Source organism: Spermophilus citellus (assembly GCF_964194105.1).
Source record: "Spermophilus citellus genome assembly, chromosome: 6".
NCBI lineage: Eukaryota > Metazoa > Chordata > Mammalia > Rodentia > Sciuridae > Spermophilus > Spermophilus citellus.
The window spans coordinates 22,702,901-22,829,415 of NC_138187.1; the positions used below are offsets into that span (position 1 = coordinate 22,702,901).

A 126,515-nucleotide genomic window follows, 5' to 3' on the forward strand; every position below is an offset into this window, starting at 1 on the left:
GCGTCAGCCCCTGGGGTCCTGTTCCCTCCCCGCGCCATGTGGTGGCTTCAGACCCTCGGGTCCTGTCCCCTCCCTTGGTACTTGGTTAAGCCTAGACCGTTTCTCTCCCAGCACTAGGTAAAGGAAGATGCAAACCACAGGACAATGTAGTTAGGGTGCCCTATGTGTGGTCCCAATCTTCCTCACCTCAGGTGACACTGATTCTTGGTGATTCTGTCCCAGTGATATGGCACACGTCCTAAGGCTGGACTCATGCCCAACTCCACCACAGCTTTTCCTACTCATTTGATGGCAGGTTTTTTTTTTTTTTTCAGTTGTGCAATGTATGTCTTTGAACTCATTTATAGCTTTGTCTAAGGGGGACTTGAAGCACAAGATGTTCAACAAGGTGTCCATGGATGCAGGGAGAATCAGGACTCACCTATTCCGCCATATGTTCAACTTCACCCCCTTGACATCTGACTTTTATGGTGATGGTGGGGTTCCACCCCAGACCTTGCACATTCTGCACACACACTGTCCAAGTACTTACCTTTACATTTGGGCATTAACATCCATTCACGTTTAATCTTATCCTCAATGAGGTTGGATTTATATAGGCCTTTCTTCTTCATCGTACTAAAAATACAAAGTTTTTACATACATGTAGATTCAGGTATGGATTTTGTTTGTATTATGATCCCTTGATCTTTATTATTACAAAGTTATAGTTATAGTTTTTATACATCAGGGTCAGGAAAAGACAACTTCTTTTGCTCTTGTAATTCAGAAATTTCTTGGCTGATTTCATATATATTTAACTTCCAGATGGATTTTAGAACTTTTTGCTTTGGTCCCTTCTTTAACTAAAAATGAAGAGGCTGTTGGTCAGTGGTAGAGCGCTTGACTAGCACATGTGAGGCACTGGGTTTGATCCTCAGCATCACATAAAAATAAATAAAATAAAGGTATTGTGTCCATCTACAACCAAAAAGAATTTTTTTTTTTTTTTTTTTTTTAAGTAAAGCATGCTGGCTTGGGTTGTGGCTCAGTTATGGAGTGCTCTCCTAGCATGCACAGGGCACTGGGTTCAATCCTCAGCACCACAAAAATGTGAAATAAAGATATTGTGTCCACCTAAAACTTAAAAATAAATAAAGCATGCTGAAGTATTTTATATATATATATAGTCAATGGACATTGATTTTATTTATATATTTATATGCAGTCCTGAGAATTGAATCCAGTACCTCACACATGCTAGGCAAGTACTCTACCACTGAACCACAACCCTGGTCCCAAGCTGAAATTTTGATGGGATATACTTTAGATTAATTCAGGGGAAATTGTTCATCTTTGTAGTGATAAGTTTAGTGTAAATAATTGAGTCTTTTATCTGATTTAACATTTTTATTTTTTTATAAATTTTACAATTTTCTAAACATGTATTCATATAAAATAACCCATGCACGTGACATCTACATAAAATTTATGTGATGTTTACACTATTTGCTAAACTGAATGTTTATTCAGTCAGATATTATTGTTACTAGTGCGTGGCTGGCCCCTGAAAGCATTTCCCAACTCCTTATTGCTTGTCTTCCTGGCTGTACTCCCCTTTCCCATACCCTGGGTATCAGCTGTTTGCATCAGTACTACTGTGCCCATCTCTGTTATCATGGTCCTCCAGTTCTTGAGAATGCATTTCTTCCATATCTTCACCAATACTGTTTAATCTTATCTCTCTGGTGTGATTTTATTTTGTATTTCTCTTATTCTAAAAAATTTGGATTTTTTTATGATCATTGAAGACTCAGATCTCCTGTGTAAAGGGGCTGTTCCATTCTCTTGCCTGCTTTTCTTTGGGGTCCCTATCTTTCCCTTTCTTATTAAAAGTGTTTGTTATATGTAAGGCAGTTACTTTCTCCCAGTCTGACCCTTTGTTTTGTATCTTTTGATGTATCATTTGAGGAATACTGGTTTTATTTTAATATTTCCCATTTTATGAAATTTTAAAAATATTGTTTGTATTACTTTGAAAATAAATAACTACCTTTTTTTCTTTTGTGTGGTTGTGATAATTGAAACCACATCCTTAGCCCCATTTAAATTTTGCCCAGGGTGACATTGATCTTGGGATTCTACTGCCTCAGCTTCCTGAGCCACTAGTATTACATACAAGTGTTCACCACCATGTCCATTGTATAACTTCTGAATGCATTTTTTATATTTAATATTTATATTACCTCTATAAATGATTTCTTAAGTGGTATGAGGAAAGGGTACAGTAGGATTTGGGGGTTTTAGTTTGTTTTGTCATACAGATATCCTATTGTCAGGCAGCTTTCTTCGGAAAGGTTGTAATTTTCTTCCTTGCTGCAATGTGCTTTCTGTCATTCATTGCTGTCTAGATGGCAAAGGTCCTTTAAGGTCTCTGTCTTTGGCTCTGTGGGTCTGCTGTGGTTGCTAGACCCTCAGAGCCCACATCATGTGTGACAGGGTGGTTTTCCTCGGTGACGGGCTTCATGTGTATACATGTCTGTCAGGTAGAGTGTTGTAGTCTGCTCTCTGGCTTCTAGGTCATCTAGGCTTCTGCCAGTGCTCTGTGGTTTAGAAAATGCCAGAGTCACCTTAGGTTGCACTTCCCAAAGTAGATCCCCTTGGTTAAGGGGGGCAACAACTTATATGTATATGTGTCACAATTAGATGTATGTAATCAATGTGCAGTTTTCACTTGTCAAATTTATCAGAGCTCGTTCAAGTTCTTTTTCTTCTAATAGCAATAAATTCTGGCTTTGCTGATATTCTGTGGCATGTTCATTTTTTTGTGTGTGGTGCTGAGGCATGTTCATTTTTAATATCTTTAAATTTGACTCATTTGTGTAGGGTTTTTTATCTACTCTCCTTTCTTAGAAATTTTGCCTTTTCCAAACCATTACGACTGATATTTAGCTAATGTGTTCTTGGTCTCTCTTTTACTTTACCTATTTAAGAGTATGTGATTTCGTTTTAACCACAGCTGTAGATGGCTAGCACATTTTTCAGGTTTATAGAGGTATAATTGATGTGTACATATTTGAAATGTACACTTCAATCTTGACATAGTTACATATGTGTGAAGTCAGCATAACCTTCAACATAGTTAATATATCCAATGCCAATAGTGTTTCCTGTGCCCTTTTAAAGTCCCTCCCTTTTGTTCTTTTTCACCACCTTTTATTTAATGAATTTGGTCTTATTTTGCAAAATAAGTAAATGAACAAAAAGAACAAGCCTCGATGTTACATGAAATAATGAATGGCTACAAGGGGAGCTCACCATGCACCGACTATCAGCACCAAGAAACAGCAACATGATGAAGCCTGGGCAATCCCTCCCTACCCTCCTCCTCTTACTGCCCCTCCACCCTCCTTAGTGGTAACCTCTGATTCTCTGATCTAGCTACTTCTTAGAGTATCTTCTTTTCAAAAGCAAAACAAAAAACAGAAGTAGAAGTGTGACCACTTCTTTATTAAATTACAAAAAGGGAAGAAGGAGGCAGCACTTTTTCTAGGCCAGGGATGGTTAATCTGGATTGCCTACTTGATTGGACTGAGAGGTGCCTAAGATTAAGAGGCTACTAGTATCAGGGAACATGTTTCTACAAATGATTGGCTTGTGAGACAGCACACCGAAGGTGCACCCATTCTAAATGTGGGCAGCACAGTCTAGTAGGTTGGGGCCTGGATGGAACTGGAGGTTGGAAGAGGGAGGAAGCTACTCATGTGTGATCTCCTGAGACCTTGGACTCCTGTTCCTTCACTCTTCCAAAGTGGACTCTGACCAGAGATTTCCAAGCCATCTGTCTCCAGCTAGGGCTGCATCATTAGTCCTTCCAAATCTCAGCTTCCTGGGCTGAGCAGCTTCTGGTTCCTGTAGCTCTCCAACCTGCAGAGAGCTACTGTGGAACTGTCCAGCTTCTGGTCTGAGAGCAAGGACTGGTGGGATGGGCTGGGGAAAACAAGGAGATGGAGATGGGCAGCTGGGAGCTCAGATGGACAGGTTAGAAAGTGGAACTATAGCAGATGTAGGCTGGAGGAGCAGTGTCTGGAGAGGAGGAAATGAGAAGGCTGGGAGAAAGGAGGGGAGGACCCTGAAACATTTCCCAGAGCCTGCGGCCAGGTGAATCGGGGTGCACTTGTCTGTTTCCACCCTTGGCTTCTGGCCCTAGGGGCCTCATGGTAGAGGTATGGTGCTGTCACCAAATTTCCTACCTTCTCCCACTCGCAGACATTTCCCTGCACACGGCTGCCTTCATTGTGGGCCTCTCCACCCTCCTCTTCCTCATCCCTGCACCCTTTCATCCTCCTCCTCCTCAGCAGTCTCCTCTTCCTCCTCAGCTGTGTTCTTACTGAAGCTTTCCTTTGCTCTTTCCAGCTTGCCTTCTCCTCAGATCCTGGGAACTTAATATACCACTGCCTCTGTGCTCTTCTTCCTCATGGTTTAGACTGGGATGGGCCAGCTAAAGCAGAGAGGGAAGTGGCAGCTGGAACTTGGTATGGTCTGAATGACAGCTTCTCTCAATAGTATTGATTTATACTCCATTTCAGATATTTATATGTCACTTGAATTTTCCTTCTTTGCAAAGTGTTTTTTGAAATATCTCGGCAGTGTCCATCAGTTTCCTCACAAGTGTATGATATCTCATATATTCTGCACAACAAGGCTTTTACTAAAAGTGTAGACACTGTAAGCATCTTCTCCAACTCTATGTTTTCCTTTGAACAGTGGAGATACATGAGCTTAAAATGAAAAAAGTGGGATTCAGAGATAGAAATCCATAGAGGTTTATAGGGAAGAATCTTAGAAATTGAGTAACACACAGAAAGTTGATTGTGCGTGTGAGTCTGTGAGTAAAAAATTAAATAGATGAGGGAAAAATAGAAGGCTCAAATAACTAAAATCAGATGGTAAAGGGAGAACATTACTGCCTAGTTTACACCAAGAAAAGAATATTAAGAGAAGAATAATGGGCTGAGGATGTGGCTCAAGTGGTAGCGTGCTCACCTGGCATGTGCGGGGCCCTGGGTTCAATCCTCAACACCACATAAAAATAAAAAATAAAAATATTGTGTCCAAATAAAACAAAAAAATATTTTAAAAAGAGAAGAATAATAGAAACAGTAGTGTGCCAGTATATTAGATAATTTAGATTCAGTGGGCAAATTTCAAGTCATGCAAAACTATGAATGCTGATTCAAGGAAAGCAGTAATCTGCAAGCAGTGTTCCACTCAGATTGTTTTTATTGTTTTTAATGATAAAATCAACTGTGTTCCAAGAAAATATTCCCAGAGCTATACTGCTGAATTCTATTAAACCTCTGCAGGAGTCATCCAAGAAATGGGGTTGAGAGGCCAAGAGTTACTTAACATACTGCACTGTATCAGAACAACCCCAAACCCAAGTCACCATCTCAGCAAATGAACAGACAGATTTGATTGGCTGAGGCGTCTTCTCTTCAGTGATTATCCATAGGGTCTCTGTTGTTTTAAGTGTGCATTGCGCAGAGATCAGAACCTGGCTGGCTTTTGCTCTTCATTTTAGTCGATGCCTGTCAGACATGGTCATTCTTAGGGTGAGGCAGCTCTGCATCCTTCGCAGTTCCTACTTCATTTGTCATGCTGCCTTTCAGGCTTAGGTACATACATGTTATCAAGTTAAGAAAGGTGTTCTGAGTTCTTTATTGCAAGTGGGATAATACTTTCAGAATTTTTTCCAGCCAGGTGTAGTGACAAAGGCCAATAATCCCAGTGGCTTGGGAGATTGAGGCAAGAGGATTGCAGGTTTGAAGCCAGCCTCTTAGCAAGGAACTTAACAATGCCCTGTCTCTAAAAATAAAAAGGTCTGGGGATATAGCTCAGGGGTTAAGCACCCCTGGGTTCAATCCTTGGCACCAAAAACCAAAAATTTTCCATGTCTCTGTGGATGATCACATTATTTTTTCAATAGAACTATAAATACAGTGAAATGTATTAGTTGATTTCATAATATTAAACATTTCTTTATTCCTAGAACGAATTTGAAAGAGCATCTTCCTCAGTTTTCTCTTGGTCACCCCCTGAGAGTTATTGCTTCCTCAGACTCCATCTGGTTTCTACTCCATCCATCTTGTAGGTTCTCTCACTCTGGTGGCCTCAGCTATCCCTGGTGTTCCACTGCTTTCTGAATATCATCTTCTCCTTAAATCTTCCTCTGAGCTGCAGACCCTGTGTCCACATGGCTTCCCAGTGTTTGGCCACAGAGACTTCAACACAGTGTTGCAGTTCAGTTCACCTCCTGCCCCTCCTGGTCACTTCCTTTTCCTCAGCTTTGGTCTTGAGCACCATCGTCTACTCAGGAAGTGAACTCCCATCTTCACCTCTGTACAGCCAATCGGTACCAAATTCTTGTCCTATTTTTTTTTCTGTCATTTTTTTCTTTTTCTGTTGTGTCCTCGACTTTGTATTGTTGATGTTAGGGTTAGCTGTGTCACCCAATTTCTTCCCCTCTGACTCCTCCTTCAGTTCTCCCCAGCTCTCCTTACACAGGATGACTTTCAGAATGCAGGCCTGTTAGGTAATTTGCCGCCTCTCGTTGTCCCCTCCTTATTTACATCTGTGTTTTAGGAGGTGGGTAGTGTTCGCTTTTGTAGGGACACTAGAAAGTCTCTGGGTATAGGAAGGAAACATGAGTATGATGTGCTTCTATTTATGTGGAATTGGTGTTGCTAGAACTAGGTAAAATTTTAAATGGAAAATCACAGTACTGTCTATTTCTTAAGTGCGTCCCCTCCTGGGCTGCTCTTCTCAGCACAGGGACATCCTGCATGTGGTGTGACTGTCAGGTTTGTGCTTTGCCAGCATGACCCTTTTGCTCCATTCTGGTGAGAAGGCTTTCCAGTGGACGAGCTGAACCCCTGAGTCATGTCAGTGAGGTGCAGCCTAATTGAAGAGCAGGCTGTTTTCTACTTCTTTGTTATTGCGTTCAACGCTGAACATGTGAATCTAACTGTTCATTGTATTGCTTCAAATGTGTTTTTTCTTATGTCTTTCGGCTGGGTTGTCAGCTCTTTTCAGAAGCAAAGCTTCATTTATCTTGTTCTTGCTAGCAATAAAAACAGTTCTTAATCTAAGGCGGGGATTATATATGGTATTTCTTGGAGTTACTGAATTTCTACAGAGAATAAAAATCCGCTTGCCCCTTAAGTGACAGGCACATTCTTACAGAAGTGTGAGCACTTGTGGTCCTGCTCTGACCTATGCTGAAGACTTGTGAGAGAAATCTTCCTTTACAGTGTCCAGTGTCCTTTGAGGATGTGTCGGTGGACTTCACCTGGGAGGAGTGGAAGGCCCTCGATGACTCTCAGAGAAACCTCTACAAGGATGTGATGCTGGAGACCTGCAGCAGCCTTGTGTCCTTGGGTGAGTGACTGACTCCCTGGTAACTCTCATGGCAGTTATTTTCTTTGGGGTTGGTAAATGTAGGAACCATTTCTAAGTTTTAATTCTAATAATGTCATATATTTTAGTAGAAACTATAATTGTAAATTTTTATGTAGTGTGATGTGGCCACCACTCTTCTAGTCTCTGTTTCTTTGAGTCAGCTTTGGCTTCGCACATGAATGAGAGCTTCTGGTATGTGTCTTCCTGTTTCACTTAGCATGGTGTTCTTCAATTCCCTCTGTGTTGCTACAAATGACAAATTGGGGTTTTAATGGCTGAGTGTTATCCCTGGTATTCATGTTCCATGTTTTCTTCGTCCATTTGTCTGTGAGTGGGCACTGTGGTTGATTCCTCATCATGACTTTTGTGTTCAGCACTGCAGTGGATGTGCAAGTGCACACAGTTCTTCTGGGCTCCAGGGGAGTTCCACTGCTGGTTTTCACAGGGGTCTCCTTGCCCCACCCCCCCTCAGCAATGCCGTTTTCCTTCCTTCACCTCCACCAGCACTTAACTCTGCCATTTTTACTGGGGCAGTGGCGCCTCACAGTGGTTTCCACTGGCTCTTCCCTGGCGATGGGAGCTGCTGAGCATCTGTTCGTACTCTCTTCTGGGCTATTTGTGTGTCTCTTTTGGGACACGTCTGTTCAAGTCATTCACCTGATTTTTAACTGGAATATTTGTTTCCTGCTCTTGAGTTGAAGTCCTTCTGTGCTGTGGAAACTACTCCCTGTTGGATGGAGAGTCCATGAGCATTCTCTCCCACTGTGCATGCTGGCACTTCTTCCTCCTGGTCCTGTTCTGCATAGCAGCCTGATCCACATAGCAAGGCCCCATCTCAAAAGCAGAGCTTTGCCCAATCAGCACATGGAAGTGTCCCCTTCTGTTTTCCTGGACAGTTTTGTAGTTTCACCTCCTGTCCTGATCCACACTGAGTTGGTTTCTGTGTATGTTGAGAGGAGGCTCTGCCATTTTTCTTCTACACACAGATACACAGTTCCCTCTTACTGAAGAAAGCATCCTTTCCAGATGCATGATCTTGCTGCCTGGGTGGAAATCTGTCAACTGTGATTAAATGGACTTACCACTGTTATTTCTGTCATGTTCCCTTGGTCTGTTTGTCTGTCCTCGTGCAGTACCATGCTATTCTGGTTACTGCCATCTTGTAGTGTGTTTTGGAGACAGGTTTTGTGATGACTACAGATTTGATCTTTTAGTTCAGTATTGCTTTTAGTATTTGGGGTCTTTTACACATTAATACAGTGTTTAGAACTTTTTTCTGCTTCCATGCAATTGCCATTGGTATTTAGATAAGGGTTTCATTGAATCTACAAATCATTTGGATACTAGAGGCACTTTAGCAATGTTCTTCTGATTAATGACAATAGGATGTTTGTCCATTTTTTATGTCTTATTCACTTTCTTTCATCTGTGTTTTATAATCTCATTGTAAAGTCCTTCACTTACTTGGTTAAATTTACTTTAAGGTGTTTTATTTTTCATTAGCTATTATAAACAGGATTACTTTCTGGATTTCTATCAGTAATTTTATTATTGATATATAAAAATTACCATTTTATGTTGATTTGTTTCCTGCAACATTACTGAATTCCTGTATAGGTTTTTGCTCAAGTTTTTGGTTTTCCTATGTATAAAATTATGTAGTCAATCTATCATGATAAATTGACCTCCTTTCTGATCTGGATGCCCTTTATTTGGTTCCCTCATCTTATTGCTATGGTAAGACTTCCAATACCATGTTGAATAATTGTGGTGAATGTGGATATGCTTGTCTTGTCCTGGATCTTAGAGGAAATGACATCAGGTTTTCCCCATTTGTTAAGACATAGGCTTGGATTTTGCCATATTCAGTTCCTATTGTGTTGAGGTATAATTTCTTTTTATCTAATTTTTTAGGGATGTGCTAAGGAAAAATTTTATCAAATTCCTTCTTATATCAATTGAGATGTTTATATTGTTATTAATCCTTCATTCTGTTTTGGAATCCTGAATTACATTTACAGATTGGCATATGTTGAGCCAGCATTGCATCCCTGGGACAAGTCACACATGATCAAGCTGTATAATCTTTTCTTGTGTTCTGTTGGATTTGATCTGGTAAAATGTATTCATCAGAAATATTGTTCTTCAGTTTTTTTCTTGTGTTTTTGTTTGATTTTGGTATAAAGATAATAATGATATATAATGAATTTAGAAGGGTTCCTTTAATAATTTATAATAATTTAAAAAGCATTGATGTTAATTCTTTTTTTTTTAATTTGAAGCTGCTAATTCTGGGCTTTATTTGTGGGAGACTTTTTTAAAGATTAGGCTTTTTTTTTTTTTACCTTTATTTTATTTATTTTTATGTGGTGCTGAGGATCAAACCCAGCACCTCGCATGTACTAGGCAAGTGCTCCACCACTGAGCCACAACCCTAGCCCCTGTGGGAGACTTTTTAATACTGAATCAATCTCATTACTTACTATTGGTCATTCAGATATTGTGTATCATGATGGTTCTGTTTTCTTCAACTGTTGGGTGTAAATGTCTGTAAGGTCCTTTTCGTCTGTATTATGGTTTAACATCAGTGTTTCTCTCTGTTTTGTCAGGACGATCTGTCCAGTGACTGTTGAAATATTGCTTTAGCCTTCTGCCTCTCCTTTCAGGTCTAGTAACATTCCCTTGTTAAGTTGGTGCTCATACTCCAGCACAGGTGTGTATGCGTTTGTGGATGGATCCTTTTCCATTATGTAGTGTCCATCTCTGTCTTCTGTATTCTGCAGCACAGGTGCAGGTGCTTCTGCTTGCTTTGTATCTGTTTGCAGGCTGCATCCTTTTCCACTCTTCCACTTCAAGCCCTGCCGCCTCTACAGGTGAAGTGGTTTTCTTTTCAGCAGCTTATCCTTGGGTCTAATTTTATTTTTATTCATTCAGCCAGTCTGTGTCTTTCTTCGGAAATTGTGTTTATATTCACGGTTATTTTGATAAGACATCTTTCCTCATTCTGTAATTTTTTATGTTGCTGTGTGTTCTTTACTCTTTTCCTCCTGATTATCTTGTTTGGTGGCTTTCTGTATTGGGGGCCTTGTTCTGTTTTCCTCTGTGTGTCCATTCTGCCGCTGAGTTTTGGACCTTCTCATGTCTGTGAGGATGGTAGTTGCCATCCTTCTACTTCTAATGCAGGACTTCCTCAGGCACTTGTGGGGCTAGGGTGATAATGATGAATCCCCTCAAATTTTACTTATCTTGAAAAATCTTTTATTCCTTTATTTCTGAAGGATAGCTTTTGGGGTTTTTGTTGTTTGTTTGTTTTTGTACCAGGAATTGAATCCAGGAGCACTTAACCACTGAGCCACTGGGATTACAGGTGTTCACACCATGCCCAGGTGAAGGATAACTTTTCTAGGTGTAGTATTTTTTCTTTTTTATGTTGGAAAAAAGAAAGTATATTTAGAATAGCCAGCTGGACTCTGTTTAGATGATCCCAATTTGTTGGCATGGTCCATAGCATCATAATCAGGAGCCAGTTGAACATATGCCTTTTTCTCTCCATCAGGCCTGATCAGGGTGTTAACCTTGGCCACATCAATGTCATAGAGCTTCTTTATAGCTTGTTTGATCTGGTGTTTGTTGGCCTTGACATCCACAATTTAAAAAGTGTGTTGTTGTCTTCAGTCTTCTTCATGGCTGACTCAGTGGTCAGAGGGAATTTGATGATGGCATAGGGGTCAAGCTTGTTTCTCCTGGGGGCGCTCTTCCAGGGATATTTGGGCTGCCTCCAGAGCCACAGTGTCTTGGGTTGCCTGAAGGTAGGTGACATGCGGATCTTCTTCTTTTTATGACTGTGGACACCCTTCAACACTGCTTTCTTGGCTTTCAAAGCTTTTGCTTTGGCTTCAGCTTTGGGAGGGGCAGGAGCTTCCTTTTTAGCTTTCGGCGCCATCTTTTTGCATTTTTTTCAAGGAATTTCAGTGTATCCTCTATTTATATTCTGGCCTGTAAGGTCTCAGCTGAGAGATCTGCTCTTCCTGTTTGTTTGTTTGTTTGTTTGTTTTTTAATCTGTGGCTTGATGTTTTTCTCTTGCAGTTTTCATAATTCTATTTGTCTTGTACTTCTGATAGTTTCATTATACTGTGACTCAGAAATTTTATTGATGAAATCTATTAGGCCCCTCTGAGCTTCCTGGATCTAGATGTCCATGTTTTCCCTGGTCTAAATCTCACCAGTTAGTTTATTGCATAAGATTCTCTTCTGGAATAGCCATAATGTAAATGTCTCTTTGTTAATGATGTTCCATGTGTTTTAAAGGTTTTCTTCATTTTTTATATTTTTTAAAAAATGTAACTTGGTGATTTCAGAATACCCATCTTCAAGATCAGAAATTTGTTTTTCTTCTTCATAAATTCTAATGAAGCTTTCAGCTGGCTTTCTTTTCTTTCTTTAAAAATTTGCATTAATTTATTTTGTAGCACCAAAATTTGATGGTTACTTTTGCAGCCTCTAACTCTTCAGCCAGTTTCTCCTTCATATCAAAAGCTGCCTTTCTGATTGCCTGTCTTCTGCCTGTATTCTCTCAGATCTGCTTGCACTCTCTCACATCATTCTCTGGAATTCTTTCTGTTTGACTCTTCTTCATTGTTAGGTCCCAGCCTCTGAGGAATGAGTGCCACCTGTCTCACAGATGTCCTCACTGGCGTCATCTGGCTCAGCTTCTGAGGGCAGGCAGCTGCCTTCAGTGACCCAACATCACAGTTTAGCACAAGTCTCCCATTATTCTTCATTAATAGGACATAGCATTATTAAACCTGAGAGGATCTTCAAGTTGGAGCGAGGATCTGAGCCATGGATGGCAAAGGAAGCCCCACACCAGCACCTCCCAGGTCAGTCCACACCTCCTGGCCAGGGAGGTCAGGGTGGTGGTATCTCAGCAGACGGCGGCTGTGTGGGATTGTTCTCACTAGTTTATCCCAGTCCCCATCCCAAAGGCAGCTGGTCTCATGCCTCAGACACAAAGATGATTTCTCATGTTTGAATACATTTCCTTTCTTTGTTGCTGATATGTAATTTTTTTTATAGACTTACTTAAAATCCAGTTCCTATTTCGTTCTAGTTAGACATTTTTGTTGATTACTTACTTTCTCAAAATTGTGTTTCTAAGAACCGTAAGATAAATTAGATTAGGAAGTTAGAGGTCGATGTCACTTTCTAGTGTGGGAAGATCATTTTCATCAGCAGAGCCCTCTAGGTTTCTACTGAAGCTTCTCAGTGAACAGTGAAGTGAGCAGCTTTTTCCTGAAACTATATTCCAGCTCAGGTGGAGAACAAGTCATCTGTACCTGCATCCTATAAGTAGAATAGTTCCATTGCAAATCTGAAAGAGAAGCAATGTAGGATGAGATTTTACTCACATCTTCTGTAAAAACTAAGAACAGGCAAAAGAAATGGCAGATAAAAAATCATCGCTAACATCTACTACTAGGCACCAGGTGAATATTTCAGCTAAACATTTCCCAGTTTCAAAAAAGTAAAATAAACCAAGCAAAAAAGTAGCATGATTTGATGCCAACATATATTAATGTAATTTCTTAAATTTACTCCAGACAAAATCCACACACACATCATAACTCAATATAATCATCAGGAGGTCTTACATCATTAACACCTTTATGTTTGAATTCCATAGAAATGCTTACATGTATTTCACAATATTCCTTTTATACTATTTTAGATGTCCATAAAGTGAATGACCAGGTTGGGGCCAGCCAAGATCACAAAGTGAAACATCCCTGGCAAGTTGTCACAGCCAATGGCAGCAGATCAATAGAGGAGAGGTGTGAATCAAGAAGAACACATGAAGTGAGCCCACTCCATATTCCAGCTCTGACTGCACAGAGTGGAAGCTCTTCAACGACCAAGTCTGAGGACTTTCACGGATGGAAAAATGAGCTTCTCCACAGTGAGCAAGGTGATGTACAGGCAGGAGAGAGGCCTAATGACCCTAAGGCAACTAGGAAGCCCCTCAGACATGCTGAGCATATTAGTCCAGAGACCAAAGTCCAGAGTGTGCAGGGCCATTGCCAGCATTATGGACAGAGGAGAGCCTTGATCATGAGGACGGTACTGTCAACACAGAAGAGATTTCATATGGAAAACTCTGCCAGCTCTGGCCATGAATGTGTGAGACTCCTTGGTAAGGCATTGCCTATTGCTCAAGGGTTGAGTCAAGTGAAGGAAAAAAGTTTTGACACTGATGTGTGTGGGGAGACATTTTGTAAAGCATCTGACCTCACTGAGCATAAGACCATACACAGTGGATGGCAGAATAACGAATGCAGTGGTCGTGACAGGCCTGTCATTAAGAGGCCGTGCCTTTTAGACCATCAGAGAGCAGATGCAAGACAGAAGCCATGTGGCCATAGTGAGTCTGAGGACGTCAGTCAGAAGACACAAGTGAGCATGTGTCAGGGAATCCATGGGGGAGAACAGCCCTGTGGAGCATATGAAAGTGAACAAAGTTTTAACCAGAAGGAAAAACTCAAAAGGCATCAAAGAACCCACACAGGTGAGAAGCCACATGCATGCAAAGAATGTGGGAAGACGTTCAACTATAAATCACAGCTCACTGCACATCAGAGAACCCACACGGGTGACAAGCCGCACACATGTGAAGAATGTGGGAAGACCTTCTCCTGTAAATCACAGCTCACTGCACATCAGAGAACCCACACGGGTGACAAGCCCTATGCATGTGAAGAGTGCGGGAAGACATTTAACCAAAAGTCAAACCTCAGGGTACACCAGAGAACTCACACAGGTGAGAAGCCATACAGATGCAGTGTGTGTGGGAAAACCTTTTACTGTAAGTCACATCTCACCAGACATCAGGGAATCCACTCGGGTAAGAAGCCCTATGAATGTAAAGAATGCAGGAAGTCCTTCTACTGTAAGCCACACCTCACTGTGCATCAGAGAGTTCACACAGGTGACAAGCCCTACACATGTGAAGAGTGTGGAAAGACATTCAACCAGAACTCAAACCTCAGGGTACACCAGAGAACACACACGGGTGAGAAGCCCTTTGAATGTGATGTATGTCAGAAGGCTTTTTACCACAAGTCACACCTCCAAAGGCATCAGGGAACTCACAGGTGAGAAGCCCCACGCACATAAACCTTGCAGGGAATTCCTCCAGATGTCTTCCTTCACTGTACATCAGAGAACTCACATGGGAGAGTGCTGTGGATCTGAGAATACAGCTCTTACAGAAGCCCACTCACCAGGTAACATAATGAGGACACACCTGTAAGAGTATGGGAGACGATGTCATGGAAGGGTGCAGAAGAGCAGGTATCAGGAAGCAACCAGAGCCCCATGCAGTGGAGATACACTGTGTTCTCCAACAGCCATGCTTGGCTCTGGGAATCACAGCAGTCATGTAACTGCTGCCAGCTTAGCCCCTGCGAAGCCTCCCATTCTGTTTTTTCCCTGGGTTTACATGAGCTATGGTTCTAAAGCAGCCATCACCACAGGTCATGGTCACTATGATTACAAAAGAGTAAATATCATCTTGACTGCTTCTAGAATAAGGAATTTAAAAGGTGGAAAATATATGGTTCTCTTTCCCAAATTTAAAATTCTACCCCCAACATTCACAGGGGAAGCATGTCTTTCTGCATGTCTTTCTTTCCCCTAATTGCAACCTAGGTTAAGCTCAGTTTTTGCTGTATCTTGTGCAGCACAGACAAAGGGGGTTTGTGGGACTAAACTTAGTTCTGTATTTAGAGGCAGAATCTCACTGAGTTTTGGAGGTTGGCCTCAACCTTGAGGTCCTCCTGCCTTAGTTTTCCTGAGTCACTTGGGTTACAGGCAGGCACCACCATTTCCAACTTTTTCTGGGTCTTCTATATAAGACACCTAGGTAAAAGTTGGGGTGACTATAGTAAACATGAAATCACTGAATGACAGACACTGAGACATGGAGGAAAAGGTAAGCAAGAAGCCAAAATCCGGGAAGTGGAAAACGAACCCAGGAGCTATGAAGAACGTAAGGCCATCGCTCAGGGTCTGCCTGATCCCCTGTGAGGAAACTGGGAGACCTTTGTAGAGCAATGTTGGGCTGGGACAGTGGTTGCACCAGTTAAAGCAGATGGGGGAAGGGCCTATGGTAGCTGCCCATCTTGTTCCCCTGCAAGACCCTTAAGAATTCTGTGGGGTTCTTTGCCTCTTTGTGATGTAAAAAAAAAGGAGCTAGAGGCTTTTGCTCAGATTCTGAGGAATCTGAGTTCCCTGTGGTTGTACTTAAGCTGGACTCGGAGGCACTTATTCCATCTTCTGATGCTCTGTGTGGTAAACCCATACTTTACAATGCCTAGATTCATCAGAGACAGAGGTAATAAAGGAGCCCTTGCCCCAAAACCCCATCCCAGCCTGACTCTCACCTGCTGGGATCTACCATGCGGTCTGCGCAGTGGTTTCATTAATGAGGTTCTAGGCATTAAGTTAGTTAGAAGAGATCGAAATAAAACACACAAACCAGTTACCTTATTTATATTGCTAGGTCCGAGATGGCTCGCCTCCCTGGTTCCCGCCTCTAGCCGCCCAGCAGGGCAGCGAGGATTACTCTGGGCTAGCAGGAGAGAGAGAGAGCGAACACGCCTGGGAGTAGCCTTTTATTTGGGGAACAAGAGATTCAGGGGAGAATTCCATCCAATGAAGGTTGAGGGGGGGCTGCACTCCAAGGTCAGGGTCAGTGATTGGGTCTCCGGGGTCAGTGGTCACGCACACCCCCACACGGATGGGCTCTCTCATCAGGAAAGGGTCGGGAAAGCTCCGACACAGCCAGAGCGCCTCAGGCCCTTAACGGGAGTCACCCAATCACGTGTCAGAATGGCTCCCCACACTGGGATCCCCACATTATCACATCAGGATGTCATACAGAGAGATGCCCTGCAGTGGCTTTGTTTTTGTCTGTTTGCCAAGCCCATTGGAAATGCAGCATTCTTAGGAAATGTCACAGCTTCTATATAAACCCTGCAGTCCCTGTGTGGTAAGACAGGACCAAGAATGATCCTGGAGCATGAGATTAGTTTTTATTAAGAGAGTGAAAAGTCTACACAGGAGATCAGAGTACCAGGACACAGGTTCTCCAGCTGTTTTTTGAGTTCTCAGGCTCCATCTGAATTTTGGCCTTCAGAGCCAACACCAACCCTTCAAAGACCGTGATCAAAGTCTCCTGACGGCATCAGCATTTCTTTTTTTTTTTTGGTTGTCAATGGACCTTTATTTTAAGCATCAGCATTTCTGTGGGTGAGATTCTGTGATCTTCCTGAGCAAAGCATCACTGGCTAAAACATCAGAGGGACCTATGGGACTGTGTCCATTCCTAGAAGCCTCAGAAAGTCCTGGTAAAACCTTTCAAATTCAACCTTATGTAAATGTGCATGATTTTTTCATTTAGATTTATTCATTTTGGAATGTTTATCTTGCTATAGAACATAAAGAATAAGTCAACTCCTAATGACAGCAGTATGGAATGCCTCACACTCGGTTCAGTGCTGCCCCCACAGGGTTACTTTTCTTTTCTTAACATTTTAATGCACTTTCTACACATCAGAGGCGTCATACCCTTGAAAAACCCTACAATTGTAATGAATGTGGCACAACTTTTATTCAAATCTCACATCTTACTCAGCTCAAGAGAACTCATACTGGAGAGAAGCCCTACAAACATCAGGAATAGCAAGGCTTTGACTCTAAATGCATCCCTTCCTCAGTATAAGAGAGTTTGTACTGGAGTGAAGCCCTTCAAATGTGAAAAACATGGCAACAGCTTTAGGACTTGCTTATGCCTTTCTACACACCAGAGAGATACCATAGCCATGAGAAACTCTGAAAATGTGAAGAATGTGGAAACACCTTTCATCAAACTGCAGACCTTGCTCAACACCAGAGAACTCATACTGCAGAGAAGCCCTACAAGTGTAAATAATGTGACAAGGCTTTTAATTAAAGCTTCGATCTCATTTGCACATCAGAGAACCCATACTGGAGAGAAGCTTTACAAACATTGTGAAGATACATTGTGAAAAAAAAAACTTTAACAGAAGTTTAATGTTGACCCAGTAATAGAGGATTCATACTGGAGAGAGACTCTGTGAATGTAAAGAAGGTGGCAAAACCTTTAGAAATAGCTCAAAATTGACTAAACACTGGAAAATTCATACTGGAAGTAAACATTAGAGTGCAAGTGATATATAAAAGCCTTTATTCAAATTTCAAACTTTCTTCAAAATCAGGAAATCCAGAGTATTGAAACCTTATATATGTCATGAGTGTGGAAAGACCTCTCCAGGATATACACCTTAGGAAAGATAAAAATATTTACATGGAGAAAAGGCTTAAGAAATATGAAATGTAGACCAAGCCTTTTCCTGCACCCCCTGTCTGAATGTGTGTGTGAGGATTAGAGATGGAGATGTGAGCCTTTCTGGGCACCTCCTGTTGGAATGTATGAGAGGACTGGAAATGGAGAGGTGAGCCTTTCTCTGAACCCCCTGTCTGGATGCATGAGAGAACTGGAGATGGAGAAGTTAGCCTTTCTCTGCGCCTCCTGTCTGGATGTGTGAGTGAGGACTGGAGATGGGGAGGTGATCCTTTCTCTGCACCTCCTGAGTGTGTGTGTGAGGGCTGGAGATGAGGAGGTGATCCTTTCTCTGCACCTCCTGTCTGTGTGTGTGGACTGGATATAGAGATGTTCTGTAATCACAGAAAGTGTAGCATTACCTTTGACATTTGCTTAACAATTATTGGACATCATTAGTTGATATGGTGGAATTGATCTTCACAGACATCAGATTATGATGCAGATAGCTCATATGAAAGACTATCATTTTATTTTAAATCCAAAACTACTAAATACCCTGGCTCTTGAAATCACAAGAAAACCGAATTCTCACAAAGATCATTATATCAGGGGGAAAAAAGACTTATTCCTGAGTAGTTTTATCTGTATTTTACAGTGGATTAGGAACTACTTCATTTACATTGTTCATGAATTTTGGTACTAAATCAAAGTGTTTCTTGCTGAATGAAATAAGCCAATCCCAAAACATCTAAAGCCAAATATTTTCTCTGATATGGGGTTGCTCACTCACAATAGGCTGGACGGAGGGAGGTTCACCAGATTGCACAGACAGAGTAGGGAAAAAGGAGGGGAAATGTGAATGGGAAAGATAGTAGCATAAATGGGACATACTTTCCTTTGTTCATCTATGAGTACATGACCAGTGTAACTCCATGTCATGCACCACCACAAAAATAGGAAGTTATACTTCATGTGTGTATGATATGTCAAATATATTCTATTGTCATACATAACTAAAAAGTACAAATGAAAAAAAGTGATTGTTTCTTAATGTGTTCACACTGTCATTTATTGATTCACATATTATTCTGCCATAGATATCAAGCTATTTAAATTTTTAGGAAATAGTAAAAAACATACTATTAGATAAGTAGTGTGTGGGGAGCCAGTCTGAATGATTTCTCATTCTCCTTCCTGGAGTGGAAAGGCTCTGACCAGCACTACATCTTGTGGTGACCTGGACATTGCCCTGGTCACGGAAGTTTGAGAACATGCCTTCAGACCTAAGCGAGCTGCCCCACGGATTGAGCTACTCTAACCTGTTCCTTGTGATACTACCCCTTTGCCCTGTTTGGGATAGAATGTTCCATGGAAATGTCCTTTGTGTGTGCCCTTCTCTTACTCTGCCCTTGGGTGTGGCCTTTCTAGATGTCAGTCAACCTGCTGACAGCAGACATCATGAAGCTAGACTCAACCCCTGAAACCTGACCCCTTGCCTCATTTGAATGGCTTCTCCTCAATAAAAGGATTCAGCAAGCACTTGCTCTCTCTCTTTCTGCTGACCCTTAAGGTCAGAGAAGCCATCACAGGACCCCCAAAGAAAAAAGTACCTCTGTCTCTTGTGTAGTTATTTCGTGCAGCCTAGTTCCCCTGAAATGACCCTGAGTATTTTAGTGTAAGGAACCCCACAGTAGTGCAATACCAACTCTATCGGTCCTTTTACACAATGTAATTAAACTTCAAAATATTGGAGAATATTATTCCCAAAAGTATCTTTTTATTCATTTCTGCTTTGTGTAGTTAGTGGGTAATTGGGCAGCTTTAGGACATAGTAATATAAAAGTAATCCCAAGGCTGGTCCCCAGGTGCATTGGTCTGGCTGATGTGCTGAGGCAAGCAGGATGAGGCCAGGCTCAGGCACTGGTTAGGCCAGCAGCAGCTGAGGCAGCCTGAGGGCCATGCCCCTCCCTACCTGGACTAAGCTCAGCAGCTCCAGGCTGCCACCGCCTGCCGGGGACAGGATGGGGAAGTCTCCCGGCCCCGGCCCTGTCCAAGGAGGACACCACAGTGACCTCAGTGGGCCTGGGCCCAGCCTGAAGTCACTGGGGGGATTGACAGGAGCTTCACAGGGCAGCCGAGTCCGGGGAGTTGTGCCTGAGCCCCAGCCTGCCCACGACCCCACCTCCAGAACAGAGGCTGACCAGAGGCTGACCGTGGAGCCTGCAAACAACCCCATGATAGCTTTCTTCCTCCCCCGCAGGTCACACACCCCAGCCCCAGAAGATGGGGAAGTGCCTCAAATCCTCCATCTCGGATGACATCTCCCTGCTTCACAGTGGACCACGCCAGCTTTGTAAGGGGACAGAGCGGGATCAGGAGCCACTGCATCAGGAACAAGTTCCAGTTCCAGTGTATCATCCAACACCCAACTCCGCTAGAAACTCCAAAGAGGAACAAATTAGGACAGCTCAAAGAATAGGCCTTACACAGCATCTGCCTAAGGGAGCTTATGACCCTGGCACAGATGGGTCAGGAAAAAAGCTCGGGAGTGTGTGATCTGTATGACGGACTCTTGTTTATGGGGACTCAATTCGATTTCTGCCATGCATGCACATCTATCACCTGGGCTGCTCAGGTGACTGGTTGATGAGCTCCTCCACGTGGCCCTCCTGCATGGAGCCAGTTGATGCAGCACTGCTTTTATCCTATGAGACTTAATTGAGCAGGGTCTCTCCTCTGACTACAAGTGAACCATAATTTTTGGTGGTTTTGATCTTTCATCACTGAGCCCAAAGAGCTAGGGATTAGGAATTAAGATCATGCACAAAAATTTTCCTAAAAATTGCGGGATGGCTGCAGATGTTGATGAAAATATGTGATATTTTAGAAACTGGGGGGTGAGGGGCAATAGGATGGTATTTTTATGTAAAGCCTTGACCCAGTGTTTAAAAATATAATTGTATTTAGACCTTGTTATTGCTCTAGTACATAGGAATTTTGTAAAGTGTTAAAGCAACTGTATATGTTTAAATTGTATGTGTAGACGATTAGGAAAAATATAGTGGTTATTTTTCCTAAATGAAATAACTTTCTTTTCTCCACCAAATTCTTTTCTGAAGTTAATGGCATTTGGGTCAAAGTTTTATTAAAAGCTACATTTTATAACACTGGCACAAAAAAGAGTAGTTTTAAGCTTATTTGCACAGTTCTTTTTTTCCATTGGAAATGGAATTCCTTGCCTTAGGTCTTTTTAAATAGTGCATTATCATTTGGGCTGGCTCTATGCTTGAAAAACAGTTTATTTATAACCTGTTGTAACTGCTATATTCTGTTTGCAGTTAGGAAATGCAGAATTTTAAGTGATCTCCTAGCTTGTAAGCAAACTGAGATGCACTATCCCTTTTCTATATAAAATGGGTTGATGTGTCAATAAATCAACTCAGCAAAGTGGGTTTAATATTACCCTTTCCTATGTGCTTTATCTAATTCTTTTGGTTAATATGGTGATAAATGAAAGTCAAGGTAAATTTTAAATATTAAGATTTCTGACTTATTGACTTGAATTATGCCACCATGCTTATGTAAAAATGAAGGTGGCACCATGGCAAAACTTAATGAGAAGTAGTTTCTCAGTTTGTAATAATTTTGATTTCTCTTTCTTGTGATTTCCTTCCCTGTTGTCTTGAAACATAGCAAAAGGATACTGTATCTCTCATTACTGTAGTGATGAGGTTATTGAAGTTATATAAACATATCAGTCTCTATTTCTTTGAAAGGTATCTGTTAAGTCCTGCTAGGTGATTGACAAGAATAAGTAGGGAGACTAAAAGTAAATGTGATTCATGTTTTGCACACAAATGCAGAATTTTATAACCACATGACTTCATAGTTGTGATCTCAAAAAAAGAAATTTCTCCTTTAATTTTTCTTGCTTAAATCTCTAAGCTTCTGAAGTGTTAGAGGTAGAGATGGCCTAGTAAAGATGTAGTAGTAATGATTATCAATTTAGCATGTGTTTATTTTTTTCTTATGTACTCAAGGTGGTTTATTTGTTCAGCTCAGTGATATTACAGCTAAAAAAAACATTCATTAGCAAAAGGAGAATCAGTCTACACCAAAAAAGGAATCAAAAATGTTTATTATTTTTGTTGAGTTGAATATTTGACTCTAACACTTTCTACGTATAAAACATAAGTTCCTTAAAAATTTTTCATAATTTTATTACAGAAGAATTTAGTATGTCATAAGTACTTAATTTGACATTCAACTGTAGTAGCCATATGTTGTTTGATTTTCTTATGAGCACCATGATGGAAAAACTCAAATGAATTTGAGAAAAACTGGAAGAAATTAGATTATCAGGTTCTGTTAAATTGTTAATATATCTTGCTTAAATTTCTGTTCATTAATTTATATCCATCCAATTATATAAAGCAAATTTGGAGCTGAAGTTATGCAATATTTTCAGTGATAATTACTTTTTGTTCTTGTGTTTTCTACTTGTTTTGTGATGTCTATGTTATCCAGGAAAAAAAATCTGTATCTTGAATTACTACTTTAAAATGTTACCCTTTGGGGGCTGAGGTTGTGGCTCAGCGATAGAGTGCTCGCCTCACATGTGTGAGACCCTGGGTTCGATCCTCAGCACCACATAGAAATAAATGAGTGAAATAAAGGTATTGTGTCCAACTAAAAATAAATAAATATTTTTTTAAAAATGTTACCCTTTGGCACTGGGGATGTAGCTTAGCAGTGGAGTGTTTGCCTAGCATCTGCAGGGCCCTGGGTTCAATCCCCAGTACAGCAGAAAATAGAAAAAAAAGATTACACTGTAGTTTTTTGGGTTTTTTTTAATGTCTTATCCCTTTAGGGGGAAAAAACACCCTCAGATGTTGGTTCTAACTTTAAAATGATGGGAATGTACAAATATCACCATCAAATGATACATTTTAGGAGTGGGAGGACATTAGAGGTAGTAATACGTGATTTGGGTGTGTGGGTGTGTGTGTGTGTGTGTGTGAGAGAGAGAGAGAGGTGTTTTTTTTTTTTTACAAAAAAAGAGAATTATTGAACTGAAAGATAATTTCAAAATTATCCATAATTTCCTACTAACTGAAAACCAACTATGAAAAAAATCTTGTGAGCTGGGGATGTGGCTCAAGCGGTAGCACTATCGCCTGGCATGCATGGGGCGCTGGGTTCGATCCTCAGCACCAAATAAAAATAAAATTAAAATGTTGTGTCCACCAAAAATTAAAAAATATTTAAAAAATTCTCTCTCTCTCTCTCTCCCTCCCCCTCCCTCTCTCTCTCTCTCTCTCTCTCTCTCTCTCTCTCTCCTCTCTCTCTCTCTCTCTCATCTCAAAAAAAAATCTGTTTTAGGAGCTGGCATGTATTTCAGTGGTACAGCACTTACCTACTAGCATATGTGAGGCCTGTGGGTTCAATTCCCAGCACCACATAAATAAATAATAAAGGTAGTGTGTCCATCTACAACTAAAAAAAATCTATTTTAGATACACTGACCTAATTTCTCCAAAAGATCAGGGTTCCTTGTTTAAAATCTGTGCCAAGTCTGACCTTTCTACTTGCTTGTTGCTCGTGCAACTCCTACTTAGGACTTGTTCAAAGTTTGCAAGATAGCTCACATGACCTGTTCAGAGGTTTTAGGAGTGCTTTTTATGACATCCAGTGGCACCAAGAAATCAGCTTACAGAAGTAGCTCTGTAGTGAGCACATTGACCTATCTCCTTGGTGTGTTCCATTACTCCCTTTGCAATGGGAAAACACTGTCAATTCAAATCGAGTGTTTCTTTCAGGCTATCATGTAATACCATCACATAATGCATTCACAAGCCACTTTACTCTGATGACAGTTGAGTAGGCTTCAATTTATAGGTAAATTTTGGTGTTGGAATGAAAGGAACACACAGGACAGTACTTGGTGTTGAACACTGCTAGCCAGGAGGAAGGTGGTCCTGTGGGACCCGCGTGTGCCAGGGTAAGGGTGCAGAACCAGAAGGCAGGAGGACTCGGCTGGCCGTGCTGCAGAGGCTGACCCTCCTCCCAGTGCTGTGGAGGGTTGTGAGCATGGCTGTGGGTTCCCACCTTCAAGTCCTCCATTGCTCAGCCCTCACCTGTCTGCTGCCCACCTCCACCTTGTGGCAGGGGGATTTATTCAGTTCTCAAGAGCGGCTTGGAATTTTTCTAATGCAAGTATAAACTGTACTTGGGGGTGACTGGGAGTTCCTATGTTTTAAAATTCTATTTGAAATTTACACATAAAAATCGTGATTATTCAGGAAGCGCAGCGAAGTCTCAGTAGGTGTCTGCATCCTGTGATCAACATGGTAAGAGCATGACTTTGACCTCACATCTTTTATTGTCATGGTGAGGACCTTAAGAACCCTCTGTTCTGGCGACCTGGGGAGATGGGCACTTACTAATGACTGTCGTCAGCCTGGCGTCAGGGGCCGAAGGCGCATTTTCACGTCCCCTTCTGGGTGGGTCCTGGGTGCCAGGGACGTCTGGCTTGCATGGACTCTAGGGGCTTTGCACCCGCGGGTCTGGTGCGGGTTACTTCACCTCTAGGTCCACCGTGTTCCTTCAAGGGATAGGATGTTTTCTTTTCAAGATCAAACTGAGCATATTTTCATTTGCTCATTATTTGTTTATTTTCTTGGAAAAATGTTGCAGTAATTCACTTGCAGGTCAGCATGGGAAAAGAAGGAAGAAGAAGAAGCAGAGCAAGCGAAGCAGCAGCAGAAAAAAAGTCCTTTATTGTGTACAAGCAATCTTTTTATAGTATTGTGAACAAAGAAGGTAGCCTTCTAACATCAATAAATCAGGTCTTTCAGCTAATTAAACATAGCATACAGAAGTTTTACTTTCTAATCAGAAGTGACTCGCTTCTCATGTCTAATCTACTCTTGACCTAGAGTATGTTGAGCTCTGTTCTTTGTTTAGAATAGATAAAAAATTTTCTCAGCGCCCTCCTAGCCCACTTGGCAGAACATCCCGTTTGCAGGAAAGTCCTACCAAGGACAGCAGACACCTCGTTTTCAAGCATGTCCGCTGTTACATATCTATACCTTGACAGAATATCCCGTTTGCAGGCAGACTCCATCAAGGACAGTAATAGTAACACAGTTACCTCTGATTCTCTACATCTTCCTCCTTTTGTTTTTGTAAATGAGCCATAGCAGAAGCGATAAGAGAGGTTTCATGTTTCAGTTGCCTTCGCTTTTTCCTGCATTGGAAGATTATATACAAAACAAAACACAAAACAAAAATTATTACAGTGTTACCCAAAGAAGTTGACAACAAGGTAGAGAAATGACTTAAAGGATTTAAATTAGCAATACTTGAAGACAATTTGTAAAATGTTAGATCCTGTTAGTTCAGGTAATGTCTTACTAAAGGTGTCCATAATAGTTTTTTCCAAATTCATAATTCCTAAAGTTAAATTTTGATGTCCATTTAACCGTCTTTTAACAGTTTCCCAGAAATCACTGGTATTATATGGCATAGGAGTCACAAATATGAGGAGAATTCCAGTCACACTTTAGAATACTTCTGGTAGCCAAGATAGTCACTTGATCGCCAAACCAGGAAACAGTATGTTGTAAATTGATCACATCTGTAGCCAATTGAGAGTTTAAGTCCTTTTGTTGTTGCCATAATAAATGAGCATCTTGATGCCATGTTCTCACGAAATCCGCAGTTTGAATGTCTTGATGCAAAGCAACATTAGCTGTCGCAGCAGTGGCAGTTACAGAAGCAACTGCAAGGAATGAAGCTATAGCTATTCTTATTAATCGTAGAGAGCGATGTAACAAAACTTGAACAGCATTGTACAAATGAGTAACAGACAATGAATCAGAGCAAGGATGAGTCAGATTAACAGGCACCCACAATTCTGTGTGAGCTTTAACAATAACTAAAGAATAATTATTAATTTCTATTAATTCCCAATTAGTTCTATTTCCACATTGAGTAAGATAACAGTCTATACATGATATTGTTCCCCAAGTTACATTCCATTCCCAGTTTCCAATCATAAGAGATTAAGGGAATTTAACACATGCAGAAGCAAAATAAGTCAGATTATTATGTAGATGTACTTCAAAAGGAGAGGAACAGGATACATCTAACGTGAAATTTCCAGTCCATACAGTGAGTTTCCCAGATACTGTCCATAATTTCCATATATCCCCTTGAATATTGGAAAACCTTATATCCTGTAACATTGGAGAGACCAAAGCATAATGTTGTATTTTAATTGTCTCATGACCCCAAGCATTTATTGTCCCATTATGTCGATGCCATCTTAAAGTACGATTTGACCAATTTTCTATAAATTCAGAATGATCAGGATTCTACCCAACTATAGTGATATTTTGATATTTGACTACTGTTTTAGGGTGATGATCATGACATTTTTCCCACTTAAAATGAGTTTAAAATGTTTCAAAATATTTAGCTGAACATAAAGGAAGATGAGTTTTGACAAAACATTCTTCAGATGATAGCCATGATTGATTAACATACATACTAGAAGTATTAAATCCTCGGGAAGATATCATGACAGTAAAAACAGCAGTAGGATACCTATGATAATTAACTCCCCAACTATTATAAGAAAGAGAGTTGTTATGTGCTACAAGAGGCAAACAGAAAGAACGAGCCCCTATACACAATGGGACTCTTTCAATAGCTACAGTTATATTAGAAATATTATACAGATTTTTATGGAATGGAATATTTTTAATTCCCCCACATACATGAGGGGCGAAAATTAGTATTATTAGTATACACACGAACTTTAGGTTCTCCCCAGGAAACACTGCGTACCAAAGGAGGGTTAGGAACATAGGCCCAATAAGCAAAAGAATGAGCAGAAACTATATTTACCTGGCAATTAATAACTGCTAATAAAAGATTAACAGGATTTAAAGGCTGATTTGCATTTTGAAGGGTTTTTTTAGCTTCTTGAGTCAACTTTTTTATCTGTCCCCATGTTGGGGGGTTCGCTGTTCTCGTTGCCATTGTAGAAGTTCTCTGCATTGCAAGCTCCTGAAATTGTCTGACAAATGGGTCACTCATTCTGCAATTTGATAAGTCTTGAAGGTACCTAGAAAGGTGTTTTACCTGTAGAAATAAGAGTAAACCCCGTTCCCATGTGGTGCAACAACCTAGAAATCCATTCTTTATTTTCATCCCTGTTCCACATAGGTATTTTCAATTTTTAGAAATAATGGCTGAGATTTAAATGTAGAGAAATGTTGCTGGGCTGCAGAAACCTTGGAAGTTGACCAGACATTTAAAAAATTTAAAGTTAGTAAAGTTTTATAAAGTATATTTTGAGGTGTATAAGCCATAGCTATATCCCCCCTTTTTATTTTTAGTATATGTTTTTTAACGTATGATTTGTCCTTTAGTGTTTGTATGATGTAAAGCATGTTCTAGATGAACCTTTTGTAAGGGGAATAATAGTTAATCAACATTTTGATTTTTTTTAGTTAATGGTCCTGGCAGAGTAGAATGTGCTCTAATATGAGTAAAATATACTGAAATTTGGCCTACTATTATTGTTGTAATTTTTACATGTAGTTAGATAGGACATAGAGTCTTATCTTAGGTAAGTAGGGCTCTTTATAAATTTAAGTAAAGTGTTGTAGTTTTAAAGTTTATTTTATTTTATTTTATTTTAATATTATATTATAAATTTTATATAAATAATTGTTTAAGTTTATTTGAGTAAAAACTAACACAATATGATAACACATCTAAAACATGAAATAAAGAAAGGCTGAAAGCTTTTAGCTTTTTTTAGAAAAATAGAAAAATGTTTTTGTGTTTTATAATATTAACCTTTATGTAGATAAGGCTTTTATTAACTAATTGTACCTCAGTGTAAAAAGTAACATAAAACTTTATATATCTTATTGATAATAGGCCCAGTTATAGAACATAAAATGATATAAATAAATCTCCAATATGTTATTTTTATAAGCCTAAAATTACCATGTAACCTTTTGGAGAACACCAGCTTGATATAATTTTTTTAAAGCTTTTATTTTAATGACTTATATACCTGGAAAATATGAACAAATTTAATATACAAAGAAGAGTAATAGTACCATAATTACTATTGATGTTTTTATATTAATTAAGTTTAGCTCTTAAAGAAATAACATATTAGAATATTGTAAAATAACAGTTGTTGTTTAACTATATTTGTATAATCCTTAATTTTTTTAAGATTATTTGTTTAAGAATTTATATATATATATAGCCAACGTACATTGACCTTCTTTATCACTTACTTAAAACTATATAGCCAACATACATAGACCTTTTTTATCACTTGTTTAAATCCTTTTATTTACTCACTTTTAGAAACACATTTTTTTATTAAATCCATATCTAGAACCTTTTAATTTTTTTTGTTAACCCCTTTTTTATTTACACTTTGAAATAATCTTTGTAAATTTTTGAATTTAGGCAAATTATTCCATTTTAATAAGAGATATTTTGTTATTTGTAGTACACAATTAATCACATTTGTTTACCATATTATGAAATTATAGTGTCTAAATATTAAAGATGATAAAGAACCATTTATTTATTTATTTATTTATTTATATTATTTACCAACTTAAAAAATTATTAATAATGTTATCTAATGTAATTTAAGGAATTAAAAGCATTTAATGGTATATTTAACATTTAGCATATTAACCTTGTAAATTAATCAGATATTTAACAAAAGTATTTATAAACAAATAATTTTATGTCTAATTAATTTACTTATTTTATCAAAACATTAGACAAGTATAATGAACAGTGTTAGCCATTTTTTGTTGTTGTTGTTGTTGAAGAAAGTCCTAGAACCAAGGCACATCAGACATTAACATGTTAAAGACGTCTTATTTTTTATTTGTTTATCCAATTTAAATTGATTTAAATCAGTGAATTAAAAATATTTGGATCTATTTTTTTTTAATTTTTATGAGCGCTCCTTGAAAACTAATTTACTGAGCATTTTTTATATACTCATTGGCCATTTGTGTTTATTCTGAGAAGTGTCTGCTCAGCATGCCCACCTTTTACCTAGGTTGCTTTTCTGAGTTATTCATGTGGTTACTCACCATATCAAATCAGTCACTGGCAAGATTGTCTTCACTCTGGGTTGTTTTCTTGCTGTGTGACAGCCTCAGGGTTTGAGATCAGCCTGTCAGTCAGCTTCTTGTTTCCTGTGCTTATGGAGACATGTTAGGGAGACCCCAAGTTCCACCAAGTCTCAGGGCATTTTCTCTTTTTCTTTGTGGGTTTCCAGTGATTAGGTCTTGTGTCAGGGTGTTTGTCTCTTATGAGTTGGTTTCACCTAGGGTGGGAGAGGTCCAGCTTCACTGATAAGTGAAACTTTGTGCTGGTTTGGAATTGGGAAATATGAGTCTCCTATTTCTGCTCATTTTAAAGATTGTATTGGCTGCTCAGGGTCCTTAACTTCCATATGAATTTTAGAATCACTGAATATTTTGCAGAGACTAATGGTGGGGATTTTGGTAAGGTTTGCATTGATGCATAGGTCAGCTTGGGGGTTTTCACTTAACCACATTACATCATTTTGTCCATGAATATGGACAAGATTTTTTTTAGTGAGGGGGGGAGTTATGACAGACTGAACTCAGGGGCACTCAATCACTGAGCCACATCCCCAGCCCTATTTTGTATTTTATTTAGAGACAGGGTCTCACTGAGTTGCTTAGCACCTCAATTTTTGCTGAGGCTGGCTTTGAACTCTCCATCCTCCTACCTCAGCCTCTCAAACTGCTGGGATTACAGACATGTTTTCTTCTGGTGAGGATTTTCAGTGTTGTAGGCTCATACTTGCTTATTACTAAGTATTTAATTTTTGATATTGCCATGCATAGAGTGGTCTCCCTAATTCACTTCCAAATGTTCATGGCTAATGTCCAGGAAATGGACTGATTTAGTATGTTGGTCTTGTATCCTTCAATCATGCTGTATTGTTTTATCTAATAGTTCTTTCGTAGCTTGCTTAAAATTGTGTGCATATTATGAGCTAACAGAATTTCACTTCTTCTTATCTAAATGTCTTATTGTGTCTTTGATTACCAACTTAGTCTTTTTACCTATTATAAGTGTCTTCAGAATTTTGTTTGTTTATTTACTTTGGTACTTGTCGTTTTTTACATCATCTTGGCAGATTGGCCATGGTCTTGACATATGGTGCCCTTTTCATCATGAAATGGTTTTTATCTGATATTTTCTTGGCCATTCCATGTGTCTTTTGGTTGCTATTTTTATGTAGTATTTTCCTTTCTCAACTTATTAGTGTTTATGGATCTAAAACAAATCTCTTATACACAGCTGGGACACATGTGTGGGGCTAGAGTGTACAAATTTCTCCTTTACTTTCGAAGGACAGTTTTGTCAGGTATAAAATTTTGAGTTGATAGAGTTTTTTTTCCTTTAAGCAATTTAAATGTCATCTCACTGCCTGAAAAGATGGAGCTTTCATGAATTCTGAACAGAAATCACAAATTTTGGAGGCTGTCTGGTGTGTGATGAATTCTTTTCTATTCCTGCTTTTGAGATTCCCTTTTTGTCTTTCAACCACTTGACTTTGGTAGTCCCCCTTACCCATGGTTTCAATATCTGAGGTTTCAGTTAACTATAGCCAATTCCAGAAATGATTTTCCAGTTTTAATTTGCACACTGTTTTGAATAGGTCAATGAAGTAAGTCTTCCACCATCTCCCACTGTCCCACCTGGGACATGATCTCCCCTTGGTCCAGGATTCCAGTGTGTGTACTACCTGCCTGCTGGCTTGTTTCTAAGGTACTTGTTTCCTTAAACACTGACACTGCTGAGTTGTCTGAAGTAAACCATTAAGCCCACTTTAAGCTATTGATGTAATGGAGCTTCTAGATAGAAGAGCACATCTATTTAAACACACACACACATTATGTCTTTCCTACTTTGACCACCTGCAGTAAAGACATGGATGTTCTGAATGAACTGCCTCCTTCTACTCAGTGTGGGCTGTGGTTAATTAAGCCCACTTCTTACTATACAGAGTCTTTCTGTATATTCCAGTTACCTAAATGTTCCCTAAAATTTTTGATGCAGTTTGAAGGAGGCAAAAATCTGCATGTGAAGTCAAAAGCAATAGGGCTGTTCTTCACATTGAAGTAGCATGTGGTTACTTTTACAATGACTTTGATCCCACATGATTTCTTTTCCCAGTCTTATTTTGACATCATAAACTCTGGGGGGGGCACATTTCCAAAATGTAGTTTCTAGAACCTGAACTGTAAGAGCAATTTTGAATTTTTAAAGTTAGTAGTTATTGAAATTGAACACTAAGTGGCACCCAACTATCTCAACATTGGAAATATTAATAGATTTTTTCAATAGAAAAAAAATAGAAATTTCCCAAACAGAAAAAAGATTGCTTTGGTAATATGTATGCAGAATAAAAGTGCATTTTATTTTTAGAAGTCATATACAATCTACAATTTGAATGCTTTATTAACACTTAAAATAGATAAATTAAGATTTAAATTCATAGCAACTTATACAAATTAAGACATTTTCAACCTACTCCTAAGCTGGGGAAAGCAGAGGGGGAAAACAAACATTTTTATTGGTTCTTTTTAGTTATACATAACATAGAATCCATTCTGATATAATTATATAAGCATGGAATAGATCTTATTCTAATTCAAACCCCATTCTTGCAGATATACATGATGGTGAGATTCATATATTCTTATAGGTACATAGAAAAATTATTTCAGATTCATTCCACTGTCTTTCCTTTACCCAACCCCCATCCCTTCCCTTCATTCCCCTCTGTCTAAGCTACTGAATATCTATTCTCCATTCCTCTTTACTCTAGGTTAGCTTCCATATATCAATATATCCATAAATCAGCAAAACCATTGGACCTTTGGTTTTTTTGAACTGGCTTATTTCACTTAGCATGATAGTTTTTGTCCATTTCCTGGAAAATGTCTTAAGTCATTCTTCTTTATGGATGAGTAATATTCCATTCCATTGTGTGTGTGTGTATGCGTGTGTGTGTATGTGTGTGTGTGTGTATATATACACACACACACACATACACATATATACTGATTTTCTTTATCAATTCATCTGTTGAAGGGCACCTAGGTTGGCTCCACAGCTTAGCTATTGTAAACTAAACTACTATAAACATTGATGTGGCCACATCACTAGAATATGCTGATTTTAAAACTTTTGGATATATGCTGAGGAGTGAGATAGCTGGGTCAAATGGTGGTTCCAATCCTAGTTTTCTGAGGAATCTCCATACTACTTTCCAGAGTGGTTGCACCAATTTGCAGTCCCACCAGCAATGTATGAATGAACCTTTTACCAAAATCCTCGCCAACATTTATTGTTCCTTGATAATTGCCATTCTGACTGGAGTGAGATGGAATCTCAGTGTAGTTTTAATTTGCATTTCTCTAATTGCTAGAGATGGTGAACATTTTTTCATAGATTTGTTGATCATTCATATTTCTTCCTTTGAGAAGAGGGTCTGCTCAGTTCCTTTGCCCATTTATCGACTGGGTTATTTGGAAAAACAGACTTAATGAAAACATGGTCTCCCGTTTCTGAATGGAAGAGCTACAGCTGAAAAACATAATAAAGAAAAATCATGCTGCAGAGTAAAGAATAATAGTAATAAATAAAGAAGATCTAATGCTAAAGCTCCTCAGCTTGTTCCATGATATAGGAAAGGATGGAGCACTTCCAAATTCACCCTAGAAAGCCAGTATCATCTTCATACCAAAATCATATGTGCACACATCAAAGAAAGAAAACTACAGACCAATATCTCTGATGAACATAGATGCAAAAATCCTTAATAAAACATTATAAATCATATTCAACAACATATTAGAAGATTGTACATCAGGACAAACTTGGATAGTTTAACATAATCAAATCAATAAATATAATCAAATCAAGGACAAAAATTGAACAGACATTTCAATAGAGGCAGAGAAAGTCTGGAAAAATTTAACACCTTTACGTAATAAAAAATGGAAGAACAAGGAACAGAAGTAACTTACTGCAACATCATAATGGCTATATATGAAAGCTAACCTCATAGTAAGTGGGGGGGAACCAAAAGCATTTCCTTTAAAATCTGGGACAAGACAAGGATGTCCTCTCTCACCACTTCTATTTAATGTGGTGCTGAAAATTCTAGCCAGAGCAATTAGGTAAGAGAAAGAAACAAAAGTGATAAAAATAGGAAAATAAGAAGTCAAATTATCACTCTTCAGATGATACCATCCTATACTTAGAAGATCCAAAAATTCCACCAGAAGACTACTAGAGATAATAAATTCAGCAAAGTAGCAGGTTACAAAAATCAACATACAAAAACCCAAAGCTGGGCTGGGGTTGTGGCTCAGTGGTAGAGCGTTCGCCTAGCACATGTGAGGCACTGGGTTCGATCCTCATAAAAATAAATAAATAAAGTTATTTTTTTAAAAAAGCTTTTCTATATACCAGTAATAAATATACAGAGAAATAAATCAGGAAAACAATCACATTCACAGTAGCCTCAAAAATAAAATAAAATACCTAGGAATAAATCTATCCCAGGAGGTGAATGACCTCTACATGAAATCTATAGATAGAACACTGAAGAAGACACAAGATGTAAAGACCTCCCATCTTCATGGATAGGCAGAATTCATATCGTTAAGATGGCCATCCTACCTAAAGGAATATACAGATTGAACACAATCCCCATCAAAATACCAATGACATTCTTCACAGGGCTGTGAGGCAGAGAAAGTCCTAAAATTCATTTGGAAGAATAAAAGACCCAGAATAGCCAAAGCAATTCTAAGCTTAAAAAGCAATGGTGGAAGTATCACAATACCTGACTTCCAATTACACTACAGAGCTATAGTAACAAAAACTGCATGGTACTGGCATAAAAACAGACAGTTAAGCAAATAGTGCAGAACAGAAGGCACAGACCAATATAGTCATCTGATTCCTGAAAAAGATGCCAAAAACAAACACTGGAGAAAAGGCATCCTTTTAAACAAATGGCACTGGGAAAATTCGTTATCCATATGTAGAAGAATGAAACTAGAGCCCTACCTCTTACCCTGCACAAAAGTCAACTCAAAGTGGATCAAAGAGCTAGGAATTAGACTAGAAACCTTGCAACAGCTAGAAGAAAATGTAGGCTCAACACTTCAACTTGTCAGCACAAGCACCAACTTCCTTAAGCCCCTAAAGCTCAAGACATAAAATCAAGAATCAATAAGTGGAACAGCATCAAATTTAATAGATTCTGCACAGCAAAGAATATAAGACATGAAGAGACACCTGCAAAATGGGAGATCTTACCACCAGCTCCACTGCCAGGGAATCAATATACAGAACATATAAAGAACTCAAAAAGTTTAACACCAAAAGTAAAATAGCCCAATCATAAATGGATAAAAACAACACTCCAATATACAGGCACAAGCAATAACTTTCTCAATGACACCTAAAACTCAGGGAAATAATGCCATAGTTAATAATGGGATGGCATCAAAGTAAGAAGCTTTTATACAGGAAAGGAATCCAGAAGGTGAAGAGAGAACCTATAAAATGGGACAAAAAATCTTTGCTAGCTACTCTTATAATAGAGGATTAATATCTATAATATACAAAGAATCCAAAAAAACTTAACAATAAAAAAAACAAATAACCCAATTAATAAATTGGCAAACGAACTAAGCAGACACTTCTCAAAAGAAGAAATACAAAGGACTGGGATTGTAGCTCAATGGTAGATCATTTGCCTAGCATATGTGAGGCACTGGGTTTGATTCTCAGCACCACATAAATAAATAAATAATAATAAATATATATTTTTTTAAAAAAAGAAAAAAGACAAATTGCCAACAAATACATGAAAACATGTTCAGCATCTCTAGCAATCAGGGAAATGCAAATCAAAACTGTATTGAGACTTCATCTCATTCCAGTCAAAATGGCAATTATCAAGAATACAAATAATAGTAAATTCTGGTGAGGATGCGGGGGAAAAGACTGCAAATTAGTACCACCATTCTGGAAAGCAGTATGGAAATTCCTCAAAAGATTAAGGATGGAACCATCCTATGACCCAACTATCCCACTCCTTGGCAATTATTCCAAAGAACTAAAATCAGCATGCTTTATGGTAAAATGCTGCAGTCCGGCTGCAGCAAAATAACCAGGGGGTGACGAGCAACTTGTGTAGATTGATACAGCAGGAGTAGGAGCCATTTATTGTAGGACAGGAGGGGTATATATACATTCCACACAGCTTATCTTAATTAACATAAACTAGATACAGCAGTCAACCAATAAGAAATCTCCACACTTAATGGCTCGCTGGCGCCACCTCACAAACCACTCCCCCTGGCAAAATGCCAGGCGCCATCCCGACTTGTTTACAGACTCTAACAGTAAAACAGCTACCACAATGTTTATAACAGCACAATTCATGGTATCCAAGTTATGGAACCGGTCTAGAGGCCCAGCAACAGATGAATGGATAAAAAAAAATGTGGCATATATACACAATGGAGTTCTACTCAGCCATTAAGAAGAATTTGCTACTAAAAAGATGGAACTGGAGAACATCATGCTGAGGTTAAGTGAGCCAGACTCAGAAAGCCAAGGATCAAGTATTTTCTCTCATATGCAGAAGCTAGAACGAAGTCAGAGCGGGGAGGTGGTGGGCATTCTATGGCAATAAAAGAGAGATCAGTTGAGCAGAGGAAAGGGACAAAGCAGGAGGAATGAGGGAGGAGGAAGGGGAGGAACAGTGGAGAGAAATCAATAGAACTTGCTGTGTACATGGGTGTGTATACCACAGTAAATTTCACCTCTGTGTTTACGTATAAGGCACCAATTTTTTAAAAAAAATATATATGTAAATAGAAAGAAGCCCAATACAGTACAGGACGAGGAACAGGGGGAAGGAAGAGAGGAGAGAGAGAGGGTAAGAACTCAGGACTGAATTGGAGATTATATTTCATGCTTGTATGATTATGCCAAAATGAACCCCAATGTTATGTTTGACCACAATGCACTAATAAATACAAAAGAAAAAACAAAAATTTAGAAATTGGCAATGATCTGATTGACATTTCTCAAAATAGGAAATGCAAATAGCCACAGGTACATGAAAAACAAAATGTTCAAAATCACTAATCAATAGGGAAATTCAAAATCACAGTGAATTATCACAGTTAAAAAAAAAGGCTCTTACCCAAAAAGACTAAAAATTAGAAATGCTACTGGAGATGAGGAGATAATGGAACCTTTGTACACTGTTGGTAGGAATGTAAATTAGTATAGCCACTATGGTTTTCTTAAATAAGTAAAAATGGAGCTGCCACATTATCCAGCCATCTCACTACTGGCCACATCCCCAAAGACACCTGCTCTCCTGCTTACTGCAGCCCCAGCCCAGCAGCTAGGAAGTGCCCACCGGCCAGGGAGTGAACACAGAAAATGAGACTGGTCGACATAATGGAGTGCTCTGGAGCCAAGAAAATCGTGACATGGCTGGACCTGGAGATGACTGCATTACATGGGATAAGCAGGCACAGAAGGGCAGGAGCCACATGCCACTGACACATGGGACCTGAAACAGCTGGTCTCACAGAAGTTGAGAGAAAGGTGGTTTCCAGAAGTGAGGAATGGGGAAAGGCTGAGTGCAGTTAGACAAAAGTAGGGAGTCTGATGCACTTTGCACAGCAAGGACCTAGCCAACAACGATGGCCTGTACGTCTCAGAGAGTTGGAGGAAAGGGCTGGGAAGGTCTTCAGCACAAGGAAGAGCTAAGTATATGAGATCTACATTTTTACCCTGTAAACACCACACAAGGTCAATGTGTTGAACCATCACTTTACTGCAGCAGTGTGTACAACTTGTGTTTTCACATACCAGCTAAAACTTGTTTATTAAAAAGTTAAATAGATCCAGGTGCAGTGGTACATGCCTGTAATCCCAGTGGTTCAGGAGGCTGAGGCAGGAGGATCACAAGTTCAAGGCCATCCTCAGCAATTTAGTGAGGCCCTCTCTCAAAATAAAGAATAAAAGGGGTTGGAGATGTGGTTCAGATGTTAAGCACCTCTGGGTTCAATCCTCATTACAAAAAAAAGAAAAAGTTAAATAGATGGACTCACTCTCAAGGACACCTAAATACACAAAGCTCTCTGGGCAAGTGAGACACATTTTATTATAATTTTGGTCTGCACATCACTTTGCATTTTCTACCCAATTCATAAAACCAATACATGAGAAGCATTGGTGTGTGTCTTACCAGGTACCAATGAACAGAGAGTTAATGTGTTGTATCAATGACTTTAAAAAGGTAGTTTGGGTACATTGACATCAATTCACATTTGTCTATTATAATTTCATGATGTCCACCTGAAATACCAACAGCAGCCAAAAAGAAAATAAAGAGTAGACATACAAGGAAATACTAATGGAAACAAAACATCACTACAAAAAAAACCTCAGCCCACAATAAGGCAATATGTGAGGACGTTAATGAAAAAATAAAGAATTCTCACATTAAATACTGGGCTACATAAATTTGGAAACTGTTTTAAATAAAGCCAAGCAAAGTCGTGGTTTTGTTCATATAGTAAAAAGTTATATAGGAAACTAACTCTATTTTTTTAATTGTGGAAAGAGCAAAAATAAACTATGATTTGGTGGTTTATACTTTGAGAAAACCAATGAAAAAAAATTCGGTTTATTTTAGGGTGAATACTTTTTGCTATAATAAAACTGGATTCTTCCATTATTACCTTAAAAGTCCATTCTTAACTATAGAGGAGCAATAATTTTTACAAGGTTAATTTTATTGTTTTTGGCTATGGCATAACATTGGTGAGTCTGATTTTAATAACATTTGATTAAGATGAAAGAAAGAGAATACAAGTCTTTCAGCAATACAACACACAAGCATGTTGAAAAGCATTAACAAGTTACATTGTCTTCTGAAATTCACGTACCAAATTAGTTTGTGCGTATAATGTAGCTGATGTATTCTTGCAGCATTCATTTATTCAACTACTAATTTCCACTGTGGGTCAGGAATCGTCTAAGCCCAGGAATGAAAACCTAAGTGAGCAAAACAAAGATCCTGTCCTTGCAGAGATTGCGCTAGAAAACCATATAGCAGACCCTTCCTCCCCCACTGTGACATTTGTAAAACAATTAACAACATGCATATGTGAAGCTGACAGGGACCTGCCTTCCCATCCTCTGTTCTTCACAGAATAACACTATGCAGTGCCGGTTTAATCAAAGACCATGTTTTTGGAAGTATTTTGAGACTATACTACAATATTCTGATATCCTAAAAATGCTATAATTAAAATGAATGCAGCAATAAAAGTTCAACAAAAGCAAACATTACTCTGGAAAGGCTCTGTGTGCTCAACCAGATGTAGCTGGAGGGAACAGAGGGAAAGACCCTCGAAAGTTGTATTTTAATAGACTGAGCCATGATGGAAGTCGGCCACACTCACACAAACTGATGGAAATATTTTAAATTCAGAAAATAAAGCACATAAGGCCAGAAGAAAGCTTTCACAAAAGAAAAAAAATCTTACTTTCCATAATTTTGAACACTTTAGACTCAACTTACTGAAAATCTTCCAGGCATATATAACATCATCACCTAAATGGCACTCACGGCTGCCCATTGTACTGTCTCTAGATTTTGAACCTTTTATCCTAATATCAGTTTTACAGAGTCTGACATGAAAGTACAAGGATTCCAACCAAAAGTCAATATCGTATCGTAATGAAAATTAACAAGGACTTGTTATCAGTAGAATTGATAAGGAAATGGGTTTCATTGTGACCTCTTTATAACATTTTATGCCTACCATTTCAAACGAAGCCCACAGTTTCTACTGAGATGTGAATCTTAAGTCACTACTGGAGCCACAGCCATGGCTATGGTAAAAGAACCTCCTCCCCAAACCCACTCTATTTGTACTGTGCTGCCTACTTCTTTTTTCACTTGTGAACTGGTTCTGAGCGACACTGCTCATCTATGACACAGCATCTAACAAGGACTCCACGTTCGAGTGGAAGAAGCACACAGAGAGACAACCAGTGAGTTCTCAAGGCCAGAGCCGGAACCAGAGCTCACTGCCATGATTCAGCAGAGGGGACAGAGAGTGACAGAAGCCTGCACAGCTGGAAGGTAAAAAGACTACTTCTTACGCTCTTTGTCCTTCCTCATGTTGGCGCACAGCTGAGCCTGCACATTTTCAGAGGCAGCCTTTGTTTTACAGAAATCGATGATTTCTTCTTCCAGTTTTCTTCTCTCTCCTTCAAGCTTTATTATCTCCTCTTGTTGAAATCTTTTAAGGTGCTCAAACCTGTCCTGCAGCTGTAAGACAAATGTGCGTCATGACCCAAATCCAAGTGTTACAGAACAGCTGAAGAACAGATTGTCTTTTCCTGAACATCAAACAATATTTAAAGATTCATTATATTTTCATGAGTTTTCATATGTGTAATTCTTTTTGTTGATTTTAAAACTGAATATGCTTTCACTAAACAAAGTGATGCTATGGGGCTGAGGGTGTAGCTCAGTCAGTAGAGTACTTACCCCTTCCAGCCCATGCACAGGTCCTGGGTTCCATCCCCAGCACCATTAAAAAAAAAAATTCTGTGAACAAAAATTTTTAAACATTTTCCTTTTTCCTAAGAAAGTATATGTTCTAACTCTTTTATTCCACAGGGTCTCTTTGAGTGAAATTGCTAAATCTAGGCTCACAGTCTGCACAAAATCCTTGTAGTCTGCCAGGTGCACTGGCACACATCTGAAATCCCAAAGCTTGGGAGCTTAAGGCAGGAGGATCACAAGTTCAAAACCAGCCTCAGCAACAGTGAGGCGCTAAGCAACTCAGTAGACCCTGCTCTAAATAAAATACAAAATAGGGCTGAGGATGTGGCTCAGTGGTCAAGGGCTCTGAGTTCAATACCCAGTACACAACAACAACAAAAAAATCCTGTAATCTTAAAGCTAGCAAAACTCATTGCTGGCCGAGGAAGGAAAGTGGGGCTCCATCCACTGCTCAGGTTCACCTGTGTGCGCACCAAAACCTCCACATTGCACGTGAAGTGCCCCCCACAAGCAGGAGAGGGTGTGGGCTGCTGCGCAGAGCCAGAGCCAGTCCCCCAGGAAAGCCAGGGCCACATGGACCCAGGCCAACCAGAAAATGTCCATAACCACCTCCCAAGGCAGCAGAGGAGGATGGTCAGAGCATTGCAGCCAACCCTGTCCTTCCATGTTTCCACACATACCAGAAAGCTCCAGGGCACAGAGACTTCTGCCTGAACCAGAAGGGGAGGCAGCAACAGGACTGAGGACAGCACAGCCCCCCAGTGGCCACCATCCCTGAGGCCCACAGAGCAGGGCCCAGAACCCCCTGTGCATAAGCTGGGTAAAGGAGGAGGACAGGGTAGCACCTGGATAGACACACCACAGTGGCTAAGCTGATCCCAATGTGGGAGAACAAACAGACCCCCTCAGTGTGGTGCTGAGTGGCTGAGATGCTGCCTCTGGCCCAAGGTGGTAGGGGCCTGGACAGACCATGGCCTCATAGCTGAAGTGCCTGAGGAAGCGCCCTATGGGCCTCAGCAGAAAGTATGTGCAGCCTCCCCACAGGTTTCTGTATCACCTGTGTTCTGAGTCCCCCTGCTTGGCTTCCTATGTCCCCTTTGATTTCCTAATTCTGTGTAATTTTAAGCATTTTTAAATTCAGTCATTAGATTTTTCTTTTTCCGGGCTGGGGATGTGGCTCAAGCGGTAGCGCGCTCGCCTGGCATGCGTGCGGCCCGGGTTCGATCCTCAGCACCACATACAAACAAAGATGTTGTGTCCCCCGAGAACTAAAAAATAAATATTAAAAAAAAAAAGATACTGTGTCCACCTAGAACTAAAAGATAAATATCTTTAAAAAATTCTCTCTCTCTCTCTCTCTCTCTCTCTCTCTCTCTCTCTCTCTCCTCTCTCACTCTCTCTTTAAAAAAAAAAGATTTTTCTTTTTCCTTCTTTCATTTGCATACCTTCCCCTTCTCTTCTTTCATTCTTTTCTTGATTTTTTATATCCCACTTCCTCCTCTATTTTTTATAGAGTTTAACCCTAATTTTACTTTCTCTATTATCTAATTTTTAGCACATTCTATATAATCATTCCACTTTTCTTCTCTTTAATTAACAGAGTGGTAGAGATAATTTTAAATGCACTTTAAAAATTTTTTAAATAAGCTTTTACTGTACATTGACATATACTCTGCTTTGAAGCTATAGCTATTGCTGATGGTTATTCTCCCAAAGCAGAGCTGAGAATTGCACACATTTTGAACAAGCTGAGTGGATGTGCTGAGGTTAAGATAAACCTCCAGTGGCAGGGCACATTTATGAGGAGAAAGGAGTTCACAAAAAAGACCATCATCTAACAATACTAAAGATATCCATCCCAACATAAAAGCAAATGTCAACATCAAAACACAGACAACATGAGAAAATAAGGTGATAAGATGACTCCAAAGTTCAAACTCCAAAACAATTAAATCCAGATATATCCAAGTTGAGAAAATTTTAGACAAAAAAGAAATTTTGATTGTTTAGCTTCCACATATCAGAGAAAACATTCAGCCTTTGGTTTGGAGGGACTGGTTTATTTCACTTAGCTTGATAGTCTCCAGTTCCATCCATTTACCAGAAAATGCCATAAAGTCATTCTTCTTTAAGAGTGAGTAACATTCCACTGTGTATATATACCACATTTTGTTTATCCATTCACCTGTTGAAGGGCCTCTGAGTTGGCTCAATACCTAGCTATTGTGAATTGTGCTGCTATAAACATTGATGTGGCTAATGGCAGAAAGATCAATAGAGGAAAGGAGCAAGGGGTTGGGGAGGGGAAGGAGAGGTACTGGGGACTGATTTAGATCAAGATATATTTCTTTTTTATTGATTTTATTTTTTTTAAATACATGACAACAGTGGAATGCATTACAATCCTTATTACACATATAGAGCACAATTTTCATATCTCTGTATATAAAGTATGTTTCAAGATATATTTCATGCTTTTGTAATTATGTCCAAATGGATTCTATTGTCATGTACAACTAAAAGGACAGATAAAATGTAAATAAAGAAGAAATTTTTAAAGTTGATTGTTTAAATCATCTATGAATTGTTTTTTAAAGTCTAAGGATCAAACTAAAGGAAAAAAATACAGTATATAAAAAAATCTGAATAATGAGGGAGATATTCTGGGCTGGGGCTGGGGCACAGTAGTACAGCGCTTGTTTAGCATGTGTGAGGCACTGGGTTCAATCCGCAGCACTACAATAAAAAAAAACTAAATAAACATAATAAAGGTATTGTGTCCATCTACAACTAAAAATATTTTTAAAAAGAGATAGCTATTCTGAAAAAGTTTTTAAAAAGCTAAATAGATGGACTCACTGTCAAGGGCATTTAAATACACAAGGCTCTCTGGGCAAGTGTGAAGCATTTCATCATGACTTTACTCTGTACATCACTTGGCATTTTCTTGTTTGTTTGTTTTTCTTTGTAGTGTTGGGGATCAAACCCAAGGCCTTGTGCATGCAAAGCAAGCCCTCTACCAACTGAGCCATATCCCCAATGCTCATTTTCTACCAAATTTATAAAACTGGGAGATGGGATGGGAGGAAAAGGACAGGGAGAGGGAGAGAAGGACCACCACAATTAGCAGCAGGAGGATAACAGCAGAAGAGCCCTGTGAGTTTCTGAAATCCACAGACACATCCCACAACTGCCTTTTCCTGGAATTGGCATTAGTTATCTTCAAAACTGCAACCCACGGGCACAGTGGTGCATGCCTGTAATCCCAGAAGCTAAGGAGGGAGAGGCAGAAGGATTGTGAGCTCAAAGTCAGCCTCAGCAACTTGGTGAGGCCCTGAGCAACTTAGCAAGACCCTGTCTCAAAATAAAATATAAAAAAGGGCTGGGGGTTGGGGTTCCGTGGTTAAATACCCCTGGGTTCAATCTCTGGTACAAAAAAAAAAAACTGCAGCCCTTGACAGTAACTCACTGGTCTCCAAAAACCTCAAAGTACCATTTGCTGTCTCACAACACATAGGCTCAAAGTGGCATGGTGTCATTGGTACAAATATGTCAAAATAGACTCTGCTGTCAGATATAACTAAAAAGAATAAAAACTGGGGCTGGGGATGTGGTTCAAGCGGTAGTGTGCTCGCCTGGTATGCGTGCGGCCCAGGTTCGATCCTCAGCACCACATACCAACAAAGATGTTGTGCCCGCCGAAAACTAAAAAATAAACATTAAAAAATTTCTCTCTCTCTCTCTCTCTCTCTCTCTCTCTCTCTCTCTCTCACACACACACACACACACACACACACACACACACACACTCTTTCTTTAAAAAAAAAAAAAAGAATCCTTACCCCTTCTGTTGGATCCTTCAGTTTTAAAACAATTTAAAAAATTAAAAAAGAATAAAAACTGTAAAAAAGAAAACAGACATGGGCTCAACGCAAAAACTACAGTATGACCCAAGAAAAAATGTATTTTAAATCCTTGTAGTTCAATTAGGAAGACAGGGACCTCAAAAGGCGAGCAGGGCAACTGAAGAGAGCCCCACAAGGACAATGCCTAGCAGTCTCACAGGGGAAGCCACCAAGACAGCTCCCAGGAACAGTGCTCAGGGGATCCATGCAGTGGAGTGACCCCCAGCACACAGAATACAGGCTCCAACACTCAGCTCCACCACGGGAAAGCCTGAGGCATAAGGACCCAACTCATGAGAGTCCTGGGTAAACTTAGCCCAGCACTGCTAGGAGGGTGGTGCCGCCTGGGACCTGGAACGCAGGAAATATAAATGGGAAATTCTCAAGCTACTTCAGAAAACATAGAAATTACAGGCTGTAATTTTGCAAAGGCTATATTCAGACTCTACATAGTGGATAGACAATTGTTGAAGAATAGCAAGTTTCCCCCGGACACCAGCTAATCTCCTGAGATTTTCCTCAACTTAATAGTATACCTGAAAAGGAATACAATTGCTATGGAACCGGGCAGTACTTGCCTCTTTTTCAGCATCTTTAAGTGTTGTTTCTTTCTCCTTTACTCGCTGCATGAACCTGTGTTTCAACTGCTTTTCCTCCCTCTGGCATTGATCATAAAACTCTTGTCTCTTGGCTTCATATATCTCTTGAAAACTAAAAAGGAATGCTTATGACTTATGTTAAAATTCTCTTATAAATGAGCATGTTAACAATATATCTGCATTTCAGGTCCCATGAAATATCATCCTCTCATATGTAGTAACACAAAATGAACTTTCCATACACTGGGATAACAGGAGTGAGACATAATTGTTGACACAATGTGCATGTGCTGGGCAAAGCAAGCCAGCGACCACAGCTGTCTGGAGTCAGAAGGACTGCAGGCTGGAGGCCACGCTGGGTACTTAGCAAGACCCTGTCTCAAAACAAAATTTACAAGAAGAGGTTGGGGATGTGGCTCAGCAGCAGGGGGTGCCAAACCGTCTCAGGGGTGTACACAAAGAACAGCAGGGTGTTGAAACACACAGAACTTATTTCTTATTCCCTCCACTTTCCATTATATCAGGTTCTTTACATCTCTTGACAAGAAAATTTAAGAAAACCTCTAAGATATGAGGCTGTGTCGAAAATAGTTCAATTAAAGCAAGAAATCATTTAAAATATCATCTGCTGAAGATGGTTCAGTTTGGGTTCTCTTCAAGGAACAATGACTGACTCGAATGCAAAACGACTCAGGGACTCTGATAATCCAGCAGTGAGAGGGTCACTCCTCTCCAACACAGCTGAACACTGCCCATGGGCTCTTCACTCTGGACTGACAGATCAGCACATTGCTGCCTTCAACTCTTTTCTCCCTCAATTCATCTCAATATCCTTTGCCAATTTTCATCAATATTATCAAATCGCTGAATCTGTTTTACATAAATACAAACATTCAAATACAAATTCCAAGTGCAAAATAAAGGTTTTCCTTGAATACACACCTTAATATTGGCACATTGGACATGTTTCAACATGCAAATGATCCCTTTCAGGAGGCTGCCCCTTCCTCTCCCCCTGCATCTCCCATTCTCACCTCAGGACAGCCCACGATGAGAGGAGCTCAGCACTGCTCATTCCTAATAACCATGCTCTCTGTGTTCAGGGGTTTCCTAAGTCACGCATCCAACTGCCATTGCTGGGTCTGTGCTCACCTAACCGGCTGGTTGTCAGGTCCCACGTCTGTGAAGCCCATTTTCTGCAGCTTGCGGCATCTGTAGCATTCATAATGATAGAAGTGGGTCTGCTCCTTCAGGTCCTCCATGTTGGTGCAGAGGAGCATGTCCCGGAGCTTCACAAAGTCACAGTGGTTCTCGTTTTCCACTAGCCAGGAGAACAACAAATCCACACCTCACCCTCTCAGTCCACGCTCACTCATTGGCATTGGTAAAGCATTGTTAGATTAATTCATGCATGAAAACCACTGTAGCAACAGAGAAGTGACTAATATTATTAACAGTTATAATTATTTGAACCATGGGCTGGGGATGTGGCTCAAGCGCTAGCGCGCTCGCCTGGCATGCATGCGGCCCAGGTTCAATCCTCAGCACCACATACAAACAAAGATGTTGTGTCCGCCGAAAACTAAAAAATAAATATTAAAAATAAAATAAAATAAAATAATTATTTGAACCATGTAACTGGTTAAATTAAATGACTAATTTGGGCATGGTGGATAGAAAGATCAACGAATTTGCTTTAAATTTTGCTGAGAGCCATTGCCAAGTAGGAATGATGCATGGCATGACCCAGGTCATTTGCAGTGACATTACATGTAAGGTGACCTTGCTCAAGGACCAGGGCGGATCCGGGTTTAGGGTTCAATCCTCAGCACCACATAAAAATAAATAAATAAATAAATAAATAAATAAAGGTATTGTGTCCATCTACAACTAAAAAAATAAATAGGAGATAGTAAAATAACAAGTGATATTGGTATATTATACAGTTTTTCATTAACTATGGTATTATTATTCTACAAACTACCCTCAAGGTTTTTCACAGCTAATTAATTGTCCAGTAATAAAATTCACTAATGTATATAGTTTTTAAGATGAATTCTTTAATTTAAAAAAAAACCCTTAAAATTGTACAGGCTTTTGGTATTAAACTCCATTTATACAACACATTTATAAGACTGCATGAATCAATGTCCAAAATCAATGAATAACTTCAAATGACTCCTTTATAGTTTTTTTTAACTAATACATAAAACTATAAAAGTTGTACATATTAATGGCATGCCAGGTACTAGCCAGCACATGTACACATTATGTGATGATGTTTAAAGCAGGTTGAACATATTTATATCCTCAAATATTTATCATTGCTTGAAATAAAAACTTTCAAAATAGTTTCTTCTAGAACTTGAACTGTGTAGTACACTGCAAATGTCTGAAAGCACCACATTTTGCAACTTCACACATCAGTTTCTTGACACCAAAGGACAGTCTGTGCCCACTGATAAGCTTCCCCACCCCCCACTGCACCCAGCTGCTATGGATCAGCAATCTGAATTCCACATGAGTGAGGTCATGTGGCAACTTTCCTGCACCAGACCTTTGTTCTTGGCCTGAAGATCTCCACTTCCATCCACATTGTTGCAAGAGGCCAGATTCCTCTTGTGTGGCCAAACTGTTCCATTGTATATCTGTTACATTCTCTCTATCCATTCATCTATTCATGGGCAATTAGATGATTTCCATTTCTAGGCTATCATCACCAGTGGGACAACAGGCAGGGAGTGCAGGTGCCTCTACCAGATGCTGACTTCTCTTCTCTTGAGTGTATATCCAGCAATGGAATTGCTGGGTCCTCTGGTCATAGTAGTGTTAATTTTTTCAAGAAAGCTCCATACTGCTTTATGCAATGGCTTGTAATATCACCTTGTGATTCTGAATTGCATTTACCTGATAGAGATACTGAGCATTTTTAATTAACCTACTGGTCATCTGTATGTCTTCTTTGTAGAATATCTGTTCAGATCTATTGCCCATTTTTACTCGGGGTTCTTACTTTTCTGCCAGTGAGTTTTGTAGAGCCATAAATATTGTGACTATCACCCCCTTGTCTGATGTGAACACATTGTAGACACTTTCTCCTACTCACCTTGTCTGTGAACTCTGATGGACGTCTTCTTTCTCTGTGAAGATTTTAGTTTTCTGCTTGTGTTTTCTATGCTTTTACCCAGGACATTGCCCATTCCAATATCCTGAAGCATTTTTCCTAATTTTCATCTAACAGTTTCACATTTTCAGGCCTTAATCCATTTTTAGTTGATCTTTGTAACTGTTGAGAGATAGTGGTCCAACTTCATTCTTCTGCATATGGATATTCAACTTTCCCAGCACCATCTAGTGAAGACTGTCCTTTCTCCAACAGACAAAAATCAGCTGGAGGCAAACACACAGATTTAGCTCCAGACTCTCCATTCTGCCTCTGTGACCATGTGTCTGTTTTCATGCCAGCAATGTGCTGCTTTGATTGCTACAGCCATGCGGGGCATCTTGAAGTCAACATAGCATAACACCTCATGCTTTGTTCTTTTGTTCAAGATTGCTTTGGCTATTGGGGCTTTTTCTTTTTGTGGTTTCATGTAAGTTTTACAGGGTTTTTTTTTTCCTAGTTTCATGAAGAAGGCCATTAGTATTTTGATAGGGATTGAATTAAATCTGCAAATCACTTTGGGTATTGCATACATTTCAATAGCACTGATTCTTCCAATCCATGAACATGGTATATCTTTCCACTTTCTGTGGCTTCTTTGATTTCTTTTATTAATCTTTTATAATTTTTGCTGTAAACACCATTCACCTCTTTGGTTAAATTTATTAAATTTATTCCTAGGTATTTTTATCTGTTTTAAATGGGATTGCTTCCTTGATTTATTTTTCAGACAATTCACTCTTTTTTAAATGTTTTTAATATATACTTTTAGTTGTAGGTGCACACAATACCTTTATTTTATTTTTATGTGGTGCTGAGGATCAAGCCCAGTGCTTCATGCATGCTAGGTGAGCGCTCCACCCCTTAAGCCACAACCCCAGCCCAATTCACTCTTGATGTACAGCAATGATACTGTTTTTTATGTTGATTCTGTATCCTGAAACTGTGCTAAATTTACTTATTTTCTGTTTTTATGGAGTTTTTTAGCTTTTCTATACATAGGAAAACATCCTCTGCAAACAGCAACAACTAACTTCTTTTCCAATTTTCATGCCCTCTTTTTCTTTCTCTAGAATAAGTGCTCTGCCTGGGATTTCTATCACTGTGTTGAATAAAAGTGATGAAAGGGACATTTGTGTCTTGCTCCAGATATTATGAAGAAAGCCTTCTACTTCCTTCCATTCAATAAGTGTTAGCTGTTGACTTATAAATGCCTCTATTATGCTGAGGTGTGTTTCTTGTATGGCTACTTGGCTCAGTGTTTTTACCATTAGGAAGTGTTGGATTTTATCCACAGGCTTTTCTGCACCTATTGACATAACCCTGTAGGTCTTGTCCTCCATCCTGTTGCCATGGTGTATCATGTTTAGTGATTTGTATGCATAGAAACATCCTTGCATCCCTAGCATGAATCCAAGCTAATAATATTTATAATGTGCTATTGGATTTTATTTGCTAGTATTTTGTTGAGGATTTTTACACATATGTTTGTCAAAGATATTGACTGCTAGGATTCTTTGTTTAAGGGCAATGTTCTCTTCAAAATGCTTTATAAATTAAGTGGTAGTTTAGGTAACATATTTAAATAGTAGTACTTTGGCTTCTGAATGATTCCCAGCATTCTGAATGGTGTGATTTATGCAGAGCAAGGGAAAGCTAATATGTGTGGGGGTAAACATTAGGGTAAACAAGGAGATGGTGCCCATTTTCTATAGTTTGGCCTAAAGCACAACCTTGCAAATTTCTATAAGAATGGATCATAGCTTTCCAGGTAACATGGCGGCAGACGCAGAGAGATCAAATCTCTGACCTCTTCAGCTGTGCAGGGCTCCCGGGAGCAGCAGACCTGGTGTGTAGCCAGGATTGTGGTGAGCGGCACCCGTGAGAGGGGCCTAGCTAGAGGAAAAGTGGGAAGTGACTAGACACAAGAGGAGGCCCTAGGCACTCAGGATTGGAGACTCGCCCAGTCTGGGAGGAGCTGCTGCACAGTGATTGGTTCCCGCGAATTGACAGGAGAAACTTGGCCTGGTGGGCACAGCGCCACCTACTGGAAGAGAAGTTAATCAAACTCTAAGACTGCATTTATTAGTTTTTTTCTTTTTTTTTCTCTTTTTTCTTTGATTTGGGTTTTTCTTTCATTTTCATTTTTCTTTCTTGTTGTTTTTTTAAATTCTTTTTTTACAATTTTTTTAAATTTTTTTTCTTCTAATTTTAATTTTAATTTTTTTTATTATTTTTTTTTAATTTTTTTTCTTTTTTATTTCCTATTTTTTTCTTCTTTTGTCTTTTCATTTGTTTTCAATTATCTTATCCCCCTTCCTTGAATTCTACCTGCTTACTCTCATTCTCTTTAGTGACTTCTTCCCTTCCCTTCTAATACCTTTCCTCCCAAGCATCTAATAAATTTATAGGAGTAAACAGTAACTCATCAGTCAAACAGAACAAGAAGTAACATGAGCAGCTTCAAAAAGCAAGGAAGAAAAGGAGTACAAACAATGCAGGACAGCCTAAATATTCAGGAGGACCTAGAGTCATCAGAAAAATGGTCATATAAAGAACTCAAGGAACACCTTAGACAGATGGAATGGAACCTTAAAGAGGATACAAGACAGCAAATTCAAGCAGCGAAAGAACACATTGAGAATGAATTACATAAACAGATAAAAGAAGAAGTTAAGCATCTTTATCAGGAGATAGAGATTATAAAAAATAATCAAACAATAATTCTAGAAATGAAGGAAACGATAAACCAAATTAAAAACTCAATTGAGAGTATCACTAACAGAGTGGAGCAAGTAGAAGCCAGAACGTCAGATAATGAAGACAAAATATATCATCCTGAAAAGAGTCTAGCCAACTCAGAAAGGCTGGTAAAAAATCACGAGAAAAACATCCAAGAGTTATGGGATAACATAAAAAAACCAAACTTACGAGTCATCGGGATAGAAGAAGGTACAGAGATTCAAACCAAGGGAATGAGTAACCTGCTGAATGAAATAATTACAGAAAACTTTCCAGAAATAAAAAAGGAAACAGATATACAAATTGAAGATGCATACAGGACACCGAGCACACAAAATCACAGTAGACCAACGCCAAGACACATTGTTATGAAGATATATACAGAACAAAGAGAAAATATTAAAAGCTACAAGAGAAAGGAGACAGATTACATTCAGGGGTAAACCAATAAGGTTAACAACGGATTTTTCATCACAGACACTGAAAGCAAGAAGGTCATGAACAATGTATTTCAAACACTGAAAGACAATGGATGCCAATCAAGAATTCTGTATCCAGCAAAATTAAGCTTCAGGTATGAGAACAAAATAAAAATCTTTCATGATAAACAAAAGTTAAAAGAATTTACAGCCAGAAAACCAGCATTGCAAAGCATTTTGAGCAAAACACTACACGAGGAAGAAACGAAAAACAATAACCAAAACCATCAGTAGGAAGTGCCTCAGTAAAGACAGAGGGCGAGGGGAAAGATAATCATGGAGAAACAAACTAAATTTTTTTAAAAAAGGATAAATAATCAAACATGGATGGAAGTACAAACCATATATCAATAGTAACTCTGAATGTTAATGGCTTAAACTCTCCAATAAAGCGACATAGGCTGGTATCATGGATTAAAAAAACAAATCCAACAATATGCTGTCTCCAGGAGACACATCTGATTGGAAAAGACATACACAGGCTGAAGGTGAAAGGATGGGAAAAAATATACCATGCACACGGTCCTCGTAAGCAAGCAGGGGTGGCCATCCTCATATCGAATAAAATCGACTTCAAGACTAAGTTAATCAAAAGGGATAAAGAAGGACATTATATACTGTTAAAAGGAACCATTCACCAACAAGACATAGCAATTATCAATATTTATGCACCAAATAATGGTGCTGCGACATTCATAAAACAAATTCTCCTCAAGTTCAAGAATCAAATAGACCACAACACAATAATTATGGGTGACTTCAACACACCTCTCTCACCATTGGACAGATCCTCCAAACAAAAGTTGAATAAAGAAACTATAGAACTCAATATCACAATCAATAACCTAGACTTAACTGACATATATAGAATATATCAACAATCATCAAATGGATATACTTTTTTCTCAGCAGCACATGGATCCTTCTCAAAAATAGACCATATATTATGCCATAGGGCAACCCTCAGTAAATATAAAGGGGTGGAGATAATACCTTGCATTTTATCTGATCATAATGGAATGAAACTGGAAATCAATGATAAAAGAAGGAAGGAAAAATCCTACATCACATGGAAAATGAACAATATGTTACTGAATGATCAATGGGTTACAGAAGACATAAAGGAGGAAATCAAAAAATTCTTAGAGATAAATGAAAATACAGACACAACATATCGGAATCTATGGGACACAATGAAAGCAGTTTTGAGAGGAAAATTCATCGCCTGGTGGTCATTCCTCAAAAAAAGAAAAAACCAACAAATAAATGAGCTCACACTTCATCTCAAAGCCCTAGAAAAGGAAGAGCAAAACAACAGCAAATGTAGCAGAAGGCAAGAAATAATTAAAATCAGAGCAGAAATCAATAAAATTGAAACAAAAGAAACTATTGAAAAAATTAACAAAACTAAAAGTTGGTTCTTCGAAGAAATAAATAAGATCGACAGACCTTTAGCCATGCTAACGAAGAGAAGAAGAGAGAGAACTCAAATTACTAACATACGGGATGAAAAAGGCAATATCACAACAGATGCCACAGAAATACAGAAGACAATTAGAAATTATTTTGAAAACCTATATTCCAATAAAATAGAAGATAGTGAAGACATCGATAAATTTCTTAAGTCATATGATTTGCCCAGACTGAGTCAGGAGGATACACACAATTTGAACAGACCAATATCAATGGATGAAATTGAAGAAGCCATCAAAAGACTACCAACCAAGAAAAGCCCAGGACCGGATGGGTATACAGCGGAGTTTCACAAAACCTTTAAAGAAGAATTAATACCAATACTTTTCAAGTTATTTCAGGAAATAGAAAAAGAGGGAGCTCTTCCAAATTCATTCTATGAGGCCAACATCACCCTGATTCCGAAACCAGACAAAGACACCTCAAAGAAAGAAAACTACAGACCAATATCTCTAATGAACCTAGATGCAAAAATCCTCAATAAAATTCTGGCGAATCAAATACAAAAACACATCAAAAAAATTGTGCACCATGATCAAGTAGGATTCATCCCCGGGATGCAAGGATGGTTCAATATACGGAAATTAATAAATGTTATTCACCACATCAATAGACTTAAAGATAAGAACCATATGATCATCTCGATAGATGCAGAGAAAGCATTCGACAAAGTACAGCATCCCTTTATGTTCAAAACATTAGAAAAACTAGGAATAACAGGAACTTTCCTCGACATTGTAAAAGCTATCTATGCTAAGCCTCAGGCTAGCATCATTCTGAGTGGACAAAAGTTAAAGGCATTCCCTCTAAAATCTGGAACAAGACAGGGATGCCCTCTATCACCACTTCTATTCAATATAGTTCTCGAAACACTGGCCAGAGCAATTAGACAGACGAAAAAAATTAAAGGCATAAAAATAGGAAAAGAAGAACTTAAATTATCACTATTTGCAGATGACATGATTCTATACCTAGAAGACCCAAAAGGGTCTACAAAGAAACTACTAGAACTAATAAATGAATTCAGCAAAGTGGCAGGATATAAAATCAACACGCATAAATCAAAGGCATTTCTGTATATCAGCAACAAAACTTCTGAAACGGAAATGAGGAAAAACACTCCATTCACAATATCCTCAAAAAAAATAAAATACTTGGGAATCAACCTAACAGAAGAGGTGAAAGATTTATACAATGAAAACTACCGAACCCTAAAGAGAGAAGTAGAAGATCTTAGAAGATGGAAAAATATACCCTGTTTATGGATAGGCAGAACTAACATCATCAAAATGGCGATATTACCAAAAGTTCTCTATAGGTTTAATGCAATGCCAATCAAAATCCCAATGGCATTTCTTGTAGAAATAGATAAAGCAATCATGAAATTCATATGGAAAAATAAAAGACCCAGAATAGCAAAAGCAATTCTAAACAGGAAGTGTGAATCAGGCGGTATAGCGATACCAGATTTCAAACTATATTACAGAGCAATAGTGACAAAAACAGCATGGTACTGGTACCAAAACAGGCGGGTGGACCAATGGTATAGAATAGAGGACACAGAGACTAATCCATAAAGTTACAACTATCTTATATTTGATAAAGGGGCTAAAAGCATGCAATGGAGGAAGGATAGCATCTTCAACAAATGGTGTTGGGAAAACTGGAAATCCATATGCAACAAAATGAAACTGAATCCCTTTCTCTCGCCATGCACAAAAGTTAACTCAAAATGGATCAAGGAGCTTGATATCAAATCAGAGACTCTGCGTCTGATAGAAGAAAAAGTTGGCTCTGATCTACATATTGTGGGGTCGGGCTCCAAATTCCTTAATAGGACACCCATAGCACAAGAGTTAATAACAAGAATCAACAAATGGGACTTACTTAAACTAAAAAGATTTTTCTCAGCAAGAGAAACAATAAGAGAGGTAAATAGGGAGCCTACATCCTGGGAACAAATTTTTACTCCTCACACTTCAGATAGAGCCCTAATATCCAGAGTATACAAAGAACTCAAAAAATTAGACAATAAGATGACAAATAACCCAATCAACAAATGGGCCAAGGACCTGAACAGACACTTCTCAGAGGAGGATATACAATCAATCAACAAGTACATGAAAAAATGCTCACCATCTCTAGCAGTCAGAGAAATGCAAATCAAAACCACCCTAAGATACCATCTCACTCCAGTAAGATTGGCAGCCACTATGAAGTCAAACAACAACAAGTGCTGGCGAGGATGTGGAGAAAAGGGTACACTTGTACATTGCTGGTGGGACTGCAAATTGGTGCGGCCAATTTGGAAAGCAGTTTGGAGATTCCTGGGAAAGCTGGGAATGGAACCACCATTTGACCCTGCTATTGCCCTTCTTGGACTATTCCCTGAAGATCTTGAAAGAGCATGCTACAAGGATACTGCCATGTGGGGAGCCATTCTGACATGTGATTGGGTGACTCCCGTTAAGGGCCTGAGGCGCTCTGGCTGTGTCGGAGCTTTCCCGACCCTTTCCTGATGAGAGAGCCCATCCGTGTGGGGGTGTGCCTGACCACTGACCCCGGGGACCCAATCACTGACCCTGACCTTGGAGTACAGCCCCCCCTCAACCTTCATTGGATGGAATTCTCCCCTGAATCTCTTGTTCCCCAAATAAAAGGCTACTCCCAGGCGTGTTCGCTCTCTCTCTCTCCTGCTAGCCCAGAGTAATCCTCGCTGCCCTGCTGGGCGGCTGGAGGCGGGAACCAGGGAGGTGAGCCGTCTCGGACCTAGCAATATAAATAAGGTAACTGGTTTGTGTGTTTTATTTCGATCTCTTCTAACTAACTTTATGCCTAGAACCTCATTAATGAAACCACTGCGCAGGCCGCGTGGTAGAACTGGCGCCCAAGAGGGGGGCATTCTAGATTAGTTAGATTGAGTGGGAGCGCGCGCTAAAAAGATAAGGAAAAGAATAAAGATAAAGGAAAATAAGGAATAAAGATAAAGATAAAGGAAGAGGTGACATTTGGGTCACAAAAGTACCTGGAGATATTGAAGGAAAGAGACGTTAAATTACTTAAAATGGGAAATTCTACTTCTTCGGATAAGGAAATGTATCTGACTATTTTAGACAGTATAATTAATCAGAAAGGAAAACAGATAAAGAAAACTCAGTTATTACAATTCTTAAAGATTGTAAGTGAATATTGTCCTTGGTTTTGCGACCAAGAGTCTCCAAATTTACTTACTTGGGAGAAATTAGGAAGGAAAAAATTTGTCTTTTTAAATATATGGGCCAGAGTTCGCGGCCCCCTGAAGACCTTTTAAAAGGCATTCAAAGAGCTGTTAAGTCTATTCAAATGGAAAATCAGCCTGAGGGTAAGTTAATTTCCTTTCCCTTGAGCCGTTTAAGAACAAAAGCACTAGGGACCAAGGTTAGAAATGTGAACTTAGACTCGCAGCCCCATGCGGAGGATTCAAATGGCGCGGATCAGCCCGCCTTCTCGCCGCCGCTGGCGTTCCCTCCTAGTGGAAGCCCAGGAATTCCAGGGGAGGTCGCACAATGTGACGTCATCGCGCCGACCATGGGGGCCGCCATCTTTAATTTTACCGGAGCGGAACCACAGTTTCCGTACAAACCCCTAATGATTTTCAAGGCTTTTAAGAGAGATATTTTAGCTAGAATTGGATTGTTATTAGTTACTCCAAATTCTATAAGATCAGTTGAGGAAGTTAATCAGAGGTATTTTCCTGGAGATGATAAGGAGACCTTTCAGGAAGAATATCTGTTTACAAGCCAGTCTCCACGACAAAGATTAGTAAATACTCCAAACCAAAATTTTTACTAGGGGCCCTGAGTACTTCCCCGATCCCTAAGACAGCTGAAAAAATCACGTGGCTCACAGAGGAGCCTATATGGATTTCTCAGTGGCCCATCTCAGGGGAAAAGCTTAAAATAATTCATAGATTAGTTGAGGAACAACTTCAGGCTGGTCATATTGAACCAACGCTTAGTCCTTGGAATACCCCTATTTTTGTTATTAAGAAAAAGTCAGGAAATTGGAGATTACTACAGGATTTAAGGGCAATAAATCAGGCAATTCAGCCTATGGGATCATTACAGCCAGGACTTCCCTCCCCCACAGCCATTCCTTTAGATTATAGCTTGATGGTAATAGATTTAAAAGACTGTTTTTTCTCTATAAGATTACATCCTGAAGATTGTGAAAGATTTGCTTTCACTGTCCCAGCAATTAATTTTAAGGAACCTGTTAAAAGATATTGCTGGAAGGTACTTCCTCAGGGAATGCGTAATAGTCCTACACTGTGCCAAAAATATGTTGACCGGGCAATAGATCCCATTAGAAATAGCTTCCCTGATGCATATATTATTCATTTTATGGATGATATATTATTGGCTCATGCTAATCCAGAAGTACTTTCAGAAATTTTTACTCAGTTAGAGACTTCGCTTACAGCAATGGGTTTATGTATAGCTCCTCAAAAAATTCAAAAGGTATCTCCTTTTCAATATCTAGGTCAGATAATTCAAGGAAGTACAATCCGTCCTCAAAATCTTCAGATAAGAGTTAAAGAGTTACGTACCCTTAATGATTTTCAAAAACTATTAGGAGATATTAACTGGCTAAGACCATCTTTAAAACTAACTACTTCTGAGTTAACTCCTTTATTTCAGATATTACAAGGAAATCCTTCTCCAACCTCTCCACGTCAACTAACTTTAGAGGCCAAGGCAGCCTTAAAGAAAGTGGAAATTGCAATTAAAAATGCACAGCTTACTAGAATAGATCCTAAAAAATAATGTATTTATTAATATTTCCAACTGAGCATACCCCAACAGGAGCCATATGGCAAAGATTAGGAGTTATTGAATGGATTTATTTGTCCCACTCCCCTCAAAAAACATTAATTCCTTTTCATGATTCTATAGCTCAATTAGTAATTAAAGGTAGAACTAGGATTTTACAATTAATTGGATCTGAGCCTGATATCATAATTATTCCATTTTCTGTTCAACAGACTAATTGGCTTTTTCAAACTTCTAGCTCCTGGCAAATAGCTTTTGCAGATTTTCCTGGCCAGATAGATAGCCATTATCCTCGTGATAAGATTGTACAATTTGCATCATAAACATCACTTATTTTTCCAAAGATTGTACGTTCTCATCCAATAGAGGAAGCTTTATCGGTGTTCACGGATGGTTCCAACTCTGGTAAGGCAGGTTTCTTCAGCCGTGTTCACACAGAGGTAATACAAACTTCTTATATTTCTGCCCAAAGGGCAGAGCTTCAAGCTCTGATTTGTGCCTTAGATTATTTTTCAAATGAGCCTATTAATATCTATTCTGACAGCTTATATGCAGTCGGAGTTACCAAAAATATTGAAACCTCAGTTATTGGATTTACTTCATCACAGGAGTTATTTGAATTATTTCATAATTTACAAAAGACAGTGCTAATGCGAAAGTACCCATGTTTCATTGGACACATCCATGCCCATACTAACCTTCCTGGACCTCTAGTTGCAGGTAATGACAAAATTGATAAATTAGTAGCTTTTTGTCAACAGATGTCTTCGTATGATTGTGCACTAGCTTCCCATTCCTTGCATCATCAAAATGCTTCTAGCTTACGTAAAAAATTTAGTATTACCAGAGAACAAGCTCGTCAGATTGTAAGCCAATGCCCTAAGTGTGTTATTCACACTCCATCTCTGCCATCAGGGGTAAATCCCCGTGGATTAAAACCAAATCAGATATGGCAAATGGATGTAACTCATATTCCTCAATTTGGTAAGCAATGTTATGTGCATGTCATAGTGGACACTTATTCTAGATTTATTTTTGCCACAGCACGTACTAAGGAAAATACTCAACATGTAATTTCTCATTGCTTAGCAGCTTTTTCCGTTTTAGGGTGCCCTATGCAGATTAAAACAGATAATGCTCCAGCTTATGTAAGCTCTTCTTTTCAACAATTTTGCCAAGAGTTTAAAATTAATCATAAAACAGGAATTCCTTATAACCCCCAAGGTCAAGCCATTGTGGAATGAGCTCATTTATCTATTAAGCTTCAATTACAAAAATTAAAAAGGGGGAATAAAATAGTGACTCCCCAAAATAGCCTTAATCATGCCTTGTTTGTTTTAAATTTTTTAAACTGTGACGCAGAAGGTCACACTGCTGCTGAGAGGCAAATGTCTCCCTCAGTGACAGGCCCCTTAGGCAGAGTTCTGTGGAAAGATTTACAGACTGGTCAATGGAAGGGCCCAGACCCGGTAATAATGTGGGGAAAAGGCAATGCATGTATCTTCCCAGAAGGCTCTTTCCGTCCTATTTGGGTGCCTGAACATGCTATCAGACATGGAGGAGATAGAACCCAGACTCAAGCGACTGAGGATCGACCCGGAGGAGCCACTACCCAGAAGGAGGAGATATCGGAAAAAGATGAAGAAAAACCAGATTGAACCAGCCGAAAAGCTGATTTCATGGAAAGATGTGAAGAACCTAACAACCCAGGCTTCCCAGATACTTCGACGCTTAGGAAAGAACAGGACCCCAGTCTTGATGGTAGTGACAGTAATTGCCCTACTGGGCTGTCAGGTAAAAGGGAATCAAGTAGACACTTATTGGACTTATTTCCCAGATCCACCCCTGGTACACCCAGCTGTGTGGACTGGAGAATCTATTCCAGTATTTACTAATGACTCATTCATGATGGGAGGATTTACAGATACTCATATTACTCCCAATCATGTGACTAGATTTAATTATTCTGGCTACAGTGCCCAATTACCTTTATGTTGGTCACATGATAAACATGCTGGCTGTCTGAAAGTATCATTTGAAGAAAAGACAGCGATTGGTAAACCTAGACTGACAAATAATTCTATTTATGGGGACTTAAAACCTAATACTAGATCAGTAATTAAGATGGGACTTTCCCATAACAAGCCAGTCATTTCTGCAAAACCTCCACAGATACCCCACTGTCCAAATAGTTCTACAATTGAGATTGGCACCTTTCCTAAATGGATGGATTGTGTAAATACCTTTCCTGTACGACATAAGGTGTCTAAAGCTAGTGGGTATATTTTAGACTGGTCTCCAAAAATTGATAAGAGACAATTATGAAGAAATTCTGCTATGACACCTGCAGGATTTGTTAGTAATATTTTGACTTATAGTGAAGGAGGTGTTCAAAAAGATATTTGGCATTTAATTGCTGCCTCAGAGTATTTACATTTTACAGATAAACCTTTACCAAAATTTGTCGGCAAGAACTGTAAAGAGGGATCTTGCTATGGCTTAAGAGCCTGTGTCCAATCTCCTTATGTTTTAATTATTGGAAATGTAAAAGTTAAATGGATAGAAGACAGATATGTTGTTACTTGTAATAAGTGCAACCTAACTAATTGTATTTCTAGGTATAATGGAGGAAAAGGAGTGCTGATACTTCATCAGCCCTCTTTTGTTTTATTACCTGCTAATATTTCAGAGCCATGGTATGCTGATGCTGGTTTACAAGTCTTGCAGCAAGTTCATGCCCAGCTAACAAGACCTAAGCGTGCTATTGGAGTCATAATTGTTGGCGTTTTAGCACTGGTCTCATTTATTGCCTCAACTGTCTCTGCATCTCTGACATTGTCTCAGAATATTCAGCATGCAAAATTTCTTAATAATTTAGCTCAAAATACTTCCAAGGCTCTGCGTAATCAAGTAAATATTGATTAAAGGATTGAGACTAAATTAAACGCCTTAGAAGCGACTGTTATAAACATAGGTAATGAAGCTTCAGCCTTAAAATTTAAGGAAAGGCTTAAATGCCATGCTAATTATAAGTATGTATGTGTTACAGCTGCCAAGTACAATGCTTCTCTCTGGGATTGGGAGAAGATTAAAAACCATTTATTAGGTATTTGGCAAAATAGTAATAATAGCTTGGATATTCTGGAACTTCATCACCATATCCAAGACATTCAAAATAATAGAGCTGATTTTTCAAATCCTTCTTCTTTGGCTAACCAAATATTGAAGGAGTTAAATGGATTCAACCCTGTAAATATTCTTAAGCACTCCGCTTGGTACATTATTGGATTATTCTCTTTGCTGTTAATTCTCTTTTGTATTGTAACTATAGGATAGCGATTCTTCCAATCAAGAATCCAGGAACTCCAGAGAGTGAACCGCCGCCTCATTGTTAAGAAAAGAAAGGGGGAATATGTGGGGAGCCATTCTGACACGTGATTGGGTGACTCCCGTTAAGGGCCTGAGGCGCTCTGGCTGTGTCGGAGCTTTCCCGACCCTTTCCTGATGAGAGAGCCCATCCGTGTGGGGGTGTGCCTGACCACTGACCCCGGGGACCCAATCACTGACCCTGACCTTGGAGTGCAGCCCCCCCTCAACCTTCATTGGATGGAATTCTCCCCTGAATCTCTTGTTCCCCAAATAAAAGGCTACTCCCAGGCGTGTTCGCTCTCTCTCTCTCCTGCTAGCCCAGAGTAATCCTCGCTGCCCTGCTGGGCGGCTGGAGGCGGGAACCAGGGAGGTGAGCCGTCTCGGACCTAGCAATATAAATAAGGTAACTGGTTTGTGTGTTTTATTTCGATCTCTTCTAACTAACTTTATGCCTAGAACCTCATTAATGAAACCACTGCGCAGGCCGCGTGGTAGACTGCCACATCGATGTTCCTAGCAGCACAATTCACAATAGCTAGACTGTGGTACCAACCCAGATGCCCTTCAATAGATGAATGGATAAAACAAAATGTGGCATCTATACACAATGGAGTGCTATGCAGCAATAAAAAATGACAAAATCATAGAATTTGCAGGGAAATGGATGGCACTAGAGCAGATTATGCTTAGTGAAGCTAGCCAATCCATAAAAAACAAATACCAAATGTCTTCTTTGATATAATGAGAGCACCTATGAACAGAGTAGGGAGGAAGAGCAGGAAGAAAAGATTAACATTAAACAGAGACATGAGATGGGAGGGAAAGGGAGAGAAAAGGGAAATTGCATGGAAATGAAGGGAGACCCTCATTGCTATACAAAATTACATATAAGAGGTTGTGAGGGGAATGGGAAAATAAACAAGGAGAGAAATGAATTACAGTAGATGGGGTAGAGAGAGAAGATGGGAGGGGAGGGGAGGGGGGATAGTAGGGGATAGGAAAGGTAGCAGAATACAACAATTACTAATAGGGCATTATGTAAAATAGTGGATGTGTAACCGACGTGATTCTGCAATTTGCATTTGGGGTAAAATTGGGGGTTCATAACCCACTTCAATCTAATGTATGAAATATGATATGTCAAGAGCTTTGTAATGTTGTGAACAACCAATAAAAAAAGAATGGATCATAATCACAGTAAGAATTGGCTTAAATGAAGGAGAACCTGTTTTTCTCACTAGTAAGCATTCATTACAGCCAGCGAGAGTTGCCAAGGCTAGTTCAAGTACAAGCAGTTGAGACCACGTTGCACACAGGGTATGTGACCTCACTCCAGATCTCCCCTCCTTCATGGCACTTACCTTGCAAAACTCCCCAGGGGTAATGACGGCCTCTCACCATCCTTTTTCCAACTTTCACCTCATCTATACTCCCCACCACAGCAAATGGGAGCACTCCCTAGAAAAGAAGAATGATACAAATTGAATTCTCTCTTAACAGCACTGCTTACTATTTTGCTCTTTTTGTTATGGGAATAGCAAAGATGAAAATATCACAAGAAATCAATCAAACAAGGGATATACCTTGCATTCTATTTTAACACTTAGCAGAAAATATTTGCTAATTGATTTCTGAAAGACTTAATTTCAGGATGTTCAAACAATTGAAAACCATCTTTTGTTACCTAAAGCAAGACAACCTGCTGTGAGCAACACAACACTATATACAACTCAGTGAATTCTAAACATGATTTGGAGCACAAAGGGCTACTCGAGATCATGAGAATCAGAGGGGGCCTGAAAAATAAAGTGCAATTCATGGAATATCTGAGAGGATGATAAGCAGAGTAAGAAGGAAAAATACAGGCAAAACGATTCTGGACAGTACGCAAGATAGACTTGTGGTCATTTAGATGTTATATAGACAGATATGTCTACATAAGAATTTTGATTTGGGGCTGGGGTTGTGGCACAGCAGTAGAGCACTCACCTAGCATGTGTGAGGCCCTGGGTTCGATCCTCAGCACCACACAAAAATAAATAAATAAAATAAAGTATAAAAATTTTTTAAAAAAGAATTTTGAAATAAGGGAAATTCCTATGCTTAAAATTATTAAACATTTTGTTAAAGATGTAATACTTAGCATTAGTCTTTTAATTGGTCATGATAAAAATCATTTCCTATAATTGAGTTCTCAGAGGTATATATAACACAGGAGAGATTGAAATTTTCAAGATAAGTCATAAAGAAAAATTAACATAATATAAGGGAAAATTTTTACATTATTCAGCTGTTCAATCAAGAAATAGGTTTACCTTAAGTATTTTTAAATTAATAGGGTATGAAACATATGAAAAAAAAATGAAAGAAAAAGAACTAACATCTATCAGTCGTCACCTCATAGTCTAGACCCTGTCAGCAACGTTCTTCACAATGATTCTGACTCGGTAAAGGACAAGTTAATAGTCTCTGGAAAGACAGACGAATTGTGTAGAAAAGCTAAGACTGTCTCCAAAGTTTACCTTTCAAATATTAAATAATATTTTAGATATTTACTCACATTAATAAATTGACACAAAGAATTAAATCTTCTACAGTATTGTCCTGATACTAGAGACAATTTGGCATTCTCTCCCAGACCTGCTGCATTCCCAGTCCTCTCCTGAGGCAAAGTCCCTGGCATTTGAAGAGAGGACGCTCCTTAGAACTGCTCAATCCCCATTCAAGGAATAGGTGGTATTCTCTGTATGCAGCAAACAGAAAAGCCTGGCCCAGCTCAGGGGCAGTGGCTCATTGCCTGGTGAGGCAGAACAAAGGCACTCTGATGGCTGTCCCTTCCCTCTGAGCTCCTGGTTAACACAGTGTGGCAACACTCAATAAAAACCTAATATCCACACCCAAAACTCCAGAGCCTGCCTCAGCTACATTGCCAGAGTGGAGAATCAGGCCATAAAGCAGACAGCATCTAACATTTTCCCAAAAACTGACTTCATTTTCAGGAGGAGGTATAGAAAAAGAATCCAAAGGCACTCTTAAGAACAGATAAGAGGGGCTGGGGTTGTGGCTCAAAGGGAGACCACTCACCTAGTGTGAGTGAGGGACTGGGTTCAGTCCTCAGCACCACATAAAAATAAGACAAAGATATTGTGTCCACCTATAACTAAAAAATAAATATTAAAAAAAATAACAGAGAAGATAAACTTTAATTTTCTCTTCCAGAATCTCAAAAACATGAAAGTAATTAGACCTATCCACACACCCAGGAAAGAGCTGAACAGACTAGAATCAACCAGAAGTCAGTAACAGGAAGAAAGTGGAAAATACACAAATATGTGGTAATTGAACACGCTCATGAACAATTAATGGGTCAAAGAAGAAATCTCAAAAGAAACTATAAAGCAACTTGAGACAAGTGGACATTTAAAAACAGCACACCAACACTTATGGGATAAAGCAACAGCAGTGCTAAGTGGTAAGGTTGTGGGCGGTGAGACCATTGGTGAAAGTAAGTGTGTGTCCCGGCTGCTCCATGACCTGAGATTCAACAGCAGGAGCCCTGCTTCTCAGCAAGATGGTAATGGAGGGCATCAGCTAGAGTTCAGCAATGGAAGAAGAATCATGGAGACACAGAAGCTCTGGAGCTCTGAATGGTTCACTGCAGAGGGGAAGGAGAGGGACACAGAGAGGGGAAAGCACTCTACCTACATTTGGCACAGGAGAACCTGTGGCCAAGAGGCAGTCTAACCTAACCCTGCAGAGGCTGCCATCAGCTATGATTAAAGTGCCTGTCTCATGGCCGCAGGGGAGAAGCTGAGATGGGGGGCCATTCTGAAGTGGTGAGCTGCAGCCCCCTGAGCTAGATCCTGGGCATCCACAAAAATCATTGAAGAGTCCCAGTGAGCACCTGCCATGGGGTCTAGAATGTGCCCAACCAAGCCTATTCAAACAGGCACAGCAAGCCCAGAACCCAAGGCAGCCCAAGCCAGGTTCCCCCTTGGGGACAGAGCCTTTCTTTCCCTGTGTTTGTGGCATCGCATGCCAACAGCTTGGGCAAGGCCAGAAACTCCAGGTCTGCTCCTGGAAAGTCCAAGCCCAATGTTGTGGAACATAGGAGATGGCAGAGTTAACTCCCCCATTCCGTGAGTGGAATGTTCTGGAGGTCACTGAGACCCAGACATCCAGACCAGCGTCTGCCCTGCAGCAGGGATGGATTTGACACCATCTGGCGAAGTTCCCAGGATGCTTAGAGCCCACACCAGCCACTGGCCCCTCCTGGTTAGTGCTCCACACCAGCGTTGCCCTGGGGGCATTGACTGGTGTGTCCAGACCGGGCTCCAGCTGTGATGCTCCCATTTGTCCTGTCCTGTTCTGGGGATAAGGGAAGCCAAGAGCTGCTGCCTTCAGCTTCCATTCCAGGTCACTCTGCTGGCTTCTTGGTGACCAACACAAACATCAGTTTTGAGGAGCCCAGCCCTTGTTCTGTTCAAAGGTATCCAGCCAAGGAGAAATGGAAAGAGGGGCAATGTGTGGGCAGTGAACCTCCCCATGTCACGGGTTCTGATCATGTCAGTGGAAACAGTCTTTCATTTTCCTCAAGACTCTCTCCCTTTTTTCTCTTTCCATTTTCTGTGTGTGTGTGTGTGTGTGTGTGTGTGTGTGTGTGTTCTCACAGAGCTGACTGCTTTGAGGATGTCTGTCTGTGTGTGTGTGTGTGTGTGTGTGTGTTCTCACAGAACTGATTGCTTTGAGGATGTGTGTTTGTGTGTGTGTGTATGTGTTCTCACAGAGCTGATTGCTTTGAGGATGTGTGTGTGTATACATATTCATATTTTTTTCTTTCATTTTTATCATTTTCACCCGTTTGTAATTTGCCTCGTTTTGACTTTGGAGAGTCAGGACTTTTCATGTGGTTTTGTTTTTGTTTTTGTTTTTGTTTTCTTTGTTATTTTACCCTGTTTTTGTTCCTCTCATTACTTTCTCTCTTTCTTCCCTCTCTTGTTATCTCTTTCTCTCTCTGTTTGCTATATTATATTCAGGGGCTTTTTGCTACTCATTCCTTATGGCCATCATTTGCAAACTCCTTCTTTTCCTCATACCACTTTTTGAATATTTAAAACTTTGTATTTCCCAAAAGAAGAACAAACTAATACCAAAATCAGAAAACAGAACATAATTAAAATGAGAGCCAAAATTAATGAAACAGAATAAAAAACAGAAAGGATCAATGAAATAAAGAGTTAGTTCTTAGAAAGAATAAACAAGATTGATAAGCCCTCAGCCAAATATCCAAAAGAAAGAGAGATAAGACTCAAAGGAACAAAATTAGAGATGAGAAAGGAGAAACCACCACAGATAATACTGAAATCTGGAGGATCATCAGAAACTACTCTGAAAAATGTTACTCCAATAAGCTAGAAATAAGATTGTACCTCATGATCTTGATTGTTCATCCCAGGGATTTTAGGTTGTTTCAACATATGAAAATCAATAAATGTAATTCACCACATAAAGACAATTAAGAACAAAGATTACATGATCATCTCAATAGATGTAGAAAAAGCTTTCAACAAAATTCAGCATTTATTCATGCAAAAAAAAATGAAAAAACTAGGAATAAGGCTATATGTGACAAGACCAACATCATACTAAATGGAGAAAAATGAAAACATTTCCTCTAAAATCAGGAATAAGAAAAAGATGTCCACTCTCAACTCTCCCAATCAATATAGTTCTTAAAACTCTAGCCAAATTTAAGAACAAAACTCCTCAACAAGACTCCTAAAGCACAAGAAGTAAAATCAAGAATCAATAAGTGGGATGGTATCAAAGAACTAACTCTTCACAGCAAAGGAAACAATAACATGAAAAGAAAGCCTTCAGAATGGGAGAAAATCTTTTCCACTGCACCTCAGATAGAGCATTAATCTCCAGGATATATAAAGAACTCAAAAAGCTTAATAACAAAAAAAATAACCCAATTAATAAATTTGCAAAGGAACTGAACACTCACATAAGAATAAATATGATCAGTCAACAAATATATGAAAAAGTATTCAACATCACTAGCAATTAGAAAAAATGCAAATTAAAAATACACTGAGGGGCTGGGGATGTGGCTCAAGCGGTAGCGCGCTTGCCTGGCATGCGTGCAGCCCAGGTTGGATCCTCAGCACCACATACAAAGATGTTGTGTCTGCCGAAAACTAAAAAATAAATAAATAAATAAATATTAAAATTCTCTCTCTCTCTCTCTCTCTCTCTCTCTCTCTCTTTAAAAAAAATACACTGAGATTCCATCTTACCCCAGATAATTGTCAGAATGGCAATTATCAAGAATACAAGTAATGATAAATGTTGGCAAGGATGTGAGGGAAAAGTTTCACTTATACATTGCTGCTGGGATTGCACATTGGCATAACAACTATGGAAAGCAGCATGGAGATTACTCAGAAAACCTGGACTGGAAACACCATTTGACCCAGTTATCCCACTTCTAGGTTTATACCTGAAAGACTTAAAATCAGCAGACTATTGTGACATGGTCATATCAATGTTTATAGTAGCCTAATTCATAATAGCTAAGCTATGGAACAAACTTAGGTGCCCTTCAACAGATGAAAGTATAAAGAAAATGTGGTACATACACGATGGAATGTTACTCAGCATTAAAAGAGAAAAAATCATGGCATTTGCAAGTAAATGGATGGAGTTGGAGAATATCATGATAAGTGAAATAAGCCAATCCCAAAAAAAACAAAGGCTGAATGTTCTGACATGTAGATGCTGACTCTCTCAATAGGTGGTGGGAAGGAGTGGAGGTTCAGCAGATTGTATGGGGTGGAGAGAGGAAGGATGGGAATGAGAAATAAATACAATGAATCTGACATAATTTTCCTATGTTCATGTATGAATACAACTCCACAATATGTACAACCACAAAAATGGAAAGTTATACTCCATGTATATATGATATATCAAAATATATTCTACTGTCATGTATAACTAAAAAGAACAAATTAAATTTTTTAAAAGTATTCTAGCTAGAGCAATCAAATAAGAGAAGAAAAATGAGGCTGTGGCTGGGACTCAGTAGCAGAGCACTTGCCTAGCATACATGAGGCACTGGGCTTGATCCTCAGCACCCCACATAAAAAATAAATAAATAAAATAAAGGCATTCTGTCCATCTACAATTACAAAAAAAAGTTTTAAAAAAAGAGAAGGAAATTTAACAGAAAAAGAAGAAGTCAAACTATCTCTGTTTGTTGATGACATAATTATGTACTTAGAAGACTCAAAACACTCCACCAGAAATGCAATAAAATGGCAGGACACAAGATCAACTTACAAAAATCAATCACTTTGTTTTGCTCCAATAATTAATCTGCTGAAAAGAAGATTGGAAGAACAATTTCATCTTCAATGGCCTCAAAAATATAAAATATTTAGCTGAGCGCAGTGGCTCACACCTAATCCCAGCAGCTGGGAGCGGGGAGGCTGAGACAGGAGGATCATTAGTTCAAAGCCAGCCTCAGCAAAAGCAAGGCACTAAGCAACTCTGTGAGACTCTGTCTCTAAATAAATTATAAAATAAGGCTGGGGATATGGCTTAGTGGCTGAGTGCCCCTGAATTCAATCCCTGGTACCCATATCTATATAATATTTGTATGCAATATTATATATAATTGTCATCACTTAATAAATATATATTATATTACACATGTATAATATTTAGGAATAAATCTAATCAAGGAAGTAAGATCTCTACAATAAAAATTATACAATACTGAAGAAAAAAATTAAAGAAGGCCTTAAAGAGGGAAAGTCATCCCCTGTTCTTGGATAGGCAGAATCAGTATTGCTTAAATGGCCATATTACCAAAAGCAACATACAGATTTAATGTGATCCTCATCAAAATATCAAGAGTGTTCTTTACAGGGGTGGAGAAAGCAGTCCTAAAATTCATGTGGAAGAATAAAAGACCCAGAATAGTTACAGCAATATTGAGAAATAAGAGCAATTCTAAACACATCACAATACCTAATCTCTAATTATGGTACAGAGCTCCAGTAACAAACACAGCCTGGTGTTGGCATAAACACAGACATAAAGACCAACAGAACAGAATAGAAAACACGGTGACATAGATACAGTCATGTCATCCTTGGCAAAGTTGCCAAGAACATATGTTGGAGACAAGACAGCCTTTGTAACAAGTGATGCTGGTGCAACAGGATAGTCAAATGTAGAAGAAGGAAATTAGACCCCTATTTCTCACCTGCACAAGTCACATCAAAGTGGAGCAAAGGCCTGGGAGTTAAACCAGAAACCTGTAACTGCTGGAAGAGAACAGGCTCAACACTCCAACATGCTGGCACACGCACCAACTTCCTTAACAAGACCCATAAAACTCAAGAAATAAAACCAAGAATCATTAAGTGGAATGCCATCAAATTAAAAAGCTTCTGCACAGCAAAGAAAACAATAATGTGAAGAGAGAGCATCCAGAATGGGAGAAAATCCTTGCCAGCGATTCCTCTGGTGGTAGTAATAACCAAAAAAGAAAGAATTCAACTATTTAAAACCTAAAAGAAAAAGAAAACCCACTCAAAAAAAGTAAACTATTCAGCCATTGTTAAAAATAAAATTCTGCCATTTGCAACAAAATGGATGGGACTAGAAGATACTATATAAAGTTAAATTATTATTAAGATATAGAAAGACAAGTATTACATGTTTTCTCTCAAACTGAAGGTAAAGTAGCAACTACTAGAACTTCAGGGGGAATTAGGGATTTCAAGATGTTTAATAAGGCTACCAAAATTCAGTTAGATGGGAGGAATAACTTATGATATTACACATCAACATGGAAAAAAAGAATGAAATTAAAAGATAAAGTATTATTATAATTTATCATAAAAAGAAAACTCAATCTAAAAATGAGCAAAGGCTATGAATAGACTTTTCTCCCAGGAATATACACAAACATGCATAAGCCTATGAAAAAAAGGTCTACATCTTTAGTTTTTAGGAAATGAAAATTAAAGCCACAGATGGTATCCACTTCATTCCTACTGGCTTAGCTATACTAAAATCAGACAGTGGCAATCAGGGCAAGGGAATGAAGGAATTGTAACTCCTGGTGGGATTATAAGTGGGTGGAGGTATATTTTAAATCAACCTAGCAGTTCTTCAAGTGATTGAACCGTTTCCAACAACTCTGTTACTAGGCAAAATACATACCCAAGAGAAATAAAAACATTCCCACATTACCCTAGGTACATGTACAACTGCACACATGGTGTGACACTACATCGTGTAACATCAGAGAAATGAAAAGTTGTGCAGCAATTGTGTACAATGAATCAAAATGCAATTTGCTGTCATATATACCTCATTAAAATAAATAATTTTTTTTAAATTCCCACACAAATACCTCTGCACCAATGTCCATAGCAACATTCTTTTTAATAGCCAAAATGTGGAATAAACTCAAATATCCATTCAACTGATGAATGGGTAAAAATGTGATATATCCATACAATGATGTTTGGCCACAGGAAGGAATGAATACATGCTGCAATACTGATAGACCTTTAAAACATTATCCTACGAGAAAGAAGACTAATATAAAAAGTGACATATGTGATTCCATTCATGTAAAATGTTCAAAACAGAGGAATCTGCCTATGGAAATACAATGTAAGTTAGTGGTTGCTCAGAAATGGGCAGGAAAGGTAGAGCTGGGGGGTAAGTAGAAGAAGAGCTAATATATATGGGATTTCTTTTTAAAGTGATAAAAAATGTTCTAAATCTGTCAAAATGGCTGCATAGATCTGCAAGTAAATATCTCTGAATTATAGAAATTAAGTGGGCGAGCTGTGTGATATTACACTAAATCTAAATAAAGATGCTAAAAATTAATTGATTCTTGGCAAAATTTTTCAAAATCAGGAAAATAAAACATTCCCCCACTCTGGATTTTAGAAATATATAATATGATTTTTCATATATATAGTATATATGATTTATTGTCTCTGTAATTTACAGGTAATTGTCTTTTTCTAATAGTGTAACAGAAATTGTACTTCATTTCCACCTTTAAAACAGATTTATTAGGGCTGGGGCTGGAGCTCAGCGGTAGAGTGCTCGCCTGGCATGTGTGAGGCACTGGGTTCAATCCTCTGCACCACATGAAACAAATAAAAAATAAAGGTATGTGGCCACTTACAGCTTTTTATATATATATATATATATATATACACACACACACACACACACACACACACACACATACACATATAAACACATACACACACAGAATTATTATTCAACAACTAGGAGCTTACAGTTGAGGAGTTTGCTTGAACGGTAGTTTCATCATCTGATGGGAACTGATATATCTGGATGTTATTGCTGATCAATTCATTCATTATCTTACTCTTAAACTTCTGTAAGTCGTTTTTAGAAATTGTGTCTGCTTTAGCAATCAATGGTATAATGTTCACCTACAAAGAAGGAAGACAAAATTTGACCTTGAATATTTGTTGTTCATTCTGTAGTTTTCACAGTCTAAATCTCACAGGCTCTGGAAATAAATCTGTGTAACTGCATAATCACTGGCTGTCAATTCTTCCTTACAAAATTGTTTCCCAAAGTCTCAATTTTATTTCTCTTTTAAACTCTTTTACACTTCCAACACATTTGAAGTTAGTAAAGTTTAAGCAATAGAATCAGATGGACTGTTTACTTTGTTATCAGTTTTATTTCTTATTAAACAGAGTTAAAAAAGAGCAAGACACTTTTCATTAAAATTGAGGAAAGGATGGAATTTTCCTTTCATCTGTCAATCATGCAATCACCGATGGATACAAATTAATCAGTCTCCCATTTTTACACATTCTTGTCCTACCTATATGCCCCTGAAGATAGATTTGCTTATATTTTTCAAACACCACATGAAAATAATGTAGATATTTTTTGGTTACCAAACTTTTTTTTAAAAAGAGAGAGTGAGAGAGGAGAGAGAGAGAGAGAATTTTTAATATTTATTTTTTAGTTCTCGGCAGACACAACATCCCTGGTGGTATGTGGTGCTGAGGATGGAACCCGGGCCGCACGCATGCCAGGCGAGCGCGCTACCGCTTGAGCCACATCCCCAGCCCTGGTTACCAAACTTTATTGGCCAACTTGCATGTGTGTTGGCGCGGGGGGGGGGGGGGGGGGGATGTGTGTGTGACAGAGAGAGAGTAGGAAGACCTCACTAACAAACATGTACAATAATAATTTGCATAAAGAAATTATTTCCACATTTGAGTCAAATTTCTGCATATTTGAGTTTGAATTTTTACTTAAAAGCATTTTCCTAGTTATATAAAATGATCACAATTTTCTTCATGTATTTACATTCAAATAACTTTGTAGGAAATAACAATATGAAAAATTCAAAAGTATATGATATTACTGTTAAAATATCTTGTTAAATCATATCTGCACATGTTAAAATCTATATAGTATAAATAAATGAATATCAGTTTTAGGTAGAATGCTTGGATTTCTCAAAGCACACCATTTTTAATTCCTGGAGAAAATCCAAGGTTTTAATATTATAACATAGATGTTCAAATTTTGGAATGGTTTCAATATGTACAAATAATATTTTCCAGAGTAAAGAGCAGATAATTGGTGGTAGATTCAAGTCTAAAGTGAAGTTTTGGAATTGTGTTGGTAAGGAAACTTGGAAAAGACATTTTGTTGTGACAGTAAATGATCCATTTATGAAAATGGAAACTTTCTATGTCAGCAATTCCCAGGTGTTCATGTTCAGTGAAGAAAACACACTATGACACAGAGAACTTAAAGCCTGGAAGGGAACACCAGGAATGAACAGTCATCTTTACCCATCTGTTTAGCAACTGTACCTGTCAAAGCTAGAGATTTCCCGCACCTGTAAAACAGCCTGAAATAACAGATCACCACAGAGTTAAATAAAAAATGGTGTCCTAGACTATGAATGTACTTTTAATCAATAAACTGAGGAAGATCTTAATTTCAGCAGAAATTTAATTTCTTTAACTTGATGTTATTTGAGATTATATACAAAGTTTTATCCAGACTGAACAATACTTAACAAAAGTTAAGACTTTTTCAGATAAAAAGAACCCAAATTTAGGGATTTTTCTCTGATCAGTTGGATAAAATTAAAGACACTATGTTTCACCAGAGCTGAGTGAAAAAAAAAAAAAACTAATGAGATAGCTTCATTCATTTATATATATATATATATATATATATATATATATATATATATATATATAATCTCTATTTTAAAAATACCTTTAAATTTAATACTCTCACATAAGAATTGTACAAATAGAGGAAGAAATCAAAGTGTGGTAATTTTCCCAAAGCCACACTCATTAGCAGGGTGGGGTCAGATGTTGAAATGAAAAAGCTTTAAACCCCCACCCGTGATTTAAACCCCAGCCACTGGAGACAAGGTCACAGAAAGCTAACGAAGTAAAGCAAGTGTTTAAACCTGCACTGACCGCAAACCTGGGAGATTTATCATTTATTAATCTACTTGTGATACTGGGGGTTGAGCCTAGGGGTGCTCTTCCACAAAGCTTTGTCAACAGCCCATTTTTATTTTTTCTAACTTTGAGACAGGGTCTTGCTAGGTTGTCCAGGCTGGCCTCAAACATGTCCTCTCACCTCCGCCTCCAGAGTCACTGCAATTCCAGGTGCACACCACCAAACCCTGCTGTGAACTTGGTGTATTCATTACATGTCTCCCATAAGACTACAGAGTTGTATGCTGTGGTTTTTATATTCATCTAATAAAACATTTTCCACAATTTTAAACTAAACTATGAAAAACTAATAAATTGTTAGAGAATTTAGTCAAATAAAAAGGGCTTATAAATGTCCTCAGTACTTTTCTAAAGCCTTGTGGATAAGCAGACTATTAGCATGAAGCCACTTGTGTCCCAAGCTCTTGCTAGAAAAAGCATGTCTTTTTGGCTCTTTACTTCCTTTCTGATGCACACATGGACTTGCATTCTTTTTTTTTTTAAAGAGAGAGAATTTTTTAATATTTATTTTTTAGTTTTTCGGTAGACACAACATCTTTGTTTGTATGTGGTGCTGAGGGTCGAACCCGGACCGCACGCATGCCAGGCGTGAGCGCGCTACCGCTGGAGCCACATCCCCAGCCCTGGACTTGCATTCTGAATCCCCTCTGGAAATGCTTGTGTGCAGAATCATGCATGACAAGCCGCACCACTCAAAGATTACAGGATTGTTTTATACCACTACACAGTAAACTCAATTTCAAAAATGTAGGCAAGCAGACAGGATCCAAACTAGAATTTAATCACAAAAAAAATGTTAACTAAAGCTTCATTTTGAGTTTTTACATACATCTCCCCTTCTATTTATGATTTTTTAATTAAATGTATATGGAACATAAACTAAAGTGACAATTAATTAAATATTGAATTTTCTCTACCCACTAAATGCATGTTCTGAAGCCCCAATACTCTGTACCTCAGGATGGGACTGTAATTATAGATAGAGCTTTAAGAGGTGATTAAATAAAGAGGCTGTTATGGTAGCATATAACCTGATTTGACAGATGTCCTCATAAGAAACTTGGACATACAGAGGCCAGCCGAAAGATCGTGATGATTAAGAGGTGGGCTTGCCAGCCAAGAAGATGGGTTTCAGAGGAAGCAGGACCGCAGGGAGGGGGTGGCCTCCAGGAAGGTGGAGATATGACCTTCCACTGCTTAAACCAGCTTGCAGCGTTGGGGCCTGAATCCCCCGCCAACCAGTGCGAACACCTTAGAACAAAAGGCTATTAACCTGCTTTCGCATGCATTCAATATGCTTCCAAATGTCATCATCTCACAATAAACCTTAAACCTGGAAGCCCGAGGGAGCTGCCCACGCACCACACCTTGCTGTCGATGCTCTTCATGGTCAGCAGGTCCAGCGACTTGAGCGAGTGCCCCGTTGGAGAGATGAAGTACAGGCACACGTGCACGCGGGTGTCGTGGTACTCAAAGAAGGAGCGCTTGATCCGCAACTCCTCCTGAAGGAAGGCCTCGAACTGAGCATCTATGTAGTCGACCACGGGTTGGTAGCTAAAAGACAGTCGTTTAGATGCAGGATCACAGAGGGAACCAACCTGATCTGCTTTCACCAGTTCATAAACAGTTAGATTTGTACTCTAAATCCTATGCTACCTTATGCATCAGTGAAGAGGAGTCGGCTGGGGCAGCCCCAGGGGTGTGGCTAGGTGGTACAGGGCAGGGCGGGGGAGTCCCTAAGCTCCATCCCCAGCTTCAGAAGATGAAAGAAAAAAGAAAACAATTCCATGCCAGAAACAGGACCCGTGCCTTCCATAGCTTAAATTGAAAAACGATCTATTCAATGCAATCCCAATCAGAAACGAAATTCTTATATGTTTATGTACACAGAAATGCAAAACAGCCAGAATGTCAAGACACATTGAAGAAAACCGATACAGTCTCCAGACATCCGGTGGTCTTCCGAAGCCAAAATGTTACCCAGTGTGGTTGGTACCAAAGAGGATGAGATAGAGGCCCAAGGAAAAACAGCTTGGATGTGACAGAACACGATATGTCCTGACTGAAATAGCTTTTTACACCTGCAGAACTACACTGAAAGAGCCACACTTGCTGTATGGGGAGTTTAAGAGGGCAAACTAAGTAAATAAACCAGGGTGACCCAAATAAGAAGGGAGCGAGGGAAGGATATGGGGGCCCCATAGATCAGGTGTGTTTGGCTAGGTTTAGGAAATGACACAGATATCAGAAATATTTGGGGTTTTGTTTGGAAATAACTAGGCCCGTGTCCACAGTACTTCCCTATGGGAAGATGAGAAAACCTGAATGAGAAGAAGGCAGAGGAATCGCCTTCCATCCTCCAGCCAAAATGAGTGTAAATGCCAGGCTACTTTTTACAGCTTTGAATTTGGGCATCCAGGTTTGATGAAATATCTATTATTAAATAAATAAAATACCAGGAATTTCCATAGTCAGGAGAGGGAATAGGGAAGAATGAAAGAATTTTGGATTATGCAGAAGAGAGTGAGAGAAGGGGGAGGAACTGTGTGAGGATGGCCTTGGGTCTGAGCCTAACAACTCCATTTTAAAAACTCCAGTTTGAAACCTGCAGTCTCACCAGGCACACCCACAGAGCCCTCCAGTATGGCCCTCAGACACAAACAAGTCATTTCCCCTACACCCAATAAACTCAGAGTGAAGCCTCCAGCAGGCTGTCCTCACCTGATAAAAGGGAAAAGAGAAAAGAACAGGGTGGGGACCACCAGACCAGATGTTTTAACCCCAGGGTAAATGATGTCACAGAGAAATCCGGTGATAACTGATAAGGATTGAAAGGGGAGTCAAAAGCCCCAAAATTTAGTATAAATAATAGAGAAAATGAACAGATATTCAGCCAGCCAATACTGATACACACAAGCTGGAGAGCCTGATGAGGACCTGGACTGACATCCCATCATTTGTCATCGTTTGCTGATCCTCTGCATGGTCCTCACCGCCCTCAAACTCTACAGCCACATCTTGACCCTGGTGAGAGCCACAACTTCTCCCTAGGACCACCTCCTCAGGCGGCCACCAGCTCCACCCCAAGAGAAGCCTGCCTTGGTTCCAGACCTGATCACCACGGTCTGAGTGAGTGTACATCTGCTGGACTTATAGCCTAAGGCTTGAGACTTTTGATCTGACACATGAACTTAGCATGGAGAAGGAAAGTCCGTCACAAGTCTGTCATGATTAAGTGTGTTTGCAACGCTTAGAATTCATTAATCTAGAATTGTTTGCTGTGAATTAATTAATCTAGAAATGTTTGCTGGGAATTAATTAATCTAGAATTGTCTGCTGTGAAACGATTATGTCTATTGCAGTGCTTAGCATTAAGGATTGTCGTTTTCTTGATTAAGAACCTACAGATGAAATTGTATTGAGTGATTTGATGAATAAAGCATTGAAAAGGGCAAAAGCATGTGGACATTCTTTATTTCTCCCCCTCCACTGCTTAAGTTGCACCTTTTTCCCATTTCGACAGGCTGTGGGGATGGGAAAGATGGTGAAATGAGACATACATTACTACCGTGTATACATGTATGATTACACTACTGGAGTGACTCTGAACAATGTTCAGCCAGAGGAAGAAGCTGTGCCCCATTTGTGTACAATGTGTCAAAATGCATCCTACTTTCATGTATAACTAATGAAAATAAAATTTTTAAAAAAAATTTTTTTTAAAAATAAATAAATACTAGGAATTTTATAACTGGCATGAAAACAAAAATAAAATAAAAGTTATATCCTCTTTTAAAATATCAACCAAATTGTAGGAGAAATATAAAATAGAGTACAAAATACAAAAATAAAGCTATTTTATCAAATAAATAATTAAAGTGTAGAGAAAGGTACTGGGAAGGAAAACACAGCAAAGTAATTATGTAAGACAGCTTTATCTGAACACAAGGTAAAAACAAAAAGAACTATAAATTAATACCATATTTAGTATCTTTACATTTCATATGAAATGGACTAATAATTTTAACACTAATTTATATACACGATAATGAAGTCAGATTTAAAGATGTGTAGTTAGTGTAGCTAGATAAATCGGGTCTGATACCGAGTCTAATAAAGAAAATGAAGTCGGATCTGAGCCCGGAGAAATCAGAACTACACCTGGGAGATTGAAATGTTAATGTCCCTAAGCTAAAGAACTATTAATGAAGTAGCTCCCAGCAAATAGGGAGGTCTGATCAAATCCCCCTAGGCCCTTTCTGCCCAGGTCTCTCCCCATTGGCCCAACTATTTTCCACCTTTTGGCCTTCCCACTCGATCTCCCAACCCAGGCAGGATAGAGGGAAATAAGCAAGATAAAGGACAGAAATGTAGGAAAACAAAAGAAGACCTTAGATATAAAGGGATAAGAGCTCAGATCCCTTTGGGGGGGGGGGGGTCTTCTGTGCTATCCTTTTTTTTTTTCCCCCAGAGAGAGAGAATTTTTTTTTTTGAGAGAGAATTTTTTTAATATTTATTTTTTAGTTTTCGGTGGACACAACGTCTTTATTTTTTTATTTTTTTATTTTTATGTTGTGCTGAGGATCGAACCCAGGGCCCCACACATGCCAGGTGAGCATGTTACCGCTTGAGCCATATCCCCAGCCCCTCTCCTATTCTTTAATAAAGCCTTTTACTTTCCACTCTACACTTTCCTCGGGTGTTTCTCTGGTGTTATACAGCATTCTGGGAAGCAAGGACTCTCCTGGTAACCAGCAGTATCAATAGAGTGAAATGGATAAGTAAATACCTCAGTCTTAACTTTGCCATATACACAAGTCTGGATATCTGCCACATAGCATGATGACCATGGGCAACATGTTCTGGGATGTACCTGCAGTTGGCTGGGACAGCAGACCCTAAGGTCTCCTCACGCACATGTTAACTATGTGAGATGACGACTATGGTGATTATCTTGACTGCACTGATCATTTCAAATGTGCACACATATCAATCACCAATGTGTGTGATAGAGCTATAAATTAGCTAAATCCCATTGAAGGATTGGCTGGAGCCTACAAAGCCCAGCAGTGTTCGCCCTACAATAGGAGCCAAGACTGTACCCTAGCCCAACAGTGGGAACTACTGTACACCACATCCCTGCATAAAGAGAGTCAATGCTGGGGCCCACTGCCACACCTATCCCTTTCCCTTGCTTCCACTTGAAGACCCCTCTTAACAAGTGACACCTCATACCCAAGGCAAGTCACCACCACACTGTCCACCCTGGGTCCAAGCTGTGAAGAGCTTCTCTATGCCCCAGGATGGCAATCAATGCTAATCCCTGTCCCTCACCCCAGCTCCCCAGAATACAGGTCTTGAGATGTGCACTATCATTTTGGAGACCAAGCAGATGTGGGGCTCCCCGAGCTCAAAAATTAGAATTTGGACTATGCTGTGCAAAACCAGCCTAAGGACCACAAAAACCATTGCTTTGCAGGAGCAGAGCTGAACCTTAGATTCTCAGCTGCTGATGAGAAACTGATGTGACTCCATTATAAAAAAAAAAAAAATTAAACCAGCGTCTACCTCAAGGCCTGTCCAAAGTGACTCTTGTCCTTGGAAAAACCCACAGAGCATTCTTAGTCACTAGCCACCCTGCTGAGTTGTTTGTCTGTTAACAGGAGAGATCTGCAGCGCCAAGTGTCCCTGACTCAGTTACGCTAGTGCCTGGAAAGACCAAAGAATGTTTGAGGCCTAAATGCCTGACCTTGAAGACTCATAACAACCCCCTAGCAACTACCATCAGTGGAAGAAAGGGAAAATACTTGGAATGCCAGGTGACACACACACACACACACACACACCCCACCCCACCCCCGTAGCCTCAGCGATTGATAACATGTTAGGAAACCATGTAGTTTAGCATGTACACCTCTCACGGATTAAACCAATCAGTTCAAACGAATCCACCTCTTGTACTAATCAATCACCCCTACCCAACTTGTTCCCCACAATGAATATAGTAATCAATGCTAAGAGTTGTTTTTGATTTTCCCACGGTATGGACTGATTTACTGTGTGATGCTTAGAGTATCCCAAAAAAAACTATAAAATCTCACTGAACAAAGGACCAGGACTCACTCCTCGAAACCGCTGCATCGGAAACGGTTGTGAGTCCAGGCTCTTGCTTGCAATAAAGACCCTGTGTGCTTGCATCAGATTGGGCTTCTGATGATCTTTTAGGGTCCTCCAAATCTGGCATTACACTGACACATTTTTCGACCTCCAAAAAGAGATCCCTTGGGTCCCACCAAGCATTCCAAAACCGAAATGAGGTGCCATATGTTCCACAGAAGCAATGTCACCACCACCACAATGTTCCTTATCACTAGGATGTGAAGTCCAGATATTTCCACAAGAGCAGGATCCCAGCTATCCCTGCGCTCTGCCTGGAGACCAGGGAACTGAGCCCACTGAAGCTAGATCTCATCAATGCCATGTGCAGGTAGAGCAGGAATGGTAGGAATACAGGAAAAGATGGCAGGCATACACCATAGCCAGAAAAGGCAGAGAAAGAATGGTCTTGAGCCCAGGTGGAGTTGGGCTGATTCTGGCTTCTGGATTGTAGAAATGTGGGAAATGGGGTGTGTGTCTTGAGCCTCTTGTGGATAGAATTTGGATGCAGCACTGAAGCGACTTCCTCAGGATGGCGTGAGTCTTCCTCCATAATGCAGCAAACCCTGCCCTCTACCTTCAGCATACCAACACTAGTGTTTTTAAATGCTTTCAGATCAATTATTTTGGTGATACTAGTTTTCCAAATATAAACTGCTACTTAAGGCAACATGCGTTCTGCTTCTGCCCCTCCTCTAAATTTCGCCCAAGTCTTTTTCACATTTATGTTATAACTTGAGTGTCAGTTCATAGCCTTCAACAGTGGAGTGCTGGTGAACATGCATCTCTGGAGGGAAAGATGCAGACTAGCAGAACTAGTGCTGCCTCATGATTTCAAGCCACTCACTGTGCCACTGAGAGGGTGGGGTCTAATGTGTACTCACCATCAGCAGGTCGTAGCCTCCACACATCCCCGGCCATGGCACACTAAACTAGCCACCAGGAAGCCCACCTTTCTCTAAAACTCACTTTAAACAAGTAGGAGCGTCACATATGATCATTAATGAACAGACATTTCAGAAAGGAGTATGAAATAAAATTCTATGCTATGACACAATTTATTTCCTCCTATAATGGATATAAAAATCTAGTAGAACACTCATACATTACTGGTGGAACTGTAAATTCATGCAACCACTCTGGAAAGAAGTATAAAGATTCCTCAAAAAAACTAGGCATGGAACCACTATTTGACCAAGTTATCCTACTCCACAGAATAAACCCAAAGGGCTCAAAATCATCATACTACAGTGACATAGCCATATCAATGTTTATAGCAGGTCAATTCACAATAGCCAAGCTTCAACAGATGAATGGATAAAGAAAATGTGGTATTTATACACAATGAAATACTACTCGGATAAAGAAAATGAAATATTACTCAGCCTTAAAAAAGAATGACTTTATGACATTTGCAGTAAATGGATGGAGACTATCATGCTAAGTGAAATAAGCCAGTTCCAAAAAGCCAAAAGTCCAATGCTTTCTCTGATATGTGGATGCTAACCTACAGTAAGGTTGGGGGTAGGGGAAATAGAAGTCCAGTAGATTAGACAGAGGGGAATGAAGAAAAGGGAGGGAGGATAGGAAAAAGAAACTCAGTGGAATGAATCTGACATAACTTTCCAATGTACAGAGATGAATACACCACAGTGAATCCCACCATCATGCACATCCTCAAGAATGGGGTCCTAATTAGAATAAATATATTCCATGCTTGTATAATTATATCAAAATGGATTCTACTGTCATGTATTAAAAAAATCAATAAAAAAGAAAAAGGACTATAAAAAGTCTTTATTTTCTGAAAGGAGGTAAAACTTATAGAAACCACATAAACAAATGTTTGCTATAATTCATTCAAAAATTTTATAAAAATTAGACAAATGGATATATAAAAGTATCAGTTCCATAAAAACATTAATTAGAAAAGAATTAAGAAAGGTGTCAGTTACCTTAGAAGAATGTTACAATTTAGTCAAGGACAAAGAAAGCAGGTTCCTTCAAGTACAAAAGTCATTATAATTTTTTGAATTTTTTTATTTGTTTTAATTAGTTATACATGACAGTAGACTGCATTCATGCACTTTGATATATCATAATAGATGGGATATAATTTCCCACTTTTCTGAGTGTACCTGTTGTAGAATCACTTTGGTCATGCTGTCAGATATATACATAAAGTAATAATGTTTGTTTCATTCTACTGTCCTTCCTGTCCACACCCCTCCCCTCCCTTCCCTCTACCTAATCTAAGGTAACTCTGTGGGAGTACCAAAGCCATTATAATTAACACAAGAAGACACCCACCTGGCCTCCTTGTTTATCTGATCTCCATACCCCACCGTCTTCACAACTGTCAGTTTCAGTTGAACCTTGCTTTCCTGAAGTTCATATGTCTGAATTTTGAGTCCAACATTCGAATAAAAATGTGAGGATTTTTTATCTTTCAAATTAGTATTAAACAACGTATTAATCAGTGTTGATTTTCCAATTCCAGTTTCTCCTGTAACCAACATAGAGAGGTCATCACAGTGGCATAAGACGGGTTAGCAGGGACACTGAACACCATAGTGGCTGGAAGGGGCCCTCAAGCCTATAAAAGTCAAACTCAGAGCAAAGTGGACGATGGCCAGGGGCTGGGAAAGGGCCGGGAGAGGGGCTGGGAGAGGGCTGGGAGGGGGTACTGGGAAGGCGGACTGGGAGAGGGGCTGGGAAAAGGGCTGGGAGAGGGGTTGAGAGGGGGCTGGGAGGGGGGACTGGAAAGGGGAACTGGGAGAGGGGCTAGGAGAGGGGGCTGGGAGAGGGGACTGGGAGAGGAGAGAGGGTGTGGGGGTCCTAGGGAGAGAACCCTGGCAGAAGGCTGGGAGAGGCTGAAGCACCGCTGACCACTGAAGCACACACTTCAGAGAAGAGAAGCATCTGTGAGAGTAACCTTCCAGCAGGAAGGCCATAGTTAACAGGAAGGTATTGTGTCTCAAAATAACTCAAAGAAAAACTTCAATGTCTCACAATGGAAACTAATAGGTAAATGAGATGATGACTTTGTTACTTAGCTTAATTTAATCATTCTGATATTCATATATCAAAACTCCACATTGTACTCTATAAATGTATATAATTTGTTAATTGAAAATTATATTAATCTTAATAAATGGTCCCAAATACTTGAAAGACAAATGTCTCTGGAAGTGGATGTGCTAGTCATGATTCCTTTCTTCATGGACACAGAAGAGAAAGAAAATACACACTAACCTACTACACTTAAAATTCTGAAACCTTTAAAATTTGACATAGGCTAAGGAGTGGGAAACTGATACAAAATAACAAAATATTCCTAACAGAATCAGTATGATGAAGTTTAAGTCGAAATGAAGATGAGAAAAGAGGAAACAGGTCGGTTATGGTGTCTGGCACTTACCCACACAGAGAATATTGAAAGAGAACCCTTGATGGATGGATCTGTTCACCAGCTGGTAGGGCAGACACTCGAAACCAAAATGCCCAATGGTGGTCAAGCAACGGATATTTTCTTTTTGCTTTAAGAAAAGAAAAATTTTTAAGTTTTCAATTAGAAGAGGAAACAAAACCATTTGAAAGAACAATAATGATAACATGAAGGAAAATAGAATTATCACTTGATTATCACGCCTCAGACTCTCAAAATGGAAATGTATTCAGTAAGCTTGTGCAAAAGGAAGTCTGTGCAGAAACACAGATATTGCCACAATTGTCACAAATTAACTAAATCTAGCTCCAATCACAAAAAAAGACACATTTCTAAATTTAAAAAGAAATAGGGAAAGAAGCAAATGCCTCACAAAACCCCAACCTGTTATTCTAAAACAATAATTTTTTCTACTAACAAGAAAAACTTTAAAATTCTTTTTCTTTCAGTGTGTTGATATATTAGGATTTAACATATATATATATATATATATATATATATATAATTATATATATATATATATATAATTATATATATATATATATATACACTTAACACATGTTTACATATGTAAAGTAACCAAAATCAATTTGAAATTTAAATAAAACAAATCAAATCACTTTTGCCTCAAATGGCCAGCTAGGCCGCTCCATGCCTTAGCCATGCAGAGGGTGCTGCCCAGGACAGGGAGTGCTCACTGTCCCTTGATAGTCAGGAAGGGACAGCTGGGTCCTGTGGCAGGTCTACTTTCAGCTTTGGGAGCATCCACAGGGGCTGTTCCAGTTCCCATTCCCACCCAAAGTGCAGGAAGCTACCTTTTCTCCACCTTGTGTCCAGCCATGGCTGTTCTGTGAGCTTTTGAAAGTGGCCACTCTAATCAGGTCAGATGGTGTCTCCTGGAGGTATTGCTTTGCATTTCCCTGACACCCAATGATATTGAGCAGTTTTCAGATATTTATTGGCCATTTGTATTTCTCCTTTGATAAAGTGTCTATTAAGATCATTTGCCTTTTTAAAATTAAATTACTTGGGTTTTGTGAAGTTTTTGAGCTATTTTTGTATTATTGACATTAACTATCTTTTGGATGATTATCTGGAACTTTTTTTTTTATATACTGGGAATGGAACCCAGGGGCACTTAACCACCGAGCCACATTCCCAGCCTGAATGAACATCTTGAAGTGTTTCCCCCATGTTTTCCTCCAGTAGTTTCAGAGTTTCAGTTCTTAATTTAAGGCTTTTGATTCTTTTTAAGTCATTTTTCTACAGGGTGACAGATAGGGACCAAGCTTAAAATGCACCTTTCCCAGCAATATGTGTCTTTCCCAGTGTTTGGCATTTCTAAGAGTCAGTTATCCTGGGTGCACGGGTTAATTTTTAGGTTCCCTTATCTGTTTCATCAGGTGCTGGGCCTGTTTTTATGCCAATAAAAACAGTTCTCATCACACTGTTCTCATCCTTTGCTGCATGGGCTAGATACTACCACTGTGATGGAAAGTGGCCGCCACCGAGGGGGCATCAGGTTTGGACAACCACAACCAGTCGTGTGAAGACTCACGCCACCTCCATGACTGAGGGCAGGTGCATCAAGCTGCACCACATCTTCAGTCTCACAACCACTTGGAAGCACAAAAGACCCTGAATAACTGAAGCTGGAAGCATCCCAATACATACAACAGAAGCCCAATAGCCAAAAGAACAGGATAGTGGCATAAAAGCAGACACAGACCAATGGAACAGAGCAAAGAACACAGAAATAAACCAATGCATCTATGCTGACTCTTCACAAAAGTGCCAAAGGCACGCATTGAAGAAAACAGACTATTCAACAAATGGTGCTGAGAAAGCTGGATATCCACATAAGGATGATTGAAACATGACCCCCACTTCTCACCCTGTGTAGAACTCACAATGAACCAGACATACAATGAGATGCAAAATGCTGAAAGTCCTGTAGGAAGACAGAACCAAAATTTTCAAAACATTGGTACAGGCACTGCTTTTCTGAACAGGACCCCCCAAAGCACAGGAAACAAAAGCAAAAACTGACAGAGTTGTGTTAAACAAAAAGCTTCTTCACAGCAAAGAAAACGAGGAGGGAAGAGACAATCTACAAAATGGGAGAAAATATTTGCCAACTATTTACCTAACAGAGTTAATATCTAAAGTATACAAAGAATAAAAAAATAGGGCTGGGAATGTGGCTCAAGCAGTAGTGCGCTCGTCTGGCGTGCGTGCGGCCCGGGTTCAATCCTCAGCACCACATACCAACAAAGATGTTGTGTCCGCCGAGAACTAAGAAATAAATATTAAAAATTCTCTCTCTCTCTCTCTCTCTCTCTCTCTCTCTCTCTCTCTCCTCTCTCACTCTCTCTTAAAAAAAAAGAGAGAGAAAATTTAAAAAAAGAATAAAAAATAACAAAAAAATCAAACAATATAATCTAAAAATGGGCAAATGATATTGGACAAATTATATTGTTATACTGTATATTGTGTGCATGTGCAAATATGCAATAACAAATCCCATCAGTATGTATGACCATAATGCACCAATAAAATGTAAAGAAAATAGAAATGGTGAAAGTGATTAGAAAAAATTAAAAATAAAAATGGGCATATTTTCTGAACAGACACTTCTCAAAAGAAGAAATACAAATGTCCAGGAAATATATGGACACTTACTCAATAGCATTAGCCATTAGGACAATGCAAATCAACCCTAAATGAGATATCATCTTGCCTTAGCAAAAATGGCTATTATCAAAAAATACAACAAATGCTGGTGAGGATGCGGAGAAAAAAGGAAACTTCATACACTGTTGGTGGAAATGTAAATTGGTCTAAACACCATGGAGAACAGCATAAATGCTCCTCCTCAAAAAGCTAAAAATAGAACTACCATATAAAGGAATTAAAGTCAGCATACCAAAGAGATGTTGTGGCATCACTATTCACAAGAGCTAAAATCTGGAATCAGTCAAGTGCTCATCCACAAATATGTGTGGATACAGAAATACAGCATACATACACAATGGAAGATAATGTGGTCCTAGAGCATGAAATCCTATCATATGTGGCAAAATGGATGGAACAGGTAGACCTCAAGTTAAACGAAATAAGCCAGACACAGAAAGATAAGTAGCACATATTCTCTCACATGTGATAGCTACAAAAAGAAAAAAGAAAAGAAAAAAATCAACCTGAACATGGAATAGTGATTCCTAAAGGTCGAAAATGGCAAGGGAGGGGCTAGGGTTGTGGCTCAGTGGTAGAGTGCTTGCCTAGCATGTGTGAGGCACTGGGTTCAATTCTCAGCACCGCATATAAAAAAATAAAATGAAGTCTATTGACAACTAAAAGCAAAAAATTTAAAAAAAATGGCAAGGGAGAGAGGGTCAACAAAGAAAGGTTCAATCTGATGAAATATCATGATGAGCAGAGTCCTCACCACAAGCCATAAATAGTGGAGCCACCAAGGACTGAACTTCTGAAACTGTGAGCCAAAGTAACCCTTTCCTCTTGTAAGCTGCTCACCTCGGGTGTTTTGTCACAGTGATGCAAAGCTGACTAGCACACCTGTTGGTAGGTTCTAGAATTTTAATTTTTCTTTGATTTTAATTAGGAATGGTCTTTTTCACTAACAAGAACAACATATATGAATGTACCACAGTGAATCTCACCATTGTGTACCTCCACAAGAAATTAATTTTAAAAAGATAACTATGGATAAATGACAGAAAGATGAGTAGAGGGAAGGGAGCAGGGGAGAGAAAGAGAAAGAGAAGTATTGGGAACTGAATCAGAATAAGACATAGTCCATGCTTTTATAATTATATCAAAATGGGTTCTACTGTTGTGTATAACTAAAAAGAACCAGTAAAAATGAAAAAAAGAAATATGTAATAAATATTTAAACCATCACTGATGTTTATGTCTAGTCAATATAAAAGACAATTCAGATTGTGACTCAGTGGTAGAGCACTTGCCTAGCATGCATGAGGCACTGGGTTCAATCCTCAACACCACATAAATGTAAAATAAAGATATTGTGTCCACCTAAAACTAAAAAATGAATATTTTTTTAAAAAAAGCCAATTCGGAAGTGAATAGCCTCTTCCACGCAGTGCTTCCGCCATGATGAACTGCCTCACCACAGACCCAAGAGTAATGGGGTCAAGCAGTTAAACTGAAACCTCCAAAACTCTGAGCCAAAATAAAACTTTTCTTTTCATTAAAAAAAAAAAAGCCAATTCATCACCAAACGTAAGAAGCCTTTCTCATCTAGAAGCAAATCAGATTACTCAGTCAATACTTAGAAACTGTACAATTTTATTGAAGTACAAGGGCAGAATTGCATTGGAAAGATATACTTAACTATATCTTCATCATTTGGTATATGTGAGGGTATGCGCTTTGTTTTTTCTGCCATGCCAGGTTGAAAGAACTGAAATGAAAAGACAAGACATTTTCAGATTTACTCACCAAGGTTAAGTTCCTAGCATGACCGGGCACAGGGAGTCCAAGACAGACACTACCACAAGTGTCAGCTTTCCATGTACACTGATGACTTGGTTCAAGTTGCAGCTGTCTTGTTAGACAGGCTTGCACATATTAAATAGCACAGCATTCAAGGTAGGACTTAGAAGAAAACATTCAGTCACAAACAGAAACATGCCAGGAAGGCTCATCTCCTTTTGAAATCAAGAGGACAAGACTGTTCTTTCTCAGAGGACTCTCTGGCCATGAGAAAGGAAAGTGGAGAACCTTGCTGAACACTGTGCTGGAGCAATGAGAAGCACACTCGGCATTGCTTAGCTTTCTGGCTCCGTGTGTTAGACGGGCCCCTGGCTGAGACTCAGGAGTATGGAGCTTGCAAAGCTTGTGGAAGCAAGGGCCTGGGGAGCTGAACCGAAGCCCCTATGTTACCAGTGCTGTGCTGGGGGCTGTGGCCTCACCTCCCCTAGTGCTGACACATTCTCCTTAGTCCTGGTCCTGGGGCAGGCAAAAACTCCACATTCAGAAACACTACATGACTTACCTGCCCAGAGCTTCAGATGTGAGCAGACACAGGCTCCACTGACTCCCCAACTGCTCTTCTTTCTTCTGCCCTCAAAAGTGGCCAGATTGATATGCCTGAGTTTGCAACAGTTGGGAACAAGGAGGGGAGGGACAAAGGACAGGCTGTGCCAGGCTTCCTGAGAACACTGTGCTACCCTATTTTTGAGTACATCACAAAGATACTCAATATGAGATACATTTTAAGGCTAATGGGTAAAACAAGAAGAAAAGCAAACTTAAAAACACTGCTCCAACCCACACTTCTTCCTTTGCTCTGCCCAAGGAGCACCCACCTCAATTTAGAAATTGGTCCTACCTTTTTCCTTGCTGTTAAGTAGGGTTCTCTAGTTAGACTGTTATGTTCTGCTGTACAGTTTATTCTCATCTAGTGTCTAGAAACTTACTGCTGGCTAGTGCAATGATCTCCAGTCCTTAACTGGAATTGATAATAAACTAAACCACTGAGAGAGAGGTCAGAGGTTGCTTCTTAATTTCTTTTGTTTATCCTCTTGCAGAGTTTGAAGTAACTACAAATTGGAAAGTATCTCTGTCTAACTGCTGATCTGGCAGTATGTCTGCTAAAGGTGGCTTGAAAATTAGATATGCAAATTATCTTGTGCTTAAAAGTGTAATTACCAATGCATTAGTAAATAGAATATTCTAAGTTAGAATATTCCAATAAAATTTTCTTCTCACCTAAGTCTAGGGAAGAAGTTCTCTGAATATGGTCCCTGGCACCTAGGAATCCCTACAATTCTTGCAGGGTGCCCGTGAAAGCAGTGTCACCTGCTGTCCCCACCCCTTGTCATTCACACAAGAAAAGTAGAAGAAGCCGATCATCCAGTGATCTAAGTGTCTTGAGGAAAATAGGTGATGTGACTGACGGTAAGAAATGGTGACACCCTTCTCACAGGCCATTCTAACCACACAAACAACAGACAAACTTTGGTTATTCAGGCCTGGGTATTCCTAAAACAGTTTCTTGAAGATTCACTGTGATTTGTAACATCAAGGAAAATAGCTGGACCCAGGATGGTGGAATTCCTGACCCAGGGTCCGCCTCCCCCTCCACAGAAAATAACCACAGTAACAAATGCACAGACACATTTTGAGGTTAGTGGCCGTGGGAGGACACGGAAATCAGCAAGGAGGATATTGGAACCTTGAAAGATCTGGAGACCTAGAACAACAGCATGAAAAGAGAAACAAAATATCCTCGCCTCTGCCAGCCAGCTCACATGAGAAAGAGGAGTTCCCCCTTGGAAGGGTTGAGGGTGAAGGAGAGGGTCCTGGGAACTTCCCAGCACAGATGCTGATGATCTCACTTCATCTCTGGGAATGACATGATTTCCACAGTGGCAGCTCACTGAAGCCAGTCACCTGAATCTGTTGTACGGTAGCCTTGCTTTGGAAAAATATCCAACATCCTATCCTACGAAAAGCCCGGGTGCCATAGCCAAAAGTCGTGTTGAGCAGAAAGTGCCTGACCTGGGCTGCATGTGTGGTCAGAAGCCACCACAAAACCCCATCTGGAAACACACAGTCCATTGTGCTGGCCGGGCAGGTGACCGCTGCACACACCCAGCTGGACTGAAGGGACTGTGACCAAAGCACTGGGTGTCCTGTGGTATAGAGAACCAGTTCATGACACAGACAATACAATACAGAGCACTGCCCTAACAGACCAGAGCTGGAGGAACTGCCTTCTGAGGCCCAGGTAGTGTCTGCTCTGGAGAGATTAGATCAACACACCTCACAGCATGGCCTTTGCTGAGAGTCTGGAGCCTCCCAGGAGTTCTCCTCCAGGAGCAGGGGAGCCAATCCCTCACCCCTCTGCTGCCCACCAACACAGCCTTCCCAGGCTGAGTCCCTGAGAGTATTCCCACCCACCTCAGATGGTCACGTGAGCTGCCAGACCCAAAGGGAAAGCCAGTTGGGCTCCCCTTGGCTTTTCTGACAGAATCCCCCTAATACAACTTTCTCTGTACATCTTTTGCTCCCGTTTCTTTAGCTACACAGTAGGCACTTGCCAGGACAGTTTGACCATGTTTTCTATGACCTCTCAGCTCCACAACAGCAGCTGCAGCATGGCCTCCTCCAGATGCTCCTGCCTCAGCTCTCTGTAGCCAGTGGAGAAACAGACAGCATTTGCAAACACCTCTTCTCGGTGCAGCTAAGTCCAGGCTGCCTTCCTGATTCCAGGTGTTTCTATCCACATCTGTCCATTGTGTCTCCCTCTGTGGTGAACTAGTGCTGCAGCCGCAGACGCTGCTACACCTGGGTCAGCTCCAAAGTAGTCTTTCTTCTTTGTTCAATGTGCCCAAATTTCTGAGTCCCTAAGACACTCTAACTGTTCAGTACTGAGTTTTAGTGCAATTCCTCTTTCACCCACCTGGCTGAGAAATATACCCTGTTGCATCCCACGACTAAACCAGTAAGGGTCACTCCAAGTGAACTGTGCTGGCACACTGGGCTGGCACGAAATAATCAAACAGAGAGAAATATCTTTTTTGGGGGGTACGGGGGGTTCTGTGATGGCTCCTCTGACCTAGCTCCCATAAAGGAGGCAAGGCAGGCAAGGCAGATAAGAAAAAGAGGGAGAGCGTGCCTCAAACCTGGGTTTTATTGGGGGATGCTGTTCCATGGAATATTCTATCCCAAAAAGGGCAAAGGGGTAGGATTACAAAGGAATAGGTGAGTGTAACTCAACCCCAGCCCCAGCGGGGTGACACCTACACCTTGTTATCTGAGCGGGGATAACACCCAAATTACTGACACTGAAGGCAATAATTGGTCAGAATCCAGTGCATCAGTACTTAAAGATGTCTGCATCCAGGGCAGCACCCACTACACCTGAATCCCAAGCAACTGGAAATGCCAGCTTCCTCCAGCCCACCATCTTGAATCCTGTGTGTGGAATTAGAATGCAATATTAAAACAACAAGAAAATAGAAGGGGACCTGTAGAGAAGAGGAGGATTATTATGGAGCTGGAAGAGGGGCAGGAAAGAGGAAGTAGTTGGTACTTAAATGGAACAAAGAAGGTACATACAGAGTTGGGACTGTAGCTCAGTGGTAGAGAGCTTGCCCAGCATGTATGAGACACCACATATAAATAAATAAAATAAAGGTCCATTGACAACTAAAAAATACATATTTAAAAAAAAAGAAGGTACATACACAATATGCCACAATGAACCCCACTGTTATGTTTAACAAAATACACTAATAAAAACATTACAAAGAAAATCTCTCTGAAGGTCTGACCTTTCATCAGAAACTCCTGTAACACACAAGAATAAATCTGGCAGGTTCTGTAGGGCAGCTGGCTGAAGCTCCACATCCAGCCCTCCTCCCCAGTGCTACTTTCAGTGGGATTAGTCATACTTGCAGTTCTCCAGGAAAAAAAGAGGAAATAGAAATATTTTGGAATTTCTAGGAAATTTCCTCCCTGTAATATTGGACATAATTTTTTAAATAAAAATAATTAAGAACATATTTTGTGAATAATAAAATTTAAGTGTCAAATCTAAAATTAGTTTTGTGATAATTTGTATCCACCATAATCACCTCAACAATTTCCCAACACTTAAAAACATTCCAAAAATGGTGATTATATTTACAAATACAAATTTTTATAATGTGTAATAAAATGTGTCAACATTAAATAGATTAGTATTTCCCAACTACTGACACTTTGATCTGTGCTGCTGTTTTGTGGCTGAGGCTTGCAGGAGGTTTAGCTGCACCTCTGGACTTTATCCACAAGGTGTCAGGAGCAACCACCAAGAAGACAAGCAAATCCCCCTCCAGACGTTTTCTAGAATACAAATTAGCCCCAGCTAAGAACAGCTGAAATAGATAATTCAGTAAACAAATGTTTTCCCAATGACTCATGCATGATATCACAAGTTAGTTTGAGTTAAGCAAGCAGATTTTAATGTACAGAGATATAATCTTAGATTTCACTTTGCAACTAATCTTGTCAAGTTTTGGTGGAGTATCAAAGAATATTCACCATTATGTGGGAAGACTATGTAAAATTTCTTTTCCCAATTACAGATTGTTCCTCAATTTAGATGGTTCAATCTATGATTTTTTCAATTTTGTCAGGAAAGCCCCCAAGGAGCTATCGTGTTATTGTTACACATCATGTTGACTGGGTCAGGTGCTTTAAAGGCTTTTTTTTTTCTTTTCTTTTTTCAGTGCAGGATTGATCCGAGGGGCTTGTGCATGCTGGGTCTTTTTTAAAGGCTTTATGTTGTTTTCTGACTGTGTTATTTCAAATTATCTATCCTAAAGTTTATGCATTCTTACTTCTGCTGTTGAAACTATCCATGGATAAAGTGGACTTAATTTTAACAATGTTAATTCTTATAATGCATTAATATGTGAGAACTTTTCATTTATTTGCTCTCTACAATGCCTTTCTTCAATGGTTTATTGTTTTCATTACAGAATCATTTCCCACATTGAACAAGTTTCTAAGCATTTCATGTTGTGTAAATGCAACTTTGCTGAATTCATTTATTGTTCTATGTGGGGAGCCAGTCCAAATGATTCACATTCTCCTTCCCAGATCGGAGAAACTTTGACCGTAACTACATCTCGTAGTGACCTGGACATTGCCCTGGTCACGGAAGTTTGAGGACACGTCTTCAGATATAGGCGTGTCGCCCCATGGATTGAGCTACGCTCATCTGTTCCTTTGTGATACTACCCCTTTGCCCTGTTTGGGATAGAATGTTCCATGGAAACACTTTGTGTGTCCCTTCTCTTGCTGTGCCTTTGGGTGTGGCCTTCCTAGATGTCAGTCAATCTGCTAACAGCAGACATCACAAAGCTAGACTCAACCCCCTAAACCTGACCCCTTGCCTCATTTGAATGGCTTCTCCCCAATAATAGGGTTCAGCATACACTCGCTCTCTTTCTGTGGACACTTAAGGTCAGAGGAGCTGTCACAGGACCCCAAAGAAAAAGGTACCTCTGTATCTTGTGTGGTTATTTGGTGCAGCCCAGTTCCCCTGGGATGACCCTGAGTGTTTTAAGTAGTGAAGAACGTGACAGTTCTAATCACTTTTTGGTGCAGCTGTTAAGGGCTTCTTTCTTTTTTCATTAACATGTGCTAATTGTATAGGTTCGTGTGGTTCAATGTAATATTCCAAAACATGCACAAAGCAGTCACTGGTCAAACCCAATCACCCCTTTCCCTCCCTCCCCCTTGTACCCTTTCCAGTCCCTGGTATTCACAATTCTATTTTCAACTGGACTTCTATAACTGGACAATGGATCAGAGAGAATGGGGCACTTGTCTTCCTGTCCCTGGCTAATCTGACCTGATGTGATGTCATCCAGGTCCATCAAATCACTGCCAATGGCAGATTCTGGGGTTGCTGAGTCTTGCAGCCGTGTCAAGGCCTTCTCTTCCTTCTGAGCACCTGATGGACACATTTAAGAGTTTTCAGTTATCCAGTAGTTTGGGGGTGACAAATGGTGTTCTCCAAAAATATGCCAGACACCTTTCTGGTCCCAGGGGCTCTTCTAGAACATTGCAAATTTATCATCAAAGCAATGAAAGCTACTCCTTCCCTTAAACTCAGACTTATGTGGCTATATCAAAGAATTTCCATTTCTGTGGAGGCTGCAAAAATGATACTGCCTGATGTCTGCAGCTGTATCCCAAAAGGTCATATGGCATCTGCCTGGCTCTCTATTTAGGGAACCTAAAAGCCATTTCATAAAGAAGCTCAGCAACAGGCAGAGGCCAACAGTCCCAGCTAAGACTGACAGCCCATGGAAGACAGTTCTCAATGAGTTTCTCATGCTCCTGCACATCTTGAGAGCAAAGGCACTCAAGAAAAAGGACATCAGGAAAGTAGAAAAGAGATCACTGTGTTAGAGGAAGAAGACCAGATGGGGGAGGGGAGGGCCAGAGAGGCACTGAGGAGTGAATCTGATCCTATAATGCTACATGCATGTATGAATATGCCACAATTGAACCTACTATTCTGTGTAATTAATATGCTCCAGTTTAAAAAAAAAAAATCCCAAGTAAATAAATAAATAAATAAATAAAAATAGAACTGCCATATGACTCAGCAATCTCACTTCCGGGTGCACAGCCAAAGGAAACAAAATCAGTGTATCCAAGTGACAGCTGCTCTCAGGTGTTCACTGAAGCAATATTTTCACAATAGCCAAGGAAGGGGTACACTCTAAGTGTCCATCAGTTGATGAATGGATAAAGAAAATGTGGTACCTATATGCAGTGGAATGCTATTCAGCCACACACAAGAAAGAAAGAAAGAAAGAAAGAAAGAAAGAAAGAAAGAAAGAAAGAGAAATTAATTCTGTCATTCATGATGACAACATGGAGGGAACTGGAGGACATTACATTAAGTGAAATAAATCTGAAAATTTCATTCATATATGGAATCTTAAAAAAATGTGATCTCAAAAACTGTGCTCTGTGTAATATGAAATGAGCTGCATTCTGCCATCATGTATAACAAATTAGAATAAATAAATAATTTAATTTTTTTTAAAAATGTGATGGCTCAGTGGTTAAGTTGCTGGCCTGGCATATCTGGGACCCGGAGTTCATCCCCAGAACCAGAAAAGGAATGGTGGTGGGGCTGGGGATGTGGCTCAAGCCGTAGCACGCTCGCCTGGCATGCGTGCGGCCCAGGTTCGATCCTCAGCACCACATACAAACAAAGACGTTGTGTCTGCCAAATACTAAAAAATAAATATTAAAAAAAAAAGAAAAAGAAAAGGAATGGTGGTCCCCAGAAGCCAGGGAAAGCAGAGCCTGGGGAGGGGTGGGGAAGTTGATCCATACCATGGAGCTGCACTTGGGAGCAGGAAGTTCTGGTGAACTCTTGCACCCTGAGTGACTAGATAATAATGTGCTGTGTGTTTCAGAAATCGAGGAGAAAGGATTTTCAAAATTTTCCCCACAAAGAAATAACAAACATCTGATTGACTTGATCTGATTGGCTTCAGAAATCACTTGTCCCAGACATGATACTGTTTCTTTCCTTCTGCTTTCTTACCCCACCACCCCACCTACCATTCCCCACCCTGCGCTGGGGTTGATATTGTTTCTTAATGAATTTAATTTAAAATTACAAGACAAAACAGCATTTGTTGTGGGAGACCAACCTCCCACTGACAGAGTTAACTCCCCTGCTGGGTGATGTGGCAGTCAGGCACCCAGGCTGCTAGACTACCCGGCTCTTCCAGAGTTGAGTCTTCCTGCCTGGGAGTGACTTCCTACAGCCTCATGGGTGGAGCTATGCTCATCTGTTCCTTTGTAATATAACCCCTTGCCCTATTTAGGGTAGAATCTTCCATGGAAATGCCTTGTGTGTGTGTCCCCTTCTCTTACTGTGCCCTTGGGTGTGGCCTACCTAGATGTCAATCAACCTGTTGACAGTGGACATCATGAAGATAGACTCAGCCCCCTGAAACCTGACCCTTTGCCTCATTTGAATAGCTTCTCCTCAATAAAAGGGGTCAGCGAGTGACCCTTAAGGTGAGAGGAGCCTTCACAGCGACCCCAAAGAAAAAGGTATTTATGTCTCTTGTGTGGTTATTTTGCACAGCCCAGTCAGCCCAGTTTTCCTGGAGTGACCCCTGAGCCTTTTAGTCGCAAACATGAAACCGGCAATTGGCTTCCAACGTGGGGTGAAAGGCCTGAGTCTTAAGCTGCAGGGTCAAAAGCGACAATTTGTAACATACAGCTTATACTACAATAAAGTTACCTCAAGGATCACTGACTGAATCACAGTATCAGACTGCTTTATGCATTCCCAGTGCTGTCATGAGCAAAAACAGGAAGTGAGACCCTCATCTCCAGGCAGAACTAGCAGTGGCTGTATTTTCCAAGCTCAAACTATAGTTGTGGTGGCATTTTCGGACCTGCGTGCCACTGCAAAGGAAATTTCCATATTTCAAATCCATTTAACTATTGCCATCAAGGAGCTTTCATCTATCCTTCCACTGTACGTGATTAATCTGCCACATAGTGAATTGCTAAAAGGCAGTATCAAGAGAATCACGGAGAGGCTGGAGTTTGTGGTTCAGCGGTAGAGTGCTTGCCTAGCACCTGTGAGGCCCTGGGTTCCATCCTCAGCACCACATGAAAATAAGTAAATAAAATAAAGGTATTGTGTACAACTAAAAAATAAATATTTTTTTAAAGAGAGAATTATGGAATTCTATAAACGCACTAGGAGCGATGCATATGCTCAAGTTAAATTGTACACTCTGGGATGATACCTGTGTTTGACAGCACTTGGCTATCTAATGAAGTCTTAAAAAATGAAATATGTAAAATTTCATTATAACTAACATAAATAGGTAATCGGTTTTGGTGATAAAGAACACTAACTTGAGCCCGGGTTAAGCAAAATGTCATCCCCTTGTAAAGAGCCCCACTCTTCTCAACAGCAGACCTGTAACGTTTCAATTACTATATTTTGAGGTTCGCCAAAGTAAAATGGGGAGCAGAAAGCGATTTGTGCCTCGACTCTGGCACATTGGAACCTCAGTGTGATTGGCAGGGTGCGGGGGGGGGGGGGGGGGGGCTTCTATCTGCACCTTGACCGGCCTCGGTGTGGTTGGCAGGATGCGGGGTGTGGGGGCTTAGTCTGCACCTCCGAAGGCCCCCAAGTGATTGACAGGGTGCCGGGCCCTCCAGCGGCACCTCAGGCGGCCTCCGTTTGGTTGGCAGCGCGCGGAGCCTCCACCTGCACTTGGGCTAGCGCCCGCGGCATATTATCAGAGGCCCAGAGGCTGGAGGGCTGCGAAAAGCGGGCCAGCTTGGTGGGCTGCAGTCTCAGTCGCCACTCCCTGCAGAGGGGGCGCCGCGCATGCGCCCCCCGAGCCCGCGTCGCCATTGCGCAGGTTGCGGTGGGCCGATCGCCAGCGCTTGCTCGGCCTTGGCCGGCGGCGCCCTTCCGCTCCCGGTGCAGGCTGCGGCGTCGGGGCGGCGCGAGGGCCTCATTCCGCGGAGCCGGTGAGTGCGCCCGGGAGAGGCGGCCTGGGCCGTCCCAGGGCAAGGCCGCCCACCGCTGTGTGCGCCGCGCCCGGGGCGAGGAGCCCGCGCGCTACTCCCGGAGCCCCAGCGTCTCTCCACCGGCCGCTCCCAGGTTCTCGACGCGGTGGGTTGGCCTTTATCACACAGCGGGTCTGCGATGCTCCCCGCGCAGCCCCGCGGTCTGCAGGGCAGACCGGTTGCGCCACGCGCCGCTTTTCTGCTTGGACTGAGATGACAGCTGATGTCAGTACCTGAGAAGGAAGGGGAAACTGATGCCGCCGAACGTTGTTTTGCTGGAATCTATTATATTGCATGCTTGAGAATAGTCTGGTATAAAAGCATAATGAAACTGGATGTCCAAAAACACTCCTTAAATCGTCGGTAAATGTACTAGTGGAACTGAAGCATTTACTAGACTACATGATGTCACTCTAAAGACTACTTGCTCGTGCACTGCCACTCTGTTACCATGGCCTTAAGTGCCTTGCTGCACAGTTCCCTGTCTCTGTAACTAGTGTACTGACAGGTTTTCACCTTCTCCCACCATCAGAATGGCATTGATAGGGATGACTCAAAAGGTTGATCCCGAATGGGGATGACTGCTCAGGCCCCGAGTTTCGCTAGATGATTTGTACCTTTCCACCTTTACTCTATACACTAAATATGTTATGTGTGCTTTTAAATCTTAGAAAAGAAAAAAAGCGTGCCAGGCCCATGGAAGGTAGGAAGCCTGGAAAACTTACAGATTGGAAGAGACTAAGGAAAAATAGCTAAATGCAATTTAGGATCCTATATCAGAGAAAGAATGTTACTGAAAAATCACAAGATGTGACTAATTTGGGTTCATCGCACCGATGTTCATGTCCTGGCTTTGATAATTGTACCATGGTTATATGAAATATTAACATTCGGTAAGCAGGGTGAATAGTATACAGGAATTAAGCATGTATTTCTTTTGCAACTTTTCTATAATTCTAAAATTAGTGCAAATTTAAATATTTTAATAGAAAAGTAAACACTAGAAACCTTTTATTTATTCATTTATTAAATATTTATTTAGTCCCTATTAACTGCTGGGCCCTGGGCATTGAAAATAGAAGGGTAAAAAATCAGACAGGATTCCTGACTTCATGAAGATGTTTGAAGATGGCTTGCTGAATGGATAATTACAGCGATAAAAACTGACACTTGAAAAACTGGTAATTGAGGGATCTCACCTGATCTATGATATCAGAATCTTTCCTGATTTAATCTGAGACTTGAAAAATGAGTAGATGGCATAAAAATATTTTCAAACTAAACATATGAGGTTTTATCTGGGATTCACAATGGACATTAAATCTTCCTATCAAGATTTGTAGCAAAAAAAAAAAAAAACTTATTTAACTTTGTTGAAGCCAGCATTTTCCAAATTTGATATGCTCTCTTTTTTGAGTAACAGGCAGTGAGATACTATTTAGCACACTTTAGAAACATCACCTCAGTAATCTCGGGAGTCCTTTTCTTATATATAAAGGAGAAATCCTGTTCTGCCTAACAGTTAATGGGTTTTTTTGGTATAAGGTGCATGGCTTTGAGGTGACTGGGTCTGAAACTTAAGGGTATTTTTATTAAGTTCTCTCTGGCTTTTCTGACAGTGGGATTTTTTCAGAGCTGTGAAATTTGAATCTAGCCCCTAAAGTGTTTTGTGAAATGTTAATCTTAACACCCCCCTGTCCCGGGCAGTGAATGGCTACCTTATCTAATAGAGCCATTCTACTAGAATTGCATTTTTCTCTCTTTAAAAAAAAACTGTTTTCTTCATGATTAGTTGCAAATTAGTGCATTTCACTCTGTGGCTGTAATGCCTGTTTTTCCCTCTTAAGGGGAAGAAACTGCTCTTTGTGAAAGAGCAGGACAAGGATGAGGCAAAGGTAGGACTGAGGCTGAATATCTTAAGAGTCAGATCATCTGTACTTCCCTGCTTTTTGTAATGTGCAAATCAGAAATTCTGAGTGTGCTTCTGATTCTTAAAGATTGCCACACCTAGCTGTGCTCTGTCTTTATGAATGAATAGTTTGCACTTCTCTTTTCAGACTCCTTACGTCCTTAGCTAAGACTTCTGAGTTTCTTCTGTGACTCTGATAGGTGTTGTAGGTGCTTGACCTGCAACTGTATCTCACAAGATCCTACCAAGGGACAGATATGAGTATCATAGCAAAGTCCCCACATATAGTTGAGTAATAACTACCTTCAGGAGCCCCTGCATCTCAGCTCTGCATGAACAAGGCAAGATCCCAAGGGTGGGTGTTGCTAAGAATCAAAAATCATTGACTCCTGATTCTCAACCACCTCAGAGTGGCATTACTCATACGTAATGTCCCTAAAGTCACTTTTAAGGACAGGCTAGGATACTGAAACTGCTGGCACTGGTGCATCTCCTGACTGGAGAGGCTGTTCCAGAGGAGTCATCATCCAGGAGTTGCAAAGAGGTGCAGTAGTAGCCCTGGTGAGAATGGAACACAGATACCTGAAGGAAGGAGAATACAACCTCCCTTGTATACTCAGAGGCCTCCTGAGAGCAGAGGAGCAGGTCTCTGTAGTTTGGGCTGAATTTAACCCTTGGGGAGATCAAGATAAGACAGGTCCTCAATGTGTGTTTTCTGCATCACCTCATCTATTTCACATCCACAGTTAGAATCACTTGGCACTGTCAGAATTTTGAATGCTGTTGCCTATCATCAAGGATGCAAATAACAGTAATTGCTGGCAAGGATGTGGGGAAAAGGCTACAGAGGAGAGGAAAAGGGAAGGTACTAGGGAATGAGACTGATCAAGTTATGTTATACACATGCACAAATATGGCATAATAAACCCCACTAATTTGTATAATTATAATGCATCAATAAACAAATAAAATTTTTTAAAAACTGCTGCCCAGGCCTCCTGCAGACCAGTGGGTTTCTGGATCTGTGAGAGCAGGAGCTGGGCACTGGCATCCTGTTAAATGTCTCCAAGTGTGTATTTGGGGTCAAGAACCACTGAGCTCCCCACCTGCCACACAAGAGTGCCAGCCTCCATCCTTTCCCTCCTTCCCAGTGGCTGTGTGCCAGAGGAAGGAAGTCCTGTGTCGAGTTCCCCAGGGTCATGGAGGAGCAGGGATACCAGGGTCCAGCTGTTGTTGAGGTCCTCTCTATGAGCTGTCTGCCAAGCCAACACAAAGGCCCCAAGGTTTAAATTTAGCCCCAGTATTATATATTAACAGGGTGGTTCTACTCTTTTCCCAGTGATGCCCTCTCTGAAGGCTGTGCTTTCCCAGAAGGGGTGTGGGGATGAGGAAGTGAACTATGGATCACAGACAGTCAGGTCCCAGGTAAGTCCCATTTCCTCTCCTCTCAAATGCTGTTATAGTTCTCGTTGATCATTAAGGAATCTCTGTGGCTGGAACATTCTCTTCTGGACTGCAGTGGTAGAGCACTTGCCTAGCATGCACATGTCCGCAGTCAGTGCCCAGCACCATAAAGTCTTCACCTCTGTTTTGAATGTACAGTGTTAACTGTATCCATCCCATGGTCCAATGGAACACCAGAATTCCTTCCTCACATTCTCGTGACAGCACCCATGACCCAGTCCTCCCATCTGCCCCTCCCCTCTCCGCCTCTAGTAACCACTGTTCTCTGTGCAGTCAGCTTTTATGTGTTGATCAAAATGAAACAACACTTTAAAAAAAATAATAAGGAAGCTGTGTCCTGTTAGGTCTGAGAGGGAAAGATCTCTGAGTCCATTATTAAATTAAAAATAGTGTATAAAATGTTACTTTAGAAGTAAAAAAAAAAAAACAGGAAATAATCTATATTCACATTTGCTTAAAGAAAAATTCTGGAAAGATACATTGGAAACTAAGAACAGTTCTGATTTATTGGGAAGTAGAAGCTGACCAACAAGGGAGAAATTTGAAAAAGACCCTGCTTTATTATGTACTTTTTATATTTTTGTTACTGTGTCATAATAATATATTACCTACCCCAAAATAAAATTCATTAAGGATTTGGAAGAAAGAAGAACTGGCTCACTAGATGTAGGGTTGGCCAGTAGAAGGTGTGAAAGGGAGGAAAAGCTAGAAGCAGGGTACTGACCCCAACAGCCACAGTGGAGCTCAGCACACCAGAGGCCCTGGGCCCAAACTCCAAGACCAAAAAATAAAAATACAGAGTGTAGGCCTGGGTCCCTTGTGGACGCAGCTTCTGTTGCTGCCTCAGAGAAAGGCTGGCGAAGGAAGCACCCAGAAGGAAAGAAGGCATCTGTGTGGTGTGACAGGAGCACAGGCTCTGGAACAGGTGCTAAGGAGGACCCCTGTTGCAATCTGCCAATTTATGTCCTTGGATGAATTGTTTGATTACTTCTAGCCTCAGTAAGTCATTGAATTGAAATATATTTTAGAAAGATGAATCATCAAGACATGAAAATTAAATAAAATCACAGTCATATAGCTAACTTATGGGAGATGCATTTGTTTGTACCCTAAAGTGGGGAGCATTGCGGGTGGAAGGAGGGATAGATCTCTGTATTAGGAGGGGGTTACCAGTGTCTGGCAAAAGATGGCTTACAAAACATTGGTGCTGGAGGAATTTGGAGGTCACCCTTTGTATTTTAAATCCCTGCCTGAAATGAGTCAATTTCTTTTACTCACCCCAACTTGGATCCGTGACTTCTACTCCCCCTTTGTCTGCCTTTGTTGCTTTTTTTTTTTTTAACATACCAAGTATCCTCTCTCCTGTCCAGTTCATAACAATCTATGAAGGATTTACACAGTCTATTAAGGATTTCCATCTACATGATACCTAATTTCAGTTTCAAAACATCTTCAATTCTTTCATTTCTGAAATCAATTTCTCGTATAGTCTTTTGACTGTGTGGATGAGATGAGAATCTTTAGCCTGCAACAAATTGCAGATGCTTAAAAGCAAAGAATATGTCATGCATTTTTGTGTTTTGTTTTGTTTTTTGTTTTTTTGAGATGAGGTCTTACTGTGTGGCCTGGGCTGTCCTCCAACTCAAAACTTTCCTGCCTCAGCCTCCCAGGTAGCTGCGATCACAGACCTGCAACACCGGCACCCAACTCATGCACATTTTCAGGTCTTGAAAGGTGACAGAAAGACAGGCATATGTGGTCTGGAAAGGTTCAACCTGCATTGCTCAGTCCAAAGACCCTCAGAAGACTGCTCAGGCATGCTTCTCTTCCCTGTGGTGTTTTCATCCTTCCTCTGAAGGCCTCTGAAGGGCACTTCTGCCTGAGTGGGGGTGTGCTTGGTGTTTCAGGAATCGCTGACGTTCCAGGATGTGGCGGTGAACTTCACCAGAGAGGAGTGGGAGCGGCTGTACCCTGCTCAGAAGAACCTCTACCGGGACGTGATGCTGGAGAATTACAGGAACCTGGTGGCTCTGGGTAAAGGTGGCATCCCCCTAATGCTGGAAACTGAGTTTCCTTTCTCAGTGGCGACAGTCAGCAGAGCCTCTATAAAGGCAGGCTAGGCCACAGTGAGGGTGCTGATCTGTCCTGGCTGAGGGACTTTCATTTTCTGTCCTTCTCTATGAGTGTGAGAGGGGGAGTTCATCTTGATGCCCCTTTCTCCAAGCCCAGAGCCCCTAGAGATGGACCTGTTTTTGCTCCCAGCATGAACTCCTAAGACATCCTTTTTTCCATGTATAGGGCATCAGCTTTATAAGCCAGAGGTGATCACTCAGTTGGAGCAAGAGGAGCTGCGGTTAACAGAAAGAGATGGCCCCCTGGAAACCCCTCCAGGTGAGAAGTGAGCAGTGGGTATCGTATACCCTAAGGGGAAATCATCACTTCTGAAATGAATGTTCATTGGGGTATGCTCCGCTCTCCCCCAGGATTTAAAGAATACTGAGGCCTTTGAAAAAAATTCAGTTCATATTTTATTTCCAAAGTGGAAATGGCTGCTTTTTTTAATTCAACAAAATATATATTTACAATTAAAAAATATGGAATACAAAAGTTATTTTGCAAGTCTTATTTTGAACTCCCATAAGTACTTTAATGCTACAGATCTCCACAAAGTATTTTCACTGCATTTTTTATTCAGATGTCCTCTCAGTATTCTTTACATCCTTCTTCTCCATATCAAAAATGCTGTATTTTTGTCTACTTTTTCTTTTTCCTTTTATTATCAAACTCTTTAAATTTAGTTAAGCCTTCAGCCTGCATGCCTGTGTGATACAACCCTATTCTACCTGTGCTGCTGAAATGGTTTTCCTGGAGACTATTACTGACTTCTTTCCCATCAAATCCAGTGGCTGAAAAGCCACCCATGTCCTGCTGGTCTGATTGTGTTGGCCTGCCTTCTTGACACTGCCTGGCTCTTCCAGTCGCTGTTGTGCCTCTGCCCTCCTTCCTCTCCCGCCTTCTCCTCCTCCTCCTGCTGGTGAAGGCACCAGGTGTTCTGCTTTTTAGACACCCTGCCATGTTATTTTCCCACTCCTGCATTTCCAGCCCACGTTTCACACACACGCTCCTTCCAGATTTTAGATTGCATTTTTGCTTATTAATGTCATGTTATCACTTAATTGAAGATTTCAAAACCCAGGTCTGTTCACTTTCTCCCCTCTTCTTTGAGCCTCTTAAATATGGGCTTTCTTGACCAGGGAATATTAAGAGCTCCTATTTCGGGAACACACCAGCAGTGTTCTGCCTGCTTGCTTCAGCAAATGCCTGCTGAGGTGGGCATGTTCTTTCTGGTTGCTGGAGCTGGCTCACCCACCACTTCCTGTCTAGTTCACTGATTCTGTGCCCTGACACCTGGTTTCACTGTGTACACATGGTTTTCTGCCATTCACACTTCTACTTTCTTGAGTTGGCTTTGGCGTGTCTCTAGGTTATGTTAGTAATAAGCTCACCCCCACTTCGGCCCCTCAGTAAGCAGAGTCTGCTGATTAGGATGTGCGGTGAAGAACCTGACAATCACAGTGGCATATTTTTACAGCCCTTCACACCTCTGAACCTGGGGAGCAGGACACTGAAGGAAGAGATTGTAAAAACTCCCTTTGCAGGTGAATTGCCAAGGCAGGACCTACTGAAGAGAGCAGAGCTGATCCTTCCCCAAATTGCATATGCTACACCTGTAGGACCCATGCTGTCCCCTCTTGTGTCCCTACCCACAAGCCTCCAATTGCTAACCATAGAACAACTTCCCAACTTCATTATGCAACTACACATGGATGCCCAGGGCTCTCAGGTCCTCTCAAACAGCTGGTTCCTTTTCATGTCCCTCCAGGGGCATGCAGCCTCGCAATCTCTTCCAGGGAAACCACTTGCTAGTTCTTCCTTGTCCTGTGGGACACAGCCATCTGTCCTCATGAAGGTGTGGTGAAGCCCTTCTGTTGCTCGGGACTGAGAGGATGACCTAGCTGTGTGACCAAATGCTGGCCTGTCCCCTAGATGCTTCATGCCATGCCTCCTTGTTATGGACATTGGCCAGCACCAGTTTATCCAAAATCTCTTCTTAGCCGAGAGGAAACCTGGAAAACAGGGATTCAGCAACAAGGATGTTGTGATTGAATTAGTAAGAAAATTGATAGGTGATTGGGAGGAGTCTGTCCATGGTTAGAAAAGACAGCTGTGCTGGTGTTCGTACAGTGGGTAATCAGAAGTGAGGGCAGGACAGGAGAAAATGCAGAGATTCACCCAAAATAAGGAGAAGCAGGAATGGTTTCAGCTTATCCATATTACTGACGGGAGGAGTATGCAGAAGGGTAGGTAAGCTGGGGCAGGGTTTCAGAAGAGAGTGTACTGGAAGGAAGGTGTGAGCAGTGTGTGTGTGTGTGTGTGTGTGTGTGTGTGTGTGTGTGTGTAGTAAGTTTGCTGGTGGGAGGATTGGGGAGCTCCTGTATGGAGACTTCTGTTTTCTTGGCAAATCAGATAGCAAGGTCTTCTGCTGAGCATCAAGGAACTAGAAAAGCAGGTACAAAATGGGAACTCGGGAGAGCTTACTAAGGCTAGTTGAAGCTGGCCAAATGGAAAGAGGAATCTCCGCAGCTCTGAAGGCCCAGTAAGATTCTGCCCCATGCGTCTGTCTGTGGCTTTTGGTATGACAGATGTGCTATTTCTCATCGTTAACACCAGGCAGGGTTTGCAGTGCGGAGATGGAGGGCCTAAGGATTCAGTGAGACTAAAGTAGGAAAACTGATCAAGAATCAGTGATTTGTCAAAGTCCAGGAAGTGAAGGAGGTCTAAAGAGGACTGAAAACTAGACACACAGAAGAGTCAAAGAAACGGAGGTCTAGATGAGGTCGGAAGCAGGGAGAGGTAGATGAGGCCAAGACCACTGATAGGAAAAGGGGGCACTGAACAGGAGATTCCTTACGAGGGAGGCTGAGGCAGGATCACTAACTCAGTCAGCCAAGGCAATTTAGCTGGATCCTGTTTCAAAATAAGGCTTCTCTCCAGAAGGCTAGCTTACAATCCAGGGAGAAAGCTTCAGCTCCATGTGGGTGCTCTTTCCCAGCATACACAGGCCTGGGCTCCATGCCCCATACCTCCCAAAAGGGTTGTAGGTGATCTGTTTGTTTTCTCTTCCTGTCTCTGCTCTTGGCCTCCCTTCCCTCCCCTGGCCTCTCCTCCCCTGTCCTCTTTTCCCTTCCTTAACTTTCTGGGTGGTTCCATAAAGACAAATATGTAGTCTAGCCCAGGAATCAGAAGCCTGGGCTCTCTCCTCTCTTTTTCTCCTTCCCCCAGTCCTCCTGTCTTCTCAGACCCTTTCCTCTCCTCTCTCTACTCCTCTTTCTTCTTCTTGGTTCCCATTAATCACTCCCAATATACCTGCTCTGCTGGGAATGTGAATTCCAGTCGGGAGGTGATGGGAAGGACACACACAGTGCAGGGAGATCCACAGAATGGCAGAGGATGCTCCTCCTGGCCGATTAGGAGGGGACTTGGTCAGGAAAGAGTTTTGCCATGGAGTAAGACTGGAGGGAGCAGGGCCTGAAAAGCTGAGGGATACAGAAGGCAAGTCATGCAGAGAATTGTCAGCTGGAGCAGAGGAAGGATGTGGCCAGGTAGTTGCTTGAGACTGAGGGGCAGCCAGGGCTGGAGTACTCAGATGCGCTGTCTGCTAACGCAAAGCCCATGAGCTGGATGGTTGTTGCAGAATCCTCTGCGTGAACCTTGGCCTGAGACTAGGAAGGAGAAGAGAGCAGCATTCCCCTCTGCCCATCTCAAGCTGAGCTGGCTTGGGGAAAATAACCACTCAGTGGTACATACCTGTAGTCCCAGCTACCAGGAGGCTGAGGCAGGAGGGTCACAAGATTAAGGCCAGCCAGCAACTTAGCAAGACCCTATCTCAAAATAAAAAATTTTAAAAAGCTGGGATATAGCTGTGTGACCAAATGCTGGCCTGTCCCCTGGATGCTGCTTGCCATGCCGCCTTATTATGGACATTGGCCTAGCATCTGTGAGGCCCTGGGTTCAATCCCAGCAACAACAACAACAACAACAACAACAACAAAATGGAAACCTAAAACTTAAGGAGAATAGCTTTTTAAAAATAGAGTATAACCTTTAAAAAGAATGAGGTTGATCTATACTCAATATTATTCAGTGAAAAACAAAGTTACATAGGCAATATGTAATACTGTCATTCTGTTTGGGTTTCAAAATTAGTAAAAATTATGTATAATTACATCCATGTACATTAACACACGAGTGTACATTAGAAGAACTGTCCTCCTTGAGAGCTGATAGAAGTTATCTGTACACTAGGGTACATGTGGGAACTCCCCTGCGTCCTGCAGATAGAAAACAGCCCACTAGATCAAGGGTAGGAAGAGATCTGAGAGACCCTTGAGGAGATTGGTAGAGAAGCTTCTTAGGAGAGAACCCTGCTCAGAGGCCCTAGCGCTCTTTTGAAGGAAGGGATAGAGGGAGGAGAGTGAGGGGGGAGAGTCAAGTTATGGTTATAGAAACAACCCCCCCCCCCGGATTCTCATTGTTGGTGGTATTGCTTTTAATGACAAGAGTCCCAGTTGGGACAATAATGATACAGCCACCCATGTGGAGGGCGCATTCAGGCAGCTGTGATGCGTGTTCCCTTTGGTCATAAGACCAATAGTAAAGTACACGTTTGAGAAAGCCAAAGCATGCTTACCCAGAACATCCAGGGCCCTGGGCAGCTGACTATAATGGGTGGTTAGCCAGCAGAGGGGATGAGTTTATGCTACCACACTTTCTTGGACAGGGTGTTTCTTATGGGTCAGCCAGTGTAGCCTTGGCTGTGGTCAAGTAGGATTCTTGCCCAAAACAGAACTATATCTATCTAGGTAATGGAAATGACAGGAGAGAAGGAGAGAGTCCTCTAAGAACTGCCCGAGAGTGGTGAAAGTTCCCCAAACTTAGTCGGCTTTAACCATCTGCCAAGTTTAAAATTGGGGCTATTCAGCCCTTCAAAACCTCACCCCCTAAACTCGTCCTCAAAACACCTCTCCTGCCTCCTGTGACAAGAATTAGCCAGGTTAGTCGATGAGGGAGGAGGGAAGCAGTTACTGGGAGACTTGAGCAGAGGCATGGGGAGGCAGGGGAAGGGAGCAGAGCGGGATCAGTTGGAGGCCAGCAAGGGGGACAGGAAGAGACTTCACCCCACAGGACATGGAATGACTGAATGACACTGACCTGGTATAGCAGTAGGAGCAGCTATGACCTAAAAATCAGGAGAGCCCCAGGCCTCTGGAGAGATGGGAGGACACCTGCTGGATAGAGTTCAAAGCAGTAGTGGGAAAACAGAATGGAATCCTGTTTTTATCATAATCCACGAGTCGTACTTGATCAAACTATGGTTTTCATGGATATTTATGTGAACAACAAGAAAAAAATCAGGCAAAACAGGCTCCAAAGTGTCAGCTATGATTATTTTACAGGTGGGACTCTTTCCTAATGCATTTCCATATTATTCAAACAGAGGCAAGTATACTTTTGTATGCTTGGTACACTATAGACAACCATTACTTTTACCAGCTTAAACAAAAGCTGAAAAATGAGAAGATACTTCCCCAGCGGGCTTCTGGCCTTGCAGTAGGAAAACCCACAGACGAAGTTGCCAGGGTCTGGCCTGGGCCTGCCTTCTCTGGGAAGCTACTGCCCTCTTTCCTCTGAGCAGAGCTTCCCTAGTGTCTCTAGCAAGAGACTCCTTTCACTCCTTTCTCTCCTGGGAGACCTGCTGTCATGGCTACACCAGATTTCAAATCCCCTCTCGCTGCTCCCTGCCCTCCCTCCATCACCTTTCCTGTGTGACATGGCCTTGTTTCATTTGGCACTTCTTCACACAACAAGTTCTTTTTCAAAGCATAAAGAATATTGGGAAGAATTTATATGTTCTGAATTTCTTTTAGATGCAGAGAACATACCTGAAGTAAAAAAGTCACCTCTAAACCAGAGTATTTCTGATGAAAACCAAACCCAGGACATGATCATGCAAAGACTAACAAGAGACAGTTTCTGGTACTCCATCTTAGGAGGGCTCTGGGATTTTGATTATCACTTAGAGTTGAACCAAGAAAACCAGCAGAGATATTTGGGACCAGTATCTCTCATCCACCAAAAGCTCACACAGGAGAGAAACAGCGAATGTAGGAGATCAGAGGACAATTATGGTCAGAGAAATCCTTCTCTTCAAATACCCCTTTATTATGGTGCACAAGGAAATAGCCTCAGACTTGGCTCAGACTTGATCTGCTATCAGGGAAACCCTGTGAGAGAGAACCCCTGTGAATTTAACGAGTGTGGAAGAACCTTCGGTCAACATATTCTTCTTCCTAGTAATGCATGTGCCATGGAGAACCCCAGGGAACATGGAAAGGCCTTTAGCCACAGCTTGCCTCTTGGCCAGCCTCAGCCAGTGTTGACGGGAGAGAAGCCCTACAAGTGTGATGACTGTGGGAAGAGATTCAGCCAGAGAATACACCTCATTCAACATCAGAGAATTCACACGGGGGAAAAGCCTTTTACGTGCCATGAGTGTGGGAAAGCCTTCCGCCAGCATTCCTCCTTCACCCAGCATCTGAGGATCCACACTGGAGAGAAACCCTATAAGTGCAATCAGTGCGGCAAGGCCTTCAGCCGCATCACATCTCTCACCGAGCACCATAGACTTCACACGGGAGAGAAACCCTATCAGTGCAGCTTCTGCGGGAAAACCTTCAGCCAGAGGACGCATCTCAACCAGCATGAGAGGACCCATACTGGAGAGCGGCCTTACAAATGTCCTGAGTGTGGGAAAGCCTTCAGCCAGAGCGCACACCTGAACCAGCACAGGAAAACCCACACCTGTGGGAAGGTGCAGGAGTGCAAGTGTGGGCGGGCCTTCCGCCACCATGCGTCACTCTGCAGCATGTGATTGTGCTGGGGAATGATCCAGTGACTCAAATTATTCACAGTGGATAAAAAGCTTATAAATAAACCTTTAATGCATAAAAACCAAATAAAACGTGCACCTTAAACTGGTAGCCTATTACATTCCAAAGAAGGAAAATGGATTATTTTATAGAAAACTTGAGTCATATTCTAAGTCTAATTTAACATGTTTTAAAAAGATAAGCAGAAGTCTTATAAGCAATAATCTATCATCAATCACTCTACCACGCGGCCTGCGCAGTGGTTTCATTAATGAGGTTCTGGCATTCAGTTAGTTAGAAGAGATCAAAATAAAACACACAGACAGTACCTTATTTTAATGCTAGGTCCGAGACGGCTCGGTCTCCCTGTTTCCCTGCCTCCAGCCGCTCAGCAGGGCAGCGAGGATTACTCTGGGCTAGCAGGAGAGAGAGAGAGCGAACACGCCGGGGATCAGCCTTTTATTTGGGGGAAACAAGAGATTCAGGGGAGAATTCCATCCAATGAAGGTTGAGGGGGGGCTGTACTCCAAGGTCAGGGTCAGTGATTGGGTCTCCAGGGTCAGTGGTTACGCACACCCCCACACGGATGGGCTCTCTCATCAGGAAAGGGTCGGGATAACTCCGACACAGCCAGAGTGCCTCAGGCCCTTAACGGGAGTCACCCAATCACGTGTCAGAATGGCTCCCCACATATTCCCCCTTTTTATTCTTAACAATGAGGCGGCGGTTCACTCTCTGGAGTCCCCGGATTCTTGATTGGAGGACTCGCCATCCTATAGTTACAATACAAAAGAGAATTAACAGCAAAGAGAATAATCCAATAATGTACCAAGCGGAGTGTTTAAGAATATTTCCAGGGTTGAATCCATTTAACTCCTTCAATATTTGGTTAGCCAAAGAAGAAGGATCTGAAAAATCAGCTCTATTATTTTGAATGTCTTGGATATGGTGATGAAGTTCCAGAATATCCAAGCTATTATTACTATTTTGCCAAATACCTAATAAATGGTTTTTAACCTTCTCCCAATCCCAGAGAGAAGCATTGCACTTGGCAGCTGTAACACATACATACTTATAATTAGCATGGCATTTAAGCCTTTCCTTAAATTTTAAGGCTGAAAGTTCATTACCAATGTTAATAACAGTCGCCTCTAAGGCGTTTAACTTAGTCTCAATCCTTTCATCAATATTTACTTGATTACGCAGAGCCTTGGAAGTATTTTGAGCTAAATTATTAAGAAATTTTGCATGCTGAATATTCTGAGACAATGTCAGAGATGCAGAGACGGTTGAGGCAATAAATGAGACCAGTGCTAAGACACCAACAATTATGACTCCAATAGCACGTTTAGGTCTTGTTAGCTGGGCATGAATTTGCTGCAGGACTTGTAAACCAGCATCAGCATACCATGGCTCTGAAATATTAGCAGGTAATAAAACAAAAGAGGGCTGATGAAGTATCAGCACTCCTTTTCCTCCATTATACCTAGAAATACAATTGGTTAGGTTGCACTTATTACAAGTAACAAAATATCTATCACCTATCCATCTAACTTTTACATTTCCAATAATTAAAACATAAGGAGATTGGACACAGGCTCTTAGGCCATAGCAAGATCCCTCTTTACAGTTCTTGCCAACAAATTTTGGTAAAGGTTTATCTGTAAAATGTAAATATTCTGAGGCAGCAATTAAACGCCAAATATCTCTTTGAATGCCTCCTTCACTATAAGTCAAAATATTACTAACAAATCCTGCAGGTGTCATAGCAGAATTTCTTCGTAATTGTCTCTTATCAATTTTTGGAGACCAGTCTAAAATATACCCACTAGTTTTAGACACCTTATGTTGTACAGGAAAGGTATTTACACAATCCATCCATTTTGGAAAGGTGCCAATTTCAATTGTAGAACTATTTGGACAGTGGGGTACCGGTGGAGGTTTTGCAGAAATGACTGGCTTGTTATGGGAAAGTCCCATCTTAATTACTGATCTAATATTAGGTTTTAAGTCTCCATAAATAGAATTATTTGTCAGTCTAGGTTTACCAATCGCTGTCTTTTCTTCAAATGATACTTTCAGACAGCCAGCATGTTTATCATGTGACCAACATAAAGGTAATTGGGCACTGTAGCCAGAATAATTAAATCTAGTTACATGATTGGGAGTAATATGAGTATCTGTAAATCCTCCCATCATGAATGAGTCATTAGTAAATACTGGAATAGATTCTCCAGTCCACACAGCTGGGTGTACCAGGGGTGGATCTGGGAAATAAGTCCAATAAGTGTCTACTTGATTCCCTTTTACCTGACAGCCCAGTAGGGCAATTACTGTCGCTACCATCAAGACTGGGGTCCTGTTCTTTCCTAGGCGTCGAAGTATTTGGGAAGCCTGGGTTGTCAATTTCTTCACATCTTTCCACGAAATCAGCTTCTCGGCTGGTTCAATCTGGTCTTTCTTCATCTTTTTCCGATATCTCCTCCTTCTGGGTTGTGGCTCCTCCGTGTCTATCCTCAGTCGCTTGAGTCTGGGTTCTATCTCCTCCATGTCTGATAGCACGTTCAGGCACCCAGATAGGACGAAAAGCACCTTCTGGAAAAATACAAGCATGCCCTCGGCCCCATGATATTACCGGATCTGGGCCCTTCCACTGACCAGTCTGTAAATCTTTCCACAGAACTCTGCCTAAAGGGCCTGTCACCGAGGGAGACATTTGCCTCTCAGCAGCAGTGTGACCTTCTGTGTCACAGTTTAAAAAATTTAAAACAAATAAGGCATGATTAAGGCTATTTTGGGGAGTCATTATCTTATTCCCCCTTTTTAATTTTTGTAATTGAAGTTTAATAGATAAATGAGCTCGTTCTACAATGGCTTGACCTTGGGGGTTATAAGGAATTCCTGTTTTATGATTAATTTGAAACTCTTGGCAAAATTGTTGAAAAGCAGAGCTTACATAAGCTGGAGCATTATCTGTTTTAATCTGCATAGGACACCCTAAAACAGAAAAAGCTGCTAAGCAATGAGAAATTACATGTTGAGTATTTTCCTTAGTACGTGCTGTGGCAAAAATAAATCTAGAATAAGTGTCCACTATGACATGCACATAACATTGCTTACCAAATTGAGGAATATGAGTTACATCCATTTGCCATATTTGATTTGGTTTTAAACCACGGGGATTTACCCCTGATGGCAGAGATGGAGTGTGAATAACACACTTAGGGCATTGGCTTACAATCTGACGAGCCTGTTCTCTGGTAATACTAAATTTTTTACGTAAGCTAGAAGCATTTTGATGATGTAAGGAATGGGAAGCTAGGGCACAGTCATATGAAGACATCTGTTGACAAAAAGCTACTAATTTATCAATATTATCATTACCTGCAACCAAAGGTCCAGGGAGGCTAGAATGTGCTCGGATATGTCCAATAAAATATGGGTACTTCCTCATTAGCACTGTCTTTTGTAAATTATGAAATAATTCAAATAACTCCTGTGATGAAGTAAACCCAATAACTGAGGTTTCAATATTTTTGGTAACTCTGACTGCATATAAGCTGTCAGAATAGATATTAATAGGCTCATTTGAAAAATAATCTAAGGCCAAAATCAGGGCTTGAAGTTCTGCCCTTTGAGCTGAAGTATAAGAAGTTTGTATTACCTCTGTATGAACACGGCTGAAGAAACCTGCCTTACCAGAGCTGGAACCATCTGTGAACACCGATAAAGCTCCCTCTATTGGATGGGAAAGTACAATCTTTGGAAAAATAAGTGATGTTAATGATGCAAATTGTACAATCTTATCACGAGGATAATGGCTATCTATCTGGCCAGGGAAATCTGCAAAAGCTATCTGCCATGAACTAGAAGTTTGAAAAAGCCAATTAGTCTGTTGAACAGAAAATGGAATAATTATGATATCAGGCTCAGATCCAATTAATTGTAAAATCCTAGTTCTACCCTTAATCACTAATTGAGCTGTAGAATCATGAAAAAGTGTTAATGTCTTTTGAGGGGAATGAGATAAGTAAATCCATTCAATAACTCCTAATCTTTGCCATATGGCTCCTGTTGGGGTATGTTCAGTTGGAAATATTAATAAATACAGTATTTCTTTAGGATCTATTCTAGTAAGCTGTGCATTTTTAATTGCAATTTCCACTTTCCTTAAGGCTGCCTTGGCCTCCAAAGTTAGTTGACGTGGAGAGGTTGGAGAAGGATTTCCTTGTAATATCTGAAATAAAGGACTTAACTCAGAAGTAGTTAACTTTAAGGATGGTCTTAGCCAGTTAATATCTCCTAATAGTTTTTGAAAATCATTAAGGGTACGTAACTCTTTAACTCTTATCTGAAGATTTTGAGGACGGATTGTACTCCCTTGAATTATCTGACCTAGATATTGAAAAGGAGATACCTTTTGAATTTTTTGAGGAGCTACACTTAAACCCATAGTTGTAAGTGAGGTCTCTAACTGAGTAAAAATTTCTGAAAGTACTTCTGAATTAGCATGGGCCAATAATATATCATCCATAAAATGAATAATGTATGCATCAGGGAAGCTATTTCTAATGGGATCTATTGCCTGATCAACATATTTTTGACACAGGGTAGGGCTATTACGCATTCCCTGAGGGAGGACTTTCCAGCAGTATCTTTTAACAGGTTCCTTAAAATTAACTGCTGGGACAGTGAAAGCAAATTTTTCACAATCTTCAGGATGTAACCTTATAGAGAAAAAACAGTCTTTTAAATCTATTACCATCAAGCTGTAATCTAAAGGAATGGCTGTGGGGGAGGGAAGTCCTGGCTGTAATGATCCCATAGGCCGAATTGCCTGGTTTATTGCCCTTAAATCCTGTAATAATCTCCAATTTCCTGACTTTTTCTTAATAACAAAAATAGGTGTATTCCAAGGGCTAAGTGTTGGTTCAATATGACCAGCCTGAAGTTGTTCTTCAACTAATCTATGAATTATTTTAAGCTTTTCCCCTGAGATGGGCCACTGAGAAATCCAAATAGGCTCTTCTGTGAGCCATGTAATTTTTTCAGCTGTTTTAAGGATCGGGGAAGTACTCAGTGCCCCTAATAAAAATTTTGTCCTGAAGTATTTACTAATCCTTGCCGTGTAGACTGGCTTGTAAACAGATATTCTTCCTGAAAGTTTTCCCTATCATCTCCAGGAAAATACCTCTGATTAATTTCTTCAACTGACCTTATAGAATTTGGGGTGACTAGTAGCAGTCCCATTTTGGCTAGTATATCTCTTCCCCATAGATTAGCTGGTAAAGACTCTAACACATAAGGCTTAAATATTCCACTGTTCCCATCAGAATCTTCCCAACGGAGATAGTTGGCACTTTGAGCAGGCTGTGAAATTTTTCCTATTCCTTCTAGATTAGCTGAGGCTGTATGTAGAGGCCATGTCCTGGGCCAAAACCGGCTGGACAACACGGAGCTATCAGCCCCTGTGTCAATTATTCCTAGGAAATTTTTATTATTAATTCTAAGTTTTAATAAAGGGCGTTCTTGTCGCACTAACTGGGACCAATATACTCTGTCCGGCGGTTTAGAAACTGAATCTGCCGGCAGGTGTCTTTCTGAGACACAAGGCAATAATATTAATTGAGCAAAAATATCCTTTGGGGTGAGTCTTAGGGCATAATTGGATCTTACAGTAACATATAATTGCCCTTTAAATTCTGAATCTATCACACCAGGTATTACTTCAATAGCTCCCTTTAAATTATTACGCCCCAAAATTAAACCTACAGTATTTTCAGGAAGCGGCCCGAAAATCCCAGTAGGGATTTGTGTTGGTCCCGTTTCAGGATCTAATTCAACTGTCTCTGAAGGTCCTAAGAAAACTGTCTGTGATCCATGTCTCTGCTCCGGTAAAAATCGCGGACTGTCCTGGTCGGCGCCGCTAGTGACGTCACACTGTGCGACGTCTCCCCATATTGTTTCTGGGCCCGGGGAGGGGCCGAACGGAAGTTTTTTGTCCCCTCGCTAGGAGGAAATACTTGTGGCGAGAAGGCGGGCTCATCCGCGCCACCCGAATCAACCACGTGGCGCCGAGTCCTGCAATATCTATTATCGCCAGTAGATGGAGCCCTAAACCTAAATTTGCGTTGGCGACATTCGTAGGCGAAATGACCGGGTTTTCCGCAAACGTAACACTTGCTGCGGGACTTCTGAACTGAATTTTGTGGCCCCAAAGTTTCCTTTAATACTGTTGCTAAGGCTACCGTTTGTAACTGAGTGGAATCTAAGTCAGAACACAAGCGAATATACTCAGAAATTGTTCCTTTCTTACGATGGGGGCGGAGAACATCTTGGCAAATTTTGTTTGCGTTCTCAAAAGCCAATTGTCTAACAATAAATTCGCTAGCTCCTGGGTCTCCGATGGACCTGTTCGCAGCCTGATATAGTCGGGCTACGAAATCTGAATAAGTCTCACTGGCACCTTGTCTGATTTTGGTAAGAACTAAATTGGACTGGTCCTTGGGGACAATTTGCCTCCAGGCACGTTTTGCACAATCAGTTATTTGATTGTACACTACAAAATCATAATTTAACTGTCTTTCTAAATCAGCAAAATCTTCAGTCCCTAAAAACATCGTTACTGGCGTTTCTATGCCCTGTCTTCTGTTTCTTTCTGCCTGTTCATTACAAAAATCAGTCCAGTAAGTTTTCCAAAGTAAGTAATTTCCCCCGCTCAGACAAGATCTGGCTAAAAAAACCCAGTCACTAGGAGGAAGGGGTTGTGAGCAGATATTTTCTATCAGACTCTGAACAAAAGGCGAATTTGGGCCGTACGTTTCACATGCATTTTTTAATTCCTTGATAGTTTTAAATGGAATTACAGCATGAATTCTAACTCTCTGATTTTGCTCATCAGTTTGTTCAAAAACTGGAAAGAGGTGAAAACCAGTAGTATCCTCCCCCATTTCTTGAGCCTTCTTAATACCTTGCTGAACTGGGGTAAGAAAAGTCATCTTTAATTCAGCACACCTGTTAAATTTGGTTCTTCTAGCAGGTATCGGCTGAATTTTAAAGGCTTGGGCAGGTGGTGCTAAATGCAATCTATTAAAATTTCTCTCTAAGTCCTGAGTTTCTATGTCTAATTCTTCTTCCTCAGACTGCGAGCTGCTATCAGACTCTGTACTATCGCCATTTGGAATTTGGGTTTCTAACTCACGTGGCTGAGAAGAAACCTGAGCCCCGCTAGGAGTTTCCTTTGTATTTTCCTCTCCAGGAAGATTGGTTACCACTTCTGGAGGGCTCTCCAAGATTAGAGATGCTTCTTCTTTATCATGCTGTTCTGTATAATCTGTCTGCGGGCTAGCTTGCACATTTCTAACCTTTGTTTTAGCTCCTAGCGCTTTTGTTTTAAAACGGCTCAAAGGAAAGGAAATTAACTTAGCCTCAGGCTGATTTTCCATTTGAATAGACCTAATGGCTCTTTGAATACCTCTCAGAAGCTCTTCTGGTGGCCACGGACTCTGGTCCATGTATTCAAAGAGACAAATTTCTAGGGCCGTCCAAGTTTTCTGTATATTCTCTATGCCTCCAGGTATTTCAGTAGAAAGACAAACTCTCTGTAACTTTCTTCCTAATTTCTCCCAAGTAAGTAAATTTGGAGACTCTTGGTCACAAAACCAAGGACAATATTCACCTACAATCTTTAAGAATTGCAATAACTGAGTTTTCTTTATCTGTTTTCCTTTCTGATTAATTATACTGTCTAAAATAGTTAGATACATTTCCTTATCCGAAGAAGTAGAATTTCCCATTTTAAGTAAATTAACGTCTCTTTCCTTCAATATTTTCCGGTACTTTTGTGACTCAAATGTCACTTTTTTCTTTCTCTTATCTTATTTTTTATTTTCTTTATCCTCTTTATTACTTTTGTGACCCAAATGTCACTTCTTCCTTTCTCTTATTTCTTTATCTTCCTTATTTCCTCTATTTTCTCTTTATTTCTTTATTTCTATTTCCTTAATCTTTTTAGCGCGCGCTCCCACTCAATCTAACTAATTCAGAATGCCCCACGTTGGGCGCCAATTCTACCACGCGGCCTGCGCAGTGGTTTCATTAATGAGGTTCTGGCATTCAGTTAGTTAGAAGAGATCAAAATAAAACACACAGACAGTACCTTATTTTAATGCTAGGTCCGAGACGGCTCGGTCTCCCTGTTTCCCTGCCTCCAGCCGCTCAGCAGGGCAGCGAGGATTACTCTGGGCTAGCAGGAGAGAGAGAGAGCGAACACGCCGGGGATCAGCCTTTTATTTGGGGGAAACAAGAGATTCAGGGGAGAATTCCATCCAATGAAGGTTGAGGGGGGGCTGTACTCCAAGGTCAGGGTCAGTGATTAGGTCTCCAGGGTCAGTGGTTACGCACACCCCCACACGGATGGGCTCTCTCATCAGGAAAGGGTCGGGATAACTCCGACACAGCCAGAGTGCCTCAGGCCCTTAACGGGAGTCACCCAATCACGTGTCAGAATGGCTCCCCACAAATCACCTCTAAGTTCTATGCTACAAAACCTGTTAACCAAGGCATGCTATAGTATACATCATCAAACCAAATAAACATGAAAGTAATGTCCCTCAAGATAGCCTTGGTCATTTTGTATCTCCTTTACCGCTTTTGCTATATCTGATCGTAATATTTTTAAAAGGGTATAGGATGTTTAGTTTGGCCTAGGAAATATTATTTATGAAAATCATGAGTTTGCTAGGCTAATGACACTCTAATTTCTATAATAATAAATATCTAATATTTGGAATTAAAAATATCAACAAAAAAGTCTGATGGTTTAATGAACATTGAAATAGGATGTGGCAATGTTCTGTTATTTTTCTATTATTTTATAATAACAGAATCTTTGCATTGTCTTCTTCAAACAAATTCTGGGGTCACTTTAGAAGAGTCTTAGAGGACACTGAGAAGCCTGCTTTTCTATTTTGTTATCCTAGTTTTAAATTCACCATGGAAAACCAGATTTCCTTTTGCTTTATTTCTGGCTAACATGTATTGATTGCATCATTGGTGGGATTCAGCATGATATTTCTTTGCATGCACACAGTGTGCCCCAAAAAATGCATTGCACAGTATCCACCCTCCCCACCCAGCACACACCTCCCTGCCCTCTAACGATTACTATTCCACATAAGGCCAACTGTTTTGCTTCCACATGACAGGGAACTTGCCTTTCTGTGCCTGACCTATTTCACTCAGCAGAATGTCCTCCAGTTCCTCCCATTTTGCTGCAAGTGACTGGATTTCATTCTCAATGGCTGAAGAATATTCCAAGGTGTATAAACACCACAATTTCTCTGTCCACTCATCTCTTGATGGGCACCTAAACTGATTCCATACCTTGGCTGTTGTGAACAGTGTTGCCGTAAGCATGGCGTGCAGGTGTCTCTGAGTATGTTGGTTCATTTCCTTTGGGTATCTTCCCAGAAGTGGGATGGCTAGATCACATGGCAGGCCTAGGTTTGGCTTTGAGGGATCTCCATACTCTTCTCAGCAAGGGCTGTACCAATTTACATTTCCATGAACCCTACAGAAGAGTTAGTTCTTCTCCTCACCCTCACCTGCATTTACTATTTTTTGGTTTTTGAATAATGGCAAGTCTAACTGGAGTGAGAGGATACTTAGTTTTAGTTCTCATTTGGATGGAGCAGTTTTCATACACTTGTTGGTCATTTGCATTTTTTTCAAGAAGCTTCTATTCAGATCACCCGCCCATATTTTAATTAAATTATCTAGAGATTTCCTTATTGATTCCTCATACATCTGGATGTTGATCCTTTGCCAGATCAATAGTTGGCAGCTATGTCCTCCTGTTCCATAGGTGCTCTCTCCACTCTGCTGCTTCCTTTGCTGTGTAGAAGCTTCAGAGTGTGATATAGTCCCATTTGTCATCCTGTTTTTTTGTTTTTTTTGTTTTGGGGGGGGGTCTTGTCCAAATAAATTCTTACCTGTAACAACATCTTGAAGTATCTGCATTTTCTTCTAGTAGTTTCAGAGTTAAGGGTCTTACATTAAGATCTTGGATCCATCTCATGTTGATCTTTGTACAGGTGAGAGATTGGGGTCAAGTTGCCATCTTTTGCCTGTGGATAACCAGTTTTCCCAGCACCATTTTAAAGAGGCTGCCCCTCCTCCACATGTTTCTCTGGCACCTTTGGCAGGAGTCTGTGGGTGGTAGTTGTGTAAGTTCATTTCTAGACACCAGTCCCATGCTGCTTGGTTACTATGGCTCTGCAGCATGTCCTAAGCTCAGGTATTGTGATGCCTCCAGCTCTGTCCTTTTTAACTTAGTGTTGCTTTTTATATTGGCATCTTTTTTGCTTCCATATGAATTTTAGGACTGTTTTGTCTAGTTCTGTGAAGAATGTCATTGGTATTTTGATGGGAATCCCATTGAGTCTGTATATTGTTTTTGGAACTATGGACATTTTAACAATACTGATTATGCCTGTCCATGAACATGGAAGGTCTTTCCATCTTCCTGTATCTTCTTCAGTTTCTTTCTTCAAAGTTATCTATAGTTTTCACTATAGAGGTCTTTCACCTCCTAAGTAAGATTTATTCCTAGATAGTTTATTCTTTTTTGAGGTTACTGTGAATGGGATTGTTTTCCTGATTTCTTTCTGAACAGATTCACTGTTGGTATATAGGAAAGATGTTGATTTTTGTATGTTGATTTTGTAACCTGCTACTTTGCTGAATTTGTTTATTAGCTCTATCAGTCTTCTGGTGGAGTATTTTGGATCTTCTAAGTAAAGGATCATATCATCTGCAAACAGTGATAATTTGACTTTTTCCTTTCCTATTTTTATCCCTTTTATTTCCTCCTCTTACCTTATTGCTCTGGCTAGACTTTCTAGCACTATATTAAATAGGAGTGGTGAGTGAACATCCTTGTTTTGTCTCAGATTTTAAAGGAAATGCTTTCAGTTTTTCCCCATTTAACTATGAGGTTAGCTTAGGGTTTTTCATACATAGCTTTATGATTTTTAGGTAGGTTCCTTCTATCCCTAGTCTCTTCAGTATTTTTATGATGAATGGGTGTTGAATTTTGTCAAAGGTTTTCTCTGAATCTATCTAGATGACTAAGTGATTTTTGTCTTAATTCTATTTATATTATGAATTACATTTATTGATTTGCATATATTAAACCATCCTTGCATTCTGGAATAAAACCAACTTGGTCATGGGTTACAATATTCTTATTATGTTGTTGAACCCAATTGGCTAATATTTTATTAATATTTTTACATGTACGTTCACCAGGAATATTGGTCTGTAGTTTTCTTACCTCAATGTGTTCTTATCTGGTTTTGGTAGGAGTGTGTTACTGGTTTCATAGAATGAATTTGGAAGTACTCCATTCCTTTCTATTTCATGGAAAAATTTGAGAAGCATTAGCATTAGTTCTTTTTTAATGGTCCGGTAGAATTTGGCTGAGAATCCATTGGATCCTGGGTTTTGCTTTATTGGAAGATGTTTTATTATTGCTTCTATCTAATTGCTAGTTTTTTGGTCATTTGGGTTTTCTATGTCCTTCTGTTTCAGTTTTGGCAAACCATATTTTTCTAGAAATATGTCCATTTCTTCTAAATTTTATAATTTATTGGTGTTTAAGTTTTCAAAATAGCCCATAAGGATCCACTGGTCTGCTATAATATCTGTGGTGATTTCTCCTTTTTCATCTCTAATTTTACTAATTTGAGTCTCCTCTCTTTTTCTTTTGGTGAGTTTGGCTAAAGGCTTATCAATCTTGTTTATCTTTTCAAAGAACCAACTCTGTTTCATTGATCCTTTGTGTGTATGTATGTTATAGTTGGACACAATACCTATATTTCTTTATTTTATTTATTTATTTATATGTGATGCTGAGGATCGAACCCATCACCTCACATGTGCTAGGCAAGTGTTCTACCACTGAGCCACTACCCCAGCCCAGATCCTTTGTATTTTTTTTTATTCTCAGTTTCATTAATTTTGGCTCTGATTTTAATTAGCTCCTGTCTTCCACTGGTTTTGAAACTGATTTGTTCTTTTTTAAGGACTTTGAAAGACATCCTTAGGTTTATTTTGGATCTTTCTGGTTTTCTTTTTTTTTTTTCCTTTTCTTTTAATTGTAGATGGACACAATACCTTTATTTATTTATTTTTATGCAGTGTTGAGGATCGAACTCAGTGACTCACATGTGCTAGGCAAGCACATTACCATTGAGCTACACCCCCAGCCCTCTGATTTTCTTATATAGGCATTCATAGCTATAAACTTTCCTCTTAAAACTAATTTCAGAGAGTCCCAGAGGTTCTAGTACATTGTATCACTATTCTTGTTTGAGTCTAAGAATTTTTTAATTTCTCCTTTGATTTCTTTTGTCACCCATTCATCATTCAAAAGAGTATTGTTCAATATCCATGTGTTTTTATAGTTTTGTATAGGGTTCTGTCACATTGATATATAATCAGATGCAAGGAATTATATCAATTTCTGTATTTGCTAAGAGTTGCTTTGTGCCCTATGTAGATGAGAAACTCTTGAGCATTTATCCATGACTATCTGAGTAGAAGTGTAGAATAAGGGATTTTGTCTCTTAGGCTAAGATGCTGGGATCACCACTCTGTGATCTTCACTTGGGAGTTTATAAGAAAAGCACATTCTTAGCTGGGCACAGTGGTGCCCACCAGTAATTCCAGTTACTCAGGAGGCCAAAGCAGGACAATCACAAGTTCAAGGCCAGCCTCAACAACTCAGCAAGGCCCTAAAGTAACTTAGTGAGACCCTGTCTGTTAGCACAAAAGGCCCAGGCTGGAAGCAAACTTCACAGATCAGCTCAGCACAGCTTTTATTCAGGAATGAAGTTATATTCAGGAATGGACTGACACCTCTGATGGAGTCACTTTCATGGTGGAAAAATGAGCCACTGATCAAAGGGGAAGTCTGTGCTTATATTGGTTACACTGAGAGGTGACTTGATTAATGAGTGTGTCAGTTTGGGCACTCAGGAATTTGGGGTATGTTTTACTGGGTGAGATGGGAGGGGGGGTCTGTGGTCTGGGGTCAGTGGTCACTCAGTATCTGGGATTTATTTTTTACTGAGCCAGATGGAGGGTCTGGGGTCAGTGGTCAGTGTCTGGGAAAGGATTTGTCTAGGGAAGGATCAATGTTTTGGCCTCTTCCCAGAGACTGTCATTTCAGACTCAATGGATATCTCCTCCCCAGGGCCTGTTTTGTCACTGGGGAAGAACACATTGGGAAAGGATTAATGTATTGCCTTCTGCCTCATTCCCTCTCCCTGGGCCACACTATTTTGGGGTTTGTCATTTTCCATATCCAACACTGTCTCAAAATAAAACATTAAAAAAGGGCTGGGGAATGTGACTCAGTAGTTAAACACCCCTAGGTTTAACCCCCAACATTGGAAAGAAAGGAATAAAAGAAAATCACATTCTCCAGCCCTACCCTAGAACTGCTGAATCAGAATCAAAGGGAGCAGAACTTGAGCCGAAGGCTCTTTTCTTTTTACTGGTGCATTATAACAATACAGAGTAGTGGGATTTGCTGTTGCATCTTCTTACTTGCACACAATATATGACATAACAGTGTGATCTGGTCAGTGTCCTCCCCCAGCACTGCCCTCCCTTCTCTCCTGCTCCCAGTGTGTTTCAGGAAGCCCTCCTAAGGATTCCAAGGCTGCTATGGTGTGAGCCCCAAACCACTGGTCTTCTTAGAACACAGAAGGCACTTCCAAAAAAATTTATGGGTAAGCCTGTCTCTTGATAAATAAGGACTGAGAAACTGGCAACCCCCATCTTAAAACAGAGAGATTGCTAGATTTTTAAAGCAATCTCAACTGTTCCTCTTTTCAATTATATTAATATGTTCTCAGATCTCACTTTAAATCATTTTCCTCTAATTTACCTTTCATCTTCCCATATCATTTCTAATTCTTTATTTCACCATGTTGAGTTCTGCAATGGTTTTGCCTTTAAAATGAGCCATATTTACCACTAGGCTCCATGGTGCACACCTGTAATCCCAGCTACTCTGGAGGCTGAGGCAGGAGGATTACAATTTCAAGGCCCACCTAGGCAACTTAGTAAGATACTGTCTCTAATTAAAAAAAAAAAAAAAACAGTGCAGGGATGTAGATCCATGGTAGAGAACCCCTGGAAGAATACCAGTACTGAAACACACACACACAGGCACACACACACACACACACACACACATTTAGAATTAGAGATGGAAATCTGGGGAGATAGAGGGAAAAATATATAATGAGACTCACAAGAGAAGAGTCATGAACCACTGGAAGTGGTGAATGTCCATGGAACATCAGAAGGTAGGGACCATGAGCCACTAGCAGTGTTGAACATCCAGGGGACATCAGAAGGTAGGGACCACGAGCCACTGGAGGTGTTGAACGTCCAGGGGACATCAGAAGGTAGGAATCATGAACCAATGATATGGAAACTAGTGGATGTGAGTAGCCCAGTCTTCACCATGGCCCACCCTCTCCTGTCCTTGACGTGGGGCCCAAGTGCAGGAAAACCAGCCCAGGATCCTGCAATCAGCTGGTACTCTGCCTGGGGCTGTGCCTCCTGCTGTTGGGATGGCCCACATTCCTACTTACCCATGTCTTCCCTGCTTACCCCACAGCTGCTCATGGGAGGTGCATACTCTCCCTTGAATATGTCTGCTTTCCCAAACAAATCTGTGTCTCTGGCTGAAGAGTCCTTAAGTTCATTTCTATAGTATTTGTCAACAACCTACCTGTCCTGAGTTGCAGTCCCCTGTGGAAATTCCCAGACCTCCCTCAGTGGTACCCTTCCATTACACCCAGTGTGCAGACCCCTGAGACACCAACCTGAGCAGGTTGACCCACGTGCTTTTCTTTCTGCCTTGCTATGACTTACTCAGTCTAAACTCCTATACTTCTAATCAATCAATCTCTCCCTCTCTCTCTTTCTTTCCCCCATCCATCCCCTCTTTTCTCCCCACTCTTTTACTTTTTTTGTGGGGGGGAAGCAGGTGCTGGGACTGAACCCAGAGCTACTTTACCACTGAGTCACATCCCAAGCCCTTTTTATCTTTTATTTTGAGACAGGGCCTTGCTAAGTTACCCAGGCTGGCCTTGAATTTACAATCCTGCCTCAGCCTCTCAAGTTTCTGGGACTACAGGTATGTGCCATCTTGCCATGCTCAGCTTTTTTCGAAGACCAAAGAACATAAACTCAGTCTGCCTGTTGACCATAGGCCCCCTTCTTGGGTGGCTGGGAAATCCCCATGCTGTGAAAATTCAGGAGGCTATAAGGTGAAGGTTGAAGCCATCTTTGAGATCCAGAAGGAGCTGTGAAGAAGCTCTCTGGTCTTTTTCTTTCCAATTATTCCCTTCTTCTCTTTTCTCTGACACTGCAGCTTCAGGGTTAGCTATATGAGGTGTGCACTCTCTGCCTCTGTGATGTCTGTCTTTGCTAAGGTCTGTTACCTTAATCCAGAGCTGGCATGTCAACTCTGTGAGCCATCTCCCTTACTCACTTGACACCTGACTCAGAGGGCCCAGCTGCTCTGAGTCTTGGAGCAAGACATCAGCCATAAATTTTCTTTTTGGGGGGACAAGGTGGAGGGATACTGGGATTGAACTCAGAGGTACTTGACCACTGAGCCTCATCCCCAGCCCTATTTTGTATTTTATTTAAAGACAGGGTCTCACTGAATTGCTTAGTGCCTTGCTTTTGCTGAGGCTGGCTTTGAACTCGTGATCCTCCTGCCTCAGCCTCCCAAATCACTGGGATAACAGCCTTGTGCTACTGCACTGGCTGTAAATTGATTTTCTATTGAAGTTTACCTTATCCCAAAATGGGTTCAGATCCCCTTAAAAACCTCACAAGTTCTTTGTGTCCTCATTATTTGTACAATTGTAAATTCTCAAGAACACCTATGCTATTTGAGATCTCAGGAATATTGTTTTCATCAGGACCCTGAAAACATAGTTCAGTAGATCCTGGGATTTCCAGGAATGCCTGGAAGCAGAAAATGCAGGAGTTTGCAGAAGGCCTGAGCCTGGGCTGCTCATGCTGAGTCCAAGAGGCCTCCAGATGCAGGGACACCGATGACTGATAGGTGGCAGTGTGGGACCGACTATCCATGCCACCACAAGCCCCAGGACTCCTGGAACACCGTGAGGATACAGGGTGGGACAGATCAAAGTCTCTGGAAACTTCCAAGGACTCCAGTAAAACTGGACTATAGGAGAGGCATGCGTCCCTCTCCTCTGAGAGGACCCATTCTCTCCCTTGAGTGTGTCCCCTTTCCCATTTACTATCTTTTCAATAAACTCATGTCTGTTAGTCGGAGCGACCTGTCTGAAATCTTTCAGACCTGATTGCAACAATCGGGGTTTAAAGGAGGGTCTTTGCACAGCCTTAGGTTCCCAGAAAGCCCAGCTCTGTGCCAATCTTGCTTCATGGATTTTACTACTGCAATCATGTGCTGAAGGTTCAAGGCAACGCTTGTCCCTGGCCCACCAGTTCTAGTTGGAACTGGTTTTTTACAGATTTTATGGTGGCGAGCTTTGCTTCTGCCTATCCTGGCTCCCTGAGTCCTAGCATCTGCTCTGTGTAAAGGTCACCGAAGACTCCCTGAGGGCTGACTTATGTTCTTCCTATCAGTCTGCATTTCTCCCGCACTTAGCGGTATTTGCTGAGGAATGTAACATTTCCTATTGGCTTTACTGAGTGGTCTCTGTAAATGCTTTCTAAAAGAAATCCAGTGGGGTTCAGATCCCCTTAAAAGCCTCACAAGGTCTTTGTGTCCTCACTACACAGTCAGGGCAGTCTATAGACTGGCCCTCTCAACCTCGTTCCTTTGCTTAGGTCTACCTAGCACTACCAGTTTTTACTCTCCACCAGCCTCCTCCCAGCCTTCCTTCCACCCTTCCTCCACCCTTTGCTAACCCTGTGCAGTCACTATTACAATCAACCTTTTGTTGGGATTATAGCTTATGCTACCACACCTGGCTTCCACTTCTTAACACTATCGCATTGGGTTATAGGTTCCAACATAGGAATTTTGAAGAGACACATACATTCTAGTCAAAGCTGAGTCTGACCTCATAGGGAAAAAACCCTGAGTCCTTTAATTATATCTACAGTTCTGGCAACAGAAACAGTTAACTCATGTGGCTAGGAGGCAGACAAGTATGGCAGGGGCTGCCAAAGTTCAAGTTCCCGTTCTTCCATTTGGTGGCTATGAGACCTAGAGCAATTCATTTAGCTCTCTGGCCATCAATTTCCTCATCTATAACATAGAACCAATAGTTTTTTTTCTGCCTAATAAATTTGTGGTAGGTATTAAAGGAGAGCATATAAATGAAATTTATCATAATGCCTAAGTAACTAGAAAAATTCTATAAATGTTGGGTGATGCTATATATTTATTTACAAGGATTTCTTAAATTTCTACAGAGAAACATTCAGGTTATAAATGAGACACAAGCAAATTAACATTTACTGAATATGTAATCTGTGCCTTATAGATTTATATGACCATCCTGAAGGCAGATAAATTAAGTCATTTACCCGAGGTGATAGAACCTCCTCGGCTCAGAAACTCTGCTTGCATAAGATGATGTGATAGTAATGAAACTATAAAGGAGACTCTGGCCTGAATCAGAGGTGGCCAGACCTCTAGATCTTTTGTGGGTGTGTCTCAC

General features: G+C 40.4%; 2 protein-coding genes and 2 pseudogenes across 5 annotated transcripts; 2 read left to right on the forward strand and 2 right to left on the reverse strand.

Annotated features, from left to right (window-relative positions):
* Nucleotides 1-10,956: 10,956 nt before the first annotated feature.
* Nucleotides 10,957-11,383, reverse strand: LOC308652338 (large ribosomal subunit protein uL23-like; annotated as a pseudogene). The gene has a single exon. The product of its transcript is annotated as a large ribosomal subunit protein uL23-like (transcript).
* Nucleotides 11,384-20,087: 8,704 nt separating this feature from the next.
* On the forward strand, nucleotides 20,088-20,522 carry LOC308651920 (RING finger protein 11-like; annotated as a pseudogene). Its single transcript has one exon. The product of its transcript is annotated as an RING finger protein 11-like (transcript).
* Nucleotides 20,523-31,965: 11,443 nt separating this feature from the next.
* On the reverse strand, nucleotides 31,966-87,444 carry SEPTIN14 (septin 14). 2 transcript variants are annotated; one of them, XM_081298382.1, is made up of 11 exons: nucleotides 87,320-87,444; nucleotides 86,657-86,725; nucleotides 82,255-82,372; nucleotides 81,144-81,339; nucleotides 74,045-74,231; nucleotides 70,434-70,592; nucleotides 61,446-61,542; nucleotides 45,200-45,368; nucleotides 44,027-44,159; nucleotides 39,135-39,303; nucleotides 31,966-32,498 (listed from the first exon to the last, which is right to left on the reverse strand). In XM_081298382.1, exons 2-11 carry the CDS (start codon nucleotides 86,708-86,710, stop codon nucleotides 32,455-32,457), a joined length of 1,326 nt encoding a protein of 441 aa, XP_081154508.1. In that variant the 5' UTR covers nucleotides 86,711-86,725; nucleotides 87,320-87,444; the 3' UTR covers nucleotides 31,966-32,454. The 2 variants fall into 2 exon arrangements, with proteins under 2 accessions (XP_081154508.1, XP_081154509.1); XM_081298383.1 differs by lacking the exon at nucleotides 31,966-32,498 and adding an exon at nucleotides 37,787-38,018.
* An 8,513-nt stretch (nucleotides 87,445-95,957) lies between these two features.
* Nucleotides 95,958-108,995, forward strand: ZNF713 (zinc finger protein 713). The gene is made up of 5 exons (XM_081299681.1): nucleotides 95,958-96,360; nucleotides 99,648-99,733; nucleotides 101,680-101,806; nucleotides 102,071-102,163; nucleotides 107,761-108,995. The coding sequence occupies exons 2-5, from the start codon at nucleotides 99,650-99,652 to the stop codon at nucleotides 108,762-108,764; spliced, it is 1,308 nt and encodes a 435-aa protein (XP_081155807.1). The 5' UTR covers nucleotides 95,958-96,360; nucleotides 99,648-99,649; the 3' UTR covers nucleotides 108,765-108,995.
* The last annotated feature ends 17,520 nt before the right edge of the window (nucleotides 108,996-126,515 follow it).

Excerpts from the sequence above, each read along its gene's own strand:
- SEPTIN14 (XM_081298382.1), bottom strand. The coding sequence starts at position 86,710 with ATGGCAGAAAAAACAAAGCGCATACCCTCACATATACCAAATGATGAA. Across the intron at positions 82,373-86,656 it reads TACCAAATGATGAAGATATA|CAAAAAGAAAATATCCGTTG; the intron begins GTTAAGTATATC and ends CTTTTCTTAAAG. Across the intron at positions 32,499-39,134 it reads CATGAGGAAGGACAAAGAGC|CTGTAGCTCTTCCATTCAGA; the intron begins GTAAGAAGTAGT and ends TATGTTTTTCAG.
- ZNF713 (XM_081299681.1), top strand. The coding sequence starts at position 99,650 with ATGCCCTCTCTGAAGGCTGTGCTTTCCCAGAAGGGGTGTGGGGATGAG. Across the intron at positions 99,734-101,679 it reads CACAGACAGTCAGGTCCCAG|GAATCGCTGACGTTCCAGGA; the intron begins GTAAGTCCCATT and ends TTGGTGTTTCAG. Across the intron at positions 101,807-102,070 it reads CAGGAACCTGGTGGCTCTGG|GGCATCAGCTTTATAAGCCA; the intron begins GTAAAGGTGGCA and ends TTCCATGTATAG.